The sequence below is a fragment of the Lissotriton helveticus genome, chromosome 11, assembly GCF_964261635.1.
Source record: "Lissotriton helveticus chromosome 11, aLisHel1.1, whole genome shotgun sequence".
NCBI lineage: Eukaryota > Metazoa > Chordata > Amphibia > Caudata > Salamandridae > Lissotriton > Lissotriton helveticus.
In genome coordinates, this window is record NC_136072.1 from 58,617,579 (window position 1) to 58,761,757 (window position 144,179).

The 144,179-nt window shown below is 44.1% G+C and overlaps 1 protein-coding gene across 1 annotated transcript; it reads left to right on the top strand.

The window, feature by feature from the left end:
* Positions 1-10,590: 10,590 nt before the first annotated feature.
* LOC144792901 (cytochrome P450 2J4-like) lies at positions 10,591-113,539 on the top strand. Its single transcript, XM_078668105.1, has 9 exons — positions 10,591-11,218; positions 37,705-37,867; positions 39,135-39,284; positions 62,757-62,917; positions 65,971-66,147; positions 79,753-79,894; positions 88,277-88,464; positions 109,559-109,700; positions 112,967-113,539. Exons 1-9 carry the CDS (start codon positions 11,048-11,050, stop codon positions 113,143-113,145), a joined length of 1,473 nt encoding a protein of 490 aa, XP_078524231.1. The 5' UTR covers positions 10,591-11,047; the 3' UTR covers positions 113,146-113,539.
* The last annotated feature ends 30,640 nt before the right edge of the window (positions 113,540-144,179 follow it).

Genomic DNA, 144,179 nt, shown 5'->3' on the forward strand with positions numbered 1-144,179 from the left:
GGGGGGGCTCTCCCTCGAGAACATTTTGAAAAAAAGAGTGGACATATTGTGCACATATCAAATATCAAGCAAACTTGAGGAAGCAAGAAGGTAAGAAGCAATACGATTGAATTATTTATCACTTAAGAAATTGCCAATTTTTTTGAGTTATAGAGGACAATATTTGTGTATTTCACCAGCAGAGTGCTGACGCTTTTATTAACTGGCTTGTCAGCACTAAAACGAGTTTCTACCCATAACCGCTTTTCAATAAAGTATCTTCAGTCTGTTCTTGTTTCCCATTGAGAGATCTCTCAGCGTTCTGGTCTGTTTTAATGCAATTTCTAAACCATTTTAATATGCAAAGTGAGAGTTTTCCAATATTTATCTTATTTCATGGTTATAACGGCTTTATTCAATTCACAACAAAGGGTCACTCAAAGTCTCACACATATGGCCTTAAAATGTCACAGATAAGCAAACCCAATCACTGGAAATGTCACACATAAGCAAACTGTAAACTTGGGAACTATGAGAAGGCAAGGGGGGCTTCAAGAGAAAGAAGGAGAGAAAGAGAGAAAGAGAGGGGGTAGAGAGAAGATCATTGGACTGAAAGGGAATGAATGGATGGAGAGAGAGAGCGAGAGAGAGAGAGAGAGAGAGAGAGAGAGAGAGAGAGAGAGAGAGAGAGAGAGAGAGAGAGAGAGAGAGGTAGTTTTAAGGTCCTTGATATGTTCTTCCCTCTCACAGAGGGCACTGGTCCATTGCCAAGTGGAAGCCCTGAAACTAGCGAAGAGTACAGTAAGTGCACCTAAAGGGAATATAGCGTTCAGCGCTACTTTGTGCATGTCTTTGTGTACAGTTAGATACGAGTTTGTTACTTAGGAAACTGAAATCAAACCATTCTTGCGTGCAATCTAGGAGAAATAATCTGCTGTATCTTGAATAATAATAAAGCGAGCAACACCTACATAATTAAAATTCCACTAAACGAATCATGACTAAAAGGGCTCGATTCAAGGTGCTACTCTCACCAGATTAGACCAGAATGAAACTCCACAATGTTGGGTTGCCCATGGTAGCGGGTTTCCTGTGATTCAGGAAGCGCTAGGTGCGGCTGCTGCTGTCTGTGGAAATGGAGTACAGGCAGAAAGTAACTAGTGAGTGGTTGAATGGAGAAAATGTAAAAAAGTCATGAGTGCAGAAGAAGTGCTCCTTCTGAGTGCCAGTCTGCCTCTTTCCCAACCATTATGGCCTCCCGAAGCTCTCCTCTGGGCATGGTTTCTGCAAGTCAGTAAAGACATTATTACAATGATCAACTCAGCATGGACATACCCAACATTTTGCTTAATATAGCATTGCATAAAAACCACTTGCGCTTTGAATCGGTCAGAGGACATCCAAGCATTCAGCAAAGCACAAATATATATATATATATAAATCAATAATATTGCACACTTCTGTTTGCATATACACAAACATATATACTGATACATTTCTGTGTGCTCTACTTACACATGGATAGCTTTGTAAGTGGAACACCTGCTCCTGAGCTGTGCGATGGTCTGTCATTCACAAACTCAAACCTCGGCATGGTTGACTTAGCCTTCCACTCACGTGTGGTCTATAAATTGAGTATCATTGAGTTGGCCAATAATAATATGTTTTATAGCGCTTTGGTTTGGTAGAAAAGTGAAGCGAAGTGCTGTAGAAACGATTTTTAGGTTTATTAATCCGGAGATGTTTATTGATATGCGTTTACACACCTCTCTCCACACAACACTTCACTTACCGCAGGTATATTGCCACAGTGTACGAGGATGCATCCGTTGGTTTTGCAACAATCTTCTCAGTTTCTCAGTCCCAGGACACACAGGGGCATATTACCAAGCAATAGCGATAATTATCGCTATTACTTGGTTAGAGAGAAAGTTTTACCGCTAAGCTGCGGCGATTTTTACCGCAGATAAACCTTGGTATTACCAAGGTTTATCGCAAATGCGATAAAAAACGGCCGCAATGCATGAATATCGCTGAAAAGTCAGCGATATTCATGCATTACCGAGCTAATGCTCTTAGCCATGTTATCCACCTCCCATTGGATAACATGGCTAAGAACTGCTCAGGGGCAGGTGTTAGCTTTTGGAGATATTCGCGCTTAGCGCGAATATCTCCAAAAGTTGGTAATAGGAGATAGCGATGTTAGCGACTGTTTCCAGTCGCTAACATCTTGGCACGCCCACTTTGCATGTCATTTGTGATAAATATCACTGACATGCAAAGTGGGGCCCAAGATGGTCACTATCTCCTACTAGCTGTCGCTAACTGGTGTTAGCGACAGCTAGGTAATAGGGAGATAATTTTATCTCCGCTTTCTTGGCTTTTAAAGCCAAAAAAGCGGAGATAAACCCCCTTGATAATATGCCCCACAATCTCCAGTTATCGACTTCACTGTGCGCTCCTCACCGTGGGACACAGCATCAATTGATGTCTGAGCTCCCCCTGCGGGTTTGTTATCAAAATTAACCATTTAATCCTAATCAATCAACCCTCTGTGTGTGAGTTTGACACCTACACATTTGTGTGGTCGTCTTTGTTTTCACGCCTCTGTCCCTTTTGTGTTCACTGTTGATATTAACACAGTGACCAATTGGAAGCGCCGCTTGTTCTACACATATGCCGTGAGGGCTGTCGCTAGACCCAGCCCAACCACGGAGATGATGCCCCGAGGTGTATGATGCAAGGGGTGAGGTTTAGCGCTTTCTGCCGTGCTTCCTGGCAGTATGTCATTTGGATAATGGTTTATTGTAAGGGGATCTAATTAGCCGTGGCATTCTCCTGCCTGACACAAATGATATTTACATTTTATTGTCAGTTCCTCACTTCCACTCTACCGCACGAACTCCGCAGGCAGAACTTTGCCAAGCGCCGGGCACCTGCATTTCACCCACCATGAGTTACAAGTACGAATCTGTGCATCGAAAATGTCGGAGTCGTCGCAAAACGTTCGCTTATTTAGTTTTTTCCCCAGAATTCTTTTGTTTACTGACAGCACGAAGCTACAATGGATTACATTGGTACTCCACTCCGCAATCGCTCTGAAAAGAGCTCCCCCACACAGTCGGTCCTGAGTCAGTTCTGACAAGCATTGTGCTCTTGAGCAAGTAACTCTATCCTCGCTGTCGGTCACCAAAAATGAATGCTGCACTAGCAACTACCAGCTCAAATTAAGCCATGCCCAGTGCTTTAAAATCTAGAAATAATGCAGGTACTCATCAAATTGAGCTGTGACCTGGGCGCGTGGCAAGAAGGCGGGGCTAGGAGGTAGAAAAATGGGCAGGGCTAATGTCACTTTAAAAGGCGCAATAATTTTTTGGGTTGTGAATAATCACAAATTGCTTCAAACTGTAATATATTGTTGATACTCTTGCATGTATTAAAGATACATTTAACATTCTCTTTCAAATGTTGCATATGAAATGTTGCACATGGAAAGCAGTCTCACACGGATCGTAAACACCCTGGGAGCAGGTAAGCGCACCAACCAACCTGCCCCTATTGCCGAGGGATCAGAAGGGGCCACTCAGACAGAGCCCCATACCTCCATGGCCACCCCCCCTTGTAAACCCGTGGCTCGCTACGGCAGAGCCTAACCGTCCCCAGACAGGCCAATGGGGGAAGGACGGAGGAGGGTCCCAAAGTCCAAGAGCCTGCTAGAGCAGGGCCACAAACTAGGGACCCATATCCCTCCTACAGCAGGAACGACTTACCTGAAACACGCCCTGGAGAATCAACAGCGCACCACCAAAAAAAACAGGCTGTGGGTTGGGCTGACCCGCCTCTTATCGAGGTCATGGGTGGTATAGGTCGGCCATGTGGGGAAAGGGGGGGAGGGATGGGAGGCTAACTTTTGCATTGGAGGGTTCTGCTGTGGAGCTGAAGCTCACTTTGTTAATCATTTGGCGAAGAAGGCTTACAAGGAGAAAACTCCTGCTCTCTGTTGACGACGAACAAACTCCAGTCTCCCCGGAAACTCCCCAAACCACAGAAGTAGTAAATTTCTCTGTCACTCAGAAAGACTCCAGGGGGAAAGGTGGAATGGGAATGAGAGAAGAGAAATACAGAATCTTCGTTCTAGCGCGAGCCTCTGTCCTTACTGGCTGCTTGCAATTATTCTAGGGATTCTTCTTTCAGATGCTGGAAGATTTATGTTGTGTGTCTATGTAAGAAATATACAATGATATCAATAAAAACCTCTGACACGTTAATACTTGACAATTAACAGATTACAGGATTAAGTTATTTTCAATACCTATAAAACATTGTAGAACTCCTAAGGAACTTCTCTCTGGAATTATGGTTTGGTTAATGGTCTGCGTTGATATTCTGTAAACAGACAGAAAATAACAATATTCAGAGTTCAGGTAACCACACATTAATAATACAATCTTCTTTTTTACCACAAACATACCTGTAAAATAGGATTTTAATATATATATATATATATATACATCAATTTAAATTTATATTTATACTATTTTTGCACAATTTTGATATCTTGGATATTAATTTATGTGTATATAGTATCAATTTGAACATCTCTTTGTATCTCTTGGCTTTGGTATATGAAATATTTTAATGAAATAATTGTTATGTGTATATTTGTATATATATTAATATATTCTTATTTTTCCATTGCTCACTTCCCTTTGGCCCAACCCCCCTTCATTTAATTTCCTAAGCACTATTTTTACTGTTTTGATGAATTTTAGAATTTAATTTATATGATTTTAACAAATCCGTTACAGGGCTCTGTAATGGACTTCAGTTAGCAATATTGATACGCTTCTTAAATCAAACAGTCATTTGCACTTTATATTCAAGATGTCTTCTTTGCACTTAAATTTTGCACAACTATTTGCACTTTAAATTCTTTGCTGCTTTGCCAAATTTTGCATTTCATTATGGTCATGCTGAATATAGCATACTTAAGTCACCCATGTACAGAATATTCATGGAGGCTAGGAATGATTTTCAGTAACTAGGTTCTTAGGAAACTTGTCTTGTGTTCACACAGATACAATGTAATTATTTGACAAGGTTAATATTGGATTTATCCATCAATATTATGTTATTATGGACCTAAGTACATTTATTGGGTTTTGCATTTATGCTGAAATAATCATGGAATCACTTCTAACTGTTGTATAATAAGAAAACATACCTTTAATAGTTTATCTTTTCTTTCTATGACCATGTGATGCATGATGTCACTATTATGGGCGAGCACCTTTATGTATACATATAAAAAAGCAACAAAAACTTTATTGACTTGCAGCGTGAACAAGGGCTCGTGGAGCCTGAAACGCGCAGCTGTTTTTCTCTGTGCCAAAATAAAATCACTGCACCTGATCCTGTGGTCCATCTCCTTTCTCGCTGGCGTTGCAGGACTGCTTGCCGGAGGTGTTGTGGAGTTTCCGTGAAAAATAAATAAATAAATAAATAAATAAATATATATATATATATATATATATATATATATATATATATATATATATATATATATATATATATATATATATATATATATATATATATATATATATATATATCAATTCAAGGTTGCTAATAAGCACTGCGCGCACTCGGTGATGCAGATTCCAATTAATTTATTTTCTCAAAACAAAACGTTACGCGTTTCGACACAAAGTGTGTCTTGACCAACGTGTGATCAAGACACACTTTGTGTCGAAACGCGTAACGTTTTGTTTTGAGAAAATAAATTAATTGGAATCTGCATCACCGAGTGCGCGCAGTGCTTATTAGCAACCTTGAATTGATTAATTTATGCGGCAAATGGTTCGCCGTTTTCGCGCCACCTGACTGCGGGAGCGGGTCCCGGAAGAACCCATTCTGGCTTCATGATATATATATATATATATATCTATACTACTATTATAAAGCGAGAACTGGGAACCTTTGAGGCGGGTAAACTCCAGAAGTACACCACCAATCACAACACCCAATACAGCGTTGGAAAGGGGAGGTCGACGAGATGGACATAGGCTATAGATTTGTACAACATATACATTACAAAGAGCAAACAACATTCAGGCAAAAGTAGTTCCTTGTGGGCGTTGTTCTGCTGTTTGGGAGTAGCATGGGCATGCCAAAATAATGTGGGCGGTAACATTGGCGGAGGGGCATGTCCCAAAATGCATGACACTTCACTCGCTTACAGGGGCTGTGAGCTTCAAACACACATAAAACACAGCACCTTCACAAAACACAGCGACTTCACGAACAAAAATTCAAACCTTTAACATAAACACCGTTTTCTACCCAGCGATTTCAAAAACACAGTGTTTTTGGCATCCATGGGCAAGTAAACACATGGCGGCGAATACATTATGATAGAGGCATGCCTAAAAACATTAAAAGTTCACAAAGTGGCATGGGCTGGGTACTCACTTCAGGGCCTACATCGCTAACCCATTCCGCGATACATTCTGCAGGCTTCGGATCAGAATCAGAAATAAACAAAGGGGTGCGGCTTCATCAACAAAAGGGGCGCGGATATAGGGGCGCGGTAACAAATGCGATCAGTGTCACTCAACTCAGACCACACCAAAGGGGCGCGCCTTATGAAAACAACCAATCATGCTACATTTTGGACAAGTTGCTCAGTAATTCACAAACAATGTATGCTACACTTTCACACATTGGTCCGAAATGCACGTGACTCTAACTAAAAAAAGACAAGGATTGGTTGACGCACTCGGCACATTATTGCTGACGTACGGACAGAAGCGTTTGAGAAAGGGAGCACAACATTAGCTGAGCAAAAGCGGAGACAGTTTCAGAGCCAGAGACCACATTATTAGCGTCGTAAGGACAAAGCCCTTCACGGACGGCTCAATGACATTCATGCAAAAAACACGAAGGCACATTATTGCTGTTGTACCGACGCGTTTGAGGAAGAGAGCACGACATTAGATGAGCAGAAACGGACACAGTTTCAGAGCCAGAGACCACATTATTAGCGTTGTGACAGGGGGGCGGCCAGGAAAACAAAAATACGCCGAATTGAAGAAGCCTCATTTACATTGCCCAAAGAGGCAGGTTCTATGATAATTAACGCCGCTTGCCGTTGCAGACCCAGAATTGAATAAGCATCATTTACATTACCGAAAGAGGCATGGTAATTTACGCCGCTTTCTGGTGCCACAATTAGGTCGCAACAAGCCTCAAACTTGATTCAAAAAGCACAATCGCTGCTTTAATAAGTGCGCCCATTGTTTAAACAATAAACACAAACACGTTCACTCTTCTGTGGCATTGCAGCATAAACACTAAAGAAACACTTTCACACAACATACATCAGAGGCCTTGCTGTAATTGCTACGCAAAGGCGGACAGACTTCCACAATTTGCACTACATGAAAGCTTCAACAAGGGGGCTCCAAATTTAAATAAGGATCATTATAGTCAAAGAAAGACACGTCATTGATGCTAATTCACGGAGCTTTCCATAAAACCACTGTTCGCTCCAAACAAAAATTAAAATTAATTCACAAACCACAAAAGACAACATTAACCGCTACGAGCCCGTACCAACGCTGTTTGGGGTACAAAGTTTAGCACTTCTCTCTTTATAATAGTAGTACACATATTGCTAACGCTGTTTGGGGGACAAAGTTTAGCACTTCTCTCTTTATAATAGTAGTATACATATTGCTTTTGTAAAGGACAGACCTTTAACGTACTGTACTCTACTGGTAACAGCCACTGTACTACGCTAACGCTGTTTGGGGGACAAAGTTTAGCACTTCTCTCTTTATAATCTATACTACTATTATAAAGGAAGAACTTTGAACCTTTGAGGCGGGTAAACTCGGGAACCACAGTGCCAATCCACACACCCGATACATCGTTGTAATCGCCAGGGTGTGCAGATGGACATAGGCTATATAAAGTTAAAAAATATACGTTATTTAAAAAATGTAGCGAAAAAAAAAAAAGTAGTCCAGTGGAAGAAGCACCGGCCGCGAACTGCGTGCTGACGTCAGTAGCGCGGGGAGGAACGGCGTTCAGGAGCGCGAGGAGGAGCGGCGGACATGGCGCGGGAAGGTGCGGTGGGGAGGAGCGGTGATGAGCAGCGGACAGGCGGTGAGGAGCGGCGGATAGGCGGGGAGGAGCGGTGACGAGCGGCGAGGAGCGTCTGAGCGGTGAACTGAGGAGCGTGGTGAACTGAGGAGCGCGGGGAAGGAGCGGCAGCTGAGGTAAGGCTCCGGGGGACCCATGGACAATGTCGGGGCAGGCAGGTGTCGGAGTAGACGGGGGACGGGGCGGGCGGGGTCCCTGAACACTCATGGCGGGGGACGGGGCGGGCGGGTGGGGGCCCTGAACACTCATTTCGGGACGGGCTGCTATGTCGGGGCGGGCCGAGGTCGGGGAATCCTGATTGCTCCCGGACAAGGTCGGGGCGGGCTGCTAGTATATACATATATATAAAACGTCTGATGAATGTTCTTAATGCACTCTTAAAAGTGTCTCTGATAGTTTGTTCCTCATGTTCTCTGATCAATGACTCTTTGGTTCTTGTTCTTGAGAGTCTTACACTGAATTCCTTGAGCCCTATTTGAAGGCCTAACCAAAGTCTCTCTTATTAGTCTAAATGTGCAATTGAAATGGCATGTCAAAAATGGAATAAAAAATAAAGTTTATCGTAATTTACTCTTGAAATAACTCCTTCAAGAGTTTCCAACTTGTTCCTCTTGCTGTGCTCTTAAGACAAGTAAATGCTGCACTCCGATGGAAGTCTTCTATCGGTATTTATACATCATTGTCACCTTGTTCTCTTTTTTTTTCTTGGCACGCGGGTTCACCGGAAGAAGATGGTGGAGAAGACGAGTCCAGCTTTCTAGAAGGAAAGGAAATCCGGAGTTTTTCAGATGGCCACTGGAGGGCGCCAGAGGACAACAGAAGGCACCAAGAGAAGGCAGGAAACGAGCGCGAAGTGGAGGATCAGGTAAGCGTGTCTATGGAGGTGCGAGCGACTTAAATAGTTGTAGCGCTCAAGTTCATTTCCATAGACGCGTGCATCATGTTTTGACAGTTAACACGTGCAAGGGCTTCTAAACACCTTCTGGGATTAATGCTTGCAAGCATTTTTGATTCGTGAGTTCACACCTTGCTCTTTTATTGAGGCCTCATGATATCACCACGTGTTTTGCCAAGCACATGAAATGAATCATATTTAACATTTGTATCTCCTCACAATATTACAACATGTATTGGAAATAAATTATAATGTACACCTTAGTTATTCCTAAATCAAGCAATGGGGAATCAGGAACAGAAGGAAGTTAACCAGCTATGTCAGTCAGTCAGTCAAAAATCTTTATTTCGATAAATGAATATCAAAAAACGGCACGGTACAGAAAGAAATATGCAATAACAATAAAAACAAACATTATACAATATTAAAAAATATTAAAAAGCCCACGGCATGTTTGTAAAAAGACAAAGACAACAAGAAATAAAAAATCATTATTAAAATCATCTCTAAATTCATAAAAATGTCATCATAAAATATTTAGAAAAATTATCATTCCTCCAACAGCCTAATTCCTGATATAAAGTGCCGTTTTAGCCAGTAAAGTGCAAGGTGTAAGGCATCAAAACCATGTGACCAATTATCCATTCCCCATAAGTCTTTTCTTTGTGCGCACCGCACACACTAAATAATTTGCCACATGAGAGATAATGCTGGGATTATTTAATAACTGCAGATAGAGAAGTGCTGGTCTAACTTGCAGAAACCAGCTATGTGACTAAAACCTGTTAAGAATGTTTAGCATGAATATGAGCTTTGGGGGCCGTGACAAACCTGGTGTCCGAATGTAAAGCAATTGCATATATTAAATAAACGAAACGAGTTACGATCCCACGATAGTGACAAACAGCAAATCATCCAACCAGCGTGTCATGTACAGAGTAACTGGAGAATATTGGGCCCGATTCACAGAACTAACTTAAGACAACATCCTAAACTTACTACTTTTGGTATTCACAGAAGTTAGGATTTTGTCTTAAATTTGTCATAAGACAAACTTAAGACAGACTTAAGTTAGGATTGTGTTTTAAGTCTGTTTTAAGACAAAATCCTAACTTCTGTGAATACCAAAAGTAGTAAGTTTAGGATGTTGTCTTAAGTTAGTTCTGTGAATTGGGCCCATTCACATTATCTAATAAACATGGCTGTGGTCACCTTTTTTACTAAAATACCCACTGTAATTATTCCTTATTTGCACCCGAGGAGTCAATTTAAATGTAATTGGCCCTTAACAATAGAAATGATTCATCCTGTCCTGTAGCACAGATTCCAAGCACTGGACAGGAGCCCAGGATTAGAGCTGTGTTTATTGGCAGTATATTTGTTTGCACTTAAAGGTCCCACAAGGTCAATCACGAGCAGTGATGAAAGAGCAAATGTTCCAACTTACATTTGATAAGCATGTTTGTCACACAAACAAACCCTCAGATGTCACAGACCGAGGATATACTCCTCCTCTGGAGTACTTAGACAAAGTATAAAAGGGGAGAACGTGAGAAAGAATGAGTAAGGCAAGGTAGCCTTTATTGAACTAGAAAGGGACAGAGGTGCACAGGCTAAGCTATATACAAGATAGACATTGCCATAAAGGAGAAAAGGAAGCAAATAGATGAGGAACTGAAAGCAGCCAAAGGAGGGTGAAATTGAGTAAAATAAAACGTCAGCAGAAAAGGCAAGGGAAGAGAACAGACATTCTCGGCAGAGAAAGACTTGCATTAGAATCAGATTACAGAGGGAGACAGAGAAACACAAAGAGATAGACAGTGAAAGAGATTGCGAGAAAAAAGACAGGATAGCTAGAGCAATAAGAGACAGCTAGAGAAACAGATGAAGGACTCATAAATAGTCAGAAATCTTACTAAGACAATAGGAAAGATAGCAAGTAGAAACATTTAAAAGTATACGTCCATTGTTTAGTGGAAAAGCTCGAAGCAGAGACAGGCGTCCACCATGTCGCTAATCACTGAGCTGTTAATTGCTCTGTTTCTTACCCTCTTCATTGCAAATTACTTCAAGCTTCAGAGGTTGAGGAGAAGATACCCCCCTGGACCAGCTCCCCTCCCCATCATTGGCAACCTGTGGACCCTGAACTTTACGCTTCATCATGATACCCTCATGCAGGTACTGTAGACCTGGCTATAAGGTTGTTGTTACTTCTGTTGAGTGTGTAAATGTTTCCCAGCTGCGTGTGTAGTTTATAGTGCTCTTTACACACACACACACACCCTGATACTTGGGCCTTAGAAAAAGGTTGAGTGTGGGTCACTTGTCATAGATTGCTTGTTTGTGTTGCTCTGGCACAGTGGCTCAAGCTAGAGTTTGTCTTTGGCCACACACACACACACACACACACACACAGCCGCACACACACGCACACACACAGACCCACACACACACACACACACACACACAAACACCCACACACACACACACACACACACACACACACACAGACACACACAAACACACACCCACACACACACAGACAGACACACACACACACAAACACACACACACACACCCAGACACACACAGACACACACACACACAAACACACATATATACATACATACATATACATGAAAACATACATGCACATATATGTGTATAAATGAATGCAAACACACACACCGAATTAATTACCTAATAATGGGAATGCTTCTTCTACTGCTCTTCCGTCCACCCTGATAATGTTGCTCAATTATAATGATACTTGTAATGCTGCATGTTTTCCCATGGGTGCATTTTTAGTTCTTCTGTGTACCAAGGTGAATCTTTTCCTAAACTAGTCTATGACCAGTTTTACTAAAATGTCACCTTAATCAAACTCCTTAAGGGGGCTTCTCATAGGCGTATTTTCAAGAAGACCAATGATTTTGATAGCTTGCCAATGATCTCTGCCGCCTAATTTTGCTCCCTTTTTTACTTAAAAATAAACCAACTTATTACAAGTGCCAGAGGAGTTCCCCATTCGCTGGTTTCACTCGTTTTTTTTGTGCCCACAGAGAGTAGTAAGTGAACACTCAGACTAGTTAGTAAGTTGATGGTTCTTCCAGGTATGTGCTAATCAGGTGCAAAGGTTCAATTTTTAGTGCACCAAGTATAAACTTTCCTAAACTGAACTACACTCACTTTTACTGCAAAGTTATTTCAGTCAAACTCTCAAGGATGGCTTTTGACAGGCTCTGTTCAAGAAAACTGAGGGTCTTGGTTGCTTGCCAGTGATCTCTGATGCTGAGAGTTGCTCCCCCTTGTAGCTCAAACGTGAGTCAGTTCATCAGCAGAGTATGAGGACGCCTCATCCAGCATTTCACTGAGGTGCAAAGAATCAGCCAGGGTTTTCCTCTGAGATTCACTAGTATATGGATCACTATTGATGTTGGTTCAAAACAAGCAGACGCCTATTCCAGAAACTGTGTGACCACTTTATATTTGCCTGCTCACATGTCCCTGTTACTTCTGCTCTTTTAAAATCAACACTGTTGGTGCCAGAGTTGGTGGCACAGATTAAAAGGTTTGAATGCTCAGGCAGGAGATTTACCCTCAAGTTGCAAAAAAGTGCAATAACCTAGTTTACAAACACAGCACAGAGAGCATGCATTATCCCACCAGCTTCCACGTTGCCACAACTAAGCACACATTGCTATGCCTGTTTCTATGTTGACTAGTAAATGACCATGGTGGTGTCCACATTGGACCAGTAAAGCACAACATTGCCACGCGCCACGAACTAACATAATAACAGAAAGATATGCACAAAAAGAGAAGTGTAGTGCAAGCTTTCCTCACACTTAGGACAGGTAAAGCACAGGTTGGAGAAAGGCAAGATTGCCTCACACACATAGCAGAAACAGCACAGACAGCAGCATGGCTAGCTTGCAGTTCGAACAGAAGGTACAACACCCTACCCATAACTTGGGTCACCTTCTTGATCCAGTTTTCGCAAACTGGAATCGAGTGGAAGCTCAGACCCCAGTCCCCATCCCATGGTCGGATCACCATCTCATTCCATTCACCATTGGGAGTCAGGAACCTGCTCCGATCGATCCTCCTGCTGACAAACACCCTAGGCGGAGATGGGCAGCTTTCTCCCAAACACTATTCAATCCGGCATTAATTGCGAAAGGTCATCCCGGTGGTGTGGGCGTGGAAGATATTAATTCCAACCTTGACCGACGTATTACGGAGGCCCTGGACCTGGTGGCTCCACTTGGTGCGGCCAAAATGGGGGGTCGGGCTCAAAGATCTGCTCCCTGGTTCAATGAGGACATGCGGGTGCTAAAGCAGCGTGCAAAAGGGCCGAAAGGCAATGGAGGATTGTCTATTCCACCTCCGCCAAAGCAGAGTACATAGACTGTAGGCGTAGCTATCATAAGTTGCTACGAAAGGGCAAATCAGTGTACTTCTGCACTAAGATTGAAGAAGCCGAACATTCCACCAAAGAACTCTTCTCAATCTACAAATCTATTGCTGTAGGGAAGCCTGCTGTGTTGCCCACGAAGCTCTGCACTACGGAGGGTTGCGACCGTATTGCAGAGTTTTTTGCTAATAAGGTCATCAACATTTACAATTCCTTTCCTCAGCGGGCTAATAACTGTCTCCCACGTGGGGAGGGTGCTAAAAATAAAGGAGAACGACAGCTCATCTCCTTTACCACCCCGCCTACAGACTATCTTATCCGTATCTGTGGGTCAATAAAATCCGGCTCCCCAAGAGACTCGACGACTCCCAGTCGACTCAAGGGCAGTCTGCAAGTACTTGAACCCTATGTCCGCCATCTACTTGATTCCTCCTTTCAGTCCCAGAGTGTCCCCAAAGCTTGGAAGCAAGCAATTGTTCTTCCCCTGCCAAAAAAAGCCAATGTGAATTTTGAGAAATTTGACAACCTCCGCCCCATCTCCCTCCTGCCGTACATGGCTAAAGTAGCGGAAAAAATAGCCAACGTGCAACTCATGCAGTTTGTAGAGGAGGCCTCGCTACTCCACAACTCGCAATTTGGCTTCCGTCCCCGTCATTCGACGGAATCGGCACTTCTTGTGGCGGTTGAAGCACTTCGGCAGGGTGTGGATGAGGGCCAAACCATGGCCTTGATCTTGCTCGATCTAAGCGCAGCATTCGACACTGTAGCACATGCCACCTTGCTACAGTGTCTGAATATAGGTGGTGTCACTGGCGCTGCGCTTGGCTGGATCAAGTCCTTCCTGTCTGACAGGTGCTTCCGGGTCAGGCTGGGTGAATGCTATTCGAGGGAGATTGAGTTGGGCCAGGGCGTGCCTCAGGGTTCGTCCCTGAGCCCAACCCTATTTAATATCTACGTCTCCCCCCTAGCGGCCATCGTGGAGGAACACGGCCTTCGCCTAGTGTCCTACGCCGACGACACGCAGTTGGTCGTCTCCCTATCGCGTGACCCCGGTCTTGCAGCGGACATCTTCAGGAACTGCATGCAAGACATTGCAGCCTGGATGTCCGCAAACTGTTTAAAGCTGAACGGTAGCAAGACCGAGGTGTTAATGGTGGGGGGCGGACCGTCTGCGTGGTCGTCGGCGTGGTGGCCTCCCTGCTTGGGGGAGGTCCCCATTCCTTGCCTAGAGGCCAGGAACCTTGGCGTGTGGCTGGATAAAGATCTTGCCTTTGGCCCCCAGGTAAGCCGGGTGACGGGGACGTGTTTCGGTGTCCTAAGAGCTTTAAGGAAAGTCTTAGACCTGCTTCCCATTTCTGCTCGAAGGACCCTGGTGCACGCCCTGGTCACCTCGCGCCTTGACTATGGGAATCTGCTGTATCTGGGGGCCACGGGCAAGGTCATGGGTCGCCTCCAGGTGCTACAAAATGCCGCAGCGCGGCTTGTGCTCAGGCTCCCCAGGAGGTCGCCATCCAAACCCGCCCTTCAGGCTCTCCATTGGCTTCCTATGGAGAAGAGGGTTGAGTTCAAGGCCCTCTCAACATGCCATCGCATTCTGAGTGGCAAAGCTCCTGTACCACTTCAGAGTCTGGTAACCCAATATGAGCCCACTCGCAACCTACGGTCCTCTCAGACTGGGCTACTAAGAGTACCCAGAGTAAGGAAGGCACGAATGGGAGGGAGATCTTTCAGACATCTAGCCCCCAGATGCTGGAATGTCTTACCACCAGAACTGCGTCTTGAACCATCGGAAATCGTATTCAGGAAAAAGCTTAAAACTCACCTTTTTAGCAGGTAGCCTTAGAGGGAGGGGGAGACAGCAACCACTCACTTATCATAGCGCGGGGACACGCCAGTGGCGTCACCAGGCGCTCTACAAATGCCCTATAATAATAATAATGGCAACCTTCCCACATACACAGGCACCGCACAGGCGTCAGCAGTCCAAGTGTTACAGAAAAGGGTGCCGCTGATTAAAGGAGCAATGCAGATGTCCATCAAACACCCAGAATAATCACATCAATGCAAGATTCAATCACAGATGACAGGGGTGGCATAGGCAACATATTTATAATATGAGCATCACACAGGTACTCTGCTTATACTGTACAGTATTAGTAAACAAAACAGACACACGCACTAACATTACCTGACCATTAAGTCATGAGTTAATGGAGTTTATCTGTGAGTAAATAGACAATCCGGTATTCTCCCCACACCACAGCAGTAATCCCATCTAAATTGGAGGCTCACAGATTTCACTGAACTGCAGTCAAGACCACAATTCCTGCTAGATGGTCACAACCGAATGGAATTATTGCAACCTCAACACTTATTCACCCCCTGCACTGATGAAACCTGCAAAACTTTATTTCATAAACAGTGAACTAACTGCACTGCCTGTGGAGATGACAAAATCCACTATAGTAGCCCTGAAAACGTTGATGGAGGCCAGGCTGCCTATTACACCTAGGCCCAGCTTTTTTGGTCCATTCCTTTCTCAATGAAGGGAACTTCTTACAGAGAAACCATGATGCCTTGACATTCTATGTTAACCTTTATCCATCATTGCCCCACCTTCTCCCAGACCTCAACCTCAAGAGTGACAGTAACTGGGATTCTATGTCATGGCAGGAGGCGAGGATTACGCTGTATTCTCTCTTCACTTTATTAACAATAACCATCAGTGAACGGCAAAAAAAAACCACGTAATTTCTCAAAAACCTCAGGAAAAAAGTCAACACTCCATAAAAATGAAACAATGTTGAATCAAATGAGGGCATGACCCCTTGATAATCCATGTTGCTGTTACCGCCCACTCTTTCTTCGCTGCTCCGCAGCTGAGTTAAGTGCCTCCAGCCTTTGGTGGTGATTATGCTAAATTATACTCCTTGTCTTCCCTACTAAATTCAAATCAGATGGTCTTTTTTATAGCCGCATAAAGTGTTTTAGGGGAGCAAAACAATGCAAGGTTATACTTTCAATTTAGTCATGCTTTTAAGGACCACAGGCTCCGACTTTCAGTTTTGTGGATTTATTATACGGCCAAAAATAATTGAATATAAACACACCTCAATATCAGAGTGCACAAATATATAAAAATCAATACAGAGCCGAATCTACGAAAATAATTAATTTGGCACAAAAGGCATAATATGATGAACTCCAAATTCAAAATGCAACAAAGAATAGATGCTAAGTCCAATACTCTTTTCATTAGAGAAGAAAAGAAAAGTATCTTTCCCTACACTGCTCTATCCCAAAGGTGTCAGCACGTGTTGACTTCCTAAGAATTACTCACGTCAAAAGGGTCTGATAGTTTAAAGCTATGGAGCTCACTCTAAGATGCTCCTTCTCCTCCGAAAATAAGTAGAATTCTCTTGAATCTGTCCCTGCGCATCATAAAAAAAGGCAATGTTCAACCCACAATACGTCATAAGATAAAGTTTTCCATTTGCAACATTTTCAGTAAGATTCCACAGAAGGTCTAATCAAATTTGTTCATTGTTCAGTGGTCTTGGTTCTCAGATAGGCCAGACACGAAAGGCGCCCTCCCTCTTTTGCCTTCCAGCCTTCTTCAAAGACATTCGGGTATCTCCTTAAATCTAAGAATAACGAGGTTGAATTCCTGCACCTGCAGAAGGGTGAGAACAGACTGTCTTCGAACATAAAAAGGATTCATTTAATTATAGGTTGTTCAAGGAAAGCTTTATTCGGCTGCTTTTTTAAAACAGACCTCAAAGCACATAAATATAAAAATACATTTTCATTCATAATATATACACAATAATATAACTAAAAAAAAGGTCAATTGATATAATACAAGTTACTCCAACTACAGCTCAGTAATTGTACAACATTTCCTATATTGAAGCACTCTCTTTGAAAACATAGCTATTTTCTACGCTACATGCTCATTTTCAAGTAGCTGGAGTAAGTACATAGCGGGGCGACACTGCCTGAGCCCCTGGTTTAAAAAGAATAAATAATCCAAACTTTCTTTGGCTCAGCATAAATGTACAAAACAGAACTAAGTGGATGGTGGATTGCTCTGAGGTATTATCACAAGGACAGGGTAACAGATCATGGAACCAATCGTTCATTTTCGTTATAGACACTAATCTGTGTAAAATTCCCAGTCTGAACTGGTTAAAACAAACCTATTGAACGTCCCGGGTACAAAAGATAGGTAGGGCTCCATCCCCAAAGTTGTTCCTAACGATTGATGTTGCCTTACACTAACTTTAGAAATGTCTTCTGCCATTCTGATCGAATCCAATAGATGGAGGCCCTCTTTACTAAGAATCTTTCTAGGGATCTCCAACAATGAGATCAGATTTGAAAATTATTCTGGATGGCCCAGGTCGTTCATGAAATCATGAACAAAGCAAATCCAAGGGATCGTTAGAGCCCCCTCCAATCTCAAAGTATCTTTCAGGATCTCTCTGTTGAACTTGGTCTGATCTTCACACCAAACTCTACAAGAGTATTGGTTCGAATTTTATAAGATCAACAATATAATGGAGGTCCTACTCCTCATGGCAAACATATGAGGAGGTACTCGGGGAACAGAAAGAATGTACCTAAGAAATGAGTTTTCAACCGTTTGTAGTGGGATAGCATTTGTGAACCCCCAGACCCCTGCCCTATAAATTGCCATTCTAACGCATTTGGTCTTATATATTTCCCAGAGTTCTGTGGGAGGTTTCATACCTAGCTTTATTGCAAAGTTCGTCAAAGCTGCTATTGATCTAATGAGAGTCATTTTTTTTTGAGGAAATAGTTTGTGCTCATAGATCACGCTGATTAGATAATACTTCCAAGTAGGAAAAATTTCTAGCAGTTTCTAACTTTTCACCATCTACAAACATTTCCCGCGTCCGTTGGGTCCCTTGTCTACATCTCATGACAAACTTCTTTGAGATGTTAGGGGCAGATTTATGTTAACTGGTGCATCCCCAGGGATGCGCCAGTTAATGTGCGCCACAGTGCGCCACAGCTCCGCCACCCATGGTGCGCCGCATTTACAATGCGGCGCACCATGGGGCAAAAACGGCACAGATGCGTGACGCATCTGTGCCGTAAAGGCGGCGCATTGCTGGAGTTGCGTCGCAAGCGCGACGCAGCTCCAGCAAGGCTCGGGGGTGCCCTATCTGACCAATGCTGCATCAAGACCTACGCCTGCTTCAAGCAGGCGCAGGCTTTTGACGCAGCATTGGCCTGAAAGTGACTGAGTGAAATCTTATAGATTTCACTCAGCCACTTTTGCGAGGCGCACCTACCCCGGAACGCCCACCCTGCGCCGGAACGCCCACAAGCGGCGCAGGTCTTTACAACGTGACGCATCTGCCTAGATGCGTCACGTTGTAAATCGTTCGTAGGGATGCGCCACGTTTACGCCGCCTTGCGTGACGCAGCAGCGGAGTAAACGTGGCGCAAGGGCCTCATAAATCTGCCCCCATGTGTTTAAACCTAAGTCCTTCATGAAATCTCCGAACCCATCCAGAGCTCTCTGGAGGCCATTTTAAGAACATGCCATTAACACAGCATCATCCGCATAAAGAAGGGCGGGTATAAACCGCCCTCCAGCTTGGGGAAAATCTTTATCTTTCAAGAGTAGAGCATCACCCAGTCCGTTAATGTAAAGGTTACAAAGAAAAGGGGCCAGCACACAGCCTTGCCTGACCCCTCTACTAATGGGAAACTGCGGAGTTCATTCACCCCTCAAACCGTACCGAACACTTGCGGTAGCTCCATTATACAGCCGTTTTAGAGAAACTATAATCTGGGGGTCAACCCCTACCTTCTCAAGGACCTCCCACAGACTAGGATGCCTAACTGAATCATCATCATCATCATCAACATCTTTATTTCGGCTTCATTTGCCATAAAAGATAAAACACAACAGTTATAAAGATAAAACAATTAGTTACATCCTGGACAATTAATCAGAGATTTTTAGAAACAGTAGCATGATTCCTTAATACATATCATCATAAAGGGAGCTGTAATTAGTCCATAGGAACAATAAAATTGTTAAAAAGATAATTACATGCTGATAATGTTTAAAATTATACAATTATTCTGCAACCCTTGATAGTAAACGTCTTCTCTTCTGCCAGAAGGTTTCCAGGTATTTGGCTACCGCAAACACTATCATGCCAGAGAGGTCCGTTTTGAGAACCCTATATGCCTGCAGGCAGTGGGTAAAGCCCAGATTTTTGCAGGCCGGAACTATCCACTGCCTTCTAGCCTGCGCATAAGTTTGACAGAAAAACAGTATGTGCAACTCAGTTTCCTGGTCATAATTACACCCGGGGCAGTGACTCAGGGAGGGCTCAGTCCACTTGCTAGTGAAGGCTCGGATTGGTAAACTTCCGTACCTCCACTGTAGGTACAGTTTCCTAGTATTAGTTGGAAATATAACATCTAGGATTCCCTCCAGCTGATAAGTATCCTTGGTCTTTAGGAAGGAGTCGGTCAGGGTACCAGACCGTGTGCCCAGTCTTTGTGCAACAAATTTGCTTTCATGGTACAGTGAAAGTAACTGCTTCCGAGAAACCGTGGAGCAAGCAGTCGCAGGATCAAACCACAGGTTGGCTAGTCCCAAACGCAAAAACTCGCTTTTTAAGCGCTGAAACCAGGGTATATTCCCCACAATCGAGTAGTTCACAATTTTCTGCAGCTCAGACCTGTAGTTTACCAGCTCTGGTGTGGTCCAAACTCTACACCAGAAGATTAGGGGCCTAACTCCCAAGTCTTCATCAAGTGGCCGTAATCCCAAATCAAGCCTCAACGGCAAAAGGGGGGTACTAGGGGGGAGAGATAAAAGCTGCCTGATAAATTTGTTCTCCGTTACCACCAACTTACGTTTACACATATGGCCCCAGAGTTCACTACCATACATGACCGCTCCCCTGGCCTGCACTCTATATATCTCTAGCGGCGGTCCGATTGCCTTGATGGTAGATTTGTTTTTATTTATAAGGGTAATAACTCCTCCCGCCAGTTGGGCCAGTTTAAGTTGTGTTTTTGTTTGATGATGTCCCCAAGACATATGCTCATTTAGAGTCACCCCTAGGTATTCAAAGGTTCGAACCCTCTCCAGCCTATTTCCACCGATGCATGGGTTAGGGCGTGTTTTTGATGGGGGATTAAAGATCATATATTTGGTCTTGAGAGCATTAATCTGTCGGTGGTTGGTCACCACCGACCAACTCCTCACATCCCCCAGCCAAAACACTCCCACCCTAACAACGGACCCAGACCAAGCGGCCACAAACCTCAGGCAATGGATTACACACAGTGCGGACGAACTAGCACCCCTGAAGAAACACCAGTTGAAATCATTCAGCAAAAATGCTCCCTGGTTCAATGATGACCTTAAAAAATCCAAGAAGACCTGCCGCACCCTGGAGAAGAATTGGAGAAAAGAACCAACCTCAGACAACATGACCTCCCTCAAGACGGCCACACGCAAACACCACCAACTGATTCGATCCGCCAAGAAATCAGCATTTAAGGACCGCCTCGACAACAACTCTCATAACAGCAAGGAACTCTTCAATATCGTCAAAGAATTCACCAACCCTCCCGCAGCATCCAACGACATCACTAACTCCCAAGACCTCTGCAATGCGCTATGCTCCTTCTTCTACAACAAAATCGCCGACATCCACAACAGCTTCAAGAACACTCCCAATGACCAACTTACCCCACCCCCTTCTGATCCCACCCCTCCAACTAACTACCTCAATTCCTGGAACCCAATCACCATTGAAGACACCATTCGCCTCATGAACTCAATCCACTCTGGCTCACCTTCTGACCCCTGCCCCCACTTCATCTTCAACAAAGCTGACTCCATAATCGCTCCCCAACTCCGCGATGTCATCAACTGCTCCTTCAACTCAGCCACCTTTCCAGAAATATGGAAACACGCCGAACTCAACGCCCTTCTGAAAAAACCAACAGCAGACCCCTCCGAACTGAAAAACTACCGACCCATCTCCCTCCTCCCTTTCCCGGCCAAAGTCATCGAGAAAGCCGTCAACAGCCAACTCGCAGCATTCCTTGAATCCAACAACTCCCTGGATCCCTCACAGAACGGCTTTCGAGCCAAACACAGCACCGAGACCGCCCTCATTGCGGCGACCGACGACATTCGAGCACTCCTGGACAACGGTGAAACAGTGGCCCTCATTCTTCTCGACCTCTCCGCCGCCTTCGACACTGTCTGTCACAACACCCTCATACAACGCCTCAACAACATCGGCATACAAGGAAAAGCCTTGGACTGGATCATCTCGTTCCTAGCCGGGAGAACACAGAGAGTCCGACTCCCCCCTTTCTACTCAGAGCCCACCGAAGTCATCTGCGGCGTACCTCAAGGCTCCTCACTCAGTCCCACCCTCTTCAACGTCTACATGAGTCCCCTCGCCTCCATCGCACGTCGACACAATCTCAACATCATCTCCTACGCCGACGACACCCAGCTGGTACTTTCCCTCACCAAAGACCCCAACACCGCCAAAGACAACCTTCACGAAGGTATGAAAGAAGTAGCCGAATGGATGAAACAGAGCCGCTTAAAACTCAACTCAGACAAAACTGAGGTACTGATCCTTGGATCCTCCCCCTCAGCTTGGGACGACTCTTGGTGGCCTTCCGCTTTGGGATCAGCGCCCACACCCACTGACCATGCACGTAACCTTGGCTTCATTCTAGACTCCTCTCTCTCAATGTCCAGACAAGTCAACGCCGTATCGTCCTCCTGCTTCAACGTCCTTCGCATTCTCAAAAAGATCTTCCGCTGGATCCCCCTCGAAACAAGAAAGACTGTCACCCATGCACTGGTCACGAGTCGACTGGACTATGGCAACACTCTCTATGCCGGAATTACAACAAAATTGCAGAAAAAGCTCCAGCGCATCCAAAACGCATCAGCGAGACTCATATTAGACATCCCGCGCCAAGAGCACATCACCGGTCACTTAAAAAACCTCCACTGGCTTCCCGTCAACAAAAGAATTACTTTCCGCCTTCTTACCCACGCACACAAGGCCCTTTATAATCTTGGACCAGAATGCCTCAACTCCCGATTGTCCTTCTACTATCCCACCCGCCAACTTAGATCATCCATCCAAGCCCTCGCCGCAGTCCCGCGCATCCGAAAAACCACCATGGGTGGCAGATCCTTCTCCTTCCTGGCTGCCAAGACATGGAACTCACTCCCCACCCACCTCCGCCTTACTCAGAATCACATCTCCTTCAGAAAAGAACTGAAAACTTGGCTATTCGATAAACAATGAACCCCTCCCTCTAGCGCCTTGAGACCCTCTGGGTGAGTAGTGCGCTTTATAAATGTATGAACTTGAACTTGAACTTGAATCTCAAGGCCATGGTTTCCACAGAATACCTCGAAACCCTTGAGGACTCGTTGGATCGAATTTTACAGACAAAATCCTAACTTAAGTCTGTCTTAAGTCTGTCTTAATTCTGTCTTAAGACAAAATCCTAACTTCTGTGAATACCAAAAGTAGTACTTTGAGGATTTTGTCTTAAGTTAGTTCTGTGAATCGGCCCCTACATTTCAATGCTAATATACCTCGAATGAATGCATCTTAATAATCGTGAAACACTGGAAATGATGAAAATACATGTGAGTGCGTTTAAACCATGAGTATAGTGAACCCATACAATTTAGAGTGCTGTAAGCGCTCTATCAGTGGCATTATTTTTCTGACTGATTATATGTTGAACTGTGAGTTTGATGGTTTTTCTACACTGTTTGTCTTTGCCAATATTGCATGGCTGTTGGAATGCTTGTTGCTCCATTGCGGCAGCTGTGTGTGATTTTTCTTTCAGCGCCTGGGGCAATGCTTTTTGGCCCACCGGCCACTAGAGGAAGCTGCATTCTATCTAGCGCATCTCAGTGCCCCATGCTGGCACGCACCTTAATTGCCTGAAATCATGAGCGCTTGTAGTGCCAAAAGGACTCAGGAATGTTCTGTATTGTTAGGACTTAGCACACTTGATCACAGTGTTTATTGGGACACCACCCAGGCATGCCCATTACCCCATTGATTAGGAGGAGTTTGTGGTGTCCTGCAGGGTTTAACAACCCTGTCATCGGCCTCCTGGGCTGCAAAACTCTGCTGTGAAAACCCGACTTATTCACCTCTCATTGACTGGATGGTGGTCCCACCCTTTATACCATTGACTGCCCTATTGCCTACTTATAGATAACTATTCCCCAATAATGAGTGATGTGGAGGAGACTTACCAGAAGAAGGATATTTTGACATACATCCCCATTGATGATCTCATCTGTGAGGTTGTGGATGCCTCCATGTCTTAAGCAGTCCTACAGGCGGGGCCCACCCTGAGGAGGACGTTTCTACAATATGCAGAACATTGTTTCAGACCCCTCCCATTGGAGGAAAGACCCCTGGGCTTATGAACCTTTTACCTCTGGGAAAGCTCACCCTATCAGCACTGCACGGCAAATGTAAGAGGGGTCCTGTGTCCAGCGTTGACCTCGATGCTTTTGACAGATTGAAGCAGGTGTTTATGGACAATGCTCAAACTCTGCCTTTAGACCCCACTGAACCTGGGGGTTGCAACCAATAGGTCCTCTTTCTCCTCCTGTCAGACCACGCCCCATAGGAGTTTGATTCCCCCTCAGACTCTGATACTGAGCATGAGCTGGGGTGACGGTGTTAGAAAGGGGGGTCTCTAGTTGGCAGAGGTAGGTACCTTTGACCAAATAGGGACCCTTGCTTCTAGTTAGGGTAAGGGGGAAACACACTGTAGATAACCCCTGCTCACCCCCTTGGTAGCTCGGCACGAGCAGACAGGCTTATCCCCAAGGCAATGTGTAAAGTATTTGTACCAACACTCACAGTAACACAGTGAAACACCACAAATGGACACCACACAGGTTTTAGAAAAATAAAGTATTTTTATCAAAGTTATGCAAGACCAAGATGACGAAACTCCAACATACACAATTAAGATTTTCTTTCAAATGTTCTTTGGAAGGTTCTGGTTTAAAACCAACTTGTAGATTCTGTATTCTGCAAGTATTATCAAAAACCATCTGGTAGTTACAGTATTCATGTAGGCCAATGACAAGGGATCAAAAACAGTCTCAAAACTAAAATAAGGCACGTGCAGAGACTGTATTTTCCATGGTGAACGTATCATTATTTGCCCAGGTCACTTGACACCGAAGCGCGGTGCCCTTCTTGTTCTTAAAACAAAGAAAACCACTCTCCTAATTTTTAAACTGACTCTGTCATGAAGGGCTATGACAGGCTGCCCCCAGATGTTTACTCGTCGGGATGTAATAGCGGAGATATGGCCCCAGGTCCCGCCTATCCCCTCAGGTTGTTGATCTCCCTAGGAGAGGAGCTCTGCTAGCAGGAACAGCCCCCTGCAGACCCACGACCCGCCCCAGGCAGCGCCACTCGCAGCCGTTCAGATTAAACTATGAACGTTACCTGGGGGGTTGCTTTTCTCGCGTCCTCTCTGACGACGTCCTGCTGGACGGCTCCACCAGCTGGAATAGAACAGGGCAGGAGCATACTGGTTGCTAGGCAATGCCTCACAGCGGCGTGGGTGCTAGTGTGGCTTTCCCTTTCAGCGTCAGCAAACTTGGGCACGTAGCTGCCAACTAAACATGGCAGGCTTTGCAATGGGCTCAATGCAGGCAGGACGTCGCTCTGTCACACGCACACATCGGTGCTGCTCCCTTCCTCTCGATAGCGATCTGAGTTGACTCGTGCCGGCGGGAGTGACACACCCCGAGTAGTACTTGGGTGATCACGCTGGTTTCACAAAGGCCACGGTCCCAGCAGGGCTGAGTGCAGTCACAGCGTTGGTGTTGGCTATAAGCGTGGCACATGAAGTCCCAGCTGTATGCAGACACACGCTTACAGCTTCTCAGAGGCAACCTTTGATATGTTACCTCAACAGGAGGCCAGCTCTCCTCAGGCCCTTGAGACGTTTCACTTCAGGACACAGCACACAGCAAAGTCCTCTTTCTCAAGCAGGGGGACACAGCACACAGCAAAGTCCCTTGCCCTCTTCTTATCAGAACAGCAAACTGCAGGCCAGCCCCAGACACACAGCAAGGGCAGTACTTCTCCCCAGTCTCTTCAGCTGTCTTCTTTTGCAACAGGTCCTCTTGATCATGAAGTAGTCTAAATTACAGAGGTTTCAGCTCACATTTTTGTACCCCTAAAGTCTTTGTTCTCTATGTGTCTGGGGGTTTGGACCCAGTCTAAACCAGTTCTGGGTGCACTCTGCCAGTGCACAACTTCTTTCTTTGCGAATGTGGGCCAGGGTCTTCAGATGCACCGCAGGAGGTGGAGCCAGTCTTTTGTGGAATATATCAAAACAAGAGCCAATGCTGAGAGCAACTTTTTTTGTCAACCAATAATTTCCCAAAATAGTTGTTTTGAATAAAACAAAAACAACCTGCTTGTAATATAGCACCATGCGAGATTTATTCTCTTTTGTAAACTTTTTTACCTTTTTTCACCACACTTATTTTTAGTGCATGGAAATACAAAGAATTTTATGTACAATATATACAAACATAAGCATAAATCACAAAAAACATTTACAAATTTCATACACACTTGGCCATGCATTCATACCAAAAACATTCACACCAATGGAAAAAGCAAAAAAACAATAAGTCCACGTATCGGTAACACATTAATGGAAATACAATCCTTTCGTGATTCTTTGATTTCTAAAGTCTGTGCATGTCATAGTTCAACAGAGTATCTCTTGTGACAGATGTCAAAAGCTGTTTTAAGACACTAATAGTAGACCAGATACGGGACAAGGCTGGTCGACGCGTTTCAAACCCCTGTATGTTGGTGGGGTTCTCCTCAGGACCGGAAGGGTTCTGAAAAATAACAAAGGCTTGCTTAGGATTTCTTGCTAAAAAGTGATTGAAGACAGGCTCCAGACAAACAACTGCCGCTCCCTACCTTAGGGTGACTGCTGATTCATCGCTACCAATGTTTGGAAAAGTAGGTTCCCAATAACGGAGTAAATTTGTGTTTCAGGGGCGATCACGTCGTAAATTCTTGACTTTCTCAGATACAACTTCATCGTCAGGAAGTGAATCAGACAACACTAACCGACCACCCCAAAATAGAACAGGAAACCGATCGGACCAATATCATCAACAACCACAAAACCAGCAACCTTTTTTAGGACGGGGCCAACAAAAAACCAGAGGCCGAGTACGCTATACCCAACCATGGGAAATGAGGACACGTCAAAAATTCTACAAGAATTAGACAAATCACCAATTTATAATCTATCGGACAGGACGCTTACATCAGCTGAAACCTCTGTTCTGACTAAAGGACTCAATTTCGTACCATCTAGACCAACGGATTTTGTCAAAATGAAACTTGAGACATTAGAATTTTGCCGGAAGATTCGTCTTAAAACATTTTTCCAGGATTAAATAGCTAACCCACAAGAGGAAACGACAGGTTTAAAAAGAAAATCGGCCTTCTGTCCAAAAGGACCCAAAGTGCCCAAAGAGGTCACAACGTTCGAACGCACTGTTCTATCTGGAATATCCTCTATTGAAAAGAAGAAAACATTTGTTAAATACAATCTATGCAAAGCGGAGAAAGATGCCTTGGTAACTGTGAAAAATGATAACACCATTGTAGTCAAGCAGGCCGATAAAGGCGGAGCCGTGGTAATTTGGGATATCAACAAGTACAAACAAGAGGTACACCGCCAGCTTGATGACCAGAATTGCTATAGACGCATTGGTAAAGACCCTACATCAGAAATAAGAAATCAGTTGTTCGAGGTAATCCAAAGAGGCTTTGATCAAGGCTATGTAGGACCAAAAGAACTATTATTCTTACAAAATAAGAATCCTAGAACACCGGTGTTCTATGTGCTCCCCAAATTGCATAAGGATGAAAACAACCCTCCAGGCCGTCCCAAAATTTCGGGATGCGATTCACTGTTTGAACCAAAAGCAAAATACATCGATTTCTTCTTGAAACCCTTCATCCAGACGATTCCAGCTCACCTTCAAGACACAACTGCTTTTCTAAACCGAATATCCACCATCAACTTTGACCATAACAGACAGCTTCTTGTTACATTGGATGTGGTGTCTTTATACACCCAAATCCCGCAAGAACAAGCACTGGAAACTTTGACTGTGTTTTTGGAAAAAAGAGAAAGGCCAGTGAGAGTCCCCACTGATTTCATTCTTGACCTCGCTCGCTTTGCACTACAAAAAAACTTTTTCACTTTTGACGCAGAGTTTTTCTACCAGATAAAGGGGGTAGCGATGGGATGCCCCTTTGCTCCAGAGTTAGCCATAATGTTCATGGGACTATTTGAAGAAAAATTCATTTATAACGAGAACACCTATGGCCATTGCATTTCCAACTATATGCGGTACATAGACGACGTGTTCCTCATTTGGACAGGAGGACATGAAGACTTGGACAAATTTGTTGGTTGGTTGAATTCGAGAACATGTGACATCAAGTTCTCAGTCACAGCATCCAATGAATCTATCACTTTTTTAGACGTGAAAGTAGAACCCTTTGAGGAAGGTCTAAGTACAACCTTATTTCGTAAACCCTCAGATAGGAATAAAGCATTGCATTTCAACAGCAACCATCCCCGCAGTCTGAAACAAAATCTACCATATGGGCAATTCCTAAGGATTCGTCAAAATTGTTCAGAAAAAGAGGAATATTTCAAACACGCTGACCACTTAAGAAATCGTCTCATTCAAAGAGGTTACCCTAAAAAATTATTGAAAAACTCCCTAAAACGAGCTTGGTGGACTCCACGAGAGACTTTACTTGAGAAGAAAACTAAACAGGATTTAAAAAGGATGGTGTGTGTCACCACTTTCTGTCCAGCGGCAAACCAATACAAGAAACTCATAATGTCCAATTGGCATTTACTTAAAAACCTCCATGAGGATTTCACTATACCACCACTTTTTGCATACAAAAAAGAGAAGAGCGTGGCCAACCACATTGTGAGAGCTGCTCTACCAATGGTTAAGGCTCCAACATTGCAAAGCTTGTTTGGATTACCTCCACCTAAAGGACACCACAAATGTGGAACATGTACTTGTTGTATTGAAACTATAGAAGACTCTGTATTCACGTTTGAAAACATCCATTGGAAACATGACTGTTTTACGAATTGTAAAACTAAAAATGTCGTGTACGTGATCATCTGTCCGTGCCCTTTGGTGTACATTGGTAAAACTACACAAGAAGTCAGAAATCGGATTACGCAACATAAATCGCGAATCCGCAGAGGAGTTGAAAATGCCCCATTAGTCAATCATTGGACAAAATGTAAACATGTTAAAACTGATTTTAAATGGACAGTGTTATCTAAAATCGAAAGAGACCCAAGAGGCGGCGATCTGGATGCCAGATTAGCCCAGCGCGAGGCGATGCTAATAATGAAATTTAACACAGCAATACGGGGTCTAAACGAAATTTCTGAAATATATAAACCTAGCGTTTAAATTTCCAACATTGTTTCGTCCATTTGCCAGATTGGATTGCCATCCAGTCCACTGTTTCCTTCACCGATCTGTTCTGCTCTCAGATATCGGACTACAATTCCCAGAACCACCGGGAATACATTCGTAGCCAGGAAGTACTTGTCGTGGTAGCACTACCAGCTCAGCTGAATCATTCGTCTTTACCTGAGAAGAGGACGGACGCCTTTTCTCTTATCGGTGTGTATTATTTCAATTTGACTCACACCTTGAATACGTCGGAATTGCACAACGATCTTAGACTCTCCCCCGTTTATTTTTCAGCGAAGGAGCGGCCGCCTGGATAAAACGAGGAGATTTTAGCGAGCCAGAAGCTAATTCATTAGCGGGTAAGCGCGATACCTCTTAGTTAGGGCCACGAGAATGAGTGCGGTATGCATGATTAAATACAGCGCGTGTCTGTGTTTTTTCTCTTCACAGTCCCTGTGAGCACTCCTTCTGTGGGAAACACAAATTTACTCCGTTATTGGGAACCTACTTTTCCAAACATTGGTAGCGATGAATCAGCAGTCACCATAAGGTAGGGAGCGGCAGTTGTTTGTCTGGAGCCTGTCTTCAATCACTTTTTAGCAAGAAATCCTAAGCAAGCCTTTGTTATTTTTCAGAACCCTTCCGGTCCTGAGGAGAACCCCACCAACATATAGGGGTTTGAAACGCGTCGACCAGCCTTGTCCCGTATCTGGTCTACTATTAGTGTCTTAAAACAGCTCTTGACATCTGTCAGAAGAGATACTCTGTTGAACTATGGAGTGGAGTGGTGTGGCTCACTGGTTAGAGGCAGCAGACCCGAAAGCAGAGAACGGCCTGGGACAAGGGTTCGATTCCCGACGCGGCAGGGTCTTGGACCAGGATCAACGGACTCGATAATTCTCGCCTCGGTGCCTACTCTAACCAGGGATCACACTCGGCAACTCTGGGCATTAAGCTTGCCTCATCTCCACAACGGCCCCTCACAAACGCCGGGGATGCCTGGTTTCACCTTGGAGACTCCCAGGAGGGACCATCTCACAGGGAAAGCCAGGACGGGTTCCCCAGCGGTCTATAGCGCTACGAGGCCTGCGGTGCGGGTAGCAGTGCGCTTTACAAGACACACAATTTAATTTAATTTAATTTAATTTTACATGCACAGACTTTAGAAATCAAAGCATCACGAAAGGATTGTATTTCCATTAATGTGTTACCGATACGTGGACTTGATGGGCCCGATTCACAGAATGAACTTAAGACTCAATCCTAAACTTACTACTATTTTGGTATTCACAGAAAGCACTTACTACTTTTGGCATTAACAGAATGAACTTACTACTTTTGGTATTCACAGAAGTTAGGATTTTGTCTTAAGTTTGTCTTAAGACAAACTTAAGACAGACTTAAGACAAAATCCTAACTTCTGTGAATACCAAAAGTAGTAAGTTCATTCTGTGAATGCCAAAAGTAGTAAGTGCATTCTGTGAATACCAAAATAGTAGTAAGTTTAGGATTGAGTCTTAAGTTCATTCTGTGAATCGGGCCCATTGTTTTTTTGCTTTTTCCATTGGTGTGAATGTTTTTGGTATGAATGCATGGCCAAGTGTGTATGAAATTTGTAAATGTTTTTTGTGATTTATGCTTATGTTTGTATATATTGTACATAAAATTCTTTGTATTTCCATGCACTAAAAATAAGTGTGCTGAAAAAAGGTAAAAAAGTTTACAAAAGAGAATAAATCTCGCATGGTGCTATATTACAAGCAGGTTGTTTTTGTTTTATTCAAAACAACTATTTTGGGAAATTATTGGTTGACAAAAAAAGTTGCTCTCAGCATTGGCTCTTGTTTTGATATATTATATTGGTTGGACTCAGCCTTGCTGAGCTAGGAGTCAAGACCCTTTTTTGATTCTTTGAGTCTTTTGTGGAAGGCAGGCTCAGCCCTAGTCACGGACAGATACTACTCCTCCCACCACACCAAATGCAGGTTGTCCTATTTAGCTCAGGCTGACTCACCCAGACTCCTGGAGCCACCCCAGCTCTTGCCACTCCAAAGCCAGACACTTAATCCACAACCAGGCAGAGGCACACAGAAAGGTTGAACAAGAAAATAGCCACTTTCAAAAGGGCTTTTTTTCGAACGCAGAATTTAAACAACATCCTTACTAAATGGTGTGATATTACATTCTGAGTTCAGTTATACCAGACTCCAATTTTCTATCTCACTCCTATGGAAAGATATGCAGGCACAATGTTACACAGCAAAATAAAATGGATTAAAATGGATTACACTGGTGAAATTGTATTATTCCAAGATACAAATGTGCATACGGCTGTGCAACCCGCTGACCTGCGAACCTAGCAGGCCACCTTTTGATTGAATTATTGTACAATATGCCATTAAGAAAATACCTTCCATTCAGAAGATGGGTCTCCTAGGTGATAAGGTCAAATAAATAACTCATTAGAAGTGAGATGCTGTGTCTGGTGTGGTGGGCAAAATAGTGGTCTTTTTTCTTCGGGTAATATGTATAATTTTGCGTATTATACTAGAGTGGTGGTCGCCATTAAAATAATACATGATATGTGCTCTCATATCCAAAGGCAGGGTGCAAATGTTGCTAGTACAGAGCATGTATCTGCGGCACAGGTCTATCTTCATTGTTCCTACAAGACATTTTGTTTCTACCAAATCCCTGGCAAATGCCTACTGAGTATTTATGTAGCACTTGAACCGCAAGACAAACAAGGTTCACCCAGGATACTAAGTGACAGTATATGGATGCAACATTTTCATTCTTTTAGACCATTGAGTGTACTTGATTTGAGAGGACCATCACTTCAATAAACTCCTTTATGTTATTTCCAGAGCAGTCTTTAAATAGGTGTATGAGAGCATTCACGTAAGAGTCTGAACCATGTGAGGAAAATTCAGGTGTGTGTCTAACTGCTATTAAGACCTAATTTTAATCCAGAGTACAGAATTTATGATTTACATAGCTTCTGTCATTTGGATCCTGTAATGCCCTCTTGTATACATGAACTGTAAGCTGTGCACCTTTTAAATTGGTTGTTTTACACTCAATCATTTATACAACTCAGTTAAGACAATGTCAAATGTGATGATTACCTAACAGTACGTTAAATTCTCAGAAGGTAAATAATGCATTGGAAGAGACAAGGTTTGTGTGAGGTATTATCTTCCTGGATGGTATGCCGGCTTTAGTACTCAACATAAACAGGGGGGGGGCTGCTGCCAACACTACAGATGGTTGTATATGAGCCTGATAATCCAATAGTGAATCTCTCGGATTATGTCTTGACAGCCAATGAACAACAAGTGCTGTCTAAGGACCTCTCTTTTGTCCCTACATCGCCCTGAACAATTTCAATTTGAAAATCGAACTACATCAATTCTTTCGGAAAGTTAGATTAAAATATCACTTTCAAAATACTCCGCATAACCCAGTTTTTGCTGCTAGTGGACTTAGACCTCCATCTAGATTTAATCCGCCAACGCACCAGATGGCCCATAAATTATTGGCCTATGAGCAAGTGGTGTTGTGAGATGTAGATGCTATACTGAACAAACGTCAATACATTCCGTTCAATATAAGCAAAGAGGAGAAACAGGGCTTGAAGTTGCTGCAGGACAACGTTGGTATCACTATCAAGCCCGCGGACAAAGGCGGCGACATAGTGGTGCAAAGCACGGAGAAATACAAATCAGAGATTCTATCTCAATCGCAGTTGAGGGTAATTATGTGCTTCTTAAAAATGACCCCACCAAAGAGATTGCGGAAACCATTAAACAGGTTACTGTGGAGGCTATGGGCAATGGCTACATCAATCAACACGAGTATTATTTCTTGAATAAGAAGCATCTGGGGATGCCTACAATTTACACCCTCCCCAAGATCCACAATAGGATGGTGGATCCACCAGGGAGGCCGATTATATCTGGGTGCGGATCTTTGTTAGAACCGCTGTGTAAGTACATAGATGCTTTTTTAAAGCCTATTGCCATGGCCACACCTACTTATTTAAAGCATACAATGCAAGCCATTAAGTTGGTTGATGGACGCTCACATGATCCGACGACTGGCCTGTTGGCCACAATGGACATCACGGTCTTGTACACTAATATCCCTCAGAACTGCGCATTATCCTGCATCAGAAATGTATTAGATCATAGGCCAGCTCCACATAGAGTACCCACGGAGTTTATAGTGCAACTATTAACAATTGCAATGACAAAGAATTTCTTTGTATTTTTGGACAGGTACTATATTCAAACTAAAGACGTGGCAATGGGGGCAAGCTTTGCCCCCAATCTGGCAATTATATATATGAGTGAATATGAACAACTACACATACTCAATCAAGACAATCCTTTTGTGACTCATATATCCCTGTGGACACGCTATATCGACGATGTCCTGCTTTTCTGGATTGGAAGTAAGGAACTATTGAACTCATTCCATAAATGGTTGAACAACCACTCATAGGACATTAAATTTACTCTAGAAGCGGATAATGAGTCAATAAGTTTCCTAGATATTACCATTAAACATGAAGGTGGAAGGCTATATACTAGTCTATATCGCAAAACGAGCGAGCGCAACACACTGTTGCGGTACATGAGTCACCATCCCCGCAATCTCAGGGACAGTCTGCCTTTTGGGCAATTCCTGAGGTTGCGGAGGACTTGCACCAAAAAAGTGGATTATTTTGATGAATCAGCCCTTTTGATGGCCCGACTTAGCGAACGAGGATACCTGACCAGACTCTTGAAAAAAGCCAGGAAACGAGCGTGGCATAATCATAGGGAACATTTATTGATTCCTAAAGAAAAATCCACCAGTGAAGGTCGGTTGATATGCGTAACAACTTTTAATACCAAAAGTAATGCCATAAAAAAGGTAATTAACCACCATTGGCACTTGGTGAAAGATGAGTTGGGCAATATACCTCCTCCCCTACATGCGTTCAGAAAGGGTATGAACATCAGAGATATGTTGGTTAAATCATTACTCCCAGTGGTAGGGGCTGTCAAACAAAGTACCTTGTGGGGGCTCCCGCCGGTGCTAGGACATAGAAAATGCGGGTCATGCAAAGCCTGCTCAATGACGAAGGAGTTGACTGTGTTTTCATATAACAATCAGTCATATAACCTTAGACAATTCAGCAACTGTAATAAATCGGCAGTGGTTTACGCCATCGTCTGCCCATGTGGCTTCATGTACATTGGGCAGACAATTCAAAAGATAAAATGTCGCATACTGCAACACTGCAGCCACATTCTCTGCAAGGTACAGGGTGCCCCACTCGTCGACCATTTTGTGAAATGTGAACATGTTGCTGACCCCCTTAAGTGATGGGTCATTGAAAAGGTTATGCCGAATCCCCGAGGCGGCGATCTGGGCTCTTGCCTAAGTCGGAGAGAATGCAGATGGATATACTCCCTTGATACTGTATTAAAAGGACTTAACGAGCAGGAGGAAATTAGGAGACAAGTTTCCCTACTCGACCTGTAATGATGAAAATCTGTTACTTTTGAACACCTGTGCTAACGAATAATCCTCATTAGCTTGCAGCATTTCTCAATGGTGTGTTTTGTTATACTGTTATGCCTGATCAATATGGCAATTCATTGGGCTTATGTTATGCCATTTGTAATACCAAAAATTATCCATCTCTTATAATTGGGCAATGTAATAACGATGTATAACAATTGCTAATCCCCCTTTTTGAAATTTGTTTTATTTTAATGATGTTTGTTTGAAAACTTCAACTGTGAAACATCATTTTGTGAATATATGTAGATGTCTCCCCCCTGGTATAATTATTGTGTTTGAATGTTTAATGGTATTGTGTTCATTATTTATGTTAATCTTTCCTGTTAGTGCCTGAAGTTATTTGATGATACATGCAACATTCAATGCCCCTGATAGCTAGTTCTAACATCCTGGGACACTGCAGTACATAGTAAACGTATAAGGTGGTTGCAGCAAAACAAATAGGATTGCTACACCCCTTCTGAATATGGGACTGGTTATACAATCCTTGTGGCACCGTGCTACTTTGTCTGCCCAAACATAACGACTGATGTAAGGGTTCGATACCAGCTGCCCCCGGTTGTCCAAAAAAATGTGTAGGTAATGATTGTTAGCCATTCAGAATACTGCAACTCTGTAGCTATTGGCACATTTCATCTGTTATCCTGTGTGCCGTAGCATTAGTTAAGTATTTATGCGTCTGATACGTTCGGGCTTAATGATATTTTGTTGAGTGGCGGGTTCGACACCACCGTCTCCCCCCCTTTTTTCTCTTTTGGAATCTACATGACTATGCTCGGGGCCAAATATATTTCAGATGGACCAATCAGAAATATAGTATGATTTGGTTTGAGGTTTGTAGCTACGTTTGGGAATTGAGAGCTGTTCGATACCGCTACACGGAACAGAGTCTTTTAGTCTTTTTACTCTGTCTATGATGACGCATCGTTTGTGTCTCTTTAAAGTAACTTCCGCGTTTTTCGCGTGCTTGCTGTAATGCTGGTTGGGTCTGGATACGTGGTGGACTAGGTAAAGTGGTACAACTGGCTACTTCCAATTTGTACAGAAGTGTTGTAATGGTCCAAAGACTCATGGGCTCCTATTGATTACAGGTGATAACGCTGTTTTGGAAGATATACCCTACTTATATTATATGATTGGATATATCCAACTTACAACATATGATTGGAGATCATCCATGACGGATGTTCAAGTGAATGATTTGGATTTTGTGGAATTGGATACCATATAAGGTATTTATACACCATGATGTTTACATGTAGCTGTTGTGGTATATTATGGAATTTAGATAACAGACCATCGACATGTTTTCCAGAGACTCTTGTGTGACCCTACCCCATTCCAACTGGCATTTAACTATAACTGATGATTGGGAACCGAGATACACCAATAATTTATTGACCCAAGCAGCGTCTTTGGAAATTATAAGGTATGTAGGAATGGTTTTTTAAGGCAATATTAGCTCACTCTGGCATGATTTTGCAGAGTTTTTAATATTTGGCTATTTCCTCTTTAGGTGAATGATAGACCTTCCCGGTGTGAGAGAGTCCACACACGGTAGAACTGCTCCCTCGCTTTTCTTTGCGGGTAAGCCCTGTCCCTTAGGGGCGATTTTGTAATGTATGGGTTAATGCAACAGACTGATTATTCCCTTGATTATTTGTAGGGACCACCAAGTCTTGCTGATTTTGCCCTCCCATTGTCCTGATGAAGACTCGCACGGCCGAGGTGTAATCTACCCATCGGGCCACTAGACGAGTCTAAACGTCGATGCTCCCTCCTTTGACCTCACCTGGACCTTAATATATATCCCTTGATTTGGCGTGCGCAACTTTGGTATTCATTTCCAAGTTTTGCCTTTTGTGTAAAAAAAGTCTATATATATAAATAGTAGCTTGGCCGGGTGACTGGGTGGACAGTGAATTTGGATTGGTCCGCTCCCTTTTTTGTAAATTGTTATTAATTTTTTGTCACTAATTCTTTCTTGATTCTCTCTTATCTTTTCTGAACACCTATATCAATCTTGAACATTTCTATCTATGCACGCTCCCCCTGGGGGGTACAATCACCTGTAAATGTCTCTCATGTATCATTGACATTGAGTGTTAATTAATTTCTATAAACTGTCTTTGGAAATTACTATCGTAAAATTAATGTATTAAAAGTTACTTGGTAGTAATTAGGTCTGTTGCATTTTAATTTTAATTTTTGTGTTTTGGTGTACTTTGTTTAGTATTTGTTACATGGAGCTGTTAATTTAATATATGCTCAAAAATTTGATTGCCTTAGCAACTAAGTATTGATTAGTGTCACATTGAATCGAGGTCTAGGACCATTGTCTCTTTTACTGCCAATCTGAGGTGGGGGGCAGAAAAAAACAAATAATAATAATAAAAATATAAACGCACCTTTCCTGCCGGCCACCGCAATCTTCTGCTCCTGTGCCGCTCTGCTCCTCTGTTCCCATCCCAGCACTACAATTCCCAAGGGCACAGGTTCCCAGAACCCACCCAATCCCAGTTCTGCTTCCAGCATGAGAGTAGCACTGGATTTGGGTGGAATGGGCCGGTTTTGTGCTCCAGCACGGTCGGGTAGCCTGTGCCCCTGAGAACTAGGATATCTCCAAGGAACAGCCTGGAGGTATCCTAATGCGCATGTCGGTTTGGCTGGCTGTGGAGGCCTAGCCAAACCGCTGTGCACACTTTTGGTGCCTACCACTCCGCTCCCCCTTCTGTGTGACACTGTGGCCTGGCCCCACCCTGCACTCAACTCAGCAAGCTGTAAATAAAAATAAAATGACAATTAAATAGTTTTATTGTCATGTTATTTTTCCTTTGACTGCTGCATTTCAGCAATGGGGCGGCGATCCTCCGCCAAAACGAAGAAACCAATCCTGTACATTAAGTAACATAAATAGCACTTAGCTAACATGCCTTGTACAGGCTGCCCAGAGTCTGAAATGGATAGTAGTTACCTTCCCCCAAGAGATCATATATGTGTTGGCAAGGTTAGTACTTGCTTTCTGTTCTGTTAAATCGCTGCATGATTACTTTCTACCTCCAGCTTGCGAAGACCTATGGAAATGTTTTCACTGTGTGGCTGGGGCAGAAGCCGGCCGTTGTGCTGAATGGATACCAGGCAATGAGAGATGGTCTAATCTCTCACTCCGAAGAGCTTGTTGGACGCCCTACAACCGCAACTTACCAGGAACTTTCAAGGGGAAAGGGTAGGTAGCTCTTGCTTCACAACAGCATAGTTAAGCAGCAAATAACTTCTATTGATATAGTTTAGTAATTTCTCAGTGCTGTAAAATGATTCAGATCCAGTTTAATGGTGCTCAACTTACCAACCTTGAAGAATAAGAGGATGCAAGAACAAGGGGATGCAAGTATTGGAATGTGTGATCTGCACAACCTTTTCAAGGTGCAACTCAATAAGCCATTCATTCAGCTTTTCAGAGTATTACACAGCAGGGGTCAGAAAGCATGAGGTGCTATTCATTGGGTTATGAATGGATGGGATATGAGCTTTGTAGACATTAATGACAGCTGTAATGACTTACTGGGTGGATATAAACGGATCTCTTAGTGGGATTGTGCGATATCCTCTTCACCTATTCCTACTCATGGAGCAAAGCTTTGTAAATTGGATATACATTGAGTAAGTGGATGGATGGAGGGACTGGCAGACAAACTGATGGCGTGTGGAGCAGTATTAGCAGACGATGAAAAATAGGGCTTTCAAGGTGGGCAGCCAGTGGACGCTGTGCATTAGTTAAACAATACAGTGCTGCTGCCGCAAGGCCAGAGTGTGAATAGTGACCTGGCTGTCAGGAAGCCTGCTCAGCAGCCTTCCCTCTCCAGCGTGATACAGATCTGTGCTCTCTCTGTCAAGGCCCATGCTGTGTGAGCTACTGACAGTGGTTGCAGTGATGTCATCCTGCTAACCTACCTCTGAACACTGGTATGTTATGCAAATTTGTAGAGTGCACTATCACCCGAGTGGGTATCCTGGCACTGAGCTAGCTTTCAAAAGAGAGTGGCCCTAAGCAGTGGTTCGGGCACACATGTGCAACAATCCGAATCTAAGAGATAGCATTCTATACATTAAACAAAAACAGAATGAATCCACTGTGTGTCCTGTACTGCAGATATAGGGCTCCTGGAAGTGCAAGGGAGAACTGTAGATCCCACAGTGTTTCAGCGACTCTATCTTCACATTCTATTGTCTCCAGTTAGTAAAGACAGCAACAAGAGCTGGATGAGATGGAGAGAGAGCGAGAGAGAGAGAAAGAATGATTTTGACTACTCAAAAATTAAAGTTTTGACAAACCAGTCACTCTTGCAGCCTTTTGCATAGAGCACCTTTACTTGTACATATATTACATTAGCAGACAGGACCAAAGCATTCTTTAGCCAAACATAAAAATAAAATGCGTACATTATGTTGAAGGGACCATTAACTAATAACCTAACACACATTTGATTACTTAGGAGTTCTGTTTTCCTCTGGACACAACTGGAAGCAGCAGAGACGCTTTGGTATGACGTCTCTGAGGAATCTCGGGGTTGGCAAGAAAAGTCTAGAAGCGCGGATCCAGGAGGAGGCGCAGAGCTTGGTGGAGTTCTTTGTTAAGACGAAAGGTAAATTATCTCAGGCCCAGGTGCCACATCTGTAATGAAAAAACATCTGATTCCCATTCTGTTTCATCTGACGTAATGTGAATTTATTGATTTGCGTGGTTCCATATAGCACAAGAGAGACTCAAAGGGATATCTAAGGGATTTACATTGAAAAGTTACTACTGCATGCAAGTAGCTTGCAAAACAACAGGTGTATGGGTTAGTATACACATGAATGTTTTGTAGTTACATACATATAAAGCAGCCATCCTCACACATTAACAGATTCAACAGAAAGTTTAGCATTAGTTGTGAGGATAAGTGGAGATTAACATACTGAAGGCAAGAACTAAAGAAAAGCAAAAGTGAATGGGCACCATATATCTTTCAACATGGCTGCCATACTCAGACAAAGATAGAGTGAACAAGGATAGCCTTACTATTATCAGCCTAGTTTAAATTTATATTGAAATAAGTCACAAAGTGGTGATCACAAAGCATCATGGTGGCCATCTCCAACCTCAAACTCCATCGCCAGAAAGGAGGCAGTCATACTACTGGCTGGTCACCAACATGTGATCTCTTGTTCCTTGCCTTGACTTCTGGTCTCACTGGACACTCACAACATAACATCACTTTATGGATATAGATCCAGTATCCACATCAGATGGAGGAAGTCCAAACTGCTTACACTGGCACCAGTTGAATATCAGCCAAAGATTCCCCTCTTCCTACGATGGAGGCGGAATCTATGATGGTGAAACTTGCACTGCCAGGACTATTAACTCAATTCATGGCAGCTTTCCCACCATCAGAGTGGCACAGAAATTCTTTCAGCAACATTCTAAATCAGAGTGGCACAGAAATTCTTTCAGCAACATTCTAAATCAGCACCTCATTGATAAGTCAGGTTGTCCCGACTTCAGCCTTCATCATTCTGTGCTTTACAACATTCGCACAATTGAGTTGGTAATAATATTTTTTGGGATACCCTTATCTTGAGTATGAATATTCTGCAGAATTTAACTTGAGAAGATATCTAGTTATTCCCACTAACAACAGATTGTACTACTTAAGATGACTGTGACTTTAACTGACGTTTTCTATGTAACATTTTGTGCAAGATTTGTCAATCGAGTGATTAGCACTGAAAATGGAACTGCAGTTGTGAAAAATATGTCGATTTCTTCTTTGTCAAAATGATTCTTTATGAAGTTACGAAAATCATGAGCCGGATTTGTGGATATTCTTGGATAAAAATAACTTTTTATAAAAATAAGATCACAGTTTTGTTTCCAGCTCTTGGAAAATGAATGATGGATTTATAGTCCAAGATATGTCTTGTGAGATGTTTTAGGTAGGGGTGTCATTTGCTTTTGCGAATTCAATTAAAATGCCGCAAAAAGTATATAAAATCATGCAAAATTGGCATTTAGCTCTATATTTTAGCACTAAATTCATGCATATCTTCTGGACAGACAAGACAACATCTGCATAAGCTGAAAGCTGTATGTGTGGAGATCTTTACATGTAGATTTTCCTTTGTCAATCAGGTACCAAGTGTCCTGTATTTTCAGTGGAACTGTATCCCTCACGCCTTGAGAGCCTATGATCAGCCAACAACTTAACCTGTCTCATCAACGCTATTGCCTGCCTGTCTCATGGTGAACATTTCACTCACCAGGATAGTATTTTGGAGCTGTCATGGGTTTCAACTGAAATAACCATACTTTCCCTAGGGACCCTTATGTCAATTACCTTACTTTGCCATCTCTACCATCCTACAAAAAACTGCCAAAAATGGGTGTCTCACAGATAGCCGCTATGTGTCCTGTGGCACAAACCTTTTTTCTGCACATCCCCATGTCTTCTAGATATGAAAGTAGATATTTATCATCATAATCCAAGCCTCTAATATCAACTTAGCAAAGATGGCCAATTTTTACCCCACTGTTAGAAAAGCAGTATATGGCAACTCCACTGACCCCTACTCAACCACTACTTCTCTGCTGGGCTTAACCAGTACTCCCCCCTTAACAGTTGTGAGTACCCTACTCTTCCTTAACACCACATCTTCATTAGCTGATCCCAGACCTGCCTTGTTCCCGGTGGAATTTTGTCAACCCACTAGAACTCCCTCTCAGGTGGTTGGCGGATCTATGGGCTCAATCTCCTCACCGTCTGTCACAGGGTTTCTCTTGAGCTGAGAGGTTCCCTCAAGACCTACAGTCTCCTCGATTATTAGACGATGCTCCGTCCCCCATCCCTATAACTTTGCCACATGCTATGCCAGAATCTGGACAATGATCCTCCACATAGGCCTCAACTGGTTTTCACAGATGCTCCCTGTCTCTGCTCGTTTTTCCCTCACACCCTCCATTCCTAGACCAACACTCAGACTTGTCTGCACCTTGAAAAGATATCTGGACAATTGCACCTTCTCACTTCTGAGCTACATGACCTGAAAGCCCTCTCAAATGATCTTTTCCCATGTTGAGCTCTCTCTTCACCTCTTTGAATTTGCCCAGAGCGTCCACCAGGGATAGGGACCACATGGATCAGCCTATAGCCCCCTCCATCTCAAAATCCATTCCAGATTCCAATTCCTCCACCAGCCACAGAGGATGTGAGACACACCCGGTGTCCACTGATCTCCTGGACAGTCACAACTCTTGCTCTTCTTGGTCCAACTCTAGCATGGTCCAAAAAATACATTCCATCCTTTCTAACCCGAACTGAGAACCTCCTCGCAATCCTAGATGCAGCGATTCCGACAACCTCACCAGTGTGAACATCACCCAGACTCCTTCCCCCCTAATCCACTACGACTTAAATGTGTTCTACTTAATTGCAGATCAGTCAGTAAACACGCCTCCGATATCTTTGACTTTATCCAACACAATGATTTAGACATTATTATCCTCACTGAAACTTGGTTAAATCCCACTTCTACTCCTATCTTAGACCTCCTAGTACCTCCCACTCATGACATAATTAGGCTAGCCAGAGCTCTGTAGTTGGGTGTTGGCCTAGCCTGTATTCACAGGAACACACTCACGATTTCTCACTTGGCGTCCTCTGCGCCTTCCTCCAGTGAATACCTGTTTCTCAGCATCTCAAGTAAGAACCTACCGGTTTGCAAACTTCACACCTTTTACCACCCATCGGTGACAATCTCCCCTTCATTGAGCAACTAATGGAAATCATCACTAGCAATGTCGACTCAGTGGTGGGCCAAATGTTCCTTGGTGATTTCAACCTTCACTGGTCTAGGGGGGCGGAGCTAGCCGCGAGACGAGATGGCTGCTGCCTGAGCGAGCTCCTCGCCTGAGCCCTACACAATCCTGCATTTAAATCCTTTTATGCCCATCAACACCGTGCTGCTGTGAGTGAGCTACTGTTGGGACTGCAGAGGGGAGTCGGAAGCACCGAACAACGCCGATCGCAGCCCCTGGGGCGCCGACGATCCTTGAGACGAACGTGGAGGCCTGGTGACGCAGCTACGGGCCTGAAGCAGCGGCCTCGGTGCAGAGGAGACCCGCAGTGCAGGAGGAGCGCGGCAGCCGCGCCGAAGGTGAGCCCCCGGCCGTGACGGCGGAGACCAACACAGGGCAGAATCGGGCTTTGGTCTGGAGCCCAGAGACCCGGAATTGGCTGAGACCTGACTTGCGGGTCGGGTGAGAAACGGAGAACGGCAAAATCGGCGGCGAACCGCCTGGCCTGGCGATGCAGAACAACTGCCTGGAAGGCGGACAACAGTAAGTTGGCGAGCAAGGGCGAGGCTTCTCGGCCGGTCTGGCGCTGCATTGTACACCCGCTGAAGTCTTCTGGGGGGGGGCGAGCAGCGGCTGGGTACACAGCCCTGATCTAGCGACTGTGGGCTTGTAACTTGGGACAAAACTACGGTGAACCAAACCGAGCGTGAGCGGCTCACGGGACACTACAATTTGGCCGCACTGGGGCCTACGGGTGCAGTTGCAGACTGGCGGAGACGCAGAAGTGGCGGGGGGGATTGGCGTCTCCGAGACACCGGGAGAGTAGACCACTGCTGAATCGCTCCTAGTGGTGCGCACCTGATTGATATACCCCATAACCGGTGCGGCGAGGATGGGGCGGTGCTGCCATTGACTGTGTTGGCTCACCCGGCAGACCGGGAGCGCCATCTTGCCTGCGGCCGGTATGTGAGCACGGAGAACACAAATCCCTTATTGTCACTATCTGTAGGTGGCCTACGTCTTACACCGGTTAGATAAAGGGGAAGCCGGACCGTAACCAGCCCAAGATAACATTTGACCAGGCCAAAAAACAACCTGATGGCGGCACGGAGACACAGGTCCCTCTTACAACCGCGCCATCGACAGAGGGGACAACTACCAATGACGCAGTGCAAACAATGTTCCGAACAATACAATCATCACTAACAAATATAGATGGGAAATTAGATGCCCTAACGTACGGAGTCGACAGGATGTCCGAACGCCTAGATAAACACACGGAGCGTCTAGACATGGCGGAAAGATGGATTTCCGAGGCTGAAGACTCTCAGGTACAGATGGACTCCAAACAAACTAAGATGGAAAAACGACTAGAGATGACGGCGGCCAAGGTGGAGGATTTGAAGGCAAGATCTAGGAGGAGTAACATACGCCTGATGGGAATTGCGGTGACCACGAACACGGGCCCCATGGAGCACTACGTAGAAAAGCTGCTCATTTCTATGTTGGGACGTGACACCTTCTCGGAAGAGTTCATACTGGAGAGAGCACACAGGTCACTGGCCCCACGACCGCCCGAGGGCATGAGGCCACGGCCCATAATAGCAAAACTACTGAACTACAGGGACCGTGACGCCGCGTTACGGAAAGCAAGAGAATTTGGCACACTAACCCACGAAGGCATGACCATTTCACTATATCTGGACTTTACCTCGACGGTACAAGAGGCGCAAAAGAAGTTCATGGAGGCAAAACAGAAGCTACGTGAGCTCCAAATACCCTATGCATTGCTATACCCCGCGAGACTCAAGATCACAGTGGAGAGCAAGGCTAAAATCTTTAATGACGCTTTGGAGGTGCAGACATATTTGAAACAGAAAGGAAAAAGCAGTGGGAGAAGAAGATCACCGAGAAGTGAACAAGGAGAACAACCTAGCATGTTGGATGCGAATGACTGATGTATGATTAACCTTAGGTCTTGAAAGGAGACGGGGTGTGCTAGGACTATGTTGGCTATCCTGGCCATGGTGGACAATTGAGCACCCAGGCCTCCTGACCACCGTGAATGCCTTGCCCAGATAAGTGGACATTTGCTCTGATATTTCATATGAGACGCATAATGATTGCTATTTTAAAGGGTATAATGCTGAAAATGTACTGCAGTTCTTTAAAATGTGTTTTAGGTGTCATAGTTGAACAGACTCGCGGTGAACAGGTGTTGGGGCACACACCACTCGGCAGGCTCAGACTCATGCAACGTTTAGTTGCAAGTAACGAGTGGGCAGCTATGACCCTCCTGCGTGAATCGCATAACCTTGACATTGTCTACTTTTTTTATGTTTTTTTTCCTTAGACTGAATGGGGATTATCTTGCAACTTAACCTAGGGGATGTCTCCACTGAAGTTGGGGCGGTGGAGGGGTGGGGGGGGCACAGAAAACTCTGACCGGCAGATTAACAGACGACACATTTGGCGCTGATAGTTTAAGAGGATACATACACGAGCTACTGATGCAGGACACATGCACACGACATGGGGAACCCACTTAAAGATTACAGACCGCTAAAACTCCTCACCTGGAATGTGCGTGGGCTTCATAACGCACGAAAAATACGACAGATGATTGCATACCTAGACAGACATGGGATTGACATAGCCTGCTTACAAGAGACACACCTCACTGACACACGAGAACACACTATTGGAAAACTCTGGGCATCATACCGATTGACATCCTCTTACTCGTCATATGCCAGAGGGGTCTTGATATGGGTGAGATGCACGGTCCCTTTCACACACCTTAAATCGAAGTGTGACGATCAGGGGCGATTTGCGATACTGCAGGGCGATTTTGGACGCTCGATCTTGACCATAGTAAGTGTGTATGGGCCAAATACTGATGACCCCGTTTTTTATGACAAACTATGGTCGACATTGAGGGGCACTTAGCCTGGCACAATAATTTGGGGGGGGTGATTTCAACACCTGCTTAGACTCCACACTGGATAGCTCCACAGGCCAGGACAGGTATGGTAAACGTTCGGCCAAGGTAATACGTAAAGGGATGGCTGAGTGGAATATGTTAGATATATGGAGACAGAGACATCCTAATACATTGGAAGGCACATGCTATTCATCCACACACCTCACGTGGTCTAGACTAGACTACTGGTTAGTAACACAAGATGTATGCACCTGGACTAAGATAGTGACCCACATGCCTCGGACGTTGTCAGATCATGCCCCGGTTATACTCACGCTGGAAATACCAACACACACGCCTAGACAATTCACCGGGAGGCTGCAACCCACGGCACTACTAGACCAAGTGTTTCGGGAGGGTCTGAGAGAGACCATAGAGAGCTTCTTTGAGACTAATACTGGCTCAGTCACAAGCACCCGTACGCTATGGGAAGCTTTTAAAGTAACCATCCGGGGCCACTGTATAAGTACACACGCGGGTATTTTGAAAGATATTCAAGGACAATTAGATCAAATTGAAAAAGATATTCAGGTGCTTGTCAGAAATGGGTTTGCCAATTCTACAGGGGGTAGCATGGAGCAGAGCGGGCAGGCCAAACTTCAGAGGACATGTGTAAAGCGTCCACGCAGTACCCACAGACGACACACCAGGCACACTAAAAGAGAGACACGACACTGCTTCTGGTTGGAAAAAGAATAAGTTGTGTATTATCTCCAACCTGAAAAGGTAAACACAATAATAGCAGTAACGACAATGGGGCGCCAACTGGCGCCAGGGCAATGAATGCAAGGGGGATTATTCACATGGGAAATGGGACAAGAATAAAAGATTAAGTTCGTGAGTCCATGGCTGAAATAAAAACAAAGCATTACAAATGGCATGAAACCTCAGGGTCAATAGTGCAGGGCAAACTCAGGCATTAATCCTTGGCATCACCTAGAAGTAAGCTGTAAGCATACAAGGAAACATTAGGCGTAAACACAGCCGGCCCGGCATTAGCTCCTCCTGCAAAAAGAACCATTAAGCATACCATATTAACAACCAGCCTCGACATGCAGCAGCCCTAAATCCTGAGGCAGGAATAAAACAATTTGCGTAGAAGAACTTAGGCAACTTTTCATTACACAGGCCTCACTAGCAACCTGGAACCTCAGTGGCATCAATAACACAGGGTACCCACCAGCAACTTGCATAGGGCCCCTGGGGGCATCATCACATTTAACATGTGGCCTGCATAACCCTCCTAAACAGATATACAACGGGTCTAATGGGGGCTCTCGCCCAGTTCTGACGCCTTGCGAGGGCCAACAGGGCCCACCAACAGTCTTCCAAAAGAAGGGGGGGCGAGCACCGACCCTGTGCCCCGACTCCAGCAGTCTTGGGCGCTACAGCGTTCCACGGGGCATACAGCGCTTCAAGGGATCACAGCTCTGGGTGGAGCAGGCAAGTCCCACGCAGCACAGCGCTCAGGACAGCGCTTGGGAGGCAGATCACAGCGCGATTGAAAGGCCAGCAGCGCTTCACTTCTCTAGCGCTTCGAAGCTATAGCGCTTAACAGGCAGCTCCTCACAGCACAGCTACTTGGGGGTACAATCCTCCCCATACAGCGCTTAGCAGATACAGCGCTTCCAGATTATAGCGCTGGGCAGGCAATCAGCAGGGCAGTCTTGGTCACAGCACTCTGGGGACACAAGCAGTCTTCTGCAGGCCAGCGCTTCCAAGGGCACAGTTCTAGGCTGGATAGCGCTTCCAGGCACACAGCGCTTCTTCTAGGCACAGCGCTTCCAGGCACACAGCGCTTCTTCTAAGCACAGCGCTCCCCAATAGCAGTTCCCAGGGAAATACAGCGCTGTAGGATTCTGCAGTGTAGCGCTCCCAGATTATAGCTCCTGGGGGACACAATCCTTTAGCTTTAGCGCTTAGCAGGCAACACTCACGAGGCACAGTAGTTTCCAGGCGCACCCAGCGCAAGGGGGGCGGACAGTCCCAGCAGCGAGCCCCAGGGTAACACTCTTCACCTCCTGGGTGGTGGGGTCCAAGATGCTTCTTCCCTTCTCGGCGCTTCTTTGCGCAGCGCTTGTGTGGCGCAAGGTCCCGGCAGCTTCAGGGACCTAGGGGGGCCCTCCTTCTTCAGGGGCCCTGGGGACAGAGCAGCAGACACTACTGGGCCAGGTCAGCAGGTAGTGGGGGCATCATCAAAGCAGGGTGGTAGACCTTTCACCATACCCACTGAAGCGTGGCCCTCCTCCTACACGGCAGCCTGAACTCCTGAAGGGGGGCTTCACAAGCCCTGGGGACAGTAGGGGGGTCCTGGATGGGTGCAGGGTCCAGCACACAGGCCCAAGTGGCGGTATCCCCTGACAGCAGGTCCCCTCACATTCCTGTCCCTGCTCTGTCTCTGCACATCACATCTCTACTGCTCTCCCTATACCAGAAAGGCTGGAAGCTTCTAGAAGGTCCCTCCAAATGCTGGGATTGCTGGGTACCAGACAACTAGACCGCTAACCCACCTCAGACAGGCAAACTAGTTCTAACTGGCTCAGAGGGAGGAGTAGAGCACCCTGGGTGCTAGGCTTTCCCTCCAAATGCAGTGGTGGCTGGGTACCTAACAACTAGACTGCTAACCTCCTGCAGTCAGGTGGCACAACGCATAGCCTTGGCAGCCATTTTAAATGCAAAACACAAATGCAGCATTTCACCAGGGTACATGTTTACTATGGGGGAAAATAAATGTACACACCATTGCATTGCATTTAACATTAACATGGTGTCTCACACCACACATGGCCTATTCGGTAACCTACACCATGGGGGAGACATCTCAAATTAGGGGGGCAAAAAGCAAAAAAATTGGGGGGAAAAGGGCCAAGTCCAACAGTGCTGGAAAGCAGATTTGCAGCGAACCCGCCTGACTCAATTCTAGCAGAGATAAGGAAACAAATAGACAAATATGACGAGTTTGCGACGGACAAAGTAAAATATATATCCCGCAGGCATGTAGCGAGGTCCTATGGTGAGGGAGGGCGTCCAGGGAGAGCATTGTCCTTCAAAATTAAGCCCATACAGTCAGGGACACACATCACTGAGCTGAGGACTGAGACGGACGAGTCAGTATATGATACGCCATCTATACTGAACAGCTTTACTGATTTCTACACACATCTATACACGGCCCGAGAAGTACCTCCGGATCATGAAATATGGCAGTATTTAGATGACGTAGCCCTGGCGTGGCTTTCTGATGCACATCACGAGTATCTATGCCTCCCAGTGTCCAAACACGAACTGATAGAGGCCTTTAACTCACTACCCAATAACAAAGCCCCGGGCCTGGACGGTCTACCAGGAGAATTTTATAAGACATATCGCGACATACTCATACCCCACTTTGCTGAAATGCTTGAGGAAGCTTATGAAGAGGGCACACTGCCAGACACACTAACGGAAGCCTTGCTGGTGGCGCTGCCGAAGCCAGGCAAAGACCCCTAGAAATGTGACTCCTATAGACCCCATCCCTAATTAACATGGATGCAAAGATCCTGGCGAAAGTAATAGCTAATAGATTACAGCCACTTCTTTGCAACCTGGTGCTACCGGATCAAGCTGGCTTCATGCCAACGAGATCTACTGCTCAAAATCTACGAACGATCTTCTCCCTTTTTTACCAACTAGATCCGGAACTGCCGGCGGCGGCCGCTTTGCTGGACGCCGCGAAGGCATTTGATTCAGTGGAGTGGAGGTTTATGAATGTTACATTGCGCAAAATGGGGTTTCCGGAACCCTTCCTGCAATGGATTTCACTCCTCTATACAGTGCCCAAAGCACGTATACGTATAAATGGTCTAACACCGGACCCAATATCAATAACCAGAGGCACAAGACAAGGATGCCCATTATCGCCTATATTATTCACTGTGATACTTGAACCCTTGGCCTGCAAAATTAGGCAGAGACACTCCGACACAGCCCTACAATTTACTCTTAGACCGATCAACATTTCATTATATGCTGACGACATGATGCTGTATACCACGCACCCAGATAGACACCTCAACCAACTAATAAGGAATTATGTACAATATGAACGCTACGCTGGTCTCAGCATTAACTGGGACAAATCAGTAATAATCCCACTTACTGTAATAACTGAAAAGCCGGAACTAGACTACCCCTTAAAGTGGAGCACCGACCCAGTCAAGTATCTGGGGATATGGGTTCACAGAGACCCGGAATTAGTCCTACGAGAAAACTATGGGACTGCAGTGACCAAACTGGAAGAGCAAGTGGAGAGATGGATAAAATTGCCTCTTTCCATAGCTGACCGAATAGCCCTCCAAAAGATGATCATATTACCCAAATTCCTATATCTATTCTGGAATGTGCCAATATGGCTATCGAACGTGTTCTTCAACAAACTGCGCTCTGTGCTTCAGAGACTGACCTGGGCGGGCAAACAGGCTAGAGTAAGCTGGAAGGTCCTAACCCAACCATATCGTCTGGGCGGATTTGAGGCGCCAGATCTATAACTGTATTATCTTTGTGCACAGGCCCAACATGCGCACTACTGGACGAGACAGCATGCATTTATACCCCACGTTGCAGTAGAACATGACAGCGTCTCCCCAAAGCCACTACTGACATTGCTTACTAATCCCATTGCATACACTCCATCAGATACAATCAATACTGCACATAATACCTCAAGGGCATGGCATGCACTGGCGCGCAGGGCGAATAAAGCCCCCATATACGCAAGAGCCCTGCCAACGGCAAAACACTCTAACCTCTCGGTGACACAGGAACCGAGAATGCAGACCCTACTGGAAGAAAGGGGCATCGTCACTATGGGGCAAGCGTTTCCACATGCTACGTTTCTCCGATGGTCTGACCCAGCCCTGTGCGCACACCAGACCCCTATGAAAAACTTCGCATATCTGCGCTTCCGAACGGCAATGAAGGCACTTTACCCCACATTTTCCAGCGAACCGGAGCAATTGGCGACGCTACAGGCGCTCCTAATGGCCCCGACCCGTGCGCACTTGGTAACAAGGCTTTACACCACGGCACAACACGAACAAGCCACAGAGAATGCTCAACCCAAATGTAGGTGGGAGAGACTGCTGAGTGAACCACTAGACGCACAGGACTGGCAATATAGCTGCACGCAGCTCACACTCCTTACTTCTAATTGTAATCTCCGCATACTCCACTTCAAATTCTTACACCAGGTATACTATACACCCACAAAACTGTATAGATTAGGGCTGAGAGATAATGACTCCTGCGCTCGATGCGGTGCACCAGGAGCAGACTTTCTACACGTGGCGTGGTCCTGCCAAGGCCTGCAACATTACTGGCGCGCAGTTACAGAAACACTACAAACCATGCTGAAAGAATATATCCCGAATACACCACAGGTATGCCTTTTGGGGATTAAGAAACTTAAGCAAGTTAGTCAGAGGAAGTTCCTGGCGGTACACTGCTTCTGGCAAAGTGCAGAATAGCGATAAGATGGAGCGCTAAGAAACCGCCTAGACTAAAAGATTGGATAACCGACATGACGTACTGTAAAAGGTCTCTGGAGACCTACGCTGAGGACTTACCGATGACATCAAGGCCCAGGGATTTTTGAGAACCGCTGACATCCTACTTGCAGAACAACCCTGAACAATCATGATAAACGAACAAAGATCAGTTCCCGCACTGGTGAGGGGGACAAGGCATCCCTGTTATTGTCTGAGATGGGGGCAATAAGCTGTATAGGGATGAATGAGGGAGGAGATTGAGTGCGGTACCATGCAATTGTTGATACAATACACCGTTATGTGTGTTTAACACTGCTGAATTTCATGGACAATACGAATTTGCTTTCAGAATGTACCTGCCATATTGTGAGTTTGCTGTTACAAATTTGTAATATGTGGATCTGCTGATCAGACTGAAAAATAAAATAATAAAAAAAAACCTTCACTGGTCTAACTCCAATGATTCCGCTGTATCTTGCTGCCTTAAATCATTCTTAAATGATCAAGATCTGACTCAGCACTGCGACCAACCAACACATAATAAAGGAGAAACTCTAGACCTCATCATCTCTACAGGGCAGACAATCACCCTAGATTCCATTACCCCTAGTGATTGGTCCGACCACCATAGCATCCTCTTTTACATTAACAGGGAGGTGTTGATGAGGAAGGCTCAACCATTGAAATCAAAGATATGGAAAAGAGACCTCAGATCAATAAACTCTGGCGATCTAGCTGCCCAATGCAAATATGCCCTCTCCGCCCAAGATGACTTGGTCAAGGTGCAATCAGTCACCGACGCCTACAATTCGGCAATCACCAACATCATGGATGACATTGCTCCACTCCAACATAAAAATGCCTCAACAAAAATATCCTAAACGTGGTATAATTACAACCGAAACACAGAATGACGCAACCTTAGGGCAGTTGAACGTTCCTGGCAATCCAATCCCTCCTCGAACCAATTAAAACTCCTTAGAGATGTCAAGAGCCTCTACAACAAACAAATAAAGAGTGCCAAGGCTGACCACTTCAGACACCAACTGGATCAAGAGGCAAACCGCCCCAAGAAACTGTTTGAATTGGTCAAACAGAAATCAGTCGTTGGTCCAAACCACTCTGAACCTGGCGGCAGTCCACCCTCTGGCGACAAACGTGCCGCTTTCTTCTCGGAGAAATCAAGATTCATCTCTGCTGACCTCGCCTCTAAGAAGGCTCTATTGCCTTCCTCAATTGCAGACACCCTGACCCCCTTGAAAAGGGCATATAGACCACTAAGAACACCAAGAACAATGCGTCATGGGGGACCTTTACCCCATTTAGTGAAAATGACATTCACAAGATTCTTCAGAATTTCAACCCTTCCAACTACTTCAGTGACCCATTGCCCCCGGCCATCTTCAAAGAAATCAAGAACGCACTCATCCCCACCTAGACAAGGATAGTAAACACTTCTCTTTCACAAGGCACAATCTCCAATTGCCTAAAAGCAGCTCAGGTATCACCTATTCTAAAAAAAACTAACACATACAAATCTGATCTCAATAATTTCTGCCCCATTTCCAACATCCCCACCCTAGCCAAACTTCTAGAAAAATGTGTTCAATCTCAACTTTGTGCTCACATAGAGAATTATCAACTCCTAAACCAGCATCAATCTGGTTTTACGAAGGGGCACAGCACCGAATAGGCTCTCACTCACGTATGGATGACATTTTAAAAATGCTTGACAAAAACGAATCCTGCCTCCTGATTCTGCTTGACCTTTCTTCCGCATTCGACACGGTTAATCATGACAACCTCCTATCCATCCTGCAAAACAGAATGGGTTTTGCAGATCAGGTGCTACAATGATTCTCGTCCTTCCTACATCACAGATCACAAAGAGTCAAGGCAAACCACTCTCTCTCCCAGCCCTCTCCTGTACTCATGGGGGTCCCTCAAGGGTCCGCTCTATCTCCTATCCTCTTCAACCTTTTCTTGGAACCTCTTGCTAACTTATTAAACTCCATGAACATTCTCTTCCACATGTATACGGATGACATGCCACTCTATTTGAAAATCTCATCCCTGGAAAACCTCATCTCTCTCAACACTACCCTAATTTCTACTCAAAACTGGTTAATGGAGAACCATCTCCTGCTTAACACTTCCAAAACTAAATTCCTGCTCATCTCCCCTCTGAACCAGATCACCAAGCTAGACCTATGGCTGAGTCACCTCACTGCTTTCAATTGCACTCCTCTTATCATAGACTCAGCCAAATCTCTCGGAGTCACCATGGACAAGCACCTGAATATAAAAAATCATATCAGGAATGTATGTAAGGGAGCAAACCATTTGTTGAGGTCACTCAGAAATATCAAACCTTTCCTTCCTCTAAATGATTTCAATCAGGTGGTCCAAGCGATTGTCTTACCAAAGCTAGACTACGGCAGTGCTACCCTCTGTGGCCGACCCAAATACGCCCTGGCTCCACTAAGGTCATCACTGAACACAGCGGCTAGACTGGTCACAGGCACCAAACGACCTGAACATACATCCCCGTTCCTAAAATCTCTCAATTGGCTGCCCTACAAAGCATGAATACAGTTAAAGATTGCTGTTCTGGCGCACAAAGCCCTTCACTTCAATACTCCCAGGTACCTTGCTCAAAAACTTGAACTATCCTGTGGTCTAAGAGCCTCAAGAAGAGCCACTAGCTTCCTCTTGAAACCACTCATCCTTAACAAAAAAGGATATACTTTAATAATCGCTTCTAAGCAGACTAATATGATTAGAGGGGTGATGATTCTTGTCAGGCCGAATTTCTGTATCTCAGTCCGTAATCTTAGTGACAAATGGGGTAGATGGGCAATTGCTGAGTTAAAACTGGGACAGGAAAACTTAACAATATCCTCAATTTATGGGTCTAACGCGGATGAGGATGAGGTGCTGGGGCTGTTAAATATAGAATTAGCTACTTGGAGATCTCCATTAATTATATGTGGAGACATGAATATAAATGTAACTAATACGGAATTAGCTGCAGGCCCAGAAAATTATAAGGGTCGTAAACCGCGAGTGTTTAGAGCCCTATTTAATTTAGTAGCTGACCATGCTCTGGTAGATATCTGGAGTAAGAAGCATCCGACACTTCCCGGATATACTTACTACTCTGCCCCTCATAAGAAATTCGTCCGGTTGGACTATTTTTTCACCTCTACATCTATTCAGACTGGAATAAATATACAGACATTTCCCAGAATATCTTCGGATCATTCCCCAATTTTAATTGAATGCCCAATTTACATAGAGACTGGTTGTCCTAGGAGTTTCTCATTTGATAGGAAACTGTGTTTTGATGAGGTATATACAGCACATATGAATAAATGGATAACAGATTTTTTTAAGGTCAATTTGGGCACCGCCAGTATTGAAACGGTATGGGATACATTTAAGGCTTGTTTTAGGGGGGAAGCAGTTAGCTATGGTATATTTCATCAAAACAAACGTCGCTTACACATGAGAGATCTGTATAACCAATTAAGAGTTGCAGAAGAGGAACTAACTGTAAAAATTGGGAAAAAAGACACTTCACAGACGATAGCAGAAATAGAGGGCAGAGTAGCACGCTGTCGGTCTAGTATTACTAGTGTTTGGTCGGAAGAGATAGCAAGTAAATATCTAGTCAACAAAAGACATATTCATGAATATGGAGAGTCCATAGGCCGCTCCCTGGCACTTAGATTAAAAATGAAAGCAACGGCTCGTCTGATTCATAGACTTCAGGATCAATTCGGGGTGATGCATGAAGAGCCGGGAGCTATCTTAAATATATTTCAACAGTTCTATACGGAATTATATACTAGGCAAGCTAATGAAGAGGTAGGACAGGATTGGAATAACGATTTATTTAACAAGCTGGGTCAAAGCGAGGCGGAATTTCTGGATAGTCCCTTCTCGATGGAGGAATTAGAGGTAGCAGTAAAAAGCATACCAAATGGAAAGGCAGCGGGCCCTGATTTTATCCCGGGGGAAGTATATAAATGTTTTTTTGAACCATTAAAACAGGTTATGTTATATACTTTTAGAATGGCACCACAGGGGATAGCCCCAAACACTTGGGATGACGCCGCGATTGTCGTATTCAGTAAAAAAGGGAAACCTCCTGAGCTACCCGGCTCATATCGCCCTATATCATTGCTCAACTGTGATAGTAAGTTATATTCCAAAATGATTGCCAATCGATTGTCTAAAGTTATTACACCATTAGTATCAACGGTTCAACACAGGTTTATCCCCAAAAGAGGCACAGTTTCACACATAAACAGGGTCATTACATTATTTGATATAGCGGAAGTGGAAAAGAGAGATTTGGCATTAATATTACTTGATGCCGAGAAAGCTTTTGACCGGGTGGAGTGGGTATATTTATGGGAGGTGATGAGGAGGATGAGATTTGGTCAAGCTTTTATGACTGCCACTCAGGTACTATATAAGGCACCTAACGCAAGAATAGTGGCTATGGGTTTAAAATCTGAAAAGTTTAATATCACCCGAGGGACCCGGCAAGGGTGCCCGTGTTCCCCGTTGCTTTTTGCTTTATTTATAAACCCTTTTATTATTAGCTTACGTAACTCACACAATATTAAACCTTTCGTTATCAAAGAGATCCCATATTCAATATTTGCATACGCAGATGATATTGCGATCACAACTACCAAACCTGAGCAGGCATTAAGAGAGATAGAGCAACTAGCAGAAGTGTTCGGCGCCAGGTCTGGATATAAATTAAATTCAGCAAAAACTCAAATCTTATGCACAGAGACTATACAATTTAATGATTCAAGAGTTACTACTGAGGTTACATACTTGGGTATTAAAATTAGAGCTCAAATGCAAGGAATAGTAGATACCAACTGGGAAGAAACAAAAAACCAAATCAAGCAATCTTTGGAAAGATGGGAGCGTCTGCAAATTTCTATTATAGGGAGAGGGAATATTATCAAAATGAATATTCTACCAAAAGTATTATATTTATTTCGGAGCATCCCATTAGAATCCCCAGAAAAATACTTACATCAGCTTCAGACTGTGTGTCTGAATTTTTCTGGTTCCCGGGTAAAACTCGACGTGCCATGAAATGGCTAACGCTCCGGGAAGAAAGGGGCGGGCGTGGCTTACCCGATTTTTTGATTTATTACTATGTTTGTTTTTTGCAAAGGCTGCGCTTTATGCTGACAGGATAACCTACAGAGGATGTAGCAGATTCACCCTCAATATTTTATCTGTTACTGGGAGAGCAAGCGAAAGGGAGTTTATTAAAAGAACTAGAGGGTCACTACTACAAGCATACTCGCTTTAAGGTGTTAGTTTCAGCCTTTAAAGTTTGGAGAAGTGTTCGGAAATTAGTTAATTTAGGAAGAATCCCTTATTACACCCCTTTCACTGCAGATAAAATATTACCTTCTATTTTTTGGGATAATGTCACAAAGGGTTGGTCAAATAAAGGGTTAAGGAAAATTGGAGATTTATATGATGAGCACTCTACATTTGTTACTTTCGGAACATTGTTAAAAAATATGATGTGTCTCCGGCATCTATTTTTAAATATTTACAAATTCGTGATTTTTGTTTAAAAAAACAAATTAAACCAGCACCAAATGCACTAGTTGAAGGGATTCGCCTCAGGAACAAGATTGGTTCACTTTATTCGCTAATGCTTGAGGGCAGAGATGATGATATGAATAAATTCAATCTTTATTGGCAAAATCAGTTAGCTGTCCCAGAAGTTGATATTCATGATACTTTATGCATGGCTATGGAGATTTGCATGGCAGCTAACCTAAAAGCTCAAGTATACAAAACGGTATTTAGGCTATATTATACCCCTAAGCGAATGGCCAACTGGGGCAGTAAATATGATGGGAAGTGTTTTCGTTGTGGAAATCCCGATGCTGATATTTCGCATATATTTTATTATTGTATTAAGTTGTCCCCATTTATGAACGGTTTGGAGAAATTCATTTCCATTGTATTGTATAGACCGATTAAGATATCTTCAATGCTTATGTTATTGGGAACTGAACCAAATGTGGATGATGATTCAGTATTAAATGAACACAAATTCTTCTTATTCTTAGCAATGACTGTCGCTAGGCTATGTATCGCTACGGAATGGCTACAGCCAGAGGCCCCAATGTTCGAATTCTGGAGAGCCAAACTTTATAATATTTATGAACTAGAATGGAGTTTATATGCAGTGAAAGGGGTAAGAAAAAAACGTATAGGCTCATCAATCTGGGGTGCTTTAACAGATTATTTAGATTCTAGTTGAGCCCTATCGCAAATATTATCAGATAAACTAGAAGTTCGCAATAATGTTATTTACGTTATTTATGTATTGATTATGCCAAATGTATAAATTTAATTTGTTGTGTCACCTCAAAACAACCCTGGAAAAAAAAAAAAAGAACACAGCGGCTAGACTGGTCACAGGCACCAAACGACCTGAACATACATCCCCGTTCCTAAAATCTCTCAATTGGCTGCCCTACAAAGCATGAATGCAGTTAAAGATTGCTGTTCTGGCGCACGATGCCCTTCACTTCAATACTCCCAGGTACCTCTTGCTCAAAAACTTGAACTATCCTGTGGTTTAAGAGCCTCAAGAAGAGCCATTACCTTCCTCTTGAAACCACTCATCCTTAACAAAAAAAAACTTGTCAGCGAGCTTTATCCGGCACTGCACCAAAGATATGGAATTCTCTTCCACCAGAAGTATGCAGAATCTCTTCAACAAAGGCTTTCAAATTGGAAGCTAAACGATTCCTTCTGAACAAATTCTTACCCTGAGAGGGGTAGGCTCACTTGCTCATTGACATTGTTCCCACTATCATGGTACCTCCATTTGTAACGGCTCTTCTTTAATGCACACTGTGACCCCCCTTGTTGCCTGTGTACACCTGCTTATTGTATTACCCTCCTGGGTGCAATTGTCCCGCATTCCGTGACCCTTCCAGTCTTTTTTTCCTTTCTCTCTCTCTACTGGATGTTGATATTGCATTTATGTTCTTCCTTCCATCATATTGTTAAGCGCACTGATATCCTTCGGGATCTTGTTTGCGCTATATAAAACTTTATAAATAAATAAATTAATTAACATAAAATAGGTAGGAGAGAACCAAAGCGATTGCAATCTGAACCCTGTGGAAGCTGTCATGAGATATTGGTTGAGCATCATTGGTACCTACTATGAACAGAGTTATTGTTTTTGGCAAGTAGAACTTGGTTCTCTTTTGTTTACAAATTGTTTAGTGTACATAAACACTTGGGAACTCAAAACAGCATATAGTGTTTGTAACTTCTGTGCTCAGTGTTGAAGCTATATTTCTGTATGTCAGCTTATTGCGTGCCTTGTGTTTCTTTTTTGCCTACTAATCTTATTGCACAGAACCGAACATGACTTGTTACTTTGCAAGTTATTACATTGCGTGGCATTACAAAGCGGTTGTTACAAAGACTGCGTAGTTACCATGCAATGCCAATACTACACAAGTCATTACATCGACTTACAGTAGATTGTGCACTAACAATATAAATGTATAATATACTATTCCAACTCCAGCGTACGCAACAGTAGAGAAGGCGTTGGAATAGTAAACTATAATATTTCTTATGTTAGCGCGCCATCTACTGCAAGTCGATGTAATGACTTACGTAGTAATGGCATTGCGTGGTAACAACACGTTTGTTGTTACAACCGCGTTGTAATAGCATCGTGGTCTAATGACTGCAATATAAAGGTCGTGTCCACACAGAACCATATATATATATATATATATATATATATATATTGAAGCTCTAAAAGCACCAAAGCGTCGCACTCCCAGGCGGGTGCTCCCGTTGCGAGGGTGCACTCGCAAAACCAGTACCGCTCAGCCTCCCAACGCGGCAATCATCCGCAGGACGAAGGAAGCACTCACAGGGGTGTAATTACACAAATTTATTTGTAACACAGCACACTGACGCGTTTCGGTCGGAACCTTCCTCGAAGTTTACCGAACCGGCAGAGGCGTCCACCATATGTTCCCGCATCCGGGTCAAAATCATAGACATAGGACTAGCCTATGGGGCGGGTAAGGAAACAGCATGAAAATAAGCGCCATCTTTGAATGTCACAAATAATAATGCAACACAACTTGAGTGCAAAATAAAGCCCTGGATGGGCATGGCAAACTGTACACCAATATAAAAAAACACAATTATTCACTAATATTATTCAAATATAGTGAATAAAGTTGAATTAATAAACAATATAACATAAGGAAGGAAAACATTATTATAAATATAATAGTCCTTCCAATGCATGCTGTATACACTCCTACACCCCGCACAATTTAAGTACATAAGTTTATGCTCCATCAATCAAGCCCTAGATGGGCGAATAGTGCAGTGTAGATCCAACAGGACCCACACTCCTAACAATCATGACCAAGGCAAAGACAATTAAGTGGGACTCAATCAAAAATATCAAAGTGATAATGTCAAGAAATGAAAATTCAATACACTTCTAGTTCCAAGTAAAAAAGAGAGAGAGATAATTCATAACATTTCTCATAAATAAATAAATCCACAGGTCAGCTCATCACAGTGTAGATAATGCATAGTCAGTAGATCCTAGGTGAATACATAAATTTCATCCTAAACATAAAGAAAATCCAATATGCATAATCAAAAAGAGAGACACAGTAGTGTCACCCTACTATTTACACTGTACCCTCATTCCCCCAGATGTGATGATAATTCCTCATGTATATTCATCCCTAGGGGCATCTTAGTTTGGAGGTCAATTATGTACCGTGATTCCAATCTACGGAGTCGAACAAGCCTGTCTCCTCCTCTTGGGTTCACTGGTACATGGTCAAGTCCAAAGAAGCTCAGGAGATCCCTGTTGCGCTTATGTACTTTATCGAAGTGGCGTGCCACCGGGTACGCCTCATCGAAATTCGCAATGGCGCGCATGTGCTCTAAAATGCGCATCTTCAGGGGATTAACAGTACTGCCTATATACCTAAGTCCACACGGACAGGTGAGACAATAAACGCAGTATGATGTAGAGCAGGTTATAAACTTGCTTATCCTACGTTGAATCCCTGTATGAGGGATAGTGTACGACCTGACTCTTCTACTAAATTTGCACGCCTTGCACTTCCCACATGGGGAAAAACCACAGATTTCACCAAAGGCAGTGACTTTAGGGGACTCGACTAGGTGACTCTGAACTAAATCGTTCTTGATAGAACGTGCCTTGCGGAAGGTTATCTGGGGGTTGGTGGGAAGATCATTTTTAATGAGCTGGTCAGTCTGCAAAATATGCCAACTTTTCTTAATGGTTTTTTTGAGAAAAGCGGCATCTTGTGAAAAGGTGGTAATAAGCCTGAATTTCCCATCACTCTTAGTGGGCTTTTTGCTCTTGAACAAATCGTTCCTCTCAGTGGAATTAGCTCTCTTAAACGCGTCCTCCAGGATTTGGTCACCATACCCCCTCCTCCTGAAGCGCGCAACACACTCTGTGGCAGCTAATTGGAATTCATGATCTTCAGTGCAGTTTCGTTTTATCCTCAATAATTCCCCATAGGGGATACTTTTAATTAGACTGTCAGGGTGGCTACTGGTCGCTCTCAAAACACTGTTGCCCGCAGTTGGTTTTCTGAAGAGTTTGCTCTTTAGTGTCCCGCCCTCAACGTAAACAGTCACGTCTAGGTAGTTCACAGAGATTTTGCTCACCTCCCCTGAAAATTCAAGGTGAACACTGTTGTCATTCAACCTCCCCATGTATTGTTTGGCACTCTCAATTGTACCGTCCCAGACGATAAACAGATCGTCAATGAAACGATACCAACTGATTAAGTTACGAGACCAGAGTGCATTATCTGCCCCCCAGGCTACCTGCTCCTCCCACCAGCCCACGAACAAGTTCGCGTAGCTGGGGGCGAAGCAGGTACCCATCGCTGTCCCAGACAGCTGACGAAACAATTCAGTCTGAAAAAGAAAAATGTTATTCGTGAGGCAAAACTGAACAAATTCCAGTAGCATTTGGCTATGCTTCCTAAATTTCAATGGTCTCTGGTCCAGATAATACTTAATGGCCACCAGGCCATCTGCATGCTTAATGGAGGTGTATAGGCTTGTTATATCTAACACCATTAAGGTGTAGCCCTCTTTCCACTCAATAAGTTTCACTTTCTCCAAAAAATCAGAGGTGTCTCGAATATGTGATTTCAAAGACAGAACAAAAGGTAATAAGAAATAGTCCACAAACATAGATAAATGTTCCGTAAGACTCCCCTGCGAAGCGACAATTGGTCTCCCCGGGGGTGCAGTAGGGTTCTTGTGCACCTTGGGGAGGTGGTAAAATGTCGGTATAATCGGATTGAGGCGTCGCAGGAACATGTATTCTTCCATTTCAAGGAAACTGTCATTGTGCCATTTACTGATAAGTGTATGATAATCATTCACACTGGTCTGGTATTCTTTAGTGGTTATTCTCTGGTATGTGGATTTACAATCCAATTGTCTGATTGCTTCCTTGTTGTAATTCTCCTTGGTTTGCAGAACAATGTTCCCGCCCTTATCTGCAGGTTTATATATTATGTTCTTATCCTGGCTTAAAGATTTAAGGGCCAAATTCTGTACACTTGAGAAATTACCCACCTCCCCAGTCTTCCTGAAATGAAGTTTCCTACGAAATGTAGTCAGGTCTTTTATGACCGCATCGGAAAAGACATCGATGGCATCATAAGTTAATTGGGGGTTGAAACTTGACACTGGTTTGAAGGGCGTTGGTTCACCTACTTGTGTCACTCCTGTTGCTTGGACTTGTTGTGACTCACTCAACTCAGTATAACCCTCTCTCCCATCAAATAAATCCTCCAGTGCCATAATTGTATCAAGATCTCTGGTGGCAAGAATGTCAGTGGACAACGGTTCCCTAGTTGTCTTCTTTTGAATTGTAGATTGTACTTTGGTCTTAAAATACTTGTGGAGTTTAAGCTTGCGGGTAAACTTATAGAGATCGATCCGAGTCTGTGCAAATTCGAGATGTTTCCGCGGACAAAAGTTCAAACCTAACAGTAACACAGACTCCTCAGCTGCTGTCAGGATTTTATCCGTGAGATTTACAATCGTGTGACTTTCTTCCAGAATTACTTCCGTCTGTTGAACCCCCTCCGACTGCGTGTCATCGGTGGTGAGGTCGATCTTTTTGCGCCTCCTTTGCCCCCGCCTTTGTATATATATATATAGGTTTTGTTCTTTTGTTCTTTGATACAAAAAAAAGAAACTCTGGAAATCCATCTTCATTACAACTTCGTCTGTTTTGCACTGTATCTAACATCGAGCCTCACACCATCTCGTTTGAGCCAGACCTTCACTGATCAAAGCAAGTTACTGCCAAAGTCAAGGAGGCTTGGGAAACCAATTTTCCATCGCAAAGAGAGTAATCTATTTATTGATTAGTGCCGGACACTTGGGTTCTCACATCTCATTGGTAAGTTGTCCTTGCACGTGTGAAAACACGGGAATAACCCTGAAAGCTAAATATTTCGAAAAAAAGAAGGAGTAGATCGAATTCTTGAAAAAATCTCTTAAAAGTATTTTGCAAACCATTTCAGTTCATTGTTGTTTTCCTCAGTTTGCCTGGTCTGATCAGCCAAGGGCCCTACAGCTCACTGGTTTACTATAAATTGCTTCAGTGAGTTATTTTTTCATTTTGTGGTTGCAGGGAGGAGCTTGGATCCCTTTCAGACGATTGTCCATTCTGTCGCTAATGTGATCTCTGCTGTGGTTTTTGGGCACCACTTCGCCAGAGACGATGAAGAATTTCATCAGCTCATTGAAGCCAATGATGTTGTTGCTCGCAAACTAGGCAGCGCGTGGGGCAGGGTGAGTCTTAAGATGAATTCATATTCTAAGGGAGTGGTTAATCAAAGGAAGCACAATCACACTGAAGGGGGTCCCTGAGAGGATACCTAGGCAGGGGAACAGGGGAAAACACAAGTATCAATCAAGAACACACCCACTGCCTGTAAGTAATTTATGAAAAAAGCTGTACGTCACGGATAAAGAAAAAGGGAACTATGTAATACCATCCTCAGGAGGCAAAAAACAGTGTGCAACAGCAAAAAGGGGTAGGCTGCTGTATAACTAATGCAATGAAACCATGGTTATATGGGCATGTATCTCAAATGTATTCTACCCATTCTCGCTATATCAAAATATCAAATATACATGTAATATACCTTTAATAAATACTCCAATTAATACAATACCACATCACCAAATGATTGTACATACTAGTGGTGCCCGGGCACGACAAAACATACAAATCAGCAACACATACTATTAACAGAACCATACTCACTCACTCACACAACCTATTCCACAATGGCGATCCACTGCATCAGACACAATAATTTCCATAAATGATAGCTGAAGGTATTATACATAAGATTAGACACAGGATGCTTCATAATTATTCCACCATGCCGCATGGCCACAGTTTAGACTAGTGTTCCCAATGAATAATTATGACATATTCTTTGAAGCTTCATGTAGACTTCAAGGGGAGACAAAAAGATGAACATTTTGAATGAGACATGCCGATCAATGGGCACCAGCGCCAACGCGTGCTTCGGTGAATGACCCCAGATGTGGGTCACACCTTCTTCAGGGCACATAAAACATAATGCAACAGAGGCTGCAGGTGCCTGGGAAACCTAAGCTGGTATCAGCTCCAAAGGAACTGAACAGGAGCCCTGATCATATGGGTCAGTCTTCTGAGAACTGGGGCACCCTTGTGAATAAAATTATGACAAGTTTTAAGATGAAGTGCCCACCGGGGGGCCTGGAAAGTACTGATTAGAAGTGAGGGTCTTCTATCCATGGACCAGGTGATCAGGATTTCCTATCACCTTGAATGACGGAGCAACCGAAATGACCAATGTTTATTGTCCCCAATCGACTGCTTGTGGGTTGATAACACATTTCACGAAAGAAACGGACCCGGAAGCATCCATGGAGCTTCCCCCAATGAGAAAGCAACCTGAGCTCTCTGTTAAAGTTAGAAAGAGAAAATTAAGCAGAAGATTGACGCCCAAGGACAGAGAAATTGATTGAGTAAAAGAGTCTGTAGAATGAGAAAGAAGTTCAAGGAGAAAGAGAACGTAAAAAGGAAGAGCAGAGGGAGAGGATATCAAAGAATAATGTAAAATAGAGGGGGCGAGTAGGAGTAAAAGGAAAGGAAGTGTGCTAAAATAGGAAAACAAAGACATGTATAGTAATAAACTGCAGCAGTAGAAGAAAGAACATGTGCAAGGTCAAAAAAACAGGCCTAAGTTGATTATGGATAAAATAAAAGGGAGGGAGCACACAACTAAAAGAGAGAAAATAGAAAGACAAAGAAGAAAAAATAGAAGTGAGGTGAGAAAAGTTGAATACAATATATGTTTTAAGAGAATGAGTTATAGAAGGCGATGACGAGAGATGAATACATCAGTCACAGGATGAGATGAAGTAATTCTCAAGCTTACCCAGTTTTGCAACAACCCCTTACTGGAACAGATCTCTGGGCATTTGAGTTGAAAGAGATTCCTGCATGACTATTTTGGATCAAACTTACAGCAAGGGGCAGTTTGGATTTATCACGAAGACTAATGTTTCCAAAGGTAGAAATACTCTACCACAGCTGACATAATTTCCATTTTCCCATGACCAGGGATTATTTTAGTACCTTACTCTCTTACAGAGTTATGTAGGGAGTTCACCTAGGTGTTTGTATGATTTGCATTAGTCTGCTAATAATCCAATTCAAAACAATTTAAAAATATACATAAAATAGAAGAAGCAGAATGATAATTCAAAACAGAGAAGAAGGCAACAGAGCTTACATCATGCATTAAGAAAGAACACAGTACAGATAGCGAACAGTATAGTTTGATGTGTTCCTCACCTATATGTGTAGGTTTAGGTAAGAAACTGATCACCACTGAAATTGAATTTACATTGACTGTGTTTAATTCCCCAGCAGATGTGTGCTTTAGCTTTATCCATCTCTCCTCAACTCTTAATGTTGTCACATTTTTAATAAAAAAATCCTACCCTGTACTTTTGCACATTCTTTTCTCATGTAAATCACAAACTACATGCATGCTCTATTACTTGTTTTTAGTGCCCTAACTTTATCATAGGAGTGTAGGAAACTGTATTAGAGACAAATCTACTTTCACAGCCAATATATTGGAGTCGCTTCTCCAAACAAGTAGCAGAGATTTGTAGTTGTTATGGATCCCGGCTGTGGGTGGTGGGCACCAAAGGCCTTAGGGGATTGGGTGAGCTGGGACCAGTCAAACAAGAGGTAGAGTAAGGAGGATTTATGGACATATGAAACTAGACCTTGAAGCTCTGAGGAAGAGAAGCCACAAAGGTGATGTGAGTTGTGGTTGAGTTCTAACACAGTTGCACAATATGGCACCAAGAACTAAACACTAATCATGGTAGGACATCCAAGCTCGAACTTAGAAGCTTGACACAAACAGCAATACTTTCCTTGGAGAATATGCAGGAGTATCAGGACTTGGGTAGATTGGGTTTAATCTATGTTCTCTTGCCTAGTCCTAACATAGTTTTATTGTAGTTGTACAGTTCATACTACAACATGCTCCTACTTATGTTCTAAACTTTTCTTGCAATGCAGTTTCTAATTTAGTTTTGCCTTAGACCCTCACGCAAGCACTTGTCCCACATACCCACTCACATAAATGCGGGTGTGAGGCTTCATGACTGTCTACCCATAATTCAGAATGTATCTGTTTTAGAGGTAGATTGTGTCTAACAAGAACATTCAAAGAAGCATTCTGCTAAGTTCCTTCAATATGTTTGTTAAATGTTTAATCAGAAAAGGATACTCTGCTTAATCAATACAATATCTTTAACTCTAGCTCTTTGATGCGTTCCCTTGGCTGATGCAGCATCTTCCAGGACCTCATCAGGATATCTTCAGGAGCAATGCCTTCCTGGAGGAATTCATGAAGAAGGAAATACAGAGTCACAAAGAAAACGGAGTGCCTGAGGAGCCCCAGGACATGATTGATTTCTACCACACTAAAATATCAAGTGTAAGTGTTCTCTTCTCCCATGGTGGCTGCTCTTGTCGAGCACCCAGGAGGTGTGTTGTACATAACACAAGCAATGATAAGAAAAAATGTCACACAACATGATTCTTTATGACAGATTGATTTCTTATGCAAATGGGTATTTATATTAAAATTAACAGAAGAGTAAAGTGTGTGAGTAAATAATAAAAAAGCTCAGTGTTCACAAAATTTGAATAACCTCAGCTTTTAACTAACAAACCAAATGAGCTTTCAGAAGCCAAGCATTTTTAAGGTCATACATCAGCATTTTTTCAGTTCTTTGAAAACCCTTCTTCCTCTTTAAAAAGAAGGGACCCCCATCATCAGCAAACTTAGCACCTCACTTCATTTCTTACAGGAATCAACAGAAAACACAGCCCCAACAAGTCAACTAAACACTATTGACAGAGATCCTTTCACACCTCTAAAAAGGAAGTGAAAGGCAATAGATGTGGCAATTTACAGAAAGCAAAATGAATAAATACATCACACTTCACTAATTATATTGTCCTTTCTTCCTTTACCTCTTTATATATGCTTATAAGTAATTATATTTCACCTATCAGAGGGAGAAACTGCTCTTCCCAATCACTCCTCATCGTGGGATTATTGAAACTACCCATCCCTCTAATTTCTGAAGTCTTTCTTCAATTCAATTCCTCTACATAGAGGAATCAATTAATGCCATCCATAAATACTACAGGCATGAGCCCTCTTCCACATCCATTATGCCCCTATGTCAAAGTTCATAACATAACCTTACCCTAACCCCTTCTGGGTAGGAAACTTTGGGGGGGTCCAAGCAAGCAATACCTTGCTCGACTTCATTGGGTGTCTAGTTTTTCAGAAATGTGTGGGGTTGGGAGTTTCCCAAGTTGGCCGTCGAGCCCGGGGCCAAAAACCCAGGTGAGCCCCCTTGCTGTTTTGTGATAGGTCATTTTGAGGTCTCCTCAGTACGTTTTGGGCCCTTGCCTGTCGCAGGTACTTGGGCCACCCACACGAGTGAGGTATCACTTTTATCAAGAGACCTAGGGGAACACTGAGTGGTAGGAAATTTGTGCCAGCCCATGATCCCACAAATTTCCCACACAGAAATGTGAGATTTTTTCAGCAAAATGTTAAGTTTGCAGGGGATTCTGGGTAGGACAATGTTGGGGGGTCCATGCAAGCCATACTTTGCTGGACTCCCTCGGGTGCCTAGTTTTGAGATATGTGTGGGTTTGGTAGTTTCCCTAGAAGGCCACGAGCCGGGGGCCAAAAATCCAGCCCCCCCCCCTTGCAAAACCAGGATGTTTTCTCTGGTAGGTTATTTTAATGTCTCCTCAATACATTTTAGGCCCTTGCTTGTTGCAGGTACTTGGGCCACCCACATGAATGAGGTAACATTTTTATAGGGAGACCTAGGGGAATGTTTGTGGAGGATTCTGGGTAGAAAAATGTTGGGGGTTACAAGCAAGCCATACCTTGCTGGACTCCCCCGGGTGTCTAGTTTTGAGAAATGTATGGGTTTAGTAGTTTCCCTAGATGGCTGCCAAGCCCGGGCCAAAAGCCCAGGTGACCCCCTCCCTTGCAAAACCAGGATGTTTTCTTATAGGTCATCAAGTCTCTCCAATAAATTTTGGGCCCTTGCCTGTCGTAGGTACTTGGGCCACCCACCCGAGTGAGGTACCATTTTTATCAGGTGACCTAAGGGAATGGTGGATGGTAGGAAATTTGTGTCAGCCAGTGATCCCACCACTTTCCTACACAGAAAGCTGAGAAAAAGTTTTTTTTTTTAGCTAGATTCAAAGTTTGCTGGGGATTCTGGGTAGAAAATCATTGGGGGGGTCCATGGAAGCCATACCTCGCTGGACTCCCCCAGGTGTCTCATTTTCAGAAATGTTTTGGTTTAGTAGTTTCCCAAGATGGCTGCTGAGTCCAGGGCCCAAAACCCAGGTGACCCCCCTTGCAAAAGCAGGTTTTTTTGTGATAGGTCATTTTGATGTCTCCTCGATACATTTTGGACCCTTGCCTGTTGCGGGTACTTGGGCCAGCCACACGAGTGAGGTACCGTTTTTATCGAGAGACCTGGGGGTAATGCTGTATAGTAGAAGAAATGTGTTTTTTTCTGATACCAGATTAATATGACACAGTAATGGACAACAAATGTGTGGCTATAGTCACATTTTGAGGTTTGCATGGCACTCTGAGTAAAAAAAAAATTGTTGGGATCCATGAGAGGCACACCACCCAGCACTCCCCATGCTTTTGGTTTACAGAAATATCTAAAGTTGGTCAATTTTCCCTAGAGACAGACTACATCTTAGCACAGAAAGACAGATAAGGCAAATATGACTGCCTATCCATCTGTTCCTCAAGTACACAGACATACTGGTTGGATTTGGCACGAGGGTGAGTGAAAGGTTCAAAATGTAAGTGTTATTAACAAGAGATTTCACAACAAGGAAACGCACTGTTAATAATTAAAAGTAGCAACCTCTTTAAAGGCCATTTACACACCTTTCATACTTGACACCCACTTTCTCACCACCATCTGCGGCCCCAGCACATTACAACACTCACATCAACAGACAATGTGGAGACAATCTACACCCTGGCATAGAGAGGCACAAAAGAGAAATATTACTTTAAAACAAACAATTCCTTCAGTACACACACATACTGGTTGGATTTGGCACAAGGGTGAGTGAAGGTTTAGATTGTAAAATTCTATTAACAAGAGATTTCACAAAAAGAAAATACACTGTTAATAATTAAAAAGTTGAAACCCCGAACCAATGACTCACAGCTCGCGAGCTGTAAAGCCACAGCAAGGCACCAACCTCTTTACAGCCTATTCACACACCTTTCATACATGATGCACAAGACCATTCACACCGCCAGCCTCGGGCCCAGAAAATTACAACATTCCCATCAACAGACTGCGCCATTCAGGGGCTCATCACCTTCATATGCCCACATTGACTGACACAGCAATCACACCGGCTGGTGGTTGACATAGTGTGTGCAGTGGCATTTGGTTAGCAGAGTATGTAATGACCAGCAGCAAGTCACTACTCATACACCGCCAGCCAAGCACCAGCCCAAGCTCACTGCCAACCAAGCGCCAGCCCACGCACACCGCTAGCCAAGCGCCAGCCCATTCATACCACTAGCCAAGCGTCAGCACACTGCCAGACAATCGCCAGTCCACGCACACCACCAGTCAAGCACCAGTCAAGTACCAGTCCTCGCACACTGCCAGCTAATGCGGCAGTCCATGTCCACCGCCAGTCAAGCGCCAGTCTCGCACACCACCAGCAAAGGGCCAGACCACGCACACTGTCAAATTATTTTTTAACAGGAAAGAAAACACAAACCACTTGGAATTTGATACAAAACTATGACTACAAACATAACAGTGGTAACTAAAGACATAATTCTAATACCAAACATGAAACTGAACAACAAATTAAAAACCATACAGACCAGGCAGTGGGAGGAATTAAATTGGGAAAGTGATGATCTTTCAATCTAGCCACATCCTCCATCACTCCAACTCTAGGAACACTTGCCTGTTCCACTACAACAAGACTGCTTTTCACAATCTCCTGAAACTTAACAAAAGTCATCTTTGACGCATGAGAACACTCCTTGAACACAACAAAAGCATTAAAAGTTGCTAAATTGAAAAGATGGATGGCCAACTTCTTATACCAGATATAAGCCTTACGAATAGCAGTGTAAGGTTCCAACCTTTATCTACTCTATCGACACTGCCCATGTGCTCATTGTAGTATACAATGCACACAGGTTTGTGCACTTCATCAACCTGACCCCAAACAGCCATAGGTGAAGTACTTTCATGATGGATGGTAGTCAGCATGTACACATCCCTCCTGTTGACAAATTTCCCAGCTAGCAGTTCATCACTACGCAAGGCACTGCACTCTCCCCTCTGAAGCTTTTTGCAAACAAGCTCTTTTGGGTAACCTTTAGGGTTAGAGCAGAATGTGCCACAAGCAAGAGTGTCCACTTTGAACAATTCCTTAAACAATTGCACAGCAGTGTAGAAGTTATCTAGGTACACATGTTGACCTTTGTTAAAAAGTCCTCTAGAAAATTCCCACACAATTTTCTCTGAAACTCCTAAAGTTGATGGACAACCAGGGAGGACAATAGTGAAATCCCTACCAGTGTACACCCGGAAATTAAAAACATATCCTGTCCTAATATCAGACAACATATACATCTTAATTCTATAACGTGCCCTCATGCTAGGAAGTACTGTATTAAAACCAAACGGCCCTTGAACAGGGCCCTAGACTCATCAATAGCTATTTCTTTCCATAGAGTATATAGCTCTGAAAATCAATCTACAAAGTGATCAAGATTAGGCCCCATCGTAAAAAGATGGTTACAGTCAGGGTGATCTCCTGGCAACAACAAAGCATTATCAACAAAATGCAGCACCCAAAGCACAATTAAATACCAATAACGACTTATAATTGCAAGAAATATTGCTGGTGACATCAATTGACTGATAGACCAATATGAAACCATGGACGGCCTCCTTATCAAACCCCTCGAAAAAGTAAAACACAAAAATTCCTTCATTTCTTCCAGATTTGTGAGAGTCCACTGGGTAGCTCTAGAGTGGGGCCTAACTCTGTCACTGTTGTCCCTCAAATGCTGTTCAGATTACAAATTAGTCTGCTTACCAATCTCAGCCACAAAAACATCATCCATAAACAACTGAAATAAATGTATAGGCAAATAATTTTCACAATTCACTTTACACCCTGCATCACCACAAAAGGCAGGCAACACCGGTTGCACCGTGTTTGGATCAACCCAGATTCCAGAACTTCCAATGGGAAACCTTTCAGCCCCAGGCTGCAACCCAAATCCTTCTTGCTGCACCATCGACACATCAGTGTCGTCCTCTGAAACAGGCACTTCATCCGCACTGAGAGTAGCTTCATCATCAGATGATTCCTCGTGGACAGAAAACTCACTGCCAGAATCTTGCACTTTCTCCTCTGCCTCAGACGCACTGTCAGTCTCATAATCATGGTCAGAGGAAGATTCAAAAAGCATACCAACCACCTGTTGAGCAGTAAATATGTGGCTAGCCATAATCCTTGCTAACAAAGGTAACTTGTCAAACAAGTCAACAACAACAAACACTTTGTAGAATAAGTAATAAACAAAATGTGGCTTTATCACAAATACCTATATACTCTAAAACTATACCACTCACTTGTCAGAAGCAGATAAACTCACCACCACCTACTCTGCACAGACACAGCAAGGACCAAAAATATTCCACTAAAAAAGAAAATTAGACATAATACAACACAAAAGAAATCACAAAGAATGTCACATTCGAAACACAAACTAAATATGCTGCTGTTATGACACCACTTACACAAAAATCACTCATGCATGACAATAATACTCATTTGAAGTAAACACAACAAAAAATAAATTCTTACCAAATAAATGCTATTACGTAAAACTGCAGATCAATTACTGCTATAACCGCAAAAAAAAGAACAAAAAGCCTTGCAATTGAATAAAAAGGAGAAATAAAACATTACAATAACATATGCAAATAATGAACCAGTCCACACACATTCTACCAACCAAGCTGGGGGGTAGGTGGGCCTAAAAATGCAAGACCAATCCGCCCCCAAGGGGGACGGAAACAGACAAAATATTCCATCCCATAAAGGGAAGAGCCCTTGCCCAAGGGGCCACTCCCTACAAACATTTATATACAAAAATAAATCCCTGGTGGCCTAGTGGGCCATCTAAAATATTGTTGTGCCGATCTGCCACCCAGGGGCACAGAAAAGGACACACAAAATGCCCCTCAAAGGGGAGCGAGCCTTGCCCAAGGGGCCTAATGGGCCATCTGTCATCATTTTGGGCTGATCTGCCCCCCCCCGAAGGGGGCAGAAGTGGCCAAACAAAACGTCCTCCAGGGGGGAGTGACCCTTGCCCAAAGGGCCGCTCCCCGCATGCATTCATACCATAAAAAAAGAACGAAATTAAAAAAAAATCCCTGGTGGCCATCTAAAATTAATATGGGATGATCTCCCCCTAGCAACAGCCAAACAAAATGTCCCTCAAAGGGGAGCCACCGTTGCCCAAGGGGCCACTCCCCTCATGCATTAGTAATAAAAAAAAATCCCTGATGGCCTAGTGGGCCATCTAAAATTTATTTGGGCCGATGTGCCCCCACCCAGGGGGCTGAAATGAACAAACAAAATGTCCCCAAAGGGTAGAGACCCTTGCCCAAGGCTCCCTACATGTTTCAGTAATATTAAAAAAAATAACTAACACAAAAGAAATCCCTGGAGGCCTAGTGGGCCATCTAAAATGTATTTGGGCCGATCTGCCCCCCCAGGGGGGCAGAAACGGCCAAACAAATGTCCCCCAAAGGGGCTACTCCCCACATGCATTGCAAATTAAAAACATTAAGCTAAAATAAACATAATCCATGGTGTCTAGCATGCATTCCTGCTGCACGATCGTGCAGTCTTGCAGCAGGACTGCTCAAAGAGGTTTCCTACAGATGGTTTCAGGAATCTAAGCAGGCTGGACTGCAGGGAGGCAAGATGGCCGCGGGTGCATTGTGGTGAAAAGTCGCATCTACTCCTCTCTCCCATCGTCAACATCGCCAACATCATGTTCAGAGCCGGATTCTGCACGGACTGAGCGATAACCTCTGATGGCCCCTGAACTTTGGTGGCAGTCTCAAGTTGCACTATTTGTTGAAGCAGCTTTGAAAACTCACCTAATAGCAGAATTTTTCTGGTTGAGGACGAAGCTACGAGAGCTGATGAATACCATCAGCTCCAAAAGATCAGCACAGACACTGCGGCAGTCACAGTCACAGCCTCACACACAGACACAGCCGGCAAAAATGCCTTAACGCGCGGCGAAGAACGAAAAGAAGGACAAAGACAAAAGTAAAGACCAGCCGCAGCCGGACTCAGCAAAAAAGGTATCTACACAAGAGGCAACACTGCCAGCAAAAAACCCAGGCGCTGTAAGGAAAGTAGCGGCCCCGCAGCAGAGAACGAGGACGGAGCAGCGGGGAAAGTCGAGCGCGATGCCTGACAACAGCGTGAACAGCCCTGATATGCTCTCAAGGCACACAGGAAAAGTAAAAGAAACACCTTTTAGGCAGCCTACCTTGACGGAGGTCTTCACTGCGCGATCGACAGCACAAAGTATCAATTTCAGTGGCAGTAACTCGGGAGGGCCAAGTAATGGTGGAGCCGGCCTCGAGGACGCCGCTGTTGCACCGAAAGCGATGCCGGTGGTTGCTAAGCAACAGCCCGACCAGAGCACTGGGAGTGAAGAGCTTACCGATTCTGGGACACAGGCTGTAGGCATGCCTCGGGATCCAGAGCAGAGAGAAGCAGCTCCTGAATCTATCTCGGAGGGCGCAGCAGCGGCACATGCAGAGGCAGAGACTATTCACAAGGGTGAGATTGGAACTGGAAGCGCTGATATGATGAGCGCTATTATCTCACTTGTGAAGGAATTAGCTGTTGCAAATAACGTCAAGTCCACATGGGGGAGCTCAGTTAGCCTAGCAAATAATGATCTGTTTACTGGAGGAGGCACAAGGGCCCAGGAGCTGATGAGAGTGGGAGATGTCACATCAGTGGAAGGGGAGCACTTTTACTCCGTGAACGAGGACTCTGATTCAGTAATGCCTACAGAAGAGTCATCTGAGGAGCAGGGTGACGATGATGAGGGTGAGATCACTGGCCTTAGCTCCAACTCCTCAGACATGGACGCTAAAAAAATTCAATTTGCACTGAAAAAAACAAACAAACTCTATGATGATTTGGTAGGGAGGGTGACAGAGGTGGAAGAGAGAACTGGCAAATTAGAAGATGACCTAGGGAGCTGGCAATCTTTCAAGTCAACGCAGGAAAAGCTATCAGAAGACTACCAGTGGAAGATGGAGGATTTAGAAAATCGCCAAAGGCGCAACAATGTTAGACTCTTGGGTGTGTCAGAAGGGCTGGAGGGCCAAGACACTAGGCGTTTTGTGGTAAACCTATTGAAGGGGGCATTTCCTGAGTCCGACTGGCAGTGGGACAGGGAAATTCAGAGGGCGCACAGGTTTCCGTTTAAACAGAAGAAGGCGTTTGGCGCAGAAGGAGGCGGCCAGGCTCCCCTTCCTAGAGCTATCCTAGTTTATATTGGGAACTTTTTGCTGCGGCAAGAAATTATTGATAAGGCTAGGCCCGACAGTAAAAGAACATTTGAGGGCTCCACTTTTTTCGCCAGACCAGACTTTTGCCATGTGACAGTCGAGAGAAGGTGGAGGTTGAGGCAGCTGATTACGCAGTTTCAGGCTCTGGGATCAGAGGCTTACCTGCTTTTTCCTGCTGAACTGAAAATGGTTACAAAAGGGGGAGTCAGAATGTTCCTCTCAGAAATTAAGGCACAGCAATACTTGGAAGAGTTAAAGAGGGATAAGGAATAATTGACATAAGTATGTATCGGTCTGTGTAATGTAGGGATAACAACAGGGCTCACATGGGTGCAAAAAAGGTTTTTACTAGGTTGACTGGTGGAGGGGTGAACGGTGAGAGATGATGGGAGGGGGTGCGACTGTCACAATTCAGAAACGGCCATACATAGGTCATATATGACCTATTTGCCTGTAAAGGGGGGGAGGGACAGAGGGGGTGGGCAAACTAGGGGAGGGGTAGGGGGCCATTAAACATGGTTAAAATTGTTGTTTTTTCGATTATAATGACACAAATTTTCATTGAAGTTCAATCACAGTATAAACAGTATAAACAGATTAGGCTATACGCGAAAAAGGCAGAATTTGTTTATATTTTCTATAATCTCTACTATGAAGGAAGGTTAATAATAAGAAGGATATTGGATATGCTTTAATGTCTTGTAAAATTGCCTCAATCAATATATGTGGACTTAACGATCCCAATAAGAGAATGAAAGTTGCAGGATTACTGAGAACTTTCCATTTAGATCTGGTGTGCCTCCAGGAGACCCATATCGAAACCGCACAGGTGCATCTTCTGGATCAGTTGGGGCTCAAGGTATTAGCGGCTAGCAAACAAGGAACTAGGACCAGAGGGGTGACAATTCCGGGGAGAAATAGAGATGTGGTGGTCCATAGAAAAAAGGAGGATCTCTGGGGTAGGTGGGCCATTGTGGAAATTTGTTACAAAGGGTGAAATTTACATTAGCTACAATTTATGGGTCTACTGATGACGACCCAGATGTATGGCAGTTCATGGATACTGAACTTGCCCTCTGGCCCGAACCCATTGTATGCTGCGGGGATTTTAATATTCACGACCCAGAAAGCACATTTATGGGGGGTAGATATATGGGGAGGAAGAAAAAGACACACAGGGCGTTAGCCGACATGGTACATCACAATTCTTTAGCTGACCCTTGGAGGGAGCAACATCCTCATTTGGATAGCAGCACTTTTTATTCGGCCCCTCACAAAATCTTGGTTAGACTGGATATTTTTTTAGTCTCTAACACATTAATCACTAGGGTGCAAGTGGAAAAACATCCTAGGATTGTCTCAGACCACAATCCTTTGGTGTTAACCTTTAAGATGCCTATAGCTGAAACTAGTAAAACACTGTGGACTTTTGAAAGTATCCTCCTAAAGGATGGGGCATGTCAGAAACATATGGAAGCCTGGATACAATTTTATTGGGACATAAATAGAGGCTCAGCATTTCCAGGGGTGGTTTGGGACTGCTTTAAAGCTGGCATAAGAGGAGAGACAATTAGTTATGTATTAGCTAAGCGAAAGAGGGAAAGAACTAGAACGGAAGAGATCCGACAAAGGTTGGCTGTAGAGGAAGAGATATTAGCTGCAGCTATAAGTCAGAATATCGCAGTGGAATCAATCTTACTTAAAATCGTAGCCCTTAAAGGACAGGCCATAGAAGGTTTCAGTAGGAAAACGGAAGAGAACTATATGGCCAAAAAACACGAGGTGTATGAACTAAGTGAGAGGGTTGGCCACGTCTTAGCCGTTTGCACTAGGCAGCGTACTGCTGCAGCTGATATAAAAGAGATTCATGATCCACAGGGGGTGCCTGTTACAGATCCAGATTTGATAAGGGAAGTTTTTAGGAAATTTTATGATGATTTATATTCCTTGGATGAAACAATAAGTCAGAATCAGATAGACAGCTATCTCTGTGATATTCCTCCCCCCGTCTAACACCGGAAGAAAAGGTGAGGTTAGAGGTCCCTCTCTGTCTGCAGGAGTTTACTTGGGCTTTGGGGAGTCTCCCCTCAGGGAAAGCAGCCGGGCCGGATCAAATTCCGATTGAATTTTATAAAGTATTCCAGAACGTTCTCCTGGCTGATATGTTTGAAATTATGGATTATACACAGCGGGGAGGGATACCTCTCGAGTCCTGGGGCGGGGCAGATATTATTGTTATTGCAAAAAAAGGTAAACCGACAACACTTCCCGGCTCATACAGACCTATTACTCTTATAAACGCAGATGTCAAAGTTTACTCCAAGATTCTAGCAAAAAGACTAGCTGGGAGCATCGAACATCTGGTGAGCACATCACAACATGGCTTTATACCTGGGAAGGGCACGACCCAGCATGTTAGAATGGTGATTACGATGTTCGATGCTGCTGAGGGTCTAAGCGACCCTATCGCGGCACTATTTTTAGATGCCGAGAAGGCCTTTGATAGGGTCGCCTGGAAATTCTTATGGGCAGTACTGAGGTGGAGTGGTATTGGAGAAGGGTTTTTAAAAGCCATACACGTTCTGTATAATAATCCTACTGCAAGCATCAGAGTAAACAGAGGGCATTCAAATGTAGTAAAAATTTTAAGGGGGACAAGGCAAGGGTGCCCCGCATCCCCACTGCTGTTTGCATTATATTTGGAGCCATTTTTACGAAAATTAGAAAGAAACGGAGGGATTCCACCAATGACATTGAATGGATCTACAGTTAAATCACTAGCCTATGCAGACGATGTGGCTATATTAACCCCAAATCCAGATATTGCTATCAGGGGGGTGGAACTGGAAGCCCAAAGATTTGGACAAGTCTCAGGTTACAGGTTAAACAAATCCAAGACGCAAATTGTTATAAATCAATTCACGAGGTGTACTGATAATAGGGTGGTTAGATTAGCAACATATTTGGGGATCATAATCACCGCGAATTTGGACAAGGTGGTGGAGGTAAACACGGCTCCTATATTGGCCAAAGTTAAGAAGGATTTGGAGAGGTGGAATAATCTGCATTTTTCCTTGGTCGGTTGTACAAATGTGCTAAAAATGTTGATCTTACCGAAGTTTCTTTATTTGTTCCGCTCAATCCCCCTTCTGTTTGATGCTAAATGGTTTAACACACTGGAAGGCACTTTAAATAGGTTTTTGTGGGCGCATGGAAAAACTCGGAGGGCCTATAGATTTATGTAGTTGCCTAGAGAAAGAGGGGGTTGGGGAGCGCCAGATTTTAGGCTATATTATTTAGCGGCGGCACTACAATATATGCACGGATTGATTGGAGGGGGTGGTCAGCTACAGAAAGTAACAAATATGTCAACAGAAATATATGCAGTAGTGTTAGGACAGGAGGCAGAAAACTGTTTCTTATATCATACTGACCTAGGATATCTGAGACGGAAAAAATCAAAGATTGTAAATGCCGCCCTCAAAACTTGGAATATCTGTTTGAAGAAGTCAGGGATGGGCAGATATAATAGATATGTTAAAATTTGCAACAATAAATCATTTCCCCCTGAAATATTCTCTGATTCGGTAATGGTTGCCTGGGAGGATAAAGGAATCAGACAGATAGGGGATTTAAGGAATCAAGAGGGAATAGTACAATTTGAGGACCTTGTAAGGAAATATAGCATAGACAGAAGAGATTTCTTCAAGTTTCTACAAGTCAGGAGTTTTCTGGGTAATAAACAGGGGGGCCCAGTAGGATATAATGATAATGATCTTATGGAAAATATAGTTGGTGGCGGTGAATTAACTATTAGGTCAGGATATGCTTTCTTGGTGAGGGGCAAACCGGATGATATGGCTAAACATAGTAATAAATGGAGGGAGAAAATAGGTGTGGATCCTGAAGCCTTCAAGGCGTCATTGGATCTGGGTCGCACTACTCTGTGCTCAGCTCCACTACAATCTCAGCATTACAAAACCCTACACTCGCTGTACCACACACCAGCTAGAATTGCTAAGTGGGGGGCTCTGAGGGGACTACGTGCCCTAGGTGTAACTCACCTAATGCTGATATCGTACATATGTTTGCTATCTGTCCTCAGTTGCACACTTTAATTAAAGATATTGAGGGCTTTCTGGATGTGTCATTAGGGATACAGATAACTTTAACCCCTACTTGGATTTTGTTGGGAATCGGTCCAGAAGGGAGTATTCTTGGGCAGGCCGAATCCTTCATGTTTATGGCTATGGCAGTTTTTAGATTAATGATAGCAAGGGCCTGGTTGGACAAGACTCCTCCGGTGATGCAAGTCTGGTTGGCAAACTTAATAGCTGTGCATAACCTGGAGAAACCTATATATGCCAGAAAGGGAAGGATTAGGAGAGCACGAGGAGATAGAATCTGGGAACCCTTAGCTCGCTGGAGGGATGGGATAGGGTAATATCTTTAGGATTGTTACTCAGTATTACATATGATTGTGAATAATAACAGAGGGACCTTTGATTCACGTAAAGTATTATGATACGGTTTTTTAATTTTTAATTTTTTAATATATATATACATATTTTTTTTAGGGTTCTGCTTTAGTTGGCTCTTGTTTTGCCTTCTGATGAAAAATTACCTATGTTCATGTTCATGTATATTATTAATGTCATAATATTATAAGACTGCCTTGATCTGATTGTTTTCCTGTATGAACAAATTATTGAAAGTATAATATGTGTGAGCAGAAGTATAATAAAAAAAACATAAAAAATAAAAATAAAAAAAGGACTGCTCAAAGAGACTTTGGAGGAAAGGAAAACCCTTTCCTTCCCCTGATGCCTCTTTCATAACAAAATCCCCCCTCCCGACAATAAACTCCCTTCCTCTGTCCTGGACACGGTGGAAGCAAATGGCTTTCATCGCGTCCAGTTTCATCTAATGATGCACGCTGATGTCATTAGATGGCTTGAAGGAGGAGGCCCGGAGGAAGGGCTTCTGCTGTCCTCCGGGTAGGGGCAGTATGAAGGGTGGGCCACGGGGTAGCGCCAACGCTTCCTTCATGGGTGGGTGCTAGGGCGGCCAGGAGCCATCCTGAGCATGTGTCCACCATGTCTCAGGACGGCTCCTGGCCATCCTAAGCACAGAAAGTGCTAAACTAGCTCACCCAATGTAATTTATACTTATGATAAAAGGAAATCTGCATTCCGTATAAATTAATTCAACCGGTGACCGTACTAAATTTCCATCAATTCCATTTTGTGACCAAGACTAGACTACTTTACATCATCAATCAGTTCCTAAAGTTGCAATGTCTTCACAATAGGCTGTTTCAATAACTCTTATTTGTTGAGTTTGCATATTAATATTCTATTTAGGACTCTCCTGATGTCGCCTCTACATTTGATGAGTATAACATGGTCCGCCTGGCAGCTGATTTGTTTCTAGCTGGGACAGAGACCACCACCACCACCTTACGCTGGACTCTCCTTTACATGGTGAAACACCCAGAAATCCAAGGTGAGGGCTGGGATGGGTACAACTGAAAGTATGTTGCGCCACATATGGTTTGAACTCAGAAATCTAAGGAATGGGCTTGTTCAGTAGATTAGCAAATGTTTCATATAATTGTTTTTGGAAGGCATGATATTCCACTAAGAGATGGATGTTTATTTACAGTTTTGACACAATGTATGTGGGCTGTCAAACCCACTCAAAACCAAGCACTGTTTTATAGGCATACGGTCAATGACATCAATTCACCAAAAAACCATGGGTAGCTGAAATGACACCACACAACCTTAATACATCTGCTATTTTTATCACAATTTGTAACATCTCATTACCTTTGACCATGTTAACATGCAACATGAAGAGATGTGAAGGGATCTTTGACACTGGTGAAATCATAAAAATATCAAAACGAGCATTAAACATAGTACAAAAATGTGTAAGATTAATATAACCACAAAACGTTTAAAATAATACAAATCTTTAAAAGGTTGGAAAATTATATTTCAATTAATACGACATATAGCACCCAGGGTGCAGCAACTATTTATCAGCTCATTCCACATCAGCCTAACAAACCAATAGCTGATGCTTCATAAATTAACACAGAGACTTTTCTCTTTTTTGCTGACTAGTTGATACACTATCACTATGAACTGATGCACAAACCAATTTAAGAAAACTGGTGTTGTTTTGTGCTAGTTGTGTTGGCTCTTCTATGTATGGAAAAAACATTAATCACTGTGTGAATTAGTATTCATAGAACTAAATGTGCTTGAATAAATCTCTTTATGTATTACTTACAGCTGAGTTTGGACTCAATTGAGACCAATCTTTCAACAGTCGATGTAATCAATGGAAAGTATTCCTTCAGGAGTTTCTGTTTCTATTCCAACTATATGTCAGGTACAGTGCTCCCTTAGGTCATCTACACAATTACACGTTTTATGCGTTCAAATTTCATGCTTGATTCACAAACTTCACTTTGTGGCAAGTTATGTAGTACTAAAGTAGTATTACAAAACATACTACAAAGTGATATTCACAAACTGCACTTGAAGTAACGTACACTGTTGTAGTAACATACACATGCAACTTACTCTTTTGTAATAACATATATGTGTAACTTACACTTTGGTAGTAACATACACTTATAACATAAACTTTTGTAGTCCCAATAATGGACAACAGAAACAGTAAAACACATTGGGCCTCAAATCACACCACTGTCTGGCTAGTGTGAGCAGGCAAAGCACACTTACTACCTCCACGTTGGTTGGATATTGCTCTATCTCCTCTTCCTCTGGCCCTGGTGGCAGATGGAAGATCAAGTGCGATGTTTATTCAAGTGTCTGAATAGTGTGACTGCTTGACCACCGTAAAAGGAGTTTTGTGCCAACAGTTAGCCTTACTCCAAGGACATGGCCAAAGGTTTATATCTTGATTGTTCTTGATTGAGAAAGGGCTGAGAAGGGAGTGGCCAGGGAGGAGACCAGGCAAAATGTGTCTCCCATGAGCTCCCTGTGAGAGCACCTATTACCCCCACGCATTGAATCCCATCAGTATTGAACCTGGGCACAACCTCATCATGCCTGACTGGAGGCAAGAGAACCCCATAAACAATGCCGGGCTTGGAGGGGAGGCCCTAGCAAGGTGCATCTTCCGGCAAGGCCGCAGCCATCTTTCTGGCGAGCACCAGACCTTAGACGCAACATCCCAGTGATCCATGAGGACAAGTCCTCAACAAAGACAGCCATAGGGAGATGGCGCAAGGGCCCCGGCAGCAGTGGGCCTTTTCTGGAGGCCAGGAGTGAGATTTGGGGCTCCTTTAGGGGCCTAGGCCCGCTGCGACACGTGGCCGCGCTCATAAGCAGGGCCAGACAGAGTCCCCATCGATGTGCTGGAGATGGCATCCCGAACTGCTGTGAAGCAAGTTAAACTCGAACTTGAAGCAGGGGTGGAAGTAGACTAGATATGATCCCTAGAGCAGAGAAGAAGTGGGTGGAACCCGATCTGGCAGTGGTCCCGTCTCAGTAGTCGGAGGTTCTCACACAGGGCGAAAGCGAGCCTGGGCAGCGTCCTTGGGGGGGGGGGCGATCCTGGTGGGTCCTTTCTCAGAAGTAGGCCCGCCCTGGGGATCGGCAAAGGCCGAAGGTGGCACCCAGAACAACAAATAAAGCAGGCAGGCCCTATGAGGTAGGCTGCCATAAAAAGGACCCCTGGAGTGTGAAGGAGCTGGTGGGCCCTGATGTGGCAGTTGGCCAGTCTGAGCAGTGAACAGTGGCTGCATGAGGATAACAGGGTGGCAAGGTGGAGCTTTGCAGTGACCTCTGTTAGGGAGGCTTAAAAAGGAGCACAACATTCAAGACACAGAGGCCTCAAGGAGACAACTACAGCATGTCATTGGAAGGAGGGGGCTTTCCTAGCCAGGCGGGGTGCATCGTGCCGGCAGCTACCACTGGTTGGCTCACTATAGGGACCCTGGAAGGCACAGTGAATGGACTTGGAGGTCTTGTAGATATTATTGGCAGGCCTGGAGCGAAATAGAACCCAAATATCCTGGAGCCCAAGGGTGGGGCTTATCAGAGCTTTCGTCATTGGGTTGCTTCTCTGGTGGTGCCCTTGGACTCATATGTTCCCTTGCGCTGATAGGGCCCAATTCACAGAACTAATTTAAGACAAAATCCTAAACTTACTACTTTTGGTATTCACAGAAGTTAGGATTTTGTCTTAAGTTTGTCTTAAGACAGACTTAAGACAAAATCCTAACTTAAGTCTGTCTTAAGTCTGTCTTAAGTTTGTCTTAAGACAAACTTAAGACAAAATCCTAACTTCTGTGAATACCAAAAGTAGTAAGTTTAGGATTTTGTCTTAAATTAGTTCTGTGAATCGGCCCCATAGTGTCCAACAGAGACATGTTACAGAAACCTGAGAGGAAATGTGGGGAAGAGCTTCCAACCAGAACTCAGTGATTCAGGGGGGAAAACCGGATCCCCAAGCCCGAGCGACCAAATAAGACATCCAGCTATTAATCTCCGAATTCCAAAAAGACATGAGTTCACTCCAGCAGGATTTCACTAGGCTCTTAACTGATCTCTATGTCGAATATACTCTTGCCTGGCACAGGTTGAGTCAACTGTGGCAGACCATACACAGGACCATATGGATCACAGGGCGTGCATAGAAAAGTTGGAACGCTATCAGGCAACTCTATATGACGAGCTTGATGATCTTGAAAATCTCTCCAGAAGGAACAACATTCAGATCAAGGGCATCAAACTTTGCTCACATACTTCAACCACCCGATGACCTGAGTTCCTCCATGATTGCACTAACCGGGTGTACTCGGCGTTTCAGCCACAAACAAATCTCTTCCTGAACACCGTCACTAGAGTTCATTATTTGCACATAAAACGGAAGATCTTACAGACTGCAAGCAACAGGAGCAAATACTGTTCCAAGGAGACAATGTTTAACTTTTTCAAGATATCTTTGCCCACAAGTTAGCCTGACAGAGAGAGTTCCGATAAATCACAAAACACTTGCAAAATCACAAAATACAGTACAGTTAGGGATTCCCCTTTCATCGCAACTTTAGCTTGAGACAAGAGGGTTGCAGCTCAGACAATCAGCATGCCGCCCCCGTCTGGATGAGGATCCCCCCTAGGGATCCAGGACCCTCATGCAAGTGGACCAAAGAGGGTTTTTGCATTTCCAGTCTACTCGCTCAACAAGAAAGCACACAATCAATGGCATCAAGGAGAAAGGGTACAAAGATTGGCGTCTGCAGGCACTCCACCTTGAACTTTCTCAGAGACACATCAGGCCCAACCAGGGTGCCATGGAAGGAGCCAAAATAAAAGTCCTTCACTTCCTGCTAGACATTGATTCCTCGACTCTGGAGGCTGACTGGGGGTGGGGGAGGTCACTCCTGTGATCCTGGCAGTCTGCTTCTACTTTTCCATATAGTATCTGATGGTCCTACTATTCTCTACCCTCTTCTCATCCTGGAAGATGTTCTCCTGGAACCCCGGCCTGGAGAGAGGTCTGCAGAACACTGCAACTATAGTTCTTCAGTTCTTACGTTTTTTGTTGCAATTTTGTTTATTATTAACTTCAGCAATACACACAAATAGCGTAGTCCGAGATGAAATGATGGGGACACGTTTCATTAACGTAGGCATAACGTCCACATATTCAAAGATAGTCACACAGTTTGACATGACAACCCTACAAATAGTCTCATTTAAAAGTACAAGGCTTAAACTCCCCAGTAAAGTGTAAAGGCCTGAAAACTGACTTATATAGAAGGAGGTGGACATGGCGCTGTTTCAGGAGATTTACCTCCTTAAAATCCACACCAAGCCCCTGTACTACTATTGGTGCCCAACACTCTTCATATACCTGCAATTCTATAGGCATGGCAATCCACCTCCGTAGTGATCTCTTCCTCAAATTGGAAAGCACATACAGGGACCGCAAAGGGCGACTGACAGGGCTTGCTGGGCTGTATTTAGATGACAATAATATCTGTTTATGGACCCAATGGGGAGCGAGAAGAGTTCTACTCTGAATTACTTCCATGGATATCCCACTGTGCAGTGTGTGATGACCACGGTAGTGCGCCAAGACCCAACCCTATGGGACCGTAGCAAAGATATGATACAACACAATTTCACTGAGAACGATAACGGGGAGGTGCCCCGCTTGCAACCCTTTGAGACGTGGCTAAGGCGGTCTTCTGAGGAAATTTCATCTCCCACATGACAGCATTTGAGCGCATGGCAACATTTTTCAAGCGAGAATTAAAAACTCAGATATCCCTGGCTGAGGGACAACATTAGAAAGGGGGCTCAAATAGAACCCTATGCAGGCTTCAATGAGAGCTCAAACCGATACTGATGAAGGAGGCAGCTAAGAAGTTAATCTATGTCAATCAAACAGTGGCGCTCATGTAGGTGGTAGAGAAGCCGCACCAGCTGATGGCTCTCCTCTCACTAGACACGCAAAAGGTATTTGATCGAGTGATTGGGCATATTGGTCGAGGGTACTGGATAAAGGTCACTTAGTCCCCAAGATGAAAACGTTGATACAGGCAAACTTCAATAAGCTGTCTGCAAAGCTCAAAATAACGCTGCCTTCATGCCTGGCATCCCACTGATTAGGGGTATGAGGCAGGGATGTCCATCGTCCCCGTCATCTTTGCCTTGACCATAGAACCCCTAGTAGCTAGAAACAAGAATAATCCTGCAGTCTATAGTATGATGATGGACGACAAAGAGAACAAACCGCCCATTTTCGCCAATGATCTGGAAATTAGCATACCAGCACTATTGGAGGAACTAGATTGCTTTACACAGACATCATACTTTAAAATGAACTACTCCTGATCAAGGGGAATGAGGTACCAGATTCTCAGAGAACCCTTGAAGATCCCATCCAAAGAGGTGGGTTCACATGGGCCGCATCAGTCATAACACATCTAGGGGTTTAGCTCCCGACCCACATGAGCGCCCTTTATAACAGCAATATTCCACCCTTTCCCACAACTCTCTTCAAGGACCTCTATAGATGGGACAAGTTAGAGATATCTTGGTTAGGATAGCTCAGTAGCCTCAAAATCAAAGTCATGCCTCGGCTCCTATATGCCCTTCTGACTCCTCTACTAGCTATCCCGAAATCAATCCAAGAGCAGATCCGGACCAAAATGCTCAATGTTGTATAGGAGAGTATATCCTAGATGGTAGCAAAATCATCTTTATTCTGCTCTTCTGCTGTTGGGGGCTTTGGCTTCCCAGGCATAACTGTGTACATGCTAGTGGCTCAGTAGTAGCCTTGTGTCGACTGGAACCATGACCGAAGGGTAAGCCATGGACACAGGTGGAACAAGTCTTTTCCCTGTTCCCTCTTAGTGGACTTTTGTGGCTGATGGTCCCTGCTTGGGCATGCTTTCCCTCCCATGCCATTGATGGCCAACCTCCTGGCCAACTGGCAAACAGTAAAGAGAAAACAAGCATTCCTGCTCTACCCTTACCACACTTGCTGATAAAACAGATTTCCCCTAGGTGTGTCGGATCTGGATTCCTTTTCTTGGGACCAAGGCCGGCCACCTTCTCCAAAGGACTTTTACAACAACGACCTTAGACAAGAGAGCACCTCATAGAGAAATACTCACTAAGTATGGGCACTACATATAGGGCCACTCAGGCTCTACACTGGGCTGGGAGAGACCATGATTGCAGAGCTGTGCAAAGGGAGGAATGACCAATTGAATCACTATACAACAATAACATTAGCTGTAAAGGCATATTATGGCTATACCACTACATCCTAGCTCTCACCGCCACCAAAAATCATGCATATGTGACAAATTTGGCCACTGACATTTCAAATGAGTCTTGAGGCGCTATAAGGCAGAGGGATTCCAAGTCATCCATTCACTATTGATACAAGGAGAATGCCTACAAAATACTCACATGCTTGTGCCTCATACCAGTGTGATTTCACAGGATGTTCAGGGGTAGCCGACCTAGCCGCAAATCCAGGCATTCTGGGAGGAAGCCCTTCTCAGGATGCACTCCCTTACCAATGTCTCCTTGCCCCATGACCTATTACTGATCCTTCTAGGGAACCTAGGGGAGGATCGACTTTACCCTACAATGACTCATCAGGGCTGGCTGTTCTCTCAACTTCTTCTGGCCGCGTGCCTGCATTTGGCCCAGAAATGGATAAAACTATAGGCTCCCTGGCTCAGCATGTGGTAGGGGATGGTGTAGTCTATGCATGCCATGACAACCCCAATGCCATTGTTCATAATAGGGTCACAGAATTTGAGTCAATATGGCACCCTTTTACCACTTATATGAAAAGATGGCAAAGCATGGGGATACATCTGACAATGTCCAAAACCTTGTCCTGAACAATCGGACTAGACAACAATATGTCCTTACATATCCCAGGAAGCAGGAGATGTTGAGTCTGCCTGGGTGCGTTTGGATGGCAGACGAGGGGACAAAAATGCATGAGTAATATCCTGCGAGCTTTCATGGGGTCAAATACTACTCAATATATATTTTCCACCATAACAAAGCTGTAATATGTGTCTTGTTTTTTTCAAAACCTAAAACAAAGTTGTTAAAAACTAAATACCTAACAATAAATGTAGTACATAATTAAAAACCAAGCAAAGGTTTCCAATTTTAGTCCCACTCCAAAGCTTATGAATGTATTCCTCCCGTTTAAGCGAGAAACAGAGTGAGTATTTGTCTGAATATGCAGTCTATTCGATTAATTCAGCAAACACCAAAATGTATAGGTATCTTGTTTTCCAAGAGTGCAATGTAGATACAACTTTGTTATTGTATGCTTCGATATTGCTTTTATTTATGCAACAATACAACTGCATCTTCTCCTTCTTTATGCATGTTTCTTGTGACTATATTTTAGCTCTTTTTATGACTTTCCAATGGTCTTGAAAGCCTCAAAATATTTGTCAGAATATACAATGAACTGAAGACTTCATGTGTTATTAACTGCTAATAGAGTGAATTATTAAGTTACAGACACCTGTCTATCATACCCTACGGCTGTGACCACCTGTTTCAAGAGCTGATAATAATTCTCTGGTAAACCCATACACATTCTTGATCATATTTTTATTTATCTCAAAGACTTTTTACTTATTGTTTTATAAAGTAAAAGAACAAAATAGCAGTAGGCTATAAAGATAGTAGAGTAACGACTTTACCCAATTCATGTATTATCAGCACATTTTCCACATAAATGTATTGTATAAAATTGTGCAAGGTTTTTGGTACCATTCTGGAAGAGGGGGGGGGGAGATACGCTTGGGCACGGGGTGGTTATCATTTGATTGTTGACCCACAGAACCCTAAAACTAAATAAAAATTTGGTTTGTGGACACACAGAGTTAGGCACCTGTGGGGAATTGTGTAAAGGGACTCATCTAATAAATATAAAAATACACTGCTCAACAAAAAAATATTTTTCTCCCATTGTGGTATTATAAGTGAATATATTTAATTGTATTCCTTTGAACTCCTGATCAGCCCTCCTCCCACAGTAGGCTTCCACTACACATTATAGCCTGCCTGTGGAAGCCCATTGGGGCAGGAGGGCAGATCAAGAGTTTAAAGGAATATATATATATTTTTTAATTAATAATACTTTATTATTTTCTATATTTAGGTTGGCAAGCGGCATGCTCTATCTGAAAATGTGGTAATTAGTATATATGCGTGTTAACTACTGTTGATCATGGTGAGTCAATCTATTTAAAAGTTAACCCACTTTGGCAGGTGAATACGTGTAGACATTAGTGGGTTAGAATTTCACCAGTTCCCTTATTTGTGAAAATATCTCTCTCTCCAGAGAAGGTTAAGAAGGAGCTGGATGATGTCCTTGGAAAGTCCCAGATCATTCACTATGAGGACCGGAAGAGGCTTCCCTACACCAATGCAGTGATCCATGAGACACAGCGCATAAGCAGCATTGTACCTATTGGTCTTTTTAGGAAGACTGTGAAGGAGACCTCATTGCAGGGATTAAACATTGAGAAGGTACGTATGCACCAGCATTGAGAGACAAAATGGGATGCAGACTGAGCAGGGTCATCATCTTGTAGTATATAGGTAATGCCTTACTGTGAGGCAAAATACAGAACATTGAGTATAAAGTTTACCATCAGGCAAGATGCAAACACACTAACATTGTGGCAGAGAAGTGGGGCATCGATCGACAAGCAAGGTAAATACACTAGCATTGTTAGGTAGGCCAGGAAGAAAAAAAATGCAGGCTTTATCCCATGAAAATAAACATCATCATCAGCATTACAAGTTGGTGCAGGAGCAGAGTTTACATGTTTTACTATCAGTTCATTCATGACACACCTCACACATGAATTAGAGTATGAAATGGACATTTAAAATCTTTTGTTAGATGTTGCTCATCTGAATTGAGGCCAAAGAGGCAGGCAACTGAAGACTTTTGGGTGGTTGAAGAAATCAGCAATGCTGTGTTCAAAAATTAAACTTAAGTGGTGAAATAAATTAACAATTGTATCTGTCATCTCGACAGGTGGGGTTACATTAGATTCCAAAGATTGCTATTGGAACATCTAAACCAGAACTGATCTATTCTCCAAAGTAATTGCTTTACAATATTAATTTCCTTGTGGTACTCTAAGTGTATGCTTCTTCGTGAATGTCTTATCCTATCATTCCTGTTCTACCACCTCTTTTACAGTTTGCGTTTCTTGTGGGACCTTGAAGGCCCTGAATTTTACTAAGAAATGCCATAAATTCGAATACGTTTACTACTGTTGAGTTCAACATTCCCATATTTTGATGAACACCATATAACGCAAAGAATTCTGCCAGAGAGTATCTGGCTATATCCTTTCTAAATCAACTCTAACGTGTCTCTATCTTCTTAGAGAGGAATCTTCATAAGGGTACTCTTTAAAAAATATTGTCAATATCTTTGAGACTGCAGATAGAGCCCCTCAGCAAATAGAATAATATGTTCACTTTGAGCTTCTTTTTAAAAGTATTCTGTTTGATGGGTTTATATCTTTAAATGCTCCAGCTGGCTTGCTGGAACATTTAAAGTTCTAATCTAAACCCTTCAAGCAGAAGACCTTTAAAAAGAAGCTTAAAGTGAACATATTTTTTTCATTAGCCTTTTAGCCGCCCTTTTCTATAAACGATACCGCCCAGGGCTTTTTATCTCATATACCAGCTCTAAAGACAAAGGCTTGTGCAATACTGCTACGAGTGAAGGAGCTCTTACATAACATATTCCTATGTATACCGCCAAGGATTAAAGAGTCTTCCTCTTAGAGCACCGCTACCTATATCTACTTGTTTCCTGAGTGGGAGGAAACAGCCGGTGAGATAGGCCAAGGCCTTATTCATTGGATTATTATTATTTGATTAACCTGATCCCAACCTAATTTTTCTCCCTCACCCAAAACGTGACAAAAAAGGTAGCCAAATCTACGCATTTTCTTTGTCTGATCCAGGGTGTCCAATTTAGCAGTGTGTCTCATGGCTCATAACCAGTCCATACTCTGTAGGGGATATTGGAGAAACCCATAGTTTGCAGATCTCCCTCCGGGCCAACAAAACAGCATAAAAAAGAAGTTTGGCTTTATCATCGGTGCCCTTACTTTGCTAATCATATCTTCCGGTTATAATTAATTCAGGGCTTACCTCAATCTTCTGGTCTGAGACCTGTGACAAGCAGTTACTTACGGCCTCCCAAAACTCTCTGATGTTCAAACAAACCACAAACATATGCAGGTTGTCCTCGTTGGGGCTTTTGCATTTGGGGCATTCCACCACACCACCAGCCTTATATTTCGAAAGTCTGCGAGGTGACCAATATGCCCTGTGAATCGTAAACAAATGGTTCCGCCTTAAGTTTGCAGATTTAACTATTTTATATAACATAGTCACAGTTACTTGCCATTGATTCTCAGTAGCGATGTCCGGCAAGCAATCACCCCACAGGATCTCAGGAAGTAGAAATGGGCCGTCTTCCATCTCAAGTATCAACCTGGGTGATGGAAGAAGAATATCTGCAGAACAAAAAATAACCAATGGCCTTAAACAGGGCTGCGTGCTCTCCCCAAGCCTTTTCAATATATATCTGGCCGACTTGAAAGACCAACTCAAGAATGTTAACGGACATCCACCTAAATTATCCCAGGAATACATCCAGTTCCTCCAATATGCGGACGATATTGTAGTCTTAAGCCAAACACCAATAGGCCTACAAAGAACAATATCCGAATTAACAGACTATTTCGAGAGAGAAGGCCTGGAATTAAACATCAAAATAACAAAAGTGGTGAGATTGACGGGCACCAGTAGAAATTCTTTCAAGTGGCATACAAAAGGCAAACTCATCGAGGAAACAACTGCTTACAAATATTTGGGGGTCACAATAAGTAAAAACATGTCCCTTTCAGACCATAAAAGAATTATCGCTGCAAAAGCACAATCACTGACCTTTGCGTACAAAGTTCTCCAAGAGAAACTGCAATGTCCATCATACGACCACCTGCTAAAAAGTAATGGCAGCCCAAGTCCTACCATCCCTCTCATACGGATTGGAAATATGGCATGGGAAAGAAGCATCTATTTTAAACAACCTCCAGACAAAAATATATAAAGCTGTATTTCACATATACAAAGGAGCAGCCCCGGCCCAAATAAGGCTGGAATTTGGTTTGCAAAATCAAATATACCAAAGGAAAGCAGCCCTAGTGAAATGGTGCTGGAATTTGAGAACGGCGGAAATAGGATCTTTAAACAACTTATGTTGGATAGAAATTAAAAAACAATATGACCAACAGGAACCCAACTCATGGGGCAACGATCTGCGAGCATCATTAGAAACCCTCAAAATAGTGGAGATCTGGAATAATCCACCGGAAAAAACATCCTTTAAAAAGATTTGCAAGCTGAATGCAAAAGCCCTATCTTTGGTAGAAGATAAAAAGACTTTGGCCAAACGGCGACATGCATGGACCATTTTAAACTCGTACAAACGATTCAAACCACAGCCCTATCTTATGGCACACTTCCGGCTATCTTTAAAAATAAAATTTATGGCCCTCAGAATGGGCGACCACTTCGCCAAAGACTTGATCCCGTCATGGAAGGTCACACACCAGGATCAAAGATGTAGACTATGTGATTATCACAGTGAGACCTTGTGCCACCTCCTGTGCACATGCGAGTCTTCTAAAGAAAAGAGGAAAACTTTACTGAAACCAATTTTTAATATGCTATAGATTTGTACCTGCAGGCAAGCTGTGACCAGCTGGATGGGAGCTGGTTCAAACATTCTAATATGCGGCGGGGTAAAATTCATGAACTCAGTAGAGACCCTGCTTCAAAAAGCAGAAATAGACCACAGATAAAACATATTTTTAACTAAAGGAACTTTTAAGTGTTGCTATCTTAAATTGCTTTTTTTGTACATGTATGCTTTATGGTTGTGATAAACCAAATAAAGTAAATTTCTGACATCTCAAGTATCAACCAGTACCAAAGGGCAACTTCTTTTTTATAAGAGTAAGCTGAAAAGAGTTTTTCTTCAAACTCATTCTGGACTCCAACAACATTATCCACTTTGCTCGCCCAGCTATGAATTTGTAGATATTTAAATTTTGAAAAACTCCGACCCCCACATCAGTTCGCCTTGCCCCCAAGCAATCAACTTTCCATCTGGGAATAAATCATCCCAGCGCTCAAGACCCGCCGCTCTCAAAGGGACAGCCAATGCGTCCCTAGACCAGAGAGGTGACCCTGGAGCATCCCATATTGAGGCCATGTAGCTATAAAAGGGAATTTTGAATACCCTGAAAAAAACGTGTAGTAAACAACTGCTACTCCCTGACCTGATGCACTGCTGAAATGTATTTAACTACTGATCTCAATAAATTAACAGTTTGTACTCAATTTTACTTCAATTTATCTTGGTTTTTATTCACCATTCTTTTTCTGATGCAAACATTATTTCTTCACTTTTTATCAAATCATATTATTAATTCCATATCAAATATTTTTCATTGCCTATACAATTAATCTTTGGTGTGATACTTCTCACACTTTAACACATCCCATAACAAATGTTACCGACGATTGAGGTGTGATTGGCCCGATGCATTTCGGGACCCAGTCCCTTCTTCGGGGGCCTTCCTGTAAACAAAATACATATGTATCACTTTCTGTTTCACTTTACACTTATATACATATAGACATTCGTCAAGGTCACTTTTTTAGTTTCAAATCAACCACCAATGGTACTAGCGTAGTTCTGTATGCTCACATTATATTCTGAACTATGGAGTAAATTTATGACGAGTATTGTACTGGTGCTCACTGACTCGAAGTTGAATCTAGTTACTTGATTGTACACGCGTATTAAAACAAATACTGAATTCAGCAAGCTTTTCATGTTACGCAACATAGATAGCTCTCAGTCACAAAGTTGATGGTTCAAGCAGATTTAGCATTCTTAATGATTAAACATTGCATTCCCTTGGTCTGAAATGAACGTCCGTGAGCGACTAACATGACATGATTAAATATGGAGGAGTTTACCTTATCGTTAACTATGGAGGTTCTTGTGGGTTATGTTTCACTCTTATTATGCATCTACCGGGAAGCTGTAAAACAACATGAGCCCGTTGAAATACTGCACTTAATACTTTAGACCCAGAGGCAAATATTATCTTTGCTGAGCAAGTCTTACCGCGTTTAATTGCTTGTTCCGCAAATGCTTGCAAATGATGAATGGAAGCTCCGTTATCACCACTTTTGCCCTGCGTTCTACCTACGGGGGTAACATGGAGTTAAATTAGAGGTTAACTCCTGTATAGTCTGAGATCGTAAAAGAACTCTCGGATTCTCACTGTCTATTAGCTTACCGGCTGACGTTCGTGTTCCGTACTTGCTAGTCGGACTGAGTCATTCGATCTACTGCAGTGCTCTCGCGTACCGAAATCTCGAGAGATTAGGACGCGTGGCTCTCATTTGAAGTGTTAAGCTGTTTACTAGCTAGGTCTTTGTTTTGTTAATGAGCGCCATCTTAGAGTGGTGTGAGCAAGCAAAGATTGTGTGGCGTATTGGTAGGATGACATGATGCTTACACTATTAGCTTACTAGTGATCGTTATCTCAAAGGATCGAGACATATAGTTTATTCGGGACACTTAGTTAATCTATTCAATGAGTTCAAATGTTGGTGACCACGTCAAAAACGGTATAAGAACACTGTAGATATTGTGAGATGGGTGTATGTATATATGATACGAAAAAGCGGGGTCCTCTTTCTCACTGATCATTAAATTGAATAAAAGAGGGATTATTGCACAATTGTTTGAAACAAGTTGAATTGCGTGCCTGAAGTATCTGATAGATACTAACTGAGTGGATATTACTATTGTGTTCGAAGTTCATAAAGGCATAATCATGGCGTTATCATACAATCATATGAAGATATTGTACATGTGTTATCATACAATCATTCAGCTGGGAAACACATGTACAATATCTTCATATGATTGTATGATAACGCCATGATTATGCCTTTATGAACTTCGAACACAATAGTAATATCCACTCAGTTAGTATCTATCAGATACTTCAGGCACGCAATTCAACTTGTTTCAATTTAATGATCAGTGAGAAAGAGGACCCCGCTTTTTCGTATCATATATACATACACCCATCTCACAATATCTACAGTGTTCTTATACCGTTTTTGACGTGGTCACCAACATTTGAACTCATTGAATAGATTAACTAAGTGTCCCGAATAAACTATATGTCTCGATCCTTTGAGATCACGATCACTAGTAAGCTAATAGTGTAAGCATCATGTCATCCTACCAATACGCCACACAATCTTTGCTTGCTCACACCACTCTAAGATGGCGCTCATTAACAAAACGAAGACCTAGCTAGTAATCAGCTTAACACTTCAAATGAGAGCCACGCGTCCTAATCTCTCGAGATTTCGGTACGCGAGAGCACTGCAGTAGATCGAATGACTCAGTCCGACTAGCAAGTACGGAACACGAACGTCAGCCGGTAAGCTAATAGACAGTGAGAATTAGAGAGTTCTTTTACGATCTCAGACTATACAGGAGTTAACCTCTAATTTAACTCCATGTTACCCCCGTAGGTAGAACGCAGGGCGAAAGTGGTGATAACGGAGCTTCCATTCATCATTTGCAAGCATTTGCGGAACAAGCAATTAAACGCGGTAAGACTTGCTCAGCAAAGATAATATTTGCCTCTGGGTCTAAAGTGCAGTATTTCAACGGGCTCATGTTGTTTTACAGCTTCCCGGTAGATGCATAATAAGAGTGAAACATAACCCACAAGAACCTCCATAGTTAACGATAAGGTAAACTCCTCCATATTTAATCATGTCATGTTAGTCGCTCACGGACGTTCATTTCAGACAAAGGGAATGCAATGTTTAATCACTAAGAATGCTTAACTGCTTGAACCATCAACTTTGTAACTGAGAGCTATCTATGTTGTGTAACATGAAAAGCTTGCTGAATTCAGTATTTGTTTTAATACGCGTGTACAATCAAGTAACTAGATTCAACTTCGAGTCAGTGAGCACCAGTACAATACACGTCATAAATTTACTCCATAGTTCAGAATATAATGTGAGCATACAGAACTTCGCTAGTATCATTGGTGGTTGATTTGAAACTAAAAAAGTGACCTTGACGAATGTCTATATGTATTTAAGTGTAAAGTGAAACAGAAAGTGATACATATGTATTTTGTTTACAGGAAGGCCCCCGAAGAAGGGACTGGGTCCCGAAATGCATCGGGCCAATCACACCTCAATCGTCGGTAACATTTGTTATGGGATGTGTTAAAGTGTGAGAAGTATCACCCCAAAGATTAATTGTATAGGCAATTAAAAATATTTGATATGGACTTAATAATATGATTTGATAAAAAGTGAAGAAATAATGTTTGCATCAGAAAAAGAATGGTGAATAAAAACCAAGATAAATTGAAGTAAAATTGAGTACAAACTGTTAATTTATTGAGATCAGTAGTTAAATACATTTCAGCAGTGCATCAGGTCAGGGAGTAGCAGTTGTTTACTACCCGTTATTTTCAGTTCTATACACATAGGTGATTGGCAACCCCATGATACCTGAAAGCACGCAATAGGTGGAAGAAAGTGCAGCAAAAAAAGTTCTAAAATCAGATAAAATCAAGAAATAATCAGGTGTGCCAAGTGCCTACGTCATCTCTAAATTTGGAATACCCTCCTGATTTTAAACCAGAGCTCCGCCGCTTCACGCAAAGTCTTGAGCCTAACTTTCTTAAAAAACCTTGGATCAGCAAACTTACACAAAAAGCTGTGTTCGTTGTAATTGCAACTCTTAAGCATTACACTAAACATTTTTCCAATAGTTGAATCCGTCGGGGTACCCAACAACATTCGGAAAGTTTTTTAACTGGAAGGCCCACGAATACATCTGAAAGTCAGGGGCCGCCAGTCCCCCCTTGACACGCTTTCTTCTTAACTTTTTCCAGGACAAACGAGATCCTTTTGAGGCCCATAGAAAAGAGCTAATCTCGCTCTGTAACCTATTAAACCAGTCTTTTTTAAACGCCAGGGGGATTGTTTCAAACAAAAAAGTAAGTTTTGGCAAAATCACCATCCTTACCAAATTCGTATGGCCATACAGAGTAAGCGGTAGATGTACCCATCCTCGCAAGGTAGAAACTATTTCCCTTTTTATCTTTAAAAAATAATCTTAGTAAGCTCTCCAATGTTATGTGTAAGCCTTACCCTCAAGTATCTCATATCAGCTTTGGATATTACCCCTTCCGTATCTAGATTCCAAGACATAATCTCGGTCTTGTCTTCGTTTATCTCATAACCAGAGACAAGCCCAAATTCTTTGGTTATTTCTAATAAAACTTGCATTGACTGCTGCAATTTAGGGGTATAAATAATTATGTTGTCTGCATATAGTCCTATTTTCTTAGACCACCCCTCCAAAACAAAAGGGGGGATCTTTTCCGCATTTCTAATCCTGCAAGCAAGAGGTTCTATATACAGATTGAACAGTAGAGGAGACAGAGGGCACCCCTGCCTTGTCCCACGCATCACCTTGATAGACTGAGTTAAAATTCCATTAACCAAGACTTTAGAAGTGGGTGAGTGATATAGGGATAACAAAGAGTTGGTAAAGCATGTCCCTAAATTAAGATGACCTAAAAGGGCCTTTAGAAAGGACCAATTTACTCGGTCGAAAGCCTTGGCGGCATCAAGTGCTATTACCGCCAAAGGAAGTTTGTAGACCGATGCCATATCCATTGCACCTATAAGTGAAAAAGTGAGCTCCTTTATAAAACCCTTTTGGTCATCATGTACTCATTTTGGGATAACCAAACTTAACCTATCCGCCATATTTTTTGCAAATAGTTTGTAATCGCAATTTAATAGCGATATTGGCCTATAGGAATCCAAATATTTAGGTGATTTCCCTGGTTTTGGTATTAAAATAATGGTTGCCTCATTCCATGAATCGGGCAATGCAGCCTCCCCCTGAAAAATTCTGTTAACATTATAGGGGCAATAATACCTATCAAGGTTTTATACACCTCAGCCGGAAGGCCATCCAGCCCAGGAGCCTTTCCTCTCCTTCCACTTCCAGTAAAGATATTTCACTGTTTAAAACCTGCTTAAACTCAACTGGAAGTGGATCCATGAGCTGTAGCCAACCCCTTATTGCTAAAGATTCAGGATTAAGATCTTCCCTGTACACTTTCGAAAAATAATCAAAAAAGGCATCTGCTATTCCTTTACTGTCTGTAATGTTGATGTCTGACTCTACAATTTTCACTTCCTTGATGTAGTTGCGAACTTGATCTTTTTTCGCTTTCCATGCTAGGAGTTTACTACATCCCTCCCCGTAGCTAAAATGGGCCAATTGACTAGCTTCCCATTTTTATTTAATTCTGTGAGTTAAAACTACTGTAAGTTCTGAGTTCAACATCGCCAAATCATACAGTACCTGCTCCCCTGTTACAGATTCCCCATTGCTTACATTCTTAGCTTCACTCAAGAAAATGTTTTCTTCTAACTCTGACACTTTGCTATAATAGGATCTCCGCTTCTTTGCACCCAGAGCTCCCAATCCCTCTCTCAAAAAAGCCTTGCAAGTTTCCCAGACTATCTCGATCCTTGCCGTGCCCAGATTTTTCTCCCAAAAAACTCTAACTCTTCGTTTACAGTTTTTAAGCTTTCCTGGTGTAGAAGGACCGTTCGATCTAGCCTCCAGGTTGAACCCGATCCGCACATACTTAACTTCAGAGTCAGTGAAATAGCTGAATGATCTGAGATATGAACCCCTACATGTCCCACCTTCATCACATAATCTTTTAGTCTGGAGTCAAGCAAAAAATAATCTATCTGAGATCTATGATTGTATTTTTTATTATAATATGTGTAGCGTGGCCGCTGACCTGACTTTACCCTCCAGATATCACACAGCCCGTACTGAGTAATTAATAACCTGACCCTACTGGCCATTTTAACATTTTCCAACCCTCCGGATTTTTCTGACCGGTCTAATTTATTATCCAAAACCGTGTTAACATCTCCTGCCATAATGATTTTTCCCGCAAGACCTAATAGTTCACTGGCTAGAGCATCTAAGGGCCCCTCATCATCCTGATTCAGAACATAATACCTGATAATAATCACCGTTTCCCCTGCGACCTTTACTTTCAAAATCAACCATCTCCCTTTCACATCTGCCACTGTGGATTCCACTATAATATTGACTCCGTGCCTTATCAGAACTGCCACCCCTTTCGTGACTAAAGTTTGAGGCGTATAAAATGAATGGGCAATCCACCTTTGGGCCGAAAAAATTTCCTTACTCTCAGTGGCAGTTAGATGCCTCTCTTGTAAAATAATAATCTGGGCCAATGAATCTTCTAAATATTTCAATATTATCTGCCTCCTGGAGTTTACACGTAGGCCGTTCACATTCCATGAAAGAAATCACAATTCCGGTAAATTAACCCACTCATCAAACCCAAAACAAAATAATCCAATCAATCTGGTGACAAATAAGCTTCTGAGGATTTTTGTTGTTGTTTTTTCCTGTGCCATACCCTCCCCCAACCACAACCCCATACCCCCTCCCTACTACCCCCTACCCCTCCCCTCCCTACCCTGGAAAACCCAACCGACTTACCCATGGCCTCGGCCCTAAGGGTGCCTACAGTGGTGGTGCTATATACCTAACTAGTGATAGTAAATATTGTACATACAAGCTTAATCTAATAACTATACTTTAAGCTAACTTGTAAGTTTCCAAACTGCAAACTTATAGACTCGCCTCTTGCCTCACCTCTTGACATTGCTCATTAAATGGGTCCACTTCTTCAACCATTCGAAAAGAATACATCTTATTCCGCCACATAACTTTCAGAAATGCTGGAAACTTAAGTTGAACCGTGGCACTCAAGTTCCTGGGAGGCTCCATCCGCTTGCCTCGCTCCCATTGTCTGTTAGCCGTCACTGGTGACAAATCAGATCTTACTTCAACTTTTGCCCCATCAACTAAAATATTTTTCTTTTTAAGAGCAGCCAAAATAATTTTTTCTTTCAAATTGTACGTCAAAAAATTAACTAAGATTTTTCTCGGGTTAGTGTGATTCGGATTCAACCTGAAGGGGTCACGGTGGACCCGCTGTATATCTGCCAAATTCACCTCTTCATCCTCTGTTGGCTCTAATTCAGATTTGAGAAGATGTACCACATATTTTTTGATATCAGATCCCTCTTTCCCTTCAGGTAGGTTCAAAATTATTAGATTGTTGCGTCTTTGCATATTTTTGAGCCTTTCCACTCTATCCTCCTGTGTCCTCTCCCTAAACTTAATTTCCTCAATTTCCTTACGATTATCCGCCACATACTCCCGGATCTCCTTAACCTCTAACAACTCGGTACGAGAGCTTAGCGCGTTAAATTTTGCCTCGAATATGCTACAAGAGGCGCGAATACTTTCCTGATTCATTTTTGAAATCTCAAACCCCTTATGCATATCCATATCAAGTTTTTTCAGAAGAGCAATGACTGGCAAATCTGGGTTGTCTAACTCGATTTCATTTCCCTCTAAGGAATTATGTTCAGGATCAGGGATATTAGTATTCGCTGCAGCTTCCGCAAATTCTCCTGAAAGATCCGACTGGACTATACTAGGTGTTACAGAGTCTGCTGGTTCTTTTTTATCGTGCGGATCTTGCCCTGGCCCATCCATATCTAACACAAGGGCCTGATAGCGATTAGTACTCAAATGGAAGGACCAGTCTTGTAAGCCCTCAACACTGATAACCTGCCCTTTCTCTACCTCGGATTTTGTACTTTGACTGAGCTGCACGGGGTTAGGTTTTAATATCAGGGTCTTTGGAACTGTTTTAAAAAAAGAATTAAGAGATGAAGTTGTCTTAAGTTTTTGCTCCAAAATACTTTGTTTCCCTAATCTACTACACTGTTTAGAGTTATTCTTTTTTTTGGTGGCTTTTTTAAATTGATATCTTGTGGGCTTTTAACTTTAACCCTAAGTGGACCACTGTTAGACCTGTCTGCTTCTGAGAGTCCCCTCACACTATGATTTATTTTGTTCCCCCGTGCCTCCTAAAATTTGTCGCTTTTTCTTTGTCTACCAGGACCTTTTTGTGTGTTGTCCCATGGGGCTAGATGCTCTTTGATGCCCAGTTGCTCACCAAGTTCCTGGCACCTATGTACAAGGCGCCTGACGGAACCGGTGGCATAACCAACTGGGGTTGTCAACCCTAAAATGGTGGACACCATTGTCCCCTATGAGAGTGACTCCCATTGGAGCCCCTCTGACCTCTGACCCTTTGAAGGTTTTGGCGCACTTTGTGTAACCTGCAAACCTGACAGGAATCCCCTCAGGAGTTACAAGTACACAAAATGGCTGCCTTAGGAAGCCCAGTACGGTGGCTCCTAATGACCAAAAAGATACCTTGAAAGGGCCATGTCATTGACATAGCCAGGGAAGGTTCTAGAACCTTCTGGCTCGTGCTGGCATCCTAGGGCACTGGCTATAAAAGGCCCAGTCCCTGGCGGCCATGTTGGAGAAGAATGATCAAAGAACACCAGAAGAAGAGGACTTGACCCCAGATTGACACCTGCCCTGTTAACCCCCTGAGGCAGCTGATAGTTCAGGCAGAAGAGCAGCAGAGGTTGCTGGTGTGGACCCTGACTGGCGTTCCAGTCAGAAGCGTGAGCAGTGTCCTCTAGCCTTCAGCGCCTGGTCAGCGAGTGCCCAATTGCCCCTCAGAGACTTTGGCCATAGTTAGAGCCTCCCCGCCCCCCCAGTGGTGAGATCGCAACCGCAACTCTTAAAGTGCCACCTTCAACTTAAGTGCCTCCTGGCGGGCGTTCGGACGTCTCCGTACCCACCGCCGTCGACGCGCTGTTTGTGGATAGAAGGTGAGGTGCTGCGCTGGGGCGGGGAAAGGCTGGCCTTCATTGGGGCGAGATTACTGTCTCTGCCCTGCCCAAGTGACTTTGGAGCTGGTGTGTGGGCGGGAACCCCCCCCCGTGAGTGAGCTCGGAGGGAGGATCGCGGAGCCCCTGGAACCCCCCTTCGCCCTTGGGAGAAGTGCCATACTGACTGGAGCGCTTACCGGCGCCGCCGAAGTGAGGTGGGCCGTCTCTACCCCTGAAGTTGCCACGTTGTTGTGGAACTGTGATGCGGTCTCATTTTGAACTGTGCGCGCAGGTGTTTTGGCCCCTCCGGCAGCCCGTTCGGCGGTCCCAAGACTCGTGAACTGGAGCCGCCTTCGGAAACCCCGCCTGCGCTGACAGAAGCGCACAGACTCCTCCGGCAGCAGTAGCATTGAACCGGCTGACCGCGGAGTGTAATTGCCGTAGTCATTTTATGCCTTTATCTTCCATATATACGCGCAATGAGTTGTGAGTGCAACTAAGGGATTATCACGCGTACCTTGTGCCCAGAGAGCCCGAACCCGTGAACACTTCAAAAACTGTAAGAGCACGCATTCCGCATTGAACGACAAACGTAATGTGTTTACCCTGAAAGTGATTAATTGGTGGCAGCGATACCAGAATGACCCTGTGATATTTATTCCAGTCATTGCTGATATTTATTCCAGTCATTGCTGATATTTATTCCAGTCATTGCTGATATTTATTCCAGTCATTGCTGATATTTATTCCAGTCATTGCTGATATTTATTCTAATGTATTGAATCCTGATATTTATCCAGTATATTTATTCATTAGAGTCCAACTATTTATTCCTGAGAAACCAGTACACAGCTAATCAAACCCATGTAAGAAATGTGAATGTGATTACCTAAGTGAACTTCCTTCAAACCCAGAGAACTTTTACATAAACGAAACGTATTTTTCTATAACAGTGGCGTGGTGTCCTTCTTTTTGTGTGGTGTGCAGGGAATTATTATTGGGTCAGAGCCGGCTTAACACTACAGCCTTCACTTGCCTCGTCACTTGAGCCAAGCTACCCCCTTTGTGCTGGGCTTGCCCATCGCAGGTCCAACATAAAATTGGTGCTCAGCGGGTGGGATTGCGAGCCGTGCTTGTTTTGAACCCCATAATAATTCAGTGTGCACCACAGGTACACACCCGGAGTTTTCTCCTCGCGGCCCTCAAATTCAACGTTTTGCTTTTTCCAAATTCTTTCCTGGAGGTGGGTGGAAGTGACCCTCAAAGTTCTTATCCTGGTCACCTACTTAGGGGTGGTGGTCCACACTTTTCACTGACAAGATGGAATTCGAAATGTCAGAGCTGGAGACCTATACTGTGGCCCAGCTCAAGGATTTCTGTCAGGAGAGGGGAGTGTTTGTCAGGCGAGGGGCCAAAAGAGAGGAGACTAGTCTGCGAGCATGGGTGGAAGCACACACGGAGGGAACGGTGGAGGAGGAGGAATCGGACAGAGGTACTGTCATTGATATTATTGCGGAATGTCCCCCGGGGGTGGGTGAGATGTCAATCAGCCCCAAGGCAACCTCACGGGAGGGCAGCAGTGTGTCATCGAGAGGGTTGTCAGAAACCGAGTTAGCTGACAGGAGAGAGGAAAGACTGTTAAGGTGGGAAATAGCAAAAATGGAGTTGGAAGAAAGGAGGAAGGGGAGGAGGTTGGAACATGAGTCCAAGCTGGAGATGGAAAGGAAAAGGATGGAACACGAGTTCAAGCTACGAGAACTCGAATTCCAGGCCCCTAACATCACTCCGAAGGGTGTCGAGTCAAAGGAATTTGCCAGGGAGCCCAGGCCCCATTTACCCAAGGACGTAGTCGCCAGTTATACCGCTGGAGACGACATAGCCAAGTGGCTGGCAGCCTATGAGGTCTCCTTAAGAGCCCATGGGATCCATGAGAAGCATTGGGGTGGTGGATTATACCGGTACATGCCTCCGACAGGTAGGGATGCCCTATTGGCCCTAGACCGGGAGGAACAGGTTAATTACCCCGCCATGAGGGTGGCGCTCATCAGGAAGTTTGGGTTGACCCCCGAGAAATACCGGCAAAGGTTTAGGGGCAGCCACAAGCTGAGCTCACAAAATTGGGTTGACTTCCTGGATTTTGCCAAGAAAGCCCTGGAAGGGTGGGTCCAAGGTAGTGAGGTGGAGGACTATCAAGGGTTGTATGACCTAATCCTCAAGGAGCATCTACTCGAGAAATGTCTTCCCGAGCTGAGGCAACACCTGGTAGACAGCAAACTTACTTGCCCCCGTAAGCTTGCTGAGGAGGCGGACATTTGGGCGAGTACCCGAGTGTCCACGAAGGGGACTGGAGGAGATTCTCAGAAGTCCGGACAGGGCGCTTCCCAGAGGAAAGAGGGAGGAGATAATAAGAAAGAGTTCTCCAAAGGTCCCCAAAATAACTTTAAGGGGAAAAACACCTTTTCCAACTCTAAGGCTAACCCGCAGAAGAACCCTAACCCTGGCCAGAGTCAGCAGCCAAGGGTTGTCCATTGCTTTGAGTGCGGTGGTATTGGACATTACAAAGGAGACCCGAAATGCCCAAAGAGACCACCCCCTCCCACTGGAGGAAAAGCCCCGGGAGTCGCTAGTGTAGCGCTCGGGGAGGAGATGTCCTTAAGTAAGGGAAGGGAGTGGGCGGGAGTCACCTTAGTGTCTCTGGGTGATCGGGAGATGGTTCCAAAGATCCAGGTGCCCGCGAATACTACCAAGTATGGGCAGTGGATCACCATCAATGGCCATAGAGGGGAAGCTCTGAGAGATACAGGAGCCAGTATGACTATGGTAAGGAGTCATCTGGTGTCCTCGGAGCAGGTGATGCCAGGCGTACTTCATCCAGCCGCAATGGCTGACGGCAGAATGGGTCACTATCCTGTGGCCGAGGTTCCCTTTGAGTGGGGAGGGGTTGCAGGTCCACTTCGAGTCGCCGTAAGCCCCGCCGTGCCAGTCGATTGTTTGCTGGGCAATGATATGGAGCACAATGCTTGGAAGGAGGTGGAATACCGGGCTCATTCTGAGATGCTGGGTACACCTGATTGGGCCTGTGTGAGTACCAGGTCGGCGACTGCTCGAGAGGAGAAGTCGCAGGGGTCGGAGTCTGGAACAATGGCCTGCCCCGTAGCTGCTGATGAGGGAGCATGTCGAGGACAGGAGGAGCCTGCCTCGACGTCCGTGCCCCGTGAGGCGGATAGGCCACCTGCGGAGGTGGACCCGGAGTCCACGGAGGAGGACATGGTTCAGTTGGAGAACTTACCTATCCCCGCTGATTGGCGAGTGGAGGGAGGTCCGTCCAGGGAGGAACTGAGCAAGGGACAAAGGGAATGTCCCTCCCTCGAGGGTCTGAGGCAACAGGCTGAAGCCCAAGCAGCGGGTAACGAGTCTGGGAACTATCATGTTTACTGGGAGGATGGCCTTCTCTACAGTGAACCCAGAGCGCCAGTGCACGGATTGTCACGGGCCCTGGTAGTCCCACAGTGTTACCGAGCCTTCCTGTTAGAGTTGGCTCATGAGATTCCCTTGGCAGGACACTTGGGTCAGGGCAAGACCTTTGCCAGGCTTGTCCCCCACTTTTATTGGCCTCGAATGAGGGTGGCGTCCGACGCATACTGTCGGTCGTGTGTGTCATGCCAAGCCAGTGGGAAAACAGGGATGAAGCTGAAAGCTCCCCTGGAACCACTTCCCGTCGTTGGCACCCCCTTTGAAAGGGTGGGCATCGACATTGCTGGGCCCCTAGATCCACCAACAACCTCCGGTCACAGGTTTATCCTGGTACTGGTGGATCATGCCACAAGGTATCCAGAGGCAATTCCTCTGAGAACCATCACTGCACCGGTGGTGGCAAAGGCCCTGATGGGGATCTTTACCCGAGTGGGTTTCCCCAAGGAAGTTGTGTCTGATAGGGGGACCAACTTCATGTCAGCATACATGCGGGCAATGTGGAAGGAGTGTGGAGTGACCTACCGGTTCACCACTCCTTATCACCCACAGGCCAATGGCCTTGTGGAAAGATTCAACAAGACGTTGAAGGGTATGATCAGAAGTCTACCCGAAGTAGTCATGTTAATCATGGTGACTGATGGATCGGAGGAAGAGGACACTGAGCCTCTCCCCGACCTGTTTGCGTCTCAAGAGAAGGATGGGTCAGTGGGGGGAGTGAAACTCTCACCATCCCTAACTCTGGAGCAGCAGGAGGAATGTCGCCAGGTCTTGGGGTCATTCTCTTCTCTGTTCTCCCTTGTCCCGGGTAAGACCCATCTGTGTGTTCATGACGTGGACACCGGTGACAGCCCACCTGTGAAGTCTAAGTCTTACCGGCTGTTGGACAAGGTGAAGGCCAGCATCCGAAGCGAAGTAGCTAAGATGCTGGAGCTCGGAGTCATTGAACCTTCGAATAGCCCTTGGTCTAGCCCGGTGGTTTTAGTTCCCAAAGCTGCACCACCTGGCACCACGCCAGAATTGCGATTCTGCGTGGACTATCGAGGACTCAATTCGGTCACGAAGACCGATGCTCATCAGATCCCTCGGGCGGATGAACTAATTGACCGGTTGGGAGCTGCCCAATATCTGAGTACCATTGACCTCACCGCAGGGTACTGGCAGATTCCCATGACTGATGGAGCAAAGGAAAGGTCAGCCTTCTCCACACCTGATGGACACTACCAGTTCTGTGTGATGCCCTTTGGGCTCAAGAACGCTCCTGCAACATTCCAGCGACTGGTGAACACGATCCTCACTGGGAAGGAATCCTTCTCTGCTGCTTACCTGGACGACATTGCCGTCTTCAGTAGCAGGTGGGAGGATCACTTGCAGCACCTGCAAGACGTTCTCCAGGCCCTGGAACAAGCTGGTCTGACGATCAAGGCCAGCAAGTGTCAGATTGGGCAGGGGTCGGTGGTGTACTTAGGTCACTTGGTGGGCCGGGGAACGGTGCAACCCCTTCAGGCAAAGATTGAGGCAATCGTGGCCTGGGAACCCCCCAAGACCCAGACTGAGGTCCGAGCCTTCCTGGGCCTCACAGGTTACTACAGACGGTTCGTGAAGGGGTATGGCACTATCGTGGCTCCCCTTACTGAACTCACGGCCAAGAAGCAACCCAGGAGAGTCATCTGGACCGAGGCTTGCCAACGAGCCTTCGACACCCTGAAACAAGCATTGTGCAACGCTCCAATTTTGAAGGCTCCAGATTTCTCAAAGGAATTCATTGTCCAGACAGACGCATCCGACATTGGCATTGGGGCGGTGCTATCGCAACTCAATGAAGAGGGTCTGGATCAACCCGTGGTCTTCCTGTCACGGAGACTACTTCCCCGGGAACAGAGATGGAGTACCCTTGAGCGGGAAGCCTTTGCGGTGGTCTGGGCACTTAAGAAGCTGCGACCATACCTGTTTGGTTCGCACTTCCTGGTTCAGACAGACCACCGACCCCTTCGTTGGCTCATGCAGATGAAGGGGGAAAACCCAAAACTGTTGAGGTGGTCTATCTCCCTACAGGGAATGGACTTTCGGGTGGAACATCGGCCCGGAGCTGACCACGCCAATGCAGACGGTCTCTCCAGGTATTTCCGCCTTAGTGTTGAGAACTCCCAAGGGGTTGGGTAGCTCTCCCCACTTTCAGCTGGGGGGGACGCGTGTTAGACCTCTCTGCTTCTGAGAGTCCCCTCACACTATGATTTATTTTGTTCCCCCGTGCCTCCTAAAATTTGCCGCTTTTTCTTTGTCTACCAGGACCTTTTTGTGTGTTGTCCCATGGGGCTAGATGCTCTTTGATGCCCAGTTGCTTACCAAGTTCCTGGCACCTATGTACAAGGCGCCTGACGGAACCGGTGGCATAACCAACTGGGGTTGTCAACCCTAAAATGGTGGACACCATTGTCCCCTATGAGAGTGACTGCCATTGGAGCCCCTCTGACCCTTTGAAGGTTTTGGCGCACTTTGTGTAACCTGCAAACCTGACAGGAATCCCCTCAGGAGTTACAAGTACACAAAATGGCTGCCTTAGGAAGCCCAGTACGGTGGCTCCTAATGACCAAAAAGATACCTTGAAAGGGCCATGTCATTGACATAGCCAGGGAAGGTTCTAGAACCTTCTGGCTCGTGCTGGCATCCTAGGGCACTGGCTATAAAAGGCCCAGTCCCTGGCGGCCATGTTGGAGAAGAATGATCAAAGAACACCGGAAGAAGAGGACTTGACCCCAGATTGACACCTGCCCTGTTAACCCCCTGAGGAAGCTGATAGTTCAGGCAGAAGAGCAGCAGAGGTTGCTGGCGTGGACCCTGACTGGCGTTCCAGTCAGAAGCGTGAGCAGTGTCCTCTAGCCTTCAGCGCCTGGTCAGCGAGTGCCCAATTGCCCCTCAGAGACTTTGGCCATAGTTAGAGCCTCCCCGCCCCCCCCAGTGGTGAGATCGCAACCGCAACTCTTAAAGTTCCACCTTCAACTTAAGTGCCTCCTGGCAGGCGTTCGGACGTCTCCAAACCCACCGCCGTCGACGCGCTGTTTGTGGATAGAAGGTGAGGTGCTGCGCTGGGGCGGGGAAAGGCTGGCCTTCATTGGGGCGAGATTACTGTCTCTGCCCTGCCCGAGTGACTTGGGAGCTCGTGTGTGGGCGGGAACCCCCCCCGTGAGTGAGCTCGGAGGGAGGATCGCGGAGCCCCTGGAACCCCCCTTCGCCCTTGGGAGAAGTGCAATACTGACTGGAGCGCTTACCGCCGCCGCCGAAGTGAGGTGGGCCGTCTCTACCCCTGAAGTTGCCGCGTTGTTGTGGAACTGTGATGCGGTCTCATTTTGAACTGTGCGCGCAGGTGTTTTGGCCCCTCCGGCAGCCCGTTCGACGGTCCCAAGACTCGTGAACTGGAGCCGCCTTCGGAAACCCCGCCTGCGCTGACAGAAGCGCACAGACTCCTCCGGCAGCAGTAGCATTGAACCGGCTGACCGCGGAGTGTAATTGCCGTAGTCATTTTATGCCTTTATCTTCCAGATATACGCGCAATGAGTTGTGAGTGCAACTAAGGGATTATCACGCGTATCTTGTGCCCAGAGAGCCCGAACCCGTGAACACTTCAAAAACTGTAAGAGCACGCATTCCGCATTGAATGACAAATGTAATGTGTTTACCCTGAAAGTGATTAATTGGTGGCAGCGATACCAGAATGACCCTGTGATATTTATTCCAGTCATTGCTGATATTTATTCCAGTCATTGCTGATATTTATTCCAGTCATTGCTGATATTTATTCCAGTCATTGCTGATATTTATTCCAGTCATTGCTGATATTTATTCTAATGTTTTGAATCCTGATATTTATCCAGTATATTTATTTTATAGAGTCCAACTATTTATTCCTGAGAAACCAGTACACAGCTAATCAAACCCATGTAAGAAATATGAATGTGATTACCTAAGTGAACTTCCTTCAAACCCAGAGAACTTTTACATAAACGAAACGTATTTTTCTATAACAGTGGTGTGGTGTCCTTCTTTTTGTGTGGTGTGCAGGGAGTTATTATTGGGTCAGAGCCGGCTTAACACTACAGCCTTCACTTGCCTCGTCACTTGAGCCAAGCTACCCCCTTTGTGCTGGGCTTGCCCATCGCAGGTCCAACAACCACTATAATTCGCAAGTGCCTTTTCACAAACTCCCTTCCCAGCACTTCTCAGCGTATATCCTGAGGCACCTGCAGTAACAACCTCAGTTAAATTATCTAACTGTACTTGATATTCTATAGCAGGGCCAGCAGCACCTTCATACTTTTTGGCATCCGCCGAGTCTCTACCTAATGGGGCTGTGTCCGCTTCCCTTCAGCGCCCACCAACACCTCGGTAGCCAATTCTGGAGGTAGCGTGTCGATCTCTCCCCAGCTCTGTCGCCGCTCTGCCCAAGATTTCCCTGCCGCTGCCACTGACTCCGCCTCCGCCTCTCTCCGGCCCCGGGAACCTTCAATTTCCTTGGCCGCCAAACACTGCCGAGACTCCGATACAATCGAAGAAAACAAGCTGCTCCAAACGCCGTCAACTCCACGCTCACTCTACGGTAAGCGTGGGCTCGAACAACAAACCGGGCAAAAACACTTGTATTTCCTGTACAAATGACTCGCACCACCACCGCTCTCCGCACCCGCGACCCACTGCTAGCCGGCCGCCATGTTTTCCTTCCCCCTCGGACAAAGTGAACATATTGTTCTATTTGCTGAGGGTCTCTAGCTGCAGTCTCAAAGATATTGAATTCTCATTGGACCACTATCCTTGTTTTTGTACCTGTTCAAGTTCATCACTTATTTTATCTGAAAATTCTGTATTATCATTCCCCAGATAGGTTATGACTCCATGGTCATCTTCCCACCAAACTCTCAATGAACATTGTTAATTCCAATAAAGATGATTGCATGAGTTTTTGAGTCTCGTAAGATTAAGACACCTGTCCAACTCCCACCTTCTCGGAACAGAGTTTAGAGCACTGCCACCCACCTTAGGGAGAGTTGTGCTGTATGAAAATGTGAAATTATAGTTATTTAAATAATTTAAATAATAGGACCATATTTTGTCTATCATTCTATTCCACTAACCTGGTTTTTGCTCGTAGGGTTCCCTCATCATACCTAATTATTCCTCTGTTCTGTTTGATCCTGACCACTGGGAGACACCTCGACATTTCAATCCAGGACATTTCCTTGACAAAGAAGGGAAGTTTGTGAACAAGGAGGCCTTCTTGTCATTTTCTGCAGGTACGCCTAGTCAGAGTTAAAGATATTTAGGACCTGATTAAGTGTTTGGCATCAGAATATCGAAGGGCATTATATCCTTCATCTTCACTATACTTTATCCACCACATTTAAAAATGACCACCAGCCAACTTAATAGCACAGTGGATCCTTTCAATGTATAAAAACTTTGGTGGATGGCGGCTGTCATTTTTTACAGCTGGCCAGCAATTTATTTTATTGTTTTAGTTTTTCAGAAACAAACTACTGAGCAGGCGTTTGTTTCTGAAAAACAAAAATAAAAACATAATTTCCACAACACCATGAGAGTTTTCTCCCAGGATGTCAGTGTCATTATTGTTTTTTTCCTGTGCTCTTGACCGACAGAAAAAAAGGCATTACACCATCCTCCCTAAATAGGACGAATTGTGTAAGGTTCTTCCTCCGAAAAGCCATATGCCGTTGGGCCAGTAGAGTAAGAATTCCATCAATGGATCCAATGGGCCCATAGATGTAATACTTATGGTCCACCACACTCTAAATAAGCTGGGTCAACTGAGGGTTTAGCGGGCAGGGTACGCCATCGTACACATTTGCGATGGCATTCCCCGTTGCTAAACTCTAAACCAGGCCGCTAATATATTATGATCAAGTAATGTCATTCTTCTCCTTTTTGCACCCTCCTGAGGTCTCCCTGCCTTTATTCAAGTTAACATGGTATTGGCAATTCTGATTTAAAAATAAATACTTCTCCTTGACTAGTTTGAGGTTTTAGTTTTTCTTCTAAACTAAACAAGGTCAGAGGTGAGTGATACATGTGAAATCATAGAAAAGACCTCAACATCTTGTTCTAGCAAAATACATACAAAATCACAGGATAAATAAAACAAAACAGAGAGTGACTACTCCACTTGACTTTTGCTGTCGATCTGAGGAGCTATGCATGCGTTGGGGCGGACTTGTGCAGGAGCAGACCTGAGTCCTGGTCCAAGGTGCAAAGAGTGTGTATTCCTTTTCAAAGGTTCCATAAAATGCTATTGCCCCTCTTTAGTTAAGGTTGATATCACACTTCTTAAGAAATTCCATTACTGCAACGTTGTCCCTTTTGTTTATACGTATGTCTGCAGTGTCCTTTCCTTCCAGGCTTGACTCCTGTAATAAAAGTTCTACATACGTACAAACATGCAGCTTTCTCCTCGGCACCCCCAAAGAGGAGTATGATTTCCTCTGTTGGGGGGAGATCGCATTGAAAAGGTCCTTCTCCCTTACACTGCCCTAGGGCCGGGACATTCATTCCCCGTCTTGGGGAGCAGTGGTGAAGGAATTTGTGACCTAAGAGTCGTAGACTGTGACTGATGCCCATCCTTTCTCTGATATACATTGGGGTGGGGCTGGAGGAGATTCCAATTTACACATAAGAGCAGCTAATAGCTATGTCCCATATTTTGTCCAAGTACTGGTAGGGGTGGAAACTGGTGCAACACTCCCCACCTTTCACAAGAAGTGGAAATACTGCTGAGGCAATGTAGATACTGCAGGTCCAGTTTTCCCCTGTGTAATATTACCCTTGTTTTCTGAATTCTAGGTACTGGGATGAGGGACAACTGATAATGCCAATGTTAACACCTTCACATCGGCGGCTATTCCGCCGCAGTGCTAACGAATTTGGGCGGCCGCGCAGCGCTCACATGCTCGTGACGGAGCCGCTCCGTCACGAGCGTCGGTTGAGCTGTGCTCGTGACGGAGCGGTTCCGTCACGGCCCGCCCCGCTCAATAGAACGTTCAGCGCAGGCGCGGAATTCGTGCCGCGCATGAGCGTTCTATCGAGCTGGGCGGGCCATGACGGAACCTCTCCGTCACCAGCACAGCTCAACCGACGCTGGTGACGGAGCGGTTCCGTCACCAGCACCGAAGGGGTTAAAAAAAGACAACTTGGAATATTGCTATTTTTCACAACACAATTTCACTAGGTATACAATAATTTTGGAATGCAGTTCGCTTCCTGTCCTCCCAGCTTTCTTTCTCAGCTCTGTAGTTTCTTTTGCCACCCTTCTCAAGGACAATTCTATATCAAAACTCAAACAAAATTATTATTCATGGTCACTACTTTGCTTTCAAACTGTTTTCTATTTTACCCCAATATTCTAAAGAATCAGGTGGTCTGAGCCATTTGTGAAGATCTGCACATGAAACTTAAAGATGTCTTTAAAGAAGTTTAAAAAAAGGTAGCTGGTTAAAACATATTGTTTTAAGAAGGGTTTTGTTGGAGAAAGCGCAGCAGAGGCTATTATTAAGAGGAACAGTTTCGGACTGAAAAAGATTTTGACAAAAGCCCTAAGCGGGTGACGCATGAAAACCATAGCACAAAAGGGGATATTTATTAAAAGTTCCCGCTATGCAGGATAGTAAGCAAAGTTGCTGTGCTACATTGCAGGAATGGGAGAGTGCATAGCAGTGACATATCTACTTTGGTATCAAGTGTTTCAGCTCCCTCTCTACACTGGCATACTTTAGGCTGCCTAGAGCCAAGGCAAACACCCTTGCACCATAGGGCAAGGGTGCCTGCATTAAGAGCAGGATTGTTTTGTGCAGGAAGGAATACCTTCTTGCACAAAAATAATCCTTAAAGGTCTCTGTCTCTTTCTATGCGTGATGTTGAAAGCAGCACACATGGAAGGAGAAAGTAAAAATAAGAAATAAAGATATTTCTCCTTGTTATGCCTCTCTCGGTTAGGTGCACCATTTTGATGCAAACCCAGGTTTACAAGTCTTTGTAAATCTGGCTTTACATCAAACTACAAGGGTATGCATGGAAAAGCCTATGCTCCATCCATGTAACGCCTAGCCAATGCATAGCGACACAAGGCAGCATTATGCGCTGCCTTGCTGCAACTTTTTATTTACTTCACCATGTAAAACCACTACAATTGACTTTGCATGGCTTAGTAAATATCAAAAAGTATTTTGCTTCTGGGTTGTGCCATAAAAGTGACACAACCCCGACACAAAATCATAGTAAATCTGAGCCAAAATCTGACTGCAGAGAGAAGCATCCCTGCATTCAAAGGTTTAGTTGAAGTTATGGCAATGTGCAGAGAGATGCCTGTCTGAATTCAAAGCTGCTTGGAGTTATCGCACTGTAGCCTCCCCCATTTGTGCTCCTATTCCCTTGCCCACCCCCACATCAGGGGTATTTCTTCTCCCATGTTATTGCAGATTATGTATGATAAAAACTGCATGTGACTGCTGTAAGAGAAGTGACTGCAACTGTCTTGTTCTTCATCATGCAGGACACCGTGTGTGTTTGGGGGAGACGCTAGCCAGGATCGAGCTCTTCATCTTCTTCACAAGCCTCCTCCGGGCCTTCACCTTCCGGCTTCCCGAAGGGATGAAGAATGTTATCATGGACCCTATATTCGGTGGAACACTACAGCCTCAGCCATATCAGATCTGTGCAGTACCCTGCTAGGCAGAGAGGGCCCCTGGAGAGAAGAAAGGGCCCATGATACAGAATTGTTCTATTTACAGTATCAGTGTCCTCCTTGCGCCATCTTATAACTACCTACAAATGCTGTATATTCGGTGGCGTAACAATAGCCCCAGCAGCCTGTGGTGCAGGTGGGCCCCCAAGCTCCAGGGGGCCCAGTCTGGCACGAGGCATGGGTAGTAGACTCTTGACATGAGAGTTCCTGACTGGGTCCAAAACGTGAGTGGGGCCCATTCATGTACTTTACAGAGAGGCCCCCTCAATTTTAGTTACACCTTTGTGTAAATTTAGACAACCACTTTTACTCTAACACCAGCCATTTTATTGTGCTGAAGTATTCAATATTGCTGTAAAATATATGCTTTCCGCCACTTTTCACATTTTCAGATCCACTTCCTTGTGTTAGAACCTGTAATTATATCAGGTCTTCTGACGAACTGTTAGAGAATCTCTCATTCTTCAAGCTTGTGCACCTATGACTGCTCCTTCCCTAACTTTGTGACTGCATTGGAGCTATAATTTAAAATTGGTACCTGAAACTGATGTGAAATAGAGTACTTAGTTATAATGTTTGTCCCTGGACTATAGCAGGCCCACTACGCCTAGTAGTGTTGTCTTTTGTAAATCGCAGCTAGGGCAAGTGGGCTCATTTGCTAGCTAGATCTCAAAGAGGTATTCAGGTTTGTTGGATTATGATGACTGGACTACATACCTTGGACAATCACCCCCCCCCACCAACCCAAAAATATGCTACCTGATGGAGTTCAAAGGGATCACTGATGTAGACAACCACACAAGAGAATAGGTACCTATCCATTGGTGTTCAAATACATACATGGTACTTGGTTAGATGCTGGTAGATGTCCACAGCACCTGGTAGATGACTATCAGCCTGATTCATGAAAAACGGGATTTGCGAGTCTCAAATAGCGATAAAATGCGAACCGCTATTGAGAACTCGCAAATCTGAATTCATGAAGATTACCGGGAAAAAAAAGCGACTCGCACGCGGGCGCAAAATCCGTTAGCGACTAACGATAATCGCAGAATAATCGCTATTTCCGGCTACCTGCGTCGGGAATGCGAATCGCAATCACGTGCGTCGGGAATGCGAATCGCAATCACGTGCGTCGGGAATGCGAATCGCAATCACGCGCGATCGGGAAAACGGGAAGTCGCTTTTCGAGCACAGTGATGACATCACAACCAGGAAGCAGGCAGTTCCCACCCCCATTCACCACAGTGAGGCAGACCTCGAGGGAGCAAGTTGGAAAGCAGCAGCTATTCTTGTGATTGCGAATTTGCTACTACTCTGCTGCCATGTCTGAGGAACCTGTTCCTGGCCCCAGCAACAGCACAGGGCGCAAGAGGAAGCTAAAGTTTTCTGAGCAGGAGCTCGAAAATTTGATAGAAGGGGTGGTGGCCAACCACGACAGACTCTTTGGGATAAACTCCAGGAAGGTCCCGGAGCAAGACAAAAGGAGGATCTGGCTGGGAATAGCCTCCAGTGTGAACTCCGTGGGTGTGGCCGATAGGTCACTGGAGGAGCTCAAGAAACGTTGGTATGACCTCCGAGGTCGTGCCAAGGAGAGGGTGGCGGAGCGCCTTGGAGAGTCATCGGGCACTGGAGGTGGCGGACCTACAGTCCCTCCCAACACACCCTTGGAGGACCAGGTGGAGAACACCCTTGAGAGGGAGGCGTGCGTTGGCGTCACACTTCTGGACTCCTCCCGCCCCACCCAAGACACCCAAGGTAAGTGGCATGCGACTGCGACCCTGTCCCCTATGACCGTCCCTGACCAAATAGGCTCACATAATGTCCCTTAGTCATGCCTTTGTTGCGCATCAGGAAATGCCCTGAAGCATTGTGGGAGATGTAGTTTGTCCACAATGTAGTAGTACCACAATGCAGCCAGACAGGTTCCAAAGTACGCAAATCCACAGCCATCCAGGGAATGTCACCCAGCATGCATGTAACATCAGCACGTCTGACAGTCACATGCAACTAATGAGTATCCACTTACCCTCACAGGTGGCGCAGAAAGCAGCGACAGCGAAAGGCTGCAAATAGATGAGGAGGCCCAGGAGGAGGATTTCCAACCGCAAACCCAGGCACCAGCCCCTGCCGCTGCAACAACACCAGCAGCCAGGCCCCCCACCGTTGTGGCCCCTGCATCTGGCGGACCACCCACAGCCAAAGCCAGGACCCCCACCATTGTGGCCCCTGCATCTGGCGGACCACCCACAGCCAAAGCCAGGACCCCCACCGTTGTACCCCCTGCATCTGGCAGACCACCCACAGCCAAAGCCAGGACCCCCACCGTTGTACCCCCTGCATCTGGCGGACCACCCACAGCCAAAGCCAGGACCGCCACCGTTGTACCCCCTGCATCTGGCGGACCACCCACAGCCAAAGCCAGGCACGCCACTAATGTGCCTCCAGTCCCTGCCGCACCAGCAACGCCTGCTGTGACACCACCTGCAGCTGGTGCTACGACATCTGGGCCTGCGACAGCGCCAACACAGCGGCCAGCCACTGTGACAGGCCAGCAGAGCAGGCGTGGGAGGTCTCGCCATCACACCACTGCTGCAATCAGCAGGAGGGGCAATGGACAGAGACATGCCTGTTTGACGCATGTTGAGGATCCATCAGCGCCAGTCACAGCAGCAAGGTGCCATTCAGCTCCAGCTACACAAGATTGGGCGCAATGTGGCCGGAGTGGGAGACCGCATGGACCGCATGACGGCGGCCATGGGCCGCATGACTGCAGCCATGGAGGCCAACACTGCTGCGATGATCAAGCAGCGCAGTGCAGCAAGCCGGCGCCACCACCAGCTCATGAGCCGGCTGTCCTCCTACAGCAGGTCCAATTATGTGGCTGCAAATGCCACCTCACAGTTGTCGCGGCGGTCACTAACACAGCAGCACCAACTTGTACAGTGCTGTGAGGACATCACCAGGGTCCTGGAGCACCTCACCACGGCGGTTACGGCACTACACCCTCCTGCTCTACCTGCCACTGTAGGGGGTGACGATGGCAGTGAGGGGGCTTCCAGCGTCAGCAGCCAATCTGCCACACTAGTCCCGCCACTTAGGCGCAGCACCAGGGCAACGCCAGGTACAGGTGCCCCGGAAGAGGAAGAGCCTCAGAGGCGCTTGGGCATAACGCGCAGGAGGCGCAATTGACTATTTCAGACAATCACTGGCACAGGCTGACTATAAGCCTGCCCTGTCCTTTGACACTGCAGTATGAAGGAATACTGTTAGTAGTAAATAGTTGTACTGATTACCTTTTTTTTTGTGAATGAAACAAATATATTTATTTTGCAGCACACATTAGCGTTGTGTAATCATTACATTTTGCATGCAATTGTGATTTGTGGGGTGAGGGAAGAGGGTGGGCTAGAAATTGTTCTCTGTGATGTGGTTGCGACGTCTGTGGCCTTCAGCTGGGTTCTCCCCGCGTGCATGGTGCGCATGTGCTGGTGGCCGGTCGTCCCCTTCTGATTCACTGCCTGAGATGTCAACAGGTATCCGGCGCTTGGTTGCAATGTTATGAAGCATTGCACAGACAGCCACAATGCGGCAGCACACAGCAGGACTGTAATACATGGCCCCACCTGTCTTGTGCAGTATACGGAACCTGCTCTTGAGCAGGCCAAATGTCCTTTCTATACAGTTCCTTGTCCGGATGTGCGCAACATTGTAGCGCCGTTGCTGAGGTGTGGCAGGGTTGAGGTAAGGGGTCAGGAGGTATTCCCGTAGGGCGTAGCCACTGTCACCTGAATGAGAGGAGCAGATGTTGATTGCCTGTGCAGCGCAGTTACTTCATAGCAATGTGACATTGTCGACAAAGTGTACTTACCAAGTAGGTGTCCTTCCCCAAACTCTCCCCTGAGCAGTCGTGTGTGGAGTCCGCTGTGCCTGAAGATAAAGGAGTCATGGGTACTCCCTGGGTACTGGGCGACAATGTCAGTGATGATGGTCTTGGCATTGCAGACCATCTGTATGTTGAGGGAGTGGTAGGACTTTCTGTTGCGGAACATATACTCCGTGGCAGCTGGTGGGCAGATGGCGACGTGGGTACAGTCTATGCAGCCGAGGACATGGGGAAAATGGGCTACATTGTAAAATTGTAGTTTTGTCAAGTCCAATTCCTGTTGGCTCGTGGGAAATGTGATGTGACGGTGGAGCTGGGTGAGCATGGCGTCAACGAAAGTGTGGAGGCAGCGTGACATGGTGGGCTGGGATATCCCCCCAGCAGCCGCTACTATGCCCTGGAAACTCCCGGAGGCCAGGAGGTGCAGGCTACACAATACCTGCACATGTGTAGGCACCGAATTGTTTCGCCTTGTTGGGTGCTGCATGAGGGGGTCAAGTTCATGTATCAGCCAGATGATCATTTGCCCATTCAGCCTGTATTTAGCAAATATCTGTTCTCTGGTTTGGCCCAGCAAGGTGACCCGCTGCCGGCAAATCCTTTCCTGCCTCATGCGTCTCCTCCGTGCTGCTCGCTGTAGCCTTCGCCGCCTCACCACCATGTACATTCCTGGCATTGTGGAACGCCTAATGCTGCTGCTGAATGTCCTTATGTGTGATTGGTCAGGCCTGAACCTGTTGGTGATTGGCCAACGGTTTTTCAAATTTTACTTATTCATGGCTTTTATGGTTACCACCTGCTTTGAGTTGTCTTTAATTTGCGCCGCGCAAACTGCGATTTTGGGGTTTTTCGCAATTGTAGATTTTTCATGAATGTCGATTGAGAATATATTGCGTTTCGCTATTTCTTTCGCAGATTCCGTGGTTGGTCGCTATTTCCGTATCGCTAATGCTCGACTACCGGGAATCTGCGACTATTATAGCATAATCGCTATTATGTGTTAGCGTATTCGCTATTATGTGTTAGCGAATTCGCTATTTTGTTCTTGAATGCCAATTCCGTAAATTGCACCCGCAATTGCATTTTCGCTGCGATTGCGGGCGCTATTTAGCTTCATGAATCAGGCTGTATATCCCCTAAGAATCCGCAATTAGAAGTGCTTCTGGAGGACCCAACATGATCAGTAAGAAGTCTTTATAACAATATCAGGCGCATTCATGACCCTCTGAAGATTTATTTTTGGGAAGAGTATGGTAGAGAGACATGGGGTTAACACAGTGGCTCTCTCCTGCAGATTAAAGAAGGTATGAGAGATGGATTTGTGTTCAGAATGAGGACATTGAGGCATTGCCCACATCTAGGCCACTGCTTAGTAACATCTTGATTTATAAATTAGGGCTAGCAAAAGTCAGTGCTGTGTGTTTTCTTGTATATGCATGTAATTCTTCGTGTGAAATCATTAAATTGATTTGATGACCGGTGCTGTGTAACATCACTAAAATTGTGGCTAGAAACTATAGAAATGCAGGGCATTGTCTGCCGCGCAGTGAAATAGGCGCTCCTTGAGCGAGCTCCGCCGGCCAAGACAAAATTCGCAATTAATACATCCTTCTAGGATTGTCTTCCAGTAATTGCCAGGTCTATTGCCACTCGCCACCACCTCTAAGGACTTACCTCCCTGCCTCAAGGACATTGCTCAAATTACCGGAGCAGAGCGGCTCCCTTTGAATTACGCCGCAGCTGGGGCAGTTCTGCGTGGCCAGGGCACTCCATTTCCCGGCATCCCTGTGTGGCGCTCTGTCAATGCGTCACACCTGAGCGCCCGGAGACGCTTTGGCAGTTTCTCCCAAAGCTGAATATTCCGCAGACATTTTCAGCCAAGACAGGGACTGTAAGGGAGACAGTGTTGTCAGATGTTACGAGAACTCCCAAGCTCAGAGCTGGAACACGAGAAACAAATCTTCTCTAGAAATCATTAACAAACGTTTTAGGCAGAATTATAATGGGACAAAATGCCCACCAACCAGTTATGGATCCGAAGACAGTTTAAAGTCCACAGAGAAGGCGCTGAACAAACACCTCACTGAGAATTCCTTAGTGGTACGATAAGTTGCTTGCCTGAAGTAGTAGTGGTTTGGGACACGTCAGGCTTATGTTTAAAAAAATAGACTAATAATAAATTAATGATGTTGCCTAGTTTACTTCAGAGTAATGTTTTCTGACACACTTTGTGATGGTAGGGACATGTGGGTGCCCTGGACCAAAACTATTTTGGGGGCCCCTGTTCAGTACAGTTTTGAGTTTAAATGATTTATTTTCAGCTCTGCCATACCCTATTTAGCCAGGCTACTAACGGTGCACAGGCACTGTCGTCGAAATTCTAAAATCGTTTACTGTTAATATTCAGAAGTGTCTCGATCAAGGGCCGCCTGGAAGGCTGCATTGTAGTGCATTTAGATGTCTCCTTTTGTAAGGACGAAAACCTTAATGGGGCACAACATGCCCATACTTGTGTACAGGGGTGAGTGAGGCGACCATATGAAATTGGGGGCGCATGTTAGTGCAGAGTGGGACGAATGAATGTATAGTTAGTGGTGGGCTTATTGGAGTGAGATTGTAGATTGAACAGTGAGGGGGATAGGTGAGTGAAGTGTCACGAGTGCAGGTTGAGTAGTGTGCTCGTGTGACTGCAGGCTGGGTGAAAAGCGCAAGTGCATTGTGAGTGCAGAGTGATCACTGTGAGTGGAGGGTAAGTGGGTGAATGGTGTGAGAACATGGTGATCATTGTGAGTGCAGGGTGAGCGGGTGAATGGTGTGAGTGCATTCTGATCACTGTGAGTGGAGGGTAAGTGGGTGAATGGTGTGAGTGCATCGGGTCAGTGTGAGTGCTGGGTGAGATTGAAAGTGAAGGGCGAGAATGAGGAGTGAGTGGTCTGAATGCAGGGTGCATTCCCAGACACTTGAAGTAACTCAGCATATTATTGACGGCAGCATAGGGTTTCAAATGTGTTAAACTATTGATATTGTGGCAGTAACCAGGAATCAGGGTGGAGGAAATAAATAATGTGCTGATCCCTCAACAAACTTCCAGTCTTATGATTACGGTTGCCAGCTCAATATTTTGATGTCACAGATGGTATAAAAATAAGCAGTCACCTAAAGCTGTATTTTCAGCACTTGTCTGTGCATACTTTGAACAGCAAATATAAATAGAAAGAACTTTTAATTGTTTTCTAGAGCTGCATGAATGATCCATGATTGATAATAAAAGGGAACAAAGATAGAAAAGGCACATTACAAATGAATCAACAAAAAGAAGGGTGGACCGGGAGCTCGTTAACATTACAAATGAATACATAATTCTTATTTATAATCATATTTAGCAATTTGAAAGCTGTTTAAACAACACATGGCTGGCTGGCATTTTGCGCGCCTGCCTGTGTAATTTTAAAATAAACTTTCAGGGACGTTTTAAGGATTTTCAGGCCTGTGGGCCAAATGTATTTTTGGGGCCCCTGTTCGGACCAGCTTTGATTTTATGATCTAGTCTCTGCTCTTTCATGCCTTCTTTGGTCAAATACTAAATGTGTGTACATCGGATATTCAGGGATAGTGATGTGTGTTTTCAGTATGTAACACAACAGCAGTTCACTAATATTACTGTAAATAATCTGTCACCACCTTCTATTTCTCATATGTGAGGTCATGTATTGATCTAAAAGAAACTTTTTATATGGAAGTCGCATGACGCATAAACACATTTTGTCTGCAAAATGTATGTAATAGACTTTTACACATTAAAAATGAATGATTGAAAAACGATATTTACAACATTGTGTTTTAAAGTGATTCAAGGTCATGAGGCAAGACTGTAGAATAGAGCTGGCACTTTCAGTCCCCCCCACCCAACCCCTTTATTTATTTATGCGTTTTTATATATTGCAGACTTTACCCGAAGGGGTCAGACCGCTTCACAATAGGAACAGGACTGATACATGAGAGAACATTACAAGTGAACAAATTACAAAAGCAAACGCTAAATTACATGACGCAAAAGTGACAATCATGAGCAAACAAATACAAGAGAAAGTAAATTTATGTCCCTGGAAACTTTGTCTCCGTTCTGGGAAGAGCTAACTCTCCCAGGAGGGGGTTAATTCACAGAGCTGACATGCTTCAGGTGCAGTGGGAGGCGAGGGGTCTCCTCTGCTAAAAACCAAAAGTGTGTCCCACTGCAGCTGAAGCTGTCAGCTCTGTGATTAAACCCCTCCTGGGAGAGTTAACATAACAAAAGAACGAGCACCTCCTGCACTATCGATCTCCCCTCCCCTCCCCCTTCCACATACCGGAGTCCTTGAAGAAGACTTGCATGGACAGACAGACGACTGCAGGGCACAAAGGTCAAATTGAAGTGGAGAGCGCACCCCCCTGGGAAGGTGTCGCGCCCCCCCAGTGGGGCGCGCCCCACAGATTGAAGAACACTGGTCTACGAGATCCATGCCCGAATTAAAAGGTCTGAAACTTTATATTGTTTTCTGGAATATAGCAGGTCTACTCTCAAAAAGTACCAATGATATGTGGGTGGAATTAGTGGGGAAACTCAATATAGTCTGTCTTCAAGAGACTTGGCTTAGCTCCCCAATTCACTTAGAGGGATATAAGACCTACTTCTCTGAGGCTATACCATCTACCTCAGGAAGACGGAAGGGGGGCTTAACAACGTATGTATCAAATACTTTGGTTCTCAAGGAAATAGTCCCATTGAGGCTGGAGAAATTACCAGATTCTTATGTTAAACATAAATAAGACGTCTATTTACTTTTTAGTAAATTTTTAAAACTTGAACTCAACTGATTTAATTGATGTTTTAAACAAGGTTTCCTTTTTATTACAAGAATTGCGAACAATGGGCGAGATTCACAGAACTAACTTAAGACAAAATCCTAAACTTACTACTTTTGGTATTCACAGAAGTTAGGATTTTGTCTTAAGTTTGTCGTAAGACAAACTTAACACAGACTTAAGACAGACTTAAATTAGGATTTTGTCTTAAGTCTGTCTTAAGTCTGTCTTAAGACAAACTTAAGACAAACTTAAGACAAAATCCTAACTTCTGTGAATACCAAAAGTAGTAAGTTTAGGATTTTGTCTTAAATTAGTTCTGTGAATCGGCCCCAAAGTATATAAATAAATTGTTTGCATTGTTTTGGGGCTGTGATTTTAACTTGTTTTTGTGCAAAAAGAACTGTACTAATAACTGTGGTATCCAGGACGAGGGTGGGAACAATTTAACGCACTTTATTCACACGAACGCTGGTAACCGTATGAATGAGATTCTATTTGGTATGGAGCTAGGGTTTGCAAATGAATTGGTCACCCCCTCTGTAACTTTATCTCCTACATTTAATGGGAGGGGCCTAAAAAGCACAATTGATTTCATACTTGCTTCTTATAGCACGGCACCGATTATGCAAAAGTTTGACATAATTAATAACGCATAAGCGATCATTTCCTATTAGTTTAACACTATGTGTACCTGCCCTCATGGAGGAGCTTGATTATCTGAGTCTTCTGGCTCAGCAGACCTTGAAACTAGATACTCAATGGTTTCGCATTAAAATGGGGAAAAATAGATCAAGAACTGACAACGGCTAAAGAAGTCAAACGTCCCTTGCCTTACAAGGGGAATCTGTCTTGATCCTATCTCTACATCTGAACAAATATTGTCTAGTTACAATGTTATCACTAAAATTATAGAAGAAGAGTTATTCCGAAAACAATCGAAAAATAGAAATATCAAAAAGGGTTGGTTTAATCCAGAGTGCACAAAAGCCTATTCAACATTAAAAAATGCACTAAGTAAAAGCAATCGGGATAAGGAAGAGATTATCAGACTTAGAAAGGCATATGCTGTGGCTCTAAAAAAATGCAAAATAGAGATAAGAAACGGTTTATGGAATCAGCTACACAAGAGTTGCTCCATGAAGGATAGCTCTACTTTCTGGAGAGTAGTTAAATCTCCCTTCCTTCTTGAAAGAAAAGATACCCCAAAGATAGATGTTGCCATAGATGCTAAAACATGGGTTAATCATTTCTCAAAAATATTTAGTCAGGATCTAGACGCGAACATAGAGCACTTTATGGACGCTGGGAAGGAACTATTTCTTGGACAAATAGAATACCCAATACAGTTAAATTTTACTCACACGGAGGTAATAAACGCCTTAAAAGCATAGATATCAGGGAAAGTACCAGGGCCCGATGGGGTCCCCTTGAATCTCTTTAAATATAACTTAGATTTATGGTCCCCCATCCTCACTATAGTGCTTGAAGCTGCTAAAAATGTTGGATTAATTGAATCTTGGTCCACCTCAATTTTAGTGCCAATTTTTAAAAAGGGCGACCAACATAGTCCAACATGTTATCGACCCATTTCAGTTTTAGATTCTTTCGGAAAGGTCGTTGGTCGCATCCTTTTAGACAGACCCCAGGATTGGACCGCTCACCACTAAATAATTTCTGATCTGCAATATGGGTTTCGTGAGGGACTGGGTACAGTGGACCAGGCTTTGAATCCAACACTCCTTATAGGAAAGTATGTTCAAGCTAAAGGGAGGTACCTGCATATGGTATATGTTGACTTGCCTGCAGCTTTTGACTGCGTCAGTCATACAAAATTGTGATCAATTATTTTAGAAATGGGAGTGGATCCACCATTGGTGAATTTTTAACGCGAGATCTACTCGGGAGCAACAGCAAGAGTCAGACATGGTTTTAGGGGAGAACTTACTGAATCTTTTCGGATAGAGAGGGGGGTCAGACAAGGATGTGTTCTGGCCCCCTTCCTATTCACACTTTATACTAATGGGCTTGAAGTAGCGATGTTGGAAGGGAGCCAAGATCTGCCAACAATTAGTCGTCGGCCAATTCCAGCATTATTATATGCCGACGACGCGGTGATTCTCGCAAGAACCCCCCTCCAGCTTCAGCGGGTTCTAAAAAATTATTGTAGTTTTATTAATAGTCTGAATCTTAAAGTAAACATAAAGAAGACTTACGCTATACACGCAGGTCTTAGACCAAAGAAAATTAAAGACATATTTATCAATAACACTATATTAGAATGTACTACAACCTACCCTTATATAGGGATTCTAATAGACAATAAGTCTAAATGGACACAGGCCATTAATTCAAGGAAACTGTTATTCCTGAGGGCTACCACTGCCCTAGTGGCATTTGCCCAGAAATTAGGGAAGAGATCTCCGCCAGAAATGTTCAAGATCTATCAGGCCAAATATATTAGTGTTGCAACCTATGGCTCAGGGGTGTGGGGGTAACGTTAATGTTGATGAACTACAGAAGGTCGAGAATACCTTCTTGAGGTACCTACATGCAATTCCCAAGAGCACTTCGACATATGGGTGTCACCTAGAGCTAGGGTTGGACTATATATTGGATATTGTGAGAACTCAACCGATCATGTTATGGCATCGGATCTGGCCTATAGACCAGTGTGAGTTAACACAATGCCTTGTTCAGGACTGTCTGACACTAGACAACATGGATAAGATCAGATGTCCAGCCTACGTGAAAACATTTTTTGTCGATCTTGGCCTTGAGAGATATTTTACTGATCCTTTAACTATATCTGAGATGCCGAGAAAATAATTAAAAAAGGTTTGCTTAGTGCACTTAGGACAGTTGTGCCTTGCAAATGAGATAGGAAAAAGTTCAGAGCAGCATCTTTTGTCTATTCAGACTACCTCTAATGTACAACCGTATTTAACATACAATCTCAACCCGTATGAAAAATTCCTGCTGACTAGCTTTAGATTCAATATTTTTCACCATTTAATTTCTTTCACCCAACGGAATGATTGGTCTATGAATCTATCTGCTTGCCCGAGTGATACTATTTCTTTACAATCTTCAATCCATATACTGTTTTTTTGTAAATGTTATATTATACCACCCAGACAATGGATTGTTCCCTTATTGAGAGCTATGGGTCTACGAGGCTGCTGTCCAGCTTTTTTAGCGCTTCAGTTCCTGGAAAATGAACTATATGCTAAATCTATAGCCTGTTTTCTGAAATTTTGTCTTAATCACCGTCCTAATCTTGGTTAATCATCGGCACATAGGTATTTTAACTTGATTGCACATGTTTTTTATTTACCTAATGCCTAAATAATTGATGAATTCGCAAATGTATTGTAAATTTTGTACTGATTTTTTTTATTGTCAGATATTGTCTTTTTATATGTACTTTTATGGTTTTTCTCCAAATTATGGAAACCCAATAAAGATAATTTGACTTGACTTGACATCCTTCTAGCTGCACCTGAGTTGGCACTTTTGCTGATATTAGTCCACCTGTTGTGACGTGAAGCAGGTCTATACCGCTACTGGGGTGCTACAGGCTATGCCTGTCCCTGCGACTGCAGAAACAACAAGGTAAAGCCTACGGAACAATAATTCAACTATCTGTTTATAAGACTGGATACCATTAATTATCCAATCTTGGATTCATCCTTCTCCGCACAATTTAATTGAGATACTGATGGATATAGAGTATCTCCAGGTAGAAAGCCATAATAAATATCAAAAGTATGGTTCAACTTTTTCTTTTAATTAAACCACATTGGACCTTAAATATTGGTCTCTTACATTGAACAAAGCTGTACACCATTCATATATACAAACAAACACATATACATCAAATTTACATATATATACACTTTTTGTTAGAAAGAACCAAACTTACGGTTCTTGTTGCCCCACTTTTTTTTAACAAGGATGTCAAAACATAATTCTTTCACCTGACATTCCTTCACTTTAGATCACCAAAACAAAGCAACACAAACATCTAGAGAATAAACGAGGTTTTAGCCATTTTTGACCTCTCTTTAACTAACACTCTCTAATGTGACATTTCAACAACAATGTTACTCAAACAGATTTCTTGTTTTGGAGTCTTCAAAATCGTGTGTGTCGACGCGTTTCAGCCTCTGTCTGTTCCAGGCCTCATCAGGACTACAAGGGCAAATGTACTAGAACCCTAAAAAAAAAAAAAAAAATTATATTCATCATCAGTTGACTGGGATGTCACGTCACACTCCCATGCACCTATCCCCTGTGGCTCTATTTACAACATTAAAATTACACTTAATCTCCTAAAGTGTATGGCATCAGTTGGATTTAGTGAAAGCCTTATTCCGTGAGTTCAAATCATCCAGAATAAAAAAGGGAAAAAAGTGAAAAAAAGTAGACCCTTCACCAAACCAATGTGTTAAACGAGCAGTGCTCACCCCCCTTATCCTAATGCAACAAATGTTACAAATGTTATGGAACCAAGGTGCCCTTCCGTGGTTGTGAAAATTCAACAACATACCAGGTACGAATTAACTGTTGCCGAACCTTCTTTCAACGGGCACTTCCAATCAAAAACAGCTAAAAAACAAACCATGTATTACCATTCTAAATACCCAAATTCCAGTGAGCCAGACTCTATGTTCTCGCCAGCCACCAGGCTTACCTTCTAATTTGAAATCCTTCAAAATGGGCATACACCCCCACGAAGAGTCAAGCCTGCAATACAGATATCTCCGTGTAAAAACTCCACTCCGAGTAATACACTACAGTTAAACAGGACAGTTAAACAAGAATACAGGGGGTAGCAATGGGAACTTCATATCCATACCTTTTTAGTCTTCTTAAGGGTCCTTTAATTATCCACAACGGTTTTTAATCCCAATAACTATTCCCAAGGAGCACTGTCGCTTTGCTCAGGCTGCCGTTCGCGTTTCCTATATATCAACAGCGATGACGGACTACCCAGGCAAATCCCAACCTCGCGTCCCAATTACTGCAAGGCTCGCGTTGTTACGTGAAATTACGAGAGAATACACAGTCACGGACTCCCCAGTAGTTCAGAGTCACAATCTCACATTAGCTACACGGATAGAGCTAAACAAGAGAGGAGGACAATATTTCCGCATTCCTACGATATTCAAGCACTCAGTCAAGAATTATAACATGCCAGAAATAAATAAAATGTAAATTACAACCATGAAAATTAAATAAATAAAAAAATAAAAATTAACGATTAACACTATATAGAATACCTTATATCCCGTGTGATGCCATCGCCCTTCACAATCTAATTTGTACAAAACAACCATTATATACAATAATCTGTTTTCGTTCAGACATTATATGTATATCCCGATCTACAAATTATCCGCATTACAGCCAAGCCTATAGAAATCTTTAACCCCACTCCCCGTTATAGTAGTAATGACCAAACCTCATCTCTGTCATTTAGACCTATTCTTGCTGTCTGGTATTTTTCAATTAATCGAGCCTCTAGACGGTCCAATTTCTTTTCTGTCTCCCTTCTGTTCGTGCTAATTACCGTACATAATACTGACCATTCCATGTCAGTTTCAGAGTGGTTGTTTCTCTGATAGTGCAATACTAACGGAGCCCCGGCGGTATTGCATCTTACTCTTGATTTATGTTGTAGTATTCTGTTCTTCACTGCTTGTACTGTTTGCCCTATGTAAAGGCAAAAATATTCGGAACCAATTGGTGAAATCGGCCCCTCGTACCATAACACCTTTGAGAGACACCCGGAATCTGCTTAAGCTGCCACCCGTGGTGGGACATTACCGTTGTCACAATTGTTTAGCTTGCGATTCAACGAAGGATTCCAAGGTGATAGACATTAATGGGAAAATTCATCACCAAAGATCCTTCTCAAACTGTAATACTAAAGGTACAGTATATTGTATTAAGTGTCCCTGTGACAAATTTTACATAGGGCAAACAGTACAAGCAGTGAAGAACAGAATACTACAACATAAATCAAGAGTAAGATGCAATACCGCCGGGGCTCCGTTAGTATTGTACTATCAGAGAAACAACCACTCTGAAACTGACATGGAATGGTCAGTATTATGTACGGTAATTAGCACGAACAGAAGGGAGACGGAAAAGAAATTGGACCGTCTAGAGGCTCGATTAATTGAAAAATACCAGACAGCAAGAATAGGTCTAAATGACAGAGATGAGGTTTGGTCATTACTACTATAACGGGGAGTGGGGTTAAAGATTTCTACAGGCTTGGCTGTAATGCGGATAATTTGTACATCGGGATATACATATAATGTCTGAACGAAAACAGATTATTGTATATAATGGTTGTTTTGTACAAATTAGATTGTGAAGGGCGATGGCATCACACGGGATATAAGGTATTCTATATAGAGTTAATCGTTAATTTTTTTTTTTTTATTTTTTTATTTATTTAATTTTCATGGTTGTAATTTACATTTTATTTATTTCTGGCACGTTATAATTCTTGACTGAGTGCTTGAATATCGTAGGAATGCGGAAATATTGTCCTCCTCTCTTGTTTAGCTCTATCCGTGTAGCTAATGTGAGATTGCGACTCTGAACTACTGGGGAGTCCGTGACTGTGTATTCTCTCGTAATTTCACGTAACAACGCGAGCCTTGCAGTAATTGGGACGCGAGGTTGGGATTTGCCTGGGTAGTCCGTCATCGCTGTTGATATATAGGAAACGCGAACGGCAGCCTGAGCAAAGCGACAGTGCTCCTTGGGAATAGTTATTGGGATTAAAAACCGTCGTGGATAATTAAAGGACCCTTAAGAAGACTAAAAAGGTATGGATATGAAGTTCCCGTTGCTACCCCCTGTATTCTTGTTTAACTGTCCTGTTTAACTGTAGTGTATTACTCGGAGTGGAGTTTTTACGCGCAGATATCTGTATTGCAGGCTTGACTCTTCGTGGGGGTGTATGCCCATTTTGAAGGATTTCAAATTAGAAGGTAAGCCTGGTGGCTGGCGAGAACATAGAGTCTGGCTCACTGGAATTTGTGTATTTAGAATGGTAATACATGGTTTGTTTTTTAGCTGTTTTTGATTGGAAGTGCCCGTTGAAAGAAGGTTCGGCAACAGTTAATTCGTACCTGGTATGTTGTTGATTTTTCACAACCACGGAAGGGCACCTTGGTTCCATAACATTTGTAACATTTGTTGCATTAGGATAAGGGGGGTGAGCACTGCTCGTTTAACACATTGGTTTGGTGAAGGGTCTACTTTTTTTCACTTTTTTCCCTTTTTTATTCTGGATGATTTGAACTCACGGAATAAGGCTTTCACTAAATCCAACTGATGCCATACACCTTAGGAGATTAAGTGTAATTTTAATGTTGTAAATAGAGCCAGATTGTAAATAGAGCCACAGGGGATAGGTGCATGGGAGTGTGACGTGACATCCCAGTCAACTGATGATGAATATAAATTTAGTTTGTTTTTTTAGGGTTCTAGTACATTTGCCCTCGTAGTCCTGATGAGGCCTGGAACAGACAGAGGCTGAAACGCGTCGACACACACGATTTTGAAGACTCCAAAACAAGAAATCTGTTTGAGTAACATTGTTGTTGAAATGTCACATTAGAGAGTGTTAGTTAAAGAGAGGTCAAAAATGGCTAAAACCTCGTTTATTCTCTAGATGTTTGTGTTGCTTTGTTTTGGTGATCTAAAGTGAAGGAATGTCAGGTGAAAGAATTATGTTTTGACGTCCTTGTTCAAAAAAAGTGGGGCAACAAGAACCGAAAGTTTGGTTCTTCCTAACAAAAAGTGTATATATATATGTAAATTTGATGTATATGTGTTTGTTTGTATATATGAATGGTGTGTACAGCTTTGTTCAATGTAAGAGACCAATATTTAAGGTCCAATGTGGTTTAATTAAAAGAAAAAGTTGAACCATACTTTTGATATTTATTATGGCTTTCTACCTGGAGATACTCTATATCCATCAGTATCTCAATTAAATTGTGCGGAGAAGGATGAATCCAAGATTGGATAATTAATGGTATCCAGTCTTATAAACAGATAGTTGAATTATTGTTCCGTAGGCTTTACCTTGTTGTTTCTGCGTTAAAATACCCAAAAGCCTATTGGTTACTTGGGTGACCCCTGTAGTTTATTTGCTGTCCCTGCGACTGGGCGCTGCTCTTGACCCGGCTTTGCATAGGGCGGCCAGTGCAGTGTGTGAGTTGCGCGAAGACGCGGGTGGACGCCAACATCTTCGGTGATTGATCAAGGCTGTGGCAAGATGTGGGGACGCAGACACCCTGTCTGTGTAGCAGCTTGTGCCGGAAGACGGTGAACCGGACTCGACGATGGGGATCCGTCCGCTGAAGAACTGCAGCTGCCACCTTGCGGAGCTGGGCCGCAGCGCTGCGCTGCTCGGGCTCCGACACTGGGCGCATCCTCTGACTGCGAACTGGGAGTGAGCTGGCCGCAGTTTAGCATCAGCGCTGGACAGAGGTAACGGGGGGCCACGAGTGGGGGAAGACCGTTCCGCGCTGCCTGATGTCCTGGGGCTGGCGCGGGCCATCCGCCAGGTGAGCCACTATGAGGAACACGAGTCAGGTGGCGTCCCTCATGGGACTTCAGTTGCCTTCAATAATCTGTGTGTGGCTATAGAAAAAGGCCCCACGGGGATCGTGGAGCTGCACCAGGAGTTGTGCCAAGGATTCTGTGAACAGTTTGGAAGTATGAATAGGGGCCACCTGCAGTGGTGACCTGGTGATATTCTTGACCCCTCTGTCGAACTGTGGGGGTGTGGCAGCTCCCTCATTGATCAATGGTGCATTTATGGGCCAAAGGGTTAGACTGCTGAGGCATGCAATGGCATCCCACACAGCATCTAAATTTGCGTCTGGGGCCTCAGCTGAACTTCGGTGTGGGCATGAATGCACTTGTGTTATTGACTGTTCCATTGTGGCTACCTGAATTGTTGGCATACTTTCAATCACTAAGGAGAGACTGTCTGTAGTTGAAACGCCTGACTTCCCTGTTGGGAACACCACGTGGGGGGTTTTCTGGAGGAGGCTGATTTCCCGGAGCCCTCTTCAGGGTGGCGTGACGGAGTCAAGATGGGGAAGACGGATCCCAAGCATTCCAAGCTGTCCTTAGACAACAAAAGGCACACGCATCAAATGGACTCTGGAAGTGAGGGTGATGGCAATAACCCTCCATCTGGTTATGCAGATGATCGGGATGAAGATGTGCGTGTCTTACTATTAGAAATGAGATCTAGTCTAAAAACTTGACGTACTTACCTCACAGCTCGGAAATGTCAAGGAACGCATTGACACCCATGAAACTCGGCTGGATCAATTGGAGAACCGCTCCTCGGATGCGCACAATTTCCAGGTGGAAGCCAAGGAACAACTGCTGCAAATGGATAAGGTATTGTCCCTAATTAGAGCCAAAAATCACAATTTAGAAGCCAGGTCCAGGGGTAACAATGTCCGACTGCTTAGTAATCCCGAAACCACGGCCATTACCAAAATGGAAACCTTTGTGAAGGAGGTACTGCGTGACCTGTTTGGAGCTGATCTCTCACAGGTCATCGTGGAGCGCGTCCATCGAACGTTGGGGCCTCGACCTCCTGTGGCCGCCACTCCGCGTCCGATCCTGGCCCGTCTGTTGAACTACCGAGACCGAGATGTGGGGCTCCATCTTGCCAGGGAATGGGGCACCATCCAGTAGAAGGGCAACACAATTTCATTTTTTCCAGACTTCATCCCAACAGTTCAGGCGGCGAGGCGTGAATTTGTCCCAGTTAAACGCTTGCTGCAACAGGCAGAGATTCCTTACGCCGTCCTGTACCCAGCCAAACTGAAGGTCACGCACAAAGGCACACCTCACTTCTTCACGGATGCTAAGTCAACAATATTGCCACCACTGGGACAAGGGCCAGAAGAGCCCCGAGAGGACTCTGAGTGATAATGAATAAAAATTACTCGGCATTAGTGATAGCTGTTTTGTTGCCATGCCTTTTATTGTCGCATTTACATGGGTGCTGTGATATAGTTTACCTGGATGCTGACAGGCTTAGCTCGGCTTAGTTTTACACGTTGGGGTTAAAATATAGTGCAGTTGAAGGTACAGCATGGGGGTGGAATATATCTCTCGGCTACCCCGCCTCAGGGCCGGGTTGTGTGCCTCCACGCCCCAGGGGAGATCTCCCATGCACTACCACCAGGTTTGGTCCTTGGTCTATTTGTTGTTCCTGTTTTGGGAGGGTGGGTCTTTTGTACAACCAAATTGGGGGGGTTGGTGTGGGTGGGGGTGGAGCTGGGTTTGCTATTGTTGTTAAGTTGGATAGGAATGCAATCTACTGTACTATACAAAACATTGCTGGTATCCTAGCATGCAGGACACATGGCTCAAAATGGTGGTATGGACTAAGCCGCTCCTATAGAATGTGGCTGTTGATGGCACAGCAGGGACAGACAAGGTTATGGTATGGTTATTGGGTTACTGTGATGGCATGACTATTGTCAGATTTTTAAGTATTGCAGAAAAACCAGACTTGTGCATGCATATCTAAATCACCGCTTTGTAGATATCTGTATGTTCCAGAAAACTCATCTGAATAACACGTTGCATGTGAAATTACAACATAAACATTGGGGTCACACCTTTTCCTCTATATATCCGAATTATGCTAGAGGTGTGGTGATACTGATATGGCAGGGGCTGAATTGGTCAACGATAGTCGCCGACAGACCTGGAGGGTAGGTTTGTGATACTATGTCGGTTATTGGGAGAAGTAAAGATGACGATAGCTGCCATTTATGACCCTAACGCGGACTGCCCTGAGTTCTTTCAGCAAGTGTGGGCCTATTTTCACCTTACAGGCTGTGACAGGTTAATATGGGAAGGGGGCTTTAATGCTGTACTAAATGAAACACTTGATAGGAAAGGCATGTCTCGCAGTCTGCACCCCAAAGCAAGCACGGCCCTAAAAGCGTTGGTACAGGAGGGAGGTCTGGCTGACATCTGGAGAGCTAGGCACCCAGGATTATTGTAAGGTACATGTGTGTCAACATACCACGTGGCTTGGTCATGATTAGACTTTTGGCTGGTATCCCACGACATTGCTGCCTGGACCTCTGACAGCGCTCATTGCCCCAGGACGTTCTTTGATCATGCCCTGCAAGTGACACTCCAGAACACCCCACTCCTATCTATAGCTGGAGTCTGGCCCCTAACGCTTTACTTGATCAGGCCTTTAGAGAAGAGATAGACAGAGACATTGAGGATTTTATTTATACGAACACTGGGTCGTTTTCACATATGCAACACTATGGAAGGTTTTCAAGGTGGTGATGCGGAGTAAGTGTATGTCAAGTCATGTGGGGGTTCCTAAAGCTGTTAGGAGCATGTTGGCCTCTTTGGAAACCCGTATTAAGGAAATAGAGTCTGGCCATTTTAAAACTGCAGACCCCACAATCTTGCCGAGAATTAGGGAACTCATATCTGAATTTGAGGTAAAGTTTCTAGGAAAATATACACAAGCTAGGCACTATGGGGAGGCCAATCAACCGGTAAAAAACCCTGGCTAACCTGCTGAAACCATCATGCACAACTGCCTATATATCTGAAGTCATTGGCCGAAACTCCACGGTCATTCGAGGTCCCTGTGAAGTGTTGGAGGAATTTGAAAAATACTACACCAACCTATACACAGCCACACATCGTGAGGAGCCGGAAGAGCTTTTATCTTTTCTAAAGTCCATAGAGCTGTCGTGGCTGATCAGCGCCCATAGGGAATACCTTGATTAGCCATTCACTGTCCAACAGGTTATTAACAGCCTCCCGGCGGCCAAGGCCCTTGGCTCTGATGGGTTGACATACCAAATTCTATAAGGAGTACGTGGATACTCTTGCATCTCACTTATTGGAGGTCTTTCAGGAGGCCCAGGATATGGGCTAGCTCCCCCCTCAATGCTAGAGGCGATAATGCTTACATTACTGAAGCCTGGTCAGGAGATGGGCTTGTACAGGCCGCTATCCCTAATATAGATGCAAAGATTTATACAAAGTTATTGGCCAACAGGTTACAGCCCTTGATTCCCATGATCGCAATACCGCAATACCCGTTCAGTCTGGGATTATACCTGGAAGATCTACCGCTCACAATCTCGCACATTCTTCACTGTGCTACATTACCTAAGCCCTACCACCAAGGTGTTTGTGGGTTTTCTTGACGCCACAAAAGCATTCTATACTTTGCAATGGCCCTATCTGTTCACCATCCTAGGCAGGATGGGTCTCAGTTCAAACTTCATAGCCCTCACTAAAATATTGTACCTGAGACCGACAGTAAGGCAGCACATGAATGGCTTGATCTCTAGTCCTTTTAACATCTCTTGCGGAAAAATACAGTGTTGTCCCTGGTCCCCGCTATTGTTTGCTGTAGCGATGGAGCTGATAGCGGCCAGGATCCGTCAACATCATGCTGCTAGGGGACTGGGATTTAGCTCTAGAGGGGTTTTGACATCGTTTTATGGTGACGACATGACGCTATTTATAAGCGACCCGGAGGTCAACCTCGCACCACCACTCAAGGAGCTCACAAAATTTGGCGGGCTATCAAGTATATTCATAAATTGGTCTAAATTGACTCTGTGCCAGTAGGCCTTTTGATCAAGAATTTCCACTCCAGTGGGCCAAGGGCCCGGTAAAATATTTGGGCATCTGGTTGAGGTGCGACGTGCATGAACTATTGAATCTGAACTGATTGGGGGGAAGACGGGGATGAGGGCCAAGCTTCTGCTCTCTTTCGCTGGCAGAATAGCTGTAGCGAAGATGGTTATTCTACCCAAGTTTCTGTATCTATTCATCAAAATACCGCTCCCGTTGACACAGTCTTTTTTTAACACCCTTCGGTCTCTCATGATCTCCTTGGTCTGGGCAGGGAAGCAGGCTCGCGTGTGCTGGGAGATACTAGTCACCCTCTCCTTGGCACAAGGGGGGCTGGGGTCCGTGGATATGCTGCTATACGCTTATTGTGCACAAGCACCGTTTTTACATTTTTGGATACATCCAGTTCCATTTCATCCACATGTGGCTGTTGAGATGGACATTGTGGTCCCTATGCCTCTACAGGACACTGCATTTGGGAACTACAGCCATCCTAGAGATGATATAGACAGTGTTGAGACCCTGAGGTGGGCCTGGGAATGCTTAAGTATTAGAGCTGGGCAATCAGTCGCTCTGCCTTACAATCCACAGATCCCGGCAATGAGCGATGGAGGAAATGTGGCACTGGCAACGTCTATGGGGCTCGAAACATTTGCAGACCTATACCCTGGAGACGAGTTTTGCGCTGCACGAGCTGCTGGCGCGGGAAACTCGAAGTATTTTTCGCCACTCTTCCTATTTTTTTGAAGTTCGAGTCACACGTAGGCAAATGCATTCCTCCTTCCCAAAATCCTCTGGCATCGCTGCCAGCCTTTGAACAACTTATTACAGCAACCAGTTCCCACAGCTCAATTAGATTGGAATACAGGACTAGATGAACTGGTGACAGATGAAAAGTGGGTCTTCTGCTGCGGCCAACTCCAGGTACTCTCACCCAGTTATAAACTGAGATTAATACACTTCAAATATATACACCGGTTCTATAGAACCCCTAGTCAACTTTCCCGTATGGGATTATGACCAGACTCTGGATGTTGGAGATGTGGCTTCACTCCTGTCACCTTTTTACATATGTCCTCGCATTGTCCGCTCATTGTTGCCTCATGGACTATCATCTACAATATGATTCATGCTATTTTAGGGACACCCCATGTGCTGGATCCGTTAATAGACCTGCTTGGCTATGTTAGAGACACAAAGGCTGAGCACCGTAAACTGCATGCTTTGTTACTCCTGATGGCCAAACGCAGGGTATCTATCCATTGGGCCATTGTGGGGAAAAAAGAGCATCTACAGTTAAATCTTGGATCACTGATGTTACATTCAGCCATACCCAATTGTCGACTTTCTGGGAGTTGATGCTTGGGGCCTCGAGGCCGAGGAATATATGGGAACCATTTTTAGATTGGTTAAAGTCGCTGCAAGAGGATATATCTGCCCCCCCACCTCAATCTGGGGGTGGGTGGCGTCACGGAGCCACCTGGGGTGCAATCTGTGAGTCATATATACTAGTTTGTTTGTATCAAGTTGAGAGGTGTGGCCTCCGACAATTAGCCGTTGTGGGTGGTGGAAGGTACCAAGGCACTGCCAGCTGTGTCTTCTGCTGTTGACTGCTCTGGGGATGATCTGGCCCGATGTCCTTTACACACAACGCAATAATGAGCATTGTATAGTAAGCTTGATATCTCCTTAAGAATGTGGATTGCTGTTTCCTGTCTGTGATTTATTTTTTTAGTTATCCACAGATCGTTTTTGCTATCTTTTACCAAGGAGATTAGTCATATATGATTACTATACTGTCCTATAAAAATGCTGTCAGATGTTTGTATTTTCTAAAATGCGAATAAACAAATAAAAAAAAGAAACTATAGAAATGCACTTAGCATATGGAAACTTGAATCAGGGTGGAGGGGCTGTGGCTGATGTGTCTTCTGCCACTGGGCAGAGAAGGGCACAGCAGTGTGGCATATATTGTCAGCATTGTTTTATTTATTTACATGCGTTTAGAGGTTAGTTACAGAAAGTTATGAAGAGTGCTTTCCAAAAGAAATACCTAGGTGTGTACAGTGGGAAAAGACCGGGCCACAGCATATAGAGAGAGGGTGTATGTATGCCAAGACACAATATAAAGAGTGGAGGGGTGGGGCATGTCACAAGAGGGCAGAGTAAATAGAAGGAGTGAGTGGAGAAGTAGGGAAGGTAGGATGAGGAGTCAGGAAGGAGTGGAATCGTTTTTGAGTGACCCTAAAAAGAGGTTTGGAGTAAAAAGCTGATTCAGGTTAATGTGAAAACGTAGGTATGGAAGTGCTAAAACAGCAGATAAGCAAGACATTCAAAGGTGGTCCATTTTTACCACTGATACACAACAAACCTAACGACCTGAGGTTATACATTCACAACAATAACTAAAAGCAACATTACCCAAAGTCATTTGATGTGGGCACCTCCTTTCCCACATTGTCCTCAGTATAGGAGTGGAATTACATGATGGCTAATACTGGAATATATTTTCAAAAAACCTGTCCCTTAGTTCCTTATCACAGTACAATTATTGCATCTCTAATCATATGTAAATTAATGTTGAAGTGTAATAAGTTATTACAGTTGAACTGTGACATTACAATGCTTGTTGCTTCAGAGATGGCAGAAGTAGGAACACAGATAATAATTACAGCTGCAATTCTGCACAAAAACAAAAGAGCTGTCTCTTCCTTCTTTTGAAAAGGAATAAGCTAAAAGGATATATATATATATATATATATATATATAAATATATATATATATATATATATAAATATATAAATATATATATATATATATATATATATATATATATATATATATATATATATATATATATATATATATATATATATATATATATATATATATATATATATATATTCGCTCCACGAAACTTCAAAACTCTTGAAGAATACAGGACACCCAGAACTCCAGTTTAAGAATTTATTGGGCAGATGAAAAAATCTACACGACGCGTTTCGCCAATACGGCTTGGTCACGCTCGTCTAATGGTGTTAACAGCCATTTTTAAATACCAAACACCCACAGTGTAATTTGTGCACATGTGTAAACAAGGAAAAGCGGCAGACATATTGTCATGGTTGAAATTCAAGGCATAACAAGAATTCTTACATGTTTCTGGTGTAATACTTCTCAACAACTCTCAGTTTATCATCTGATATTATTCATACAATATAGATAGTGAATTTCATCAAAGTTTAACATTACATATGAATTCATAATTCAAGTCGTAAATTACATAGATTTATACCTTATCATTTAGGGAACATGGAAAATGCACCAACATGTTATTTTGATTTTTAACCGTGATGTCACCAACGGTCAAACATTACTTCGTTTATCGAGCATGTTGTTTTAGAAACATGGATTCCATTGGCTCATTAAACATCCTGTTGCGCTATTGGATAGGGTCGTTGTTGCCAAGTAACCAAAGGAGTTTCAATATACGTATAAAGTACTATGATCGTATTACAGATCTTATTAATGTGTGCTCACGCCTAGTCAAACGTGATGATTATGTATCAACAAGGTAAAGTCTCATTACTGCGCAACCAACAAAAAAGTATTTTTGTCGAAGCGACCCTAATAACGTCCAAGCCCCAGTGGGCAACAGTAAAATATATATGTGCATAGGATCCATCATAGTAATCACGCCCCAGTGGGCATTATATTCACAAAATCTCTGAAATTGGTGCATGTAGTTCCACATTGTAATCCACATTCGTCCGCTACCAAGTAATACGTGAAATCTAAAAATAATGAAAAATAATTTAAAATCAAGAAGACTACAGACAATATTTACAGAAAGTATTTTCATCAGAATTGTCATTCGTGTAAATGTACAGATATTTCTTCACTGATATTAAATCCATTAGGAGTTAAACATTCAAAATCCACGATGTATTTTGATTCAAGTTTCTGAGGGACAGTTCACGGTTGCCACCTCTAACCCCCAGGTCAACATTGTCAATCACCACTAGTCGGACAAGTTTATCATCCTGCATGTGTTCCGTAAAGAACTGCTTCGCTATAGGATATTGTCTGTTGTTACTGCGTATGGCACATAGATGTTCTAGCACCCTCTTCTTAGCTTCATGCTTCATGCTTTGTGCTGCCCACGTACCATTTATTGCAAGGACACATCAGTATATATACACTAAATGGTGTGTTGCAAGTGAGCCGTTACGTATAGTAAATTCCCTATTCGTGTTTGGAACAATGAGTGTCTTGCAGTCCTGACTGTACTAACAAGCTTTACACTTGCGGTAACACTTAAAGCCTAAGTCTCCCAAGTTTTTGGAAACTGCTGATGAGGTGACGTAGTTCTGGCTTAACTCATCTCTGAGAGACCTCCCTTTACGAAATGTAATTTGGGGATTGTCATCAAGATATTTATTCAGATGGATGTCTGTCTGCAAGACGTGCCAATGTTTTTTAAAAATCTTACGCACCTCATGTGCTTGTCCAGAAAAGGTGGCAATGAATCTTACTCTTTCCGATTCCTTGATCTCTGTCCTAGGGTTCAGTAATTCTTCTCTGTTTTTTAGATCAACCCGCGCTATAGCGGTGTTGATCATCTTTTGACTGTAACCCTATTTAGGAATCTGTGACACATGACCTTTTCTTCCTCTTTGTATGACTCTTGTGTGCTGCAATTGCGCTTGGCGCGAAGTAATTCTCCATATGGTATGCTATACACTAGATTGCGGGGATGACAGCTAGTAGCATTAAGAATGCTGTTTCCCGCAGTATTTTTGTGAAATAGTCTAGTGTTAAGCTGATTGCTAGCCACCTCCACGGTCACATCTAGGAACTCAAGCCTTTGATTGTTGATATGTTCCGTTAACTTCAAATTCAGATGGTTGTGATTAAGTTTGTCAATAAATAATTTAGCAGACATCTCATCCCCACACCAAATGAAAAAAATGTCATTAATGTATCGAAGCCACAGGGCAACATTTTCGAATTCAGCCAATTCCCTGACAACCCGCTCCTCCCACCAGCCCATGAATAAACTCGCGTAGCTGGGGAGCGAAGCAGGTCCCCATGGCTGTGCCCTGCGACTGTCGATACATGATGTTGTCAAAGAAAAAGAAATAGTTTTTAAGACAAAAATCGATCATAAATATGATCATTTCAGAATGTTGCAAAAAGGAAACAGATCTAGTCTTGAGGAAATGTCTCACAGCCTCCAAACCATGTTCATGCTGTATACTGGTGTAGAGGCTGCTTACATCTAGCGTAACCAAGGTGTAATGGTCCTCCCAGTGTATTCCATTGACAACCGTTAGAAAATGTGTGGTATCTTTAATATATGATGGAAGAGCCATCACATAGGGTCTGAGATAATGGTTTATGTATTTGGAAGTATGTTCCAACAAAGATCCAATCGAGGACACAATCGGACGCCCGGGTGGACCTATGGGGTCCTTGTGCAATTTAGGGAGCAGATACAAAATAGGTATTCTGCGATGTGCACAGTACAAATACTGAAACTCCTCCCACTCCAGTAGCCCCTTGTCTCTCCATTCAGACAACATAGATGTATTAGATTTCAAAAGCTCATCAAATGTAGTTTTACAGTAGCATTTTTCATCACTCAATTGTCGCAAACCTTCATTTAGATATCTTGTCTTATCAAGTACCACAACACTCCCACCTTTATCGGATTGTCTAATGACAATATTGGTATCACATTTCAAGCTATCAATAGCCATAATCTGGCCAGCTGTTAAATTTTTCTTTGTCCATGATATCTTTTGATATCGCATTCTGGTTAGGTCTTTCAAAACCCCTCTTTCAAACACATCAATAGCGTCGCATTGAATCAGTGGAAGAAAAACTGATTTCGGTTTAAATTTAGTTCCGGGGTTAACCCCCCCCCCCCCCCCCCCCCCCCTGTCAAAACCCCATCTATCCCACTCCGGAGTATTGCAGACATTTTCAAAATTGGAAACAATCACTTGCAGTAATTCCACATCATGTGTATCTAAATTGCTGATGGTCGTAGGAGTACTTACAATTCCTGTAGTTTTAGGCTTCGTTGTGAACCATTTCTTAAGTTTAAGTTTTCTTGAAAATAGAAAAAGATAAATCCGTGTTTCAGCAAAATTCATATTATTTGAAGGACAAAGTGAAAGTCCCAAAGCCAAAGTGTCTATCTTATCTTGAGTGAGTGCTCTCTGTGATAAATTGACCACTGTCATATTTATTTCAGATTTTTGCTCCGTGTTGCCATTTCCATTGGAGCATTGATTCCGCCGGCACCTCCTCTTTTTGGCTTGTTTATTGCGGTATTTCCGCCTCTGTTGCCTCGTCCTCGACCTCTTTGAGAGCCCCCATTCTGGAACATTTCTGTTTGATTTTTGTTGATCATTTGGAACTGCAATAAAAAATTAGGATTCCTTCTTGTATCAATAACCGTGTCTTGATTGACCCCTGAGTTGGAAGCACCGTAAACATTCCCATCCGATATATCACTCTCTGTTACATCTTGTCCGGTGGTCGATATTGTGTTATTGGCCACAGCTAATCCAGTCTTTTTTATCAAATAGATGATCGTATTTCTTTTGAAAGGTTAGGGTACGTCCGGATTGATAATCTTTGTAATCTCTTATAAACTTGCGTTGTTTTTTTGCAGTAATCTCCTCTTCTAGTTTCTCCATCTTCGTGGTCAATTACTTAAGATGTTCTTCCAATGCCTCTTTGGAGATCAATTGACTTATCTCCAATGTCAGTTTCTCAATTTCCACGAGGAGTTTAGCCCTGTCTTTCACGGCAAATTTCACCAGGATGCGCATCATTGTCATGGAACATGCTGCTGAGTTGTCAGTCCATTCTTGCACCATCTCCGCATCTGGGTCCTCATAGGTGGGAATAGTAAAAATACGGAGTCCTCTAGGTACTCTTTTTACCTTAATGTATCTCTGCAGGGACTACGCTTCCCACCATTTTGACAGTTCCCTTTTGTACAATTTTTCTAGTAGATTCAATTTTGCCTGTAAGCTTAATTCAGTGCCAATGCTGGAAGTACTAGGTATCTCATCAATATTGGTGCTTGAATCAGTGAAGAAAAGTTTGTCCGCAGTCTTCTTGCGACGAGCATCTAATTCACCTGCCATGATAATACAATATCTTCTAAGAGCTCTGTGCAAATCCCCGACTTCAAATTTGTTGTTAGTCGGTAATATGCTCCCTGCCCCTTGGTTCGCTACTCTGCAGTCTGTAGTCTGTTCGTTTTCACCAGGTAATCTAGAGTCCCAAGCATCCACACCGTCACTGATGCAGCGCTCGTACACTACTTTTCCCCGGTGCCCCAAACTTCTTACCGGTCAGCAGATGTAGATTTATCTTGATACGCCGGTGTGATCACCTCTTATGTAATCCAAGGTGAAATAACAAAGTAATACCGATGGACACAAGTTCTGTAGTCCTATTAACTGGCGTCCACAGAACCAGGGGGTCAGCCAATTCCTTTTACTTAAATTTACACGCTCCACCAGTGCTGGTTCCGGAATAGGGCTGTCTCGGGCGGTCCTGTTGCAGCTACCAGCAAGCTTGCAATTCGCTCCACGAAACTTCAAAACTCTTGAAGAAAACAGGACAACCAGAGCTCCAGTTTAAGAATTTATTGGGCAGATGAAAAAATCTCCACGACACGTTTCGCCAATACGGCTTGGTCACGCTCGTCTAATGGTGTTAACAGCCATTTTTAAATACCAAACACCCACAGTGTAATTTGTGCACATGTGTAAACAAGGAAAAGCGGCAGACATATTGTCATGGTTGAGAAGCACACAGGCTTCGAAACTCGTAAGGCCGGGAGATTTATGAACGAGATGGAAATCTGCATGTTTCTGAATTAGAGAGGTTTTGTGAACCTACCTGTCAGTGGTGTGCGGCTTCTACTCTGAGCACTTTTGGACGCATATATATATGTACTAACGGCCGGTCCCGGTCCCGGTCGTAGAGAAGCCCAACCATGGCTCCATGGACCCGTGCAGCGTCAGGCGATGCAGCACAGCAAAGGGCAGGAAGGTCGTGATGGAGAAAGCATCATTTTACAGACCGCTGGTGTTTGAAGTCGTCCCCAGCCCACTGTGGTTTAATATTTGGATCCATTTCGCTACCAGGAGCAACTCACTCGAGTTCAAAAACAATGAACTACTTTTAACAGAATGCCTGGGGGGCGCGCCCACGCCCTTAAGACACGAGGTCAGAAGTGAAAAATAATTTATGCTGTGAGTAGCTGATCAAGATTGCCTCTGAAGAAATGCGCTATGCGCATGAAACGCGTCAGGCTTTGTTAATTTTGGTGACATTTCGGCACAGCGCTTCTGCAGCTCTCTTCAAATAAACACAGAATTTGAACCTACCTGAAGTGGCTTCTCTGAATTGTGGGGCAACTTAGTTTTGGATGTACTAACGGCCGGTCCCGGTCGTAGAGAAGCCCAACCATGGCTCCATGGACACGTGCAGCGTCAGGCGATGCAGCACAGCAAAGGGCAGGAAGGTCGTGATGGAGAAAGCATCATTTTACAGACCGCTGGTGTTTGAAGTCGTCCCCAGCCCACTGTGGTTTATTATTTGGATCCATTTCGCTACCAGGAGCAACTCACTCGAGTTCAAAAACAATTAACTACTTTTTACCAGAATGCCTGGGGGGCGCGCCCACGCCCTTAGGACACGAGGTCAGAAGTGAAAAATAATTTATGCTGTGAGTAGCTGATCAAGATTGCCTCTGAAGAAATGCGCTATGCACATGAAACGCGTCAGGCTTTGTTAATTTTGGTGACATTTCAGCACAGCGCTTCTGCAGCTCTCTTCAAATAAACACAGAATTTGAACCTACCTGAAGTGGCTTCTCTGAATTGTGGGGCAACTTAGTTTTGGATGTACTAACGGCCGGTCCCGGTCATAGAGAAGCCCAACCATGGCTCCATGGACCCGTGCAACGTCAGGCGATGCAGCACAGCAAAGGGCAGGAAGGTCGTGATGGAGAAAGCATCATTTTACAGACCGCTGGTGTTTGAAGTCGTCCCCAGCCCACTGTGGTTTATTATTTGGATCCATTTTGCTACCAGGAGCAACTCACTCGAGTTCAAAAACAATGAACTACTTTTAACAGAATGCCTGGGGGGCGCGCCCACGCCCTTAAGACACGAGGTCAGAAGTGAAAAATAATTTATGCTGTGAGTAGCTGATCAAGATTGCCTCTGAAGAAATGCGCTATGCGCATGAAACGCGTCAGGCTTTGTTAATTTTGGTGACATTTCGGCATAGCGCTTCTGCAGCTCTCTTCAAATAAACACTGAATTTGAACCTACCTGAAGTGGCTTCTCTGAATTGTGGGGCAACTTAGTTTTGGATGTACTAACGGCCGGTCCCGGTCGTAGAGAAGCCCAACCATGGCTCCATGGACACGTGCAGCGTCAGGCGATGCAGCACAGCAAAGGGCAGGAAGGTCGTGATGGAGAAAGCATCATTTTACAGACCGCTGGTGTTTGAAGTCGTCCCCAGCCCACTGTGGTTTATTATTTGGATCCATTTCGC

Excerpts from the sequence above, each read along its gene's own strand:
- LOC144792901 (XM_078668105.1), top strand. The coding sequence starts at position 11,048 with ATGTCGCTAATCACTGAGCTGTTAATTGCTCTGTTTCTTACCCTCTTC. Across the intron at positions 11,219-37,704 it reads ATCATGATACCCTCATGCAG|CTTGCGAAGACCTATGGAAA; the intron begins GTACTGTAGACC and ends TTCTACCTCCAG. Across the intron at positions 88,465-109,558 it reads AGGGATTAAACATTGAGAAG|GGTTCCCTCATCATACCTAA; the intron begins GTACGTATGCAC and ends TTTTGCTCGTAG.